This window comes from Eretmochelys imbricata, chromosome 24 (assembly GCF_965152235.1).
Source record: "Eretmochelys imbricata isolate rEreImb1 chromosome 24, rEreImb1.hap1, whole genome shotgun sequence".
Taxonomy (NCBI): domain Eukaryota; kingdom Metazoa; phylum Chordata; order Testudines; family Cheloniidae; genus Eretmochelys; species Eretmochelys imbricata.
The window spans coordinates 13967331-14104925 of NC_135595.1; the positions used below are offsets into that span (position 1 = coordinate 13967331).

General features: G+C 57.0%; 6 protein-coding genes across 9 annotated transcripts; 2 read left to right on the forward strand and 4 right to left on the reverse strand.

Annotated features, from left to right (window-relative positions):
* Positions 1-2214: 2214 nt before the first annotated feature.
* On the forward strand, positions 2215-21755 carry ZBTB32 (zinc finger and BTB domain containing 32). The gene is made up of 5 exons (XM_077840872.1): positions 2215-3485; positions 17869-17960; positions 18716-18802; positions 19339-19506; positions 21517-21755. The coding sequence occupies exons 1-5, from the start codon at positions 2215-2217 to the stop codon at positions 21753-21755; spliced, it is 1857 nt and encodes a 618-aa protein (XP_077696998.1).
* A 3981-nt stretch (positions 21756-25736) lies between these two features.
* On the forward strand, positions 25737-60453 carry KMT2B (lysine methyltransferase 2B). The gene is made up of 37 exons (XM_077841644.1): positions 25737-25991; positions 30710-30785; positions 32633-34626; positions 40894-40992; positions 41229-41391; positions 41815-42061; positions 42420-42475; positions 45314-45562; positions 45799-45893; positions 46340-46438; positions 47045-47158; positions 47406-47552; positions 48187-48282; positions 48410-48527; positions 48861-48974; positions 49392-49576; positions 50118-50210; positions 50363-50470; positions 50715-50788; positions 50922-51043; positions 51457-51563; positions 51856-51993; positions 52381-52539; positions 52759-52879; positions 53065-53143; positions 53656-53810; positions 54204-54422; positions 54741-56136; positions 56416-56514; positions 56597-56694; positions 56934-57071; positions 57306-57380; positions 57591-57768; positions 58034-58141; positions 58278-58361; positions 58654-58783; positions 59425-60453. Exons 1-37 carry the CDS (start codon positions 25737-25739, stop codon positions 59698-59700), a joined length of 8064 nt encoding a protein of 2687 aa, XP_077697770.1. The 3' UTR covers positions 59701-60453.
* Positions 60454-60462: 9 nt separating this feature from the next.
* Positions 60463-64673, reverse strand: IGFLR1 (IGF like family receptor 1). Of its 3 annotated transcripts, XM_077840837.1 has the most exons (8): positions 64518-64673; positions 63844-64051; positions 63363-63552; positions 63064-63169; positions 62767-62926; positions 62502-62603; positions 61901-61993; positions 60463-61816 (listed from the first exon to the last, which is right to left on the reverse strand). In XM_077840837.1, exons 1-8 carry the CDS (start codon positions 64617-64619, stop codon positions 61518-61520), a joined length of 1260 nt encoding a protein of 419 aa, XP_077696963.1. In that variant the 5' UTR covers positions 64620-64673; the 3' UTR covers positions 60463-61517. The 3 variants fall into 3 exon arrangements, with proteins under 3 accessions (XP_077696963.1, XP_077696964.1, XP_077696965.1); XM_077840838.1 differs by lacking the exon at positions 62502-62603; XM_077840839.1 differs by lacking the exon at positions 64518-64673 and having other exon boundaries at positions 63363-63547; positions 63844-64016.
* Positions 64674-68466: 3793 nt separating this feature from the next.
* On the reverse strand, positions 68467-74256 carry U2AF1L4 (U2 small nuclear RNA auxiliary factor 1 like 4). 2 transcript variants are annotated; one of them, XM_077840984.1, is made up of 9 exons: positions 74202-74256; positions 72799-72886; positions 72531-72597; positions 72222-72271; positions 71768-71866; positions 71462-71595; positions 70263-70358; positions 69707-69837; positions 68823-68951 (listed from the first exon to the last, which is right to left on the reverse strand). In XM_077840984.1, the coding sequence occupies exons 1-8, from the start codon at positions 74243-74245 to the stop codon at positions 69753-69755; spliced, it is 663 nt and encodes a 220-aa protein (XP_077697110.1). In that variant the 5' UTR covers positions 74246-74256; the 3' UTR covers positions 68823-68951; positions 69707-69752. The 2 variants fall into 2 exon arrangements, with proteins under 2 accessions (XP_077697108.1, XP_077697110.1); XM_077840982.1 differs by lacking the exon at positions 69707-69837 and having other exon boundaries at positions 68467-68951.
* A 37077-nt stretch (positions 74257-111333) lies between these two features.
* Positions 111334-128918, reverse strand: LOC144279941 (IgGFc-binding protein-like). Its single transcript, XM_077841645.1, has 10 exons — positions 127548-128918; positions 126075-126651; positions 124381-124970; positions 122322-122889; positions 121334-121935; positions 119988-120561; positions 113419-113618; positions 112537-112917; positions 111715-112003; positions 111334-111344 (listed from the first exon to the last, which is right to left on the reverse strand). The coding sequence occupies exons 1-10, from the start codon at positions 128916-128918 to the stop codon at positions 111334-111336; spliced, it is 5163 nt and encodes a 1720-aa protein (XP_077697771.1).
* A 791-nt stretch (positions 128919-129709) lies between these two features.
* LOC144279942 (uncharacterized) lies at positions 129710-132428 on the reverse strand. The gene is made up of 2 exons (XM_077841646.1): positions 130069-132428; positions 129710-129731 (listed from the first exon to the last, which is right to left on the reverse strand). The coding sequence occupies exons 1-2, from the start codon at positions 132426-132428 to the stop codon at positions 129710-129712; spliced, it is 2382 nt and encodes a 793-aa protein (XP_077697772.1).
* Positions 132429-137595: the final 5167 nt, after the last annotated feature.

The following is a 137595-nucleotide window of genomic DNA, read 5'->3' on the forward strand; positions in this document are numbered from 1 at the left end:
TTTTTGTCTACGTTGTCAATCTGAATTGTAAGCTCTTCAGTGGAGGGAATCACTAGCTATATATCTGCAGCGCCTGGCACATGTCGGGGGCCCTGATCTCAGTTGGGGTCTGGGCAGCACCCGGCACAATTGGAGGTGGGGGGAGGGAGGTCCTGATCTTGGTTGGGGCCTATGCAGCACCCGGCACAATCGAGGGGGTGAGGGGGTCCTGATCTCAGTGGAGGCCTCTGGGTTTTCGGCTGGCCAAGGAGGGCCACCCTGCTGCAGTGACTTAGAAGCAGTTTGATGGGGCTAGAAGCATCCATCCGAACTTGGCCAGAACCCTCGGCCTCCGCAGAGTGTCCCTGCGAGAACAGCAGAGGGCAGGAGGCGCCCCCACAAACCCAGGCATAGGGTGTAGGTGGAGCTGGCCACCGGTGTCCCCATAAAGTGCGGTGCCCATTATAGCTTTGCCCTGGAACGGCCCCAGCTCACTCCCTTCTGCCCTGTCCCCTGCCCTGTCTGGGGGGCATGTTTGGCCACTGCTTCTGAAAAGGGGCTAGTGCTTTTAGATGCTGATGCCTGACACCCCAAAGGGGGTCCTGTGTCCAGGAAGCACCAGGCTCCCCGCACAAAAAATCAGGGGTCTCGTTAAGACATCTGGGCACCTGGATATCTTGGATCAAATTTCAGGGGACTGTGGGAGAAGAGTAGCTCAGGGCATCTTTTAAAAAGCGTCTGTGTGGGGGCCAAAACTCCTGGGTTCTCCCCCTGGTACGGGCAGGGGAGTGGGGTTTAGTGGTTAGAGTGGGGGGGCTGGGAGCCAGGACTCCTCGGTTCTCTCCCCGGCACTGGGAGGGGAGTGGGGCCCAGTGCTTGCTCCGTATGTACAATGCTGCACTGAGCGCTCACCACTGCACACAGGAGTTTGAGGGGAGCTCTCCCCGGGCGGAGTACTGGAGGGGCTCAGGATGCACTGGACGGGGGAGGGAATCCCTGTGCTGGCTCCCAGTCAACCCCCAATCTGGAGGGCCCCACTCCCCCCAGCACTCTCTGGCGGGGCCGCCTCTTTCATGTGCCGAATCTGCACTAGCCTCGCTGCCTTTGTTGTGGGAGCAGAGCCAGCAGGTGGGGGGAGACAGACACTTTCTCATGCACTCGAGAGACCTGGGTGCTCACCCCCCGCCCCCGTCTCCCATCCAGCTTCCTGCCTCACAGACAACAAAGCGAAAACCCCAAACCCCACAGCACTGCGCTGCGGAGGCCCTGCCCCCGTGGTCCGAGCTCACGGCCCCCCCTGAGCCGGCCCAAGCTCTGCTCCCCTGCGAGATGAGCTTACAGCTGGCCTAGGCCCTGCTCCCCGCAAGCCGGGCTCATAGCCCCCCGAGCCGGCCCAGGCTCTGCCCCCCACGAGCCGGGCTCACGGCCCCCGCAACTGGCCCAAGCCCTGCCTCCCCACGAGATGGGCTCATGGCCCCCCGAGCTGGCCCAGGCCCCACCCCCCGTGGGACAGGCTCACGGCCTTGCCCGACCCCCACAGCTGGCCCAGGCCCACACTCATGCCCCCACTGAGATACTGCTCCTGCCAACCTCTCCTTCCCATCTGCCCCTCTGCTCTCCGCTCCTGCCATTCCCTCCCCCAACACACTGTTCCCAAACCCCCACTCCTGCCTGTTCCTCATCTACACACCAATGCCCCCAATTCCTGCAAGGCCACCACCTCTTCCACGCAACCCCCAGCAACCCTCTGCCCTCCCCCACAACCGTCCCCCTCCATGCACCCCTCCTGCCAGCCCCTCCCCCCAGGCACAGTCCCACCCAGGGCTGGCAAGAAGGGAGCGGAACGAGGGACAACTGTAGCCCCCAAATGTCTGTGTAACTAAAGTGAAATGGGAGGAAGTGGGGGTCCAAATTCCTCTCAACGGGCATGTTCCCGCCATCCCTGAGCATTGGGTCTGTGACCCCAATCTTTTGCAGTCCTCCCCCATCCTGCCCCACGCACACTCCTGCCATCCCTGAGTGTTGGGTCTGTGACCCTGGTGGCCATTTTGTGCAGTCCCCCTGCCCCCCACGCTCCTGCCATCCCTGACCCTTGGGTCTGAGAGCCCGGCAGCCATCTTGCACAGCCCACCCCCACTGATGATCTCCTTGTCTTGTCCCCAGGAGGAAGAGCCCCGTTGCTGATGGAGGAGCTGACCCCTGACCGGCAGCGCCCCTGAGCCCCGCAGCAGGGAGATGGCGCGGCGGATCAGGCTGCACAGCCCCTCACACCCAGACCTGCTGCTGCACCGGGCTGGTGAGCTGAGGCATGCACAGGCCCTGTGTGATGTGTTGGTGCGTGTGGGCCAGCGGGACTTCCCGGCCCACAGCTTGGTGCTGGCCTGCGCCAGCCGCACCCTGGCCCGGCTCCTCCTGCTGCAGGGCCCCAGCAAGCTCTGCAGTTTGGACTTCCTTGCACCTGCCACCTTCAAGCATGCCCTGGACTTCGCCTACACTGGCAGCCTTGAGGTGGCACCTGAGGAGCTCACCAGCCTCCTGGCCACTGCCCGGGACCTGGAGATGGAGGAGCTGGAGCAGGCTTGCCTCAGGGCACTGGGAACTGGAGGCCCCGATGGGACTGGCATTGGCGACATGGCTGGTGGCCATGATTCAATTGGCGTTGGCGACAGGACTGGTGGCCGTGATGGAGTTGCAATTGGTGGCGGCACTGGTGGCCATGATGGAATTGGCATTGGTGACAGGACTGGTGGCCATGATGGGGTTGCCACTGGCGACAGGACTGGTGGCTATGATGGAGTTGCCATTGGTGACAGGTCTGGTGTCCCTGACGAAGTGGGCGTTTGCGACAGGACTGATGGCCATGATGGAGTTAGCATTGGCGATTGGGCTGGTAGCCATGACAGGGTTGCCATTGGCAACGGGGATGGTGGCCATGATAGAGTTGTCAATGGCGACAGGGCTGGCAGCCATGATGGGATTGGCGCCCAAGACACAAGGAAGGAGACAGTGGCTGGGATGTCCCAGATGAAGTCTGTGGTCACCAGCCCTGTTGGCAAGACTGTAGCACCAGGCAACCACAACCTAGTTTTATTGGCCGATGGGCCCTGCCTGGCCCTGGCTAGGCCAGACAGAAAGGGGAGCCAAATCCAAGATGGCAGCTTGGCACCCAGTTGGGTCTTGTTTGAACAGTCCTCCCTCAAGCCACGGGAAAGTGTCATCACGGCCCGGCCACTGCCTCAAGAGCGCCGCGCCCAGCCCTGGCAGCCAGAGGTGCTCTGGGGGCCAGAGGGGGTGGTTGCTGGCTACCAGCCCTGCCCGCCATTGCTCAGCTACCAGCTGCGGTCGCTGCCTTCGCCCTTGGGTGACCTGGGGCCCGGGCACATGGCCCTCTCAGCGTCTGTGGGTTTCCATGGCTACATCCGACCCTTCCCCTGTGGGCTGGAGACGGGGAAGCCGGGCGCCCCCATTGGGATCACGGGCAGAGAGAAGCAACTGGAAGACCAAAGGTGAGCGGAGTGGGGGTGGTAGAGAAGCCATAGGTGATGGGAGTGGGTTGTGGGAGGCTGGGAGCAGGACTCCTGGGTTCTATCCCTGGCTGGCTCTGGGAGTGGAGTGGGATCTAGTGAGTTAGAGCAGGGGGGACTAGGAGCCAGGACTCCTGGGTTCTATCCCCGGCTCTGGGTGGGGAGTGGGGTCTAGTGGATTAGAGCAGGGGGAGCTGGGAGCCAGGACTCCTGGGTTCTATCTCTGGCTGGCTCTGGGAAGGGAGTGGGGTCTAGTGAGTTAGAGCAGGGAGGGCTGCGAGAAAGACTCCTGGGCTCTATCCCTGTCCCTGGGAGGGGAGTGGGGTCTACTGGGTTAGAGCAGGGGGAGCTGGGAGAAGGACTCATAGGTTCTATCCCTGGAAGTGGAGTGGGGTCCGGTGGGTTGGAGCTGGGAGCCAGGACTCCTGTGTTCTATCCCTGTCCCTGGGAGGGGAGTGGGGTCTAATGGGTTAGAGCAGGGCGGGGGCTGGGAGCAGGACTCCTGGGTTCTAACTCTGTCCCTGGGAGGGGAGTGGGGCCTAGTGGTTAAAGCAGGGGACCAGGGGGGATGATTCAGGCCATGAGGTTGCTGCCCTCCCCTCCTCCCGTGGCTCCGGGGCACACTGGCTCTCGCCCGCGGCTCCTGTTCCATGGGAACTCGCCTCCAGGCCTCGCCACTTGTTTCCTGCCTGGTCTCCTTGAGGCACCCTCCCCCTGAAGGCAGGCAAGGCAGGCGTTGTTGCAGCTCTGAGCAGGGCACGAGGGGCAGGCACCTTGCCGAGCACCGCTGACCTTTTGTACCCATGGCCGGAAACCGCTCGCCTCCGGCACCAGGCCATCTGGATTAACCCTGGGGTAGGGGCACTGCAGCCCGGGGGAGCTGAGGGGAGGGAAAGTATTGTCCATGAGGGGAGCTCCCGGGTACCCCAGCTCTGGCCTGACGCTGTGGGGGGAAATCCCCTGATCTCTCTGGTTTGCAGTTATGCCGGTCATGGCTCAGGGCCCCCCGCTCCCTCAGTGACACACAGATCCTGAGCCCAGCAGGTTGCTGCCCCAGAGAGCAGAGGAGCCTGAGATGAAACGGTCCCCACAGGAGGGGGTGGGCGGGTGATTCGCCAGTGGGGTTTCCCCCAGCCGGCCCCACACCCACATGCCCGACTTCAAAGGGCTGAGTTGTTCCTAGATGACACATTCTTCCCCCCTGCGCCGTTCACATTTTCCTCTCGGCAAATTACCTTAATTCAGAGGGTGGGGAAGTGAACGGTATCAGGGGGCTGTAGGGGTGGATCGGGGTACAGCTGATGTAGGAGTGGATCTAGGTGGGGGGAAGTGGGGATATAAGGTTTAGGAGTGGATTGGGGGAGGGGGCTATGGGGTGTAGGGATGGATCTGGGTGGGGCCAGGGAGCTACAGGGTGTAGGGGTGGATCGGGGCAGGGAGCTATGGTGTGTAGGGTTGGATCAGGAGGGCAGGGGGGCTACTGTAGGGGTGGATCTAGGAGTAGCAGGGGGACATGGGATGTAGGGTTGGTTTGGGGAGCCGGAGGGATATGGGGTTTAGGGGTGGACTGGGGCAGGGGGCTATGGGCTATAGGGGTAGATCTGGAGTGGGGAAGTGGGGGCTATGGGGTGTAGGGGTGGATTGGGGAGCAGTGGGATATAGGGTGTAGGGGTGGGGCAGTGAGCAATGGGGTGCAGGGGTGGATCGGGGGCAGGGGGACATGGGATGAAGGGTTGGTTTGGGGACCAGGAGGGATATGGGGTATAGGGGTGGATCTGGGGTGGGAGAAGTGGGGGATACGTGGTGTAGGGGTGGATTGGGGAGGAGTGGAGATATGGGGTTTAGGGTTGGATCGGGGTCCGGGGGCTATGGGGTGTAGGGTTGGATCGGGAGGGCAGGGGGCTACTGTAGGGGTGTATCTGGGAGTAGCATGGGGACATGGGGTATAGGATTGGTTTGGGGAGCAGGGGAGGATAAGGGGTTTAGTGGTGGATCGGGGCAGGGGGCTATGGGGTGTAGGGGTGGATCTGGGTGGGGGCAGGGAGGGCTATGGAGTATAGGGGTAGATCCGGGTGTGGGATATGGGGTGTAGGGGTGGATCTGGGAGGAGAAGGCGGGATATGGAGTGTAGGGGTGGATCTAGATGGGGGCAGTGAGGGATATGGGGTGTAGGGGTGGATTGTGGGCAGGGGGACTATTGTTGTAGGGGTGGATTGGTGGGCGGGGGGATATGGGTTGTGGGGGTGGATGTCGGGGTACATACGGGGGCTGGACATTGGGCAGCCCCAGTTCTCAGCCTCCTAGACCCAGAGACTGTAAGGTCAGAAGGGCCCATTGTGATCATGCTCTACCCTCCCGTGCTTCACCCCCAGAGCCTCGCCCTCCCATCCGCCTGTACCGACCTACAGCCTCTGGCTGAGCAGCTGCCGTGGTTTGAAGACTTGAACCTTTCACCCTCATGTGGGGTGCACTAGGGGCCGGGGATCGCGTGGCGGCTCTTTCCTGTTCCCAGCCGTGGGGCAGGATGTGTATACATTGCACACAGGGTACTGTGCGCCCTTCCCCTGCTCAGCCCTGCCCCTCACCATGGGACCAGCCCCCTCGACCCGCACAGCGGCCCAGCCTGCACCCTTGGCACTTGGGCCAGGTCCCAAAGCTTTCTGGGCTGAATGAGTCTGGCTTCAGTTTCCAGCCTTCCATGGTGCAGATCTTCCTCTGGTGACCCAGTTATTAACAAGCTGTGCCCCTGTCAGCATGCCAGACTGCAGCCAAGTTGCCCCTCAACCTGGCCCGTGTCCAGCTAAATTGATCCTGTGCCTGGAGTATCTCCTCTCAGGATCCCTCTCCAATTTATCCACATCCCTTCTGAAAGAGGGGCTCCAGGACTGGCCACAGGGTCCCAGCTGCACTCACACCACGGCCAAGTACAGAGGTCAAATAACCTCTGGGCTTCTCCAGACTCCCCTGTTTATAGACGCCGGGGTCGCCTCTTTTGGAGCTAAAAGAAAAGGAGTACTTGTGGCACCTTAGAGACTAACAAATTTATTTGAACATAAGCTTTCATGAGCTACAGCTCACTTCATCGGATGTACTCCTTTTCTTTTTGTGGATACAGACTAACACGGCTGCTACTCTGAAACCTGTCTTTTGGAGCTGTCCACCATCAACATTCTGCGGTCCCAGGTGGATACATTGACATTTAGCTGTATTAAAATGCAGAGTGTTTGCTTGTGCCCTGTTTACCAAGCCACCCCGATCTCCTTGAATCGGTGACATGCCCTCTTCAGTATTTCCCATTTGTCCAATTTTTGTATCATCAGACAGTTTATCAGGGATGATTTTATGTTTTCTTCCAGGTCATTGTTAAAGATGTTAACAATGTGCAGGGCCAAGAGCATTTAGGATTCTTTTTTGTTCCCAATATACTTCAAAAACTCCTTCTCATTGTCCTACTTTCTGCTGGCCACAGATTGCATCTGGCATCCTTTTGCTTCCCTTATCCAGTTTCTACAATTCCAAGCTTCTGAGTGATAGTCATTGCTCTCCATTCCCCCATTTTCCAATTTGCTATGTATTCCCTTTTTGTGTTTTAGAGCCACCTGCACTTCCCCTGTAAGCCAGGTTGGTTTCAGATCCGGCATGGCTGTTCTCCAGCTTGGCTTTCCTGGCACCTAGTAAAAGTGTTCTCAAACAATTCCTAAGGGTCACTCACATTTTTCTGCTGAAATCCTGTCTCCCAGATAAGACTTGTTGGTGCATGGAGCCCCCTAGTGCCCAGCTGGGGATGGGCACCGCATTGCTCAGCCCTAGGCTCAGAGCTGGGCACCAGCCGGGGTTGTGGGAGTGTCACGGATTGGGGAATTGGGGAGTGCAGAATTGGGGTTGTGCCCCCAGCTTTGGAACAGTTCCTTGGTATAGCCCCTGTGATGTGCCAGACCCCCCAAGTGGCTCACATCGTTCTGCCACGTGGCCTCAGCGCCTCTAGGCTGCACCTCGGGCCCTTCTTCTTCACTCTGTTCAGCATGGCCAACAGAGCCTGACGCGCTGGAGGGCCTTGTCCACTCTGCAGGACTGATGCCAGCTCCTGTGCCCCCACCATGCACCTTCCCTGTTCTGGGGTCTCTGCCCAGCTCTCCTGCGGTGAGGCAGGGAAATCCTAGCTCCTCTGAGTCGTGGGCTGGCCAGGGACTACGTCCTGGTGACCAGTTTTGCAGCTGTCTTCTCCAATTGCCCATTGACATGGGGTCAGTGAGTTTGTTTTCATGACCTCGTTAACAACCCCATCGCACCTTGGCCAGCCAGGTGACATTTATAGCTTTGTCTCCCGGCCTGCCCTGAGAGTAAAAACAGACCTTTACCCCACACCAGGCAGCCATGCATAGGGGAAACTGAGGCACCTATTGGGGTCATAAATATATTATGAAAATTGCCACCTTGTCACAGGGGAATGCTCCCCACATCTCTTCTTCTGCTGAGTGGTGCCCCCAGCCCGGCAACCCCCCAGGGTTTGGCTGCCACAGTGTTGCATGTCTAGCAGGCGTGTGTGGGGCCTGCATTACTCAGACAGGCAGGAATGGGTGCCTCTCAGCCCTGGCCTCCGGGGCTCCCGTTACCTGCATCTACCAAAACCGGCTGCAGCAAGAGTTCTAGAGCACCAGCAAGCCAAGGATGTAGAGGGCCAGGCAGCAGGATGCAGGCAGCCTGGGTGTGGTGTGGAACGTGGCGAGGTGGGGTTCTAGAGCATGCAGGAACAGCAGGGTTGCATTCTAGAGCACCACACAACTGGAGACTGTTCTACAGTAGACACAGGAGCGACTGGGTTCTAGATTGCTTCAGCATGTTGATGTCCCCGTTCTGGAGGAAAATGTATGGCTAGATGGTTTTCTCGAGTCACTCTGATCATCTGCTGTGAGGTTCTAGAGTGTTCCCTGGTGGTATTGACAGGTGGGTTCTCATGTAGATGTGGGGGGAAGTGTTGCCACATTCGAGAGCGATACATGCAGCCAAGTTCTAGAAGTGTGGGAAGATACTAGCTTCACTCTAGAGTAAGAATTGGAGGTGCCCAGGTTCTGGAATGGCGTGTACCAGGCGCGGCCAGGTTCTGTGGCATATGTTGAGGGCAGCTGGGTTCCAGATCATTTGATGGGGGCTGCAAGATTCTAGGGGGATGGGGATTTGCAGGGTGAGCTGGGGCAGGGGGTCTGCCGGCTTCTAGGCAGATGGGGACCTGCAGGCTGAACTGTGTGGGGCTGCTAGGTTCTAGGGGGATGGAATCTCCAGGGTGAACTATGCGGGGATGCCGGTTTCTAGGGGGATGGGGAAGTGCAGTGTGAAATGTGGGGGACTGCTGAGTTCTAGGGGGATGGGATCTGCAGGATGAAATATGGGGGGCTGCTGGGTTCTAGGGGAATGGGTTCCAGTGCGATGGGATCTACAGTGTGAACTGTGGGGGTGTCATGGACTCACAGGTCGTGCCCACTCTTGGCCCCATACAATCCCTGGGAGGAACCCCCTTCAGGGCAACAGCCCTTCTTGGGGGTCCACTCTCTCTCTGGGGTTAAGCCCCTCTGCCTCCTGGAATCGCACCTCTCTGAGCCTTAGCACACCTGTCTCTCGCCCATGGGCTCCCTCAGCGAGTCCACTCGCTCTGGATGCCCAGGACCCCCCACTCCCAGAGGGAATAATGCAACCCTACCCTCTAGACTGGAGCGACTTCCAGCTAGCATAAAACAGGAGGGTTTATTGAGCGTCTGAACACAGCACAGGAAACTCTCTGGGCTTCAGGCCTGGCCTCCCTCAGCACAGCCCATCTAAGTCTCCCCTGCATCCAGATGGGTTCTGCCTGCTCTCTCTCTCCAGTCCAGAGACCCTGCGCTTTCCAGCTGGGCATCCGATATCTCTGGCTCCAACAGCTCCTCCCCTGTCCTTTGTCTTCTGTCCCTGGTAAACAGGTAACTGGGGCCCTCTCTCTTCAGTCCTTTGTTCCCCTCTGACTCCAACTGGCTGGTCAGGTCACCGGGGCCCTCTCTCCTCAGCCCTTTGTCCTCCCACTGGCCAGAACCAGCTGACTGCCAAGCTGGGGTGGGCCTCTTAGTCAGCAGGTCACTAGTTGTTAGGGTTCCCCATCTCCAGGCCGTTGTCTAGGGGTCCCAGCTGCAAGGTGAGGGCACACCTGGTCCTCTGCAACAACAAACCCTCTCCCACCACCTTGTTAAACATGCAGCACACAGGGAAACTGAGGCGCGCACATGCTATTCATGTAAAAAACACTACAAAAATCCCCAACTTCCTCACAGGGGGGCTCCCGGGTTCCAGGGGGATGGCATCTGCAGGGTGAACTGTGGGGGCTTCTGGGTTCTGGGGGGATGGGGACCTCCAGGGTGCACTGTTGGTGGCTGCTTTTTTCTAGGGCATTGGGATCTGCAGGGTGAAATGTAGGGTGGGGGGGTTCCTGGGTTCTAGGGGGATGGAATCTCAAGGGTGTACTGTGGAGGGCTGCTGAATTCTAGGGGGATGGGATCTGCAGGGTGAACTGTGGGGGGCTGCCATGTTCCAGGGGGATGGGATGTGCAGGGTGAACTGTGGGGGGCTGCCATGTTCCAGGGGGATGGGATCTGTAGGGTGAACTGTGGGGGGCTGCTGGGTTCTAGAACAGCAAGCCAACACCCCCAGATGCTGGGGCACAGGCCAGCAGTGCCAGCAGATTCTTGCGCCGGGGGTGTGGGGGAATGGGGACCTGCAGGGGACGGTGTGCAATCGGGTTTTTGATCTGGCGCCCAGCTCCCTCCATGCTGCGAGCTGGGGTTTCCCAGCTCAGGGACATGCCCACGACTCAGGGCAGCTTGCACGTGTATAAACAGCCCTGGAGCTTCGGCACCCGCTGGCACGCGCCAGCCATAACCACATGGTCCAGAGTGAGGTGTGGGAGCTCCCAGTGCTGGGCTGGAGCGAGACTGTCGCTTGTGGTTCAGGGCAGCGGTTGCGATGAGATGATGTAGGGGGTCCCGGATACACAGGATTGGTGCCATGCCCCTGCTTTTAACCTGTCCCTTGGATGAACCCATCAGCATCCAAGCCCCCCTTGAGCAGTCCCTGCCCCTAAGTTTGAGGCTTTGCCCCACGTCGGTCCCACCCCAACTTCCCATGCTTAGCCCTGGGCCAGGGTCTCGGGGAGTCCTCTGGCCATGGGGGGTTTCCATTGTCTTCTCAGCTTGTCCATCACTATGGGTCAGCCTGGGCCTCTAAGCGTGGACACAACCCTTCAGCCCCTGCTGGGGAGCAATGGGACATGCAAGAAACCTGAGGCATGAACTTTGTCACAGAGGGTCAGAGTGGTGGGGGATTGGAGGGCAATGGGGGTCAGAGCGGTAGGGGGGCCAGGGAGCGATGGTGTCAGAGCTGTGGTGGGCTGGGGCAATGGAGTCAGAATGGTGGGGTCCAGCGGTGATGGGGTCAGAGTTGTGGGAGTCCAGGGGGTGATGGGGGTCAGAGCGGTGGGGGGCTAGGGAGCGATGGGGGTCAGAGCAGTTGGGAGTCAGAGTGGTGGGGGGGGTAAGGGAAGATGGGAGTGTTACGGCGTAACCGGGGTGATGCTCTGGAACTACTCCGTATCAAGCCAGTCAGGACTCTGGGGGAGCCTCCTCTCTGCGCCCTACACTGTCTCCAGGGCAAGAAGCTTACACAGCTTCGACCTTCCTGGGTCTGACCTCGGAGCATTCAGCATCCCCTTCCACACTGTGTGCTTCCTGCAGCGAGTCCGCCAGGGCGGGGCTCCTGGGGAAGCCAAAGGGCCCTGCACCCCAACTCCTCAGTCAGACGTGACTCTCAGCCAGCCAGTAAAACAGAAGGTTTATTAGTCGACAGAAACACAGCGTAGAACAGAACTTGTTAGCACAGAAATCAGTGACTTTCAGCCAAGTCCATCTTGGGGGGAGGGGAGCCCAGAGCCAGGGCTCTGGTTGTCCCCCTGAGCCCCAAGCCAGCTGAGACTGACTTGCTTCCAGCTGCCTGGCCCCTGCCCTGCCCATTGCTCCTCCTCCAGCCTTTGTCTCGCACCTGGGCCAAGAGTTACCTGGTTGCATCCCCCTCCTGGCTCTCAGGTTACGAAGGGGCAACCATAGCATCTATGAAGGCAGCTGGAGCAACCCCTACAAAAGTCACACCCCCTTATTCCCACCACCTAGACATTGGTGCAATACACAGGGAAATTGAGGCACACACAGCATTCATGCAAAACAGTAAGACTCACATACATCATAACATAGGCGCTGACTCCGTGGGTGCTGCAGGGCTGGAGCACTCACGGTGAAAAATTAGCCGGTACTCTGCACCCACCAGCAGCCAAGCTCCCCCCGCCCCCACTCTGTCCTCACCTCTTCCTCCCCTGAGTGTGCTGTGTCCCCGCTCCTCCCCTCCCAGCGCTTCCCGCCCTGCTGATTAACAGCTGTTTGGCAGAGCTTAGGACTTTCCGGGAGGGAGGGGGAGGAGTGGGGACATTGGTGGGGGGGGAAGGGGCAGTAAAGAAGCGGGGCAGGGGCGTGGACTTGGGGGAAGGGTGTGAAATTGGGGCGGGGAAAGGGTAGGACAGGGACGGGAACAGGGGTGGGGGTCGAGCACCCATGAGGCAGAGGGGAAGTTGGCGCCTATGCATCATAGGGGAAGTTGGCGCCTGTGCATCATAACACTACGTCCCGTCTCCCGGCTTTGAGACTGAACTGACCGGGGTCACTTTAGCCAGTGACCTGGGGAAGTTCAGGCCTCCCTCTCTGGGATAAAGCATCAACTATAACATTTGTACTCTCCTTAATGTAGACCACCTTCATGTCATAATCCTGGAAGGACAGACTCCACCTCAGGAGCTTGGCATTGGCCCCTCTCATCTGGTGCAGCCATGGCAGGGCGAGTGGTCCCGGTATACAGTGAAGCACCGCCCAACTAGATCCGTCTGCAGCCTTTTAAGAGCCCACTCCGTGGTCAGGCATTCCTTCTTTATGGCTGCATAGCCCTGCTCCCGGGGCAGCAGCTTCCTGCTCAGGTACATGATGGGGTATTTCTCCCCCTTTGCATTGGCCTGCCTCGGCACCACGCCCAGCCCTGTGTCCGTGGCACTGGTGAACACCATAAAGGGCTTGTCAAAGTCTGGGTTTCCCAGCACCAGGCCCTTGACCAGATCCTCCTTCAGTGTGCAGAGAGGCCTCTGGCACTGCCTGGTCCAGACCAGCTTGTCTGGCTTACCTTTCTTGCATAGCTCAGTGATGAGACCTGACACAGAGCTAAAGTGTGGCACAAACCTCTGGTAGTGCCCCGCCATCCCAATAAAAACCTGGGCCTGTTTCTTAGTCTGGGAAGCAGGCCAATCGCTGATCGCCCCTACCTTGGCTAGCTCCAGCTTCTGGTGGCCGCTCCCCACCTTGTGACCCAGGTACGACACCTCTGTCATCCCCACCTTGCACGTCCCAGCTTTTACAGTCAGCCCTGCATCCTGGAGGTGACTCAGTCCCCTCTTCACCTGGGACACATGGTCCTACCAGGTCTGGCTAATGGCACAAATATCATCAATGTACGCTAGGGTAAAATTCTCCATCCCCCTCAGTAACTGATCCTTGAGCCCAAAAGGTAGGACCAGGGACTTGTACAGCCCCAGAGGGGTGACAAAAGCAGGTTTCAACCTGACATCTGGATCCAAAGGCACCTGCCAGTAGCCTTTGGTGAAATCCCTGGTCATGGGGTACCGAGTCCCCCCGCAACTTGTCTAGGATCTCATCAGGCCTAGACATGGGCAGGCACCAGACGTGGTGATGGCACTGAGCTTCCGATAGGCCACACAGAATCAGATCGACCCATCTTTCCTGGGGACCAGCACCACGGGAGAGGGCCCAGGGGCTGGCGGATGGCTGGATCACCCCTAAAGCCAGCATGTGTCTGACCTCTCCCTCCAGGGCCTGGGCTGGGTTCCCAGTTACTCTGAATGGGGAACACCTGATGGGAGGGTTGGCTCCCGTCTCCACCCAGTGGTCAGCTCAGTTAGTGAACCCAGGCTGGTTGGAAAACAACTGTGGTACGAATGCAGGATCTCTCTGATCTCTGCCTGCTGGGCAGGGGTTAGCTCAGGGGTGGGCAAACTTTCTGGTCCGAGGGCCACATCCGCGTGCGAAACTTTATGGAGGGCCGGGGTAGGGAAGGCTGTGCCCCCCAAACAGCCTGGACCCTGCCCCCTCCCACTTCCTGCCCCCTGACTGCCCCCCTCAGAAACCCCCACCCATCCAACCCCACCTCGCTCTTTGTCCCCTGACTGCCCCCTCCCGGGACCCCTGCCCCTAACCGCCCCCTGAGACTCCACCCCCTATCCAACCCCCCTGCTCCCAGTCCCCTGACTGCCCCGACCCCTATCCACACCCCCGCCCCCTGACTGCCCCCCGGGACCTCACCCCCTATCCAAACCCCCCTACTCCCCGTCCCCTGACTGCCCTGACCCCTATCCACACCCCCGCCCCTAACCTCCCCCCAGGACCCCACCCTCTATCCAACTCCCCGCTCCCTGTCCCCTGACTGCCCCCCCAAACCTTCACCCCATCTAACCTTCCCTGCTCCCTGTCCCCTGACTCCCCCCCGGGATCCCCTGCCCCTTATCCAACCCCTCCCCGCCCCCTTACCATGCCGCTCAGAGCGGCAGGGGCTCGCAGCCACACCACCGCCCTGCCTGGCAGGAGTGGAGGGCCAGAGCGCTGGCAAGCAGCGTGCTGAGGCTGCGGGGGAGGGAGGACAGCAGGGGAGGGGCTGGGGGCGAGCTTCTCTGGCCGGGAGCTCAGAGTCCAGGTAGGATGGTCCCGTGGGCTGGATGTGCCCCGTGGGCTGTAGTTTGCCCACCTCTGGGTTAGCTGGTCAGAGAGGAATTGATTCCAGTAATGGGCTGGCTCCTGTCTCAGGGAAGAGACCCACCAGGGGATCTTCCCCATTCTCCCACCAGCCACACACGGCCAGTACCAGCCTCTCCCTGTCACAGTACAGCTCCATCATGTTGACCTGGTCCCCTTGGTGGCTGTGAGCCCCGTTGGGCAGTTCCACCACATCGTTCTCCCCATTCAGCTGCTTGATGATCTTGAAGGGCCTGTCTTATGCAGCTTGTGGCTTATTCTTCCTCACCAGGATGAGAACCCTCAGCTGGTCCCCGGTGCCATAGGCTGAATGATCCTACCAGACCTGCCTCCCTTGGGCTCTGGCTAGGTTCGCCCTGGCCGCACTCTCAGCGAGCTTTTCCCGGAAAGTCAGTACATGCTTCACCCTGATTCTCCATTGGAGGAGGCCTTCCCCTCCCATTCGTCCTTCATCAAGTTGAGGGCCACCTTCTGAAAAGGCTCCTCTGTGGCAGGCATGTGTCTGAAGGCTGCTTTACCCTTCTCCCAGGCCTTTTGCACCTCTGGACAAGTCAGCCCTGCTTGGCAGCTGTCCCGCTCTGGCTGTGTTTCCCCACACTCAGCTGGGGTCTCCGGTCCCCCTGAGCTCTGCTTTGCCTCTGCTGTCCCAGTGAGGGCAGGCAGCAAATGCAGGCGTTTCTCACAGCACCAGAGCCAGTGTGAGCCACCTCCCCGTCCACCCCGGCCTCTGGAACCAGCTGATCGTTCTATTCCAGCTGAGCAATCAGCTGTGCCTTAGTGAACTTTCCAATGCGCGTCCCTCTCTCTGCACAGTTCTACAATGTCCTTCTTAAGGAGATGGTTATAGGGCACCTCCACAATGTTCCCAAGTGGTCACGGACTCACAGGCCTGTGCTCTCTCAGCTTCCCATGATCCCTGGGAGGAACCCTTCAGTGCAACAGCCCTTCTCAGGGGTCCACACTCTCTCGGGGTTAAGCTGTAGGCTCCTCCACCTCCTAGAACCACACCTCTCAGAGCCTCCAGCCTGCCTGCCTCTCGCTAATTCCCCTTCGTTTCACTGCTCCCCAGTCACTTACTGCAGGATGCTCTGTCCACAGTGTGCAGTTTATCCCACCTTTACCACCAGTTGTCACAGAGTCACCGGGCGATGCTCTGGAACTACTCCCTATGAAGCCAGTCAGGACTCTGGGGGAGCCTCCTCTCTCTGAGCATACTGTCTCCAGGGCAAGAAGCTTACACAGCAAGAGGGTCAGAGCGATTGGGGGCTAGGGGGCGATGGGGGTCAGAGCAGTTGGGGGCTGGGGGCAATGGGGCTAGAGCTGTGGGGAACCAGGTGGTGATGGGGGTCAGAGCAGGGGGAAGGCTAGGGGACGATGGGATCAGAGTGGTGGGGGATTAGGGGGCAATGGGGGGTCGGAGCAGTGGGGGGCTAGGGGTGATGGAGTCAGAGCGGTGGTGAGCCAGGGGGCAGTGGGGTCAGAGCTGTGGGGAGCCGGGGAGATGGGGTCAGAGCAGTAGTGGGGCCAGGGGGGTTGGGGTCAGAGTGGTGGGGGGCTAGAGTGCAATGGAGTCAGAGCTGTGGGGGGCCGGGGGGTGATGGGGGTAGAGCGGTGGGGTGTCAGGGGGCGATGGGGTCAGAGTCGTTGGGGGCCGGGGGGTGGTAGGGTTAGAGCAGTGGGGGGCTGGGGGAAATGGGGGTTTATCTAGAGCCGGGTTTATCTCTGGTTCAGCTGGCAGCTAACAACCTGGACAGTTCTCTTCCTGGCAGGCTTTACGCCCCCATCCCTTCCTGATGTGGTGTTGCCTCCACTTCTCTGAGCCTCATTTCTGCCTGCCACATTTGAGACTCACGGTCCTTTGCCTTCTCTTCCACTTCCAGTCTGGCCAGCTCTGGTTTTGTAGCTGCCTCACTCATAGTCATTTTTCTGCTTTCTTGTGCTTATTTCCCTCACCCGAAATAAACAAACAGCAGATAACAGAACGGTGACTTCCTCCTGACTGCTCTTAGCCACTGCACTTAAGACTCACTTAAAATCACAAACATCAGTGCTTAAAGTGTAAACTTCACTTGGGGTAACAAACCGCACATACACCCTGCTCGCTGCGTCACTGTGATGTTCCCCTCTGGGTTATCCGGACTGGTGATCTGCTACGTCACTCCAATCCTCGACTGTGGGAGCCAGCCTTACCCTACTCTGCCGTGAGAACCCCCACTCCTGGGCTGTTCACACACAGCCTCTGGCATGTAAGCTGCTCCTTGGATTGTGCAATCGAATGATACTAGCCAATATCTCCGGTCCCACACACAAACCTAGGAACCTCCATCTTGCAGTGTCCAGTTATGCCCGCTGGACACTGCAAGCTTATATGAGTTTGTCAATTTAACAAAGAAATTGTAGGTACCAGGTTTGTTCTCCCAAGGGGAGTCTCTGTCATGCTTCGAGTCAAACACACGGCTTCAGGTAGAATAAACAAACAGATTTATTAACTATAAAGATAGATTTTAAGTGATTATAAGTCAAAGCATAACAAGTCAGATTTGGTCAAATGAAATAAAAGCAAAATGCATTCTAAGCTGATCTGAACACTTTCAGGGCCCTTACAAACTTAGATGCTTCTCACCACAGGCTGGCTGGTTGCTCTTCAGCCAGGCTCTCCCCTTTGATCAGCACTTCAGGTGGTGGTATCTGTAGATGTAGCTGTAAGAGAGAGAGCATGGCAAAATGTCTCTCCCTTTTATCACATGCTTTTTTCCTCTTGGCTTTGCCCTCCCTCCTTAGAGTCAGGTGAGCATTACCTCATCGCAGTCCCAAACTGACCAAAGGAAGGGGGTGACTCCCTCCAGGGTCTAACAGATTCTTTTGTTGCTACCTAGGCCAGCGCCCTTTTGTTCCTCTGAGGCTGGGCTGGGTTTGTCCCATACCTGCCCTGATGAGATGTGAACTGCCCCTCTGCTCTTGGAGAGTTTTTGCCTGGGCTTGCTTTAAGCCATGAGGATACATTTTCAGCCTCATAACTATATACATGAAATGATAATCTACAACCTCACTATAACATTACTATAACAGGTTTCAGAGTAGCAGCCGTGTTAGTCTGTATTCGCAAAAAGAAAAGGAGGACTTGTGGCACCTTAGAGACTAACAAATTTATTAGAGCATAAGCTTTCGTGAGCTACAGCTCACTTCATCGGATGCAACAATAACTGTAACAATTACTATAACATCCTATAACAACCATGCTCAGTGCATTATGAGCCTTCTGAAGACACGCAACGTGACAAACTTTGCATTGGATACCACACAATCATTTTATAAAGATAAACCTGGGGGTCTAGGATGTTGCTCTGAGGTATAGAGCATCACAGGGGCAATGGGGTCAGAGCTATGGGGGACTGGGGGGCGATGGGGGGCTCTGGTTGGAGATTCCACCTGGCCCCATCCTGAGTCCTGTGGGTCACTTGCCGTTTAACCCCTTGTTTTCCTCTTCTCAGGCTGCTGGTGGCTCCGGTCAAGAGTTCGGCATACGACCTCTGCCCGCAGCAGGGCCCGGATGCCCTGCGCCTCCCACTGCTCTGCCACCCACGTAAGGACCCCCCTGTCCCTCCTGCCCACACAGCTGTGGCACCCATGTAAAAAGCCCCCAGCCCCCCCACTGTGCCACCCATGTACACCCCCCACTGTGCCACCCACATATGGACCACCCACCTACCCCCCTGGCTGTATCACCCCTGTATGGACCCCCCATCCGGCCCCCCCCGGCTGTGCACCCATGTACGGACCCCCCACCCTACCCACCACTGAGCCACTCACATAAGGACTCCCCTGCCACCCCGCTGTGCCACTCCTGTACTAACCCCACACCCTGCCCCCACTGTGCCACACAAGTATGTACCCCTCTGCCCCCCCATGCCATCCATATATGGACCCCCACCCTGCCCCCCCACTCTACCACCCATGTATAGACCCCCCACCATCCACCCCCCTCACTGTGCCACCCAGGTATGGACCCTGCCAACTGCCCCACCTTGACCCGTCTCCTCCCACTAGGAGCTCCTGGACCCCTGACCCCAACCACCCACTGCCCCATTACCTCCCCTGGCCCTTCCTCCTACCTTGCCCCTCACTGGCTCCACCGGGCCCCTCCAACCTCCCAGCCACCCCATTGCCCTTGTCTCCTGAGTCCTCCAGTCCCACCCCAACTATCCCCTCCCCTCCGAGGTCCTTGATCCCATTCCTCATTGCCCCTCCTCCAGCTCCCCTCCCTGTAACTTGCCCCTGCCCCAGACCCCTCACCCCATCCACCCCACACCCCAGCTGACAGTCACTTTTTCTCCCCAGGGCCCCACCCGTTCCCCCTCCCACCCTGCCGGGCCCGGCGGAGCTGTGACAAGGACCTGCCACCCCTGAGCACGGCACCCCCTGGAGGTGAGAGGGGCGGGAGAAGGGAGACCAGGGGGGCACTGACAGTGGGGGGTCCCTGAGAGGCAGTGTCAGTGTGGGGGTGGATGTTTCAGTTGTTTCAACTGGGCACGTTGTTATTGTTGGGTCACCCAAGGGCAGCGGGGCTGGAAAACCCAGGTTAGATGGCCCATGGGTCTGACTGGGCGGGTGGAGGGTGGGAGCCAGCTGGGCTCAATGGGGAGGGGCTGGTGGGGTGGGCTGGACCCATCTTTGAGCCGTGTCTCTCCTGCTCCTCCCCAGAGCCAGCCGCAGCGGCGTCACCCATGGCGTCACCCATGCTGTACTTGACGTACGGCCCGCGGTGCCCCCCACGGGCCCAGCCGGCCAGCGCCCGGAGCCTCGTCTGCCAGCTGTGCCAGCGGCGGTTCCCCAGCCAGAGGGCGCTGCGCAGCCGCAGCCACGTGGGCACAGCCTGGGCTGCGAGCGCCCCTGCCCCGCCCCTGCCCCGCGGCACCCCTCACTCCTGACGTGCAGGCCTCACCCCGCTGCCATCCCTGCAGGCCAGCGGCTGTTGCAGCGGGAGCGCTGTGCCCGCGGGGTCCAGGCTGAGGCCAGGCTGCGGGAGGCCCGGCGGGCGCCCCCCGGCCAGAAGCCCTATGAGTGCGGCGAGTGCAGCAAGCGCTTCACCCTCAAGCATCAGATGGAGACGCACTATCGGGTGCACACTGGTGAGTGGGACCTGCCGGCCGGCGTGCCAGTGCCCCCCGCCCCGTGTGGGGCGCCAGCCCCCCAGTGCCGCGTGCCCCTCCCCCACGGGGGCCACCCCCCTTGCTGTGCGTCCCTCCCCCACGGGTGTCACCCCCCCAGTGCCACGTGCCCCTCCCCCACGGGGGTCACCCCCCTTGCTGTGCGTCCCTCCCCCACGGGGGTCACCCCCCCAGTGCCGCGTGCCCCTCCCCCACGGGGGTCACCCCCCCAGTGCCGCGTGCCCCTCCCCCACGGGGGTCACCCCCCCTTGCTGTGCGTCCCTCCCCCACGGGTGTCACCCCCCCAGTGCCGCGTGCCCCTCCCCCACGGGGGTCACCCCCCCAGTGCCGCGTGCCCCTCCCCCACGGGGGTCACCCCCCTTGCTGTGCGTCCCTCCCCCACGGGTGTCACCCCCCTTGCTGTGCGTCCCTCCCCCACGGGTGTCACCCCCCTTGCTGTGTGTCCCTCCCCCACGGGGGTCACCCCCCCAGTGCCGCGTGCCCCTCCCCCACGGGGGTCACCCCCCTTGCTGTGTGTCCCTCCCCCACGGGGGTCACCCCCCCAGTGCCGCGTGCCCCTCCCCCACGGGGGTCACCCCCCTTGCTGTGCGTCCCTCCCCCACGGGTGTCACCCCCCAGTGCTGTGTGCCCCTCCCCCACGGGTGTCACCCCCCTTGCTGTGCGTCCCTCCCCCACGGGTGTCACCCCCCAGTGCTGTGTGCCCCTCCCCCACGGGTGTCACCCCCCTTGCTGTGCGTCCCTCCCCCACGGGGGTCACCCCTCCAGTGCCACATGCCCCTCCCCCACGGGTGTCACCCCCCTTGCTGTGCGTCCCTCCCCCACGGGTGTCACCCCCCCAGTGCCGCGTGCCCCTCCCCCACGGGGGTCACCCCCTTTGCTGTGCGTCCCTCCCCCACGGGTGTCACCCCTCCAGTGCCGCGTGCCCCTCCCCCAGGGTGTCACCCCCCCTTGCTGTGTGTCCCTCCCCCACGGGTGTCACCCCTCCAGTGCCGCGTGCCCCTCCCCCAGGGTGTCACCCCCCCTTGCTGTGCGTCCCTCCCCCACAGGCATCAGCCCCCCCAGTGCCGCGTGCCCTTCCCCCACGGGGGTCACCCCCCCAGTGCCGCGTGCCCCTCCCCCACGGGTGTCACCCCCCCTTGCTGTGCGTCCCTCCCCCACGGGTGTCACCCCTCCAGTGCCGCGTGCCCCTCCCCCAGGGTGTCACCCCCCCTTGCTGTGCGTCCCTCCCCCACAGGCATCAGCCCCCCCAGTGCCGCGTGCCCTTCCCCCACGGGGGTCACCCCCCCAGTGCCGCGTGCCCCTCCCCCACGGGTGTCACCCCCCTTGCTGTGCGTCCCTCCCCCACAGGCATCAGCCCCCCCAGTGCCGCGTGCCCTTCCCCCACGGGTGTCACCCCCCTTGCTGTGCGTCCCTCCCCCACGGGTGTCACCCCCCCAGTGCCACGTGCCCCTCCCCCACGGGTGTCACCCCCCTTGCTGTGTGTCCCTCCCCCATGGATGTCATCCCCTCCCCCGTGCCATGTGCCCCTCCCCCACGGGCCCTAGCCCTCCCAGTACCGTGTGCCCCTCCCCCACAGACCTCAGCCCCTGGTGCTCCCTGACTGTGTTGCACCCCTCCTAACTCCTGGGAACCAGGTACATACCTGCCTTTTACCCCTGCAGGCTGGGGTGTCGCTCCCACACCATCACCCCCCAGCCCTCCCCCCACTGGGAGTCGGGGGTGCTCTGGTCCCCCCACCTCCCTGGGTCCTGGGGGGGCAGCCCTACCCCTCCTGCCCCCCACCCTGCCATGGCCTTAATCCTGTGCTCCCCCCAGGAAAGTGAGGCTGGATTTGGGGGGAGGGGCGGCGGGCTAGGGCTGGGGGGAGGGCAGGGAGGGCTTTGGGGGAGAGTTCGGGGGGCCAGGGCAGGGGCGAGGGGTGGGAGGGGCTGGGGATACTCTCCCCCCCTCACAGCCCATTGCCCCCTGCAGGCGAGAAGCCGTTTCAGTGCAAGCTCTGCCCCCAGCGCTCCCGTGACTACTCTGCAATGATCAAGCACCTGCGGACCCACGGTGGCGCGGCCCCCTATCGCTGCACCCTATGCTGCCAGTTCTGCCCCAGCCTGGCTGCTATGCAGAAGCACATGAAGGGCCATTGCCCCGAGGAGCTGCCCTCGGACTGGACGATCGAGACCACCTACCTCTACTCCTCCTCCACCTCCTCCTCCTGAGCCGCCCGTGCTGGTACAGGCACTGGGAGACTCATGCATGGCCTAAGGAGGGCGCGGGAACCAGCATCGGCGTGACAGATGGATCTGTGTTGGTGTGTGGCACGGGGAGGTAGCGGGGACCAGGGTTGGCATGGCAGATGGATCTGCGATGGTGGGGTGGGCATGGGGACCAGCATTGGCGTGGCAGACGGATCTGTGACGGTGTGTGGCACGGGGACCAGCGTCGGCATGGCAGATGGATCTGCGATGGTGGGGTGGGCATGGGGACCAGCACTGGCGTGGCAGACGGATTTGTGATGGTGCATGGCACGGGGAGGGCGCGGGGACCAGCGTCGGCATGGCAGATGGATCTGCGATGGTGGGGTGGGCATGGGGACCAGCACTGGCGTGGCAGACGGATCTGTGATGGTGCATGGCACGGGGAGGGCGCGTGGACCAGCGTCGGCATGGCAGATGGATCTGCGATGGTGGGGTGGGCATGGGGACCAGCATTGGCGTGGCAGACGGATCTGTGACGGTGCGTGGCACGGGGACCAGCGTCGGCATGGCAGACGGATCTGTGACGGTGCGTGGCACGGGGAGGGCGCGGGGACCAGCGTCGGCATGGCAGATGGATCTGCGATGGTGGGGTGGGCATGGGGACCAGCATTGGCATGGCAGATGGATCTGTGACGGTGTGTGGCACGGGGACCAGCGTCGGCATGGCAGATGGATCTGTGATGGTGGGGTGGGCATGGGGACCAGCATTGGCGTGGCAGACGGATCTGTGATGGTGCATGGCACGGGGAGGGTGCGGGCACCAGCGTCGGCATGGCAGACGGATCTGCGATGGTGGGGTGGGCATGGGGACCAGCATTGGCGTGGCAGACGGATCTGTGACGGTGCGTGGCACGGGGACCAGCGTCGGCATGGCAGACGGATCTGTGATGGTGCATGGCACGGGGAGGGTGCGGGCACCAGCGTTGGCATGGCAGACGGATCTGTGATGGTGCGTGGCATGGGAAGGGCGCGGGGACCAGCGTCAGCATGGCAGATGGATCTGTGATGGTGCGTGGCACGGGGAGGGCACGGGGACCAGCGTCGGCATGGCAGACGGATCTGTGTTGGTGTGTGGCACGGGGAGGGCGCGGGGACCAGCGTTGGCATGGCAGACAGATCTACGATGGTGCGTGGCACAGGGAGGGTGCGGGGACCAACATCGGTGTGGCAGACGGATCTGTGATGGTGCATGGCACAGAGAGGGCGTGGGGACCAGCGTCAGTGTGGCAGATGGATCTGCGATGGTGTGTGGCACGGGGAGGGCGTGGGGTCCAGCATCGGTGTGGCAGCGCCTGGCATGGGGAGTGGGCACCACTGGCCATGGCTGGACCTGCAGAACACAGATCCATGGCTTGCTCCCCTGCCTGTGACACACGGTGCACTGGGAGCGCCACCCACTGGCTGGGAGTCATGCGTGTGGCATGGGCACCATGGCCAGCCTGCTTCAGAGGGCATGAACCTGCCGCAAGCCAGAGAGCTGAGACTGGAGGGGAGGGATTCTGCCAGTCCCGGGCTGCAATGTCGCAGAGTCACAAGTGGCTGTGGAAAGCCCCACCTTGATTACCGTGGGTCACTCATTACCTGGCAGCGGGGTGGGACTCATCAGCCCGCGGGAATCCAGGCGATGCTAAATGGTCCGGAGCCAAAAGTAGAGAACTGGGAAGTTATCTGCGGTGGGGGGTGGGGGTAAGAACTGGCCCCAGGGCCAGGGACTGGAGAACTGGGGGACGGGGACAAATAGCTGGAGTTCATTCGGCACTGCTCCTTCTATCCTGCCCCACACGCTCATTGCTCCCACACCCCCTCTGCCTGCTTTGACTCCCCTGTCCCTGTGGGTGCTGCACAGACCCCTCAACAAGACTGAGGTCCCCATCGCACTGGGTGCAGCACAGACTCCCCGCCGCCTATGAGACCGGGGTTCCCATCGCACTGGGCGCTGCACAGACCGCCCCCATCACACCGGGAGCTGCACAAACACTGAGTCAGAGACACTCCCTGCCCCAAAGACTTTCCCTATCTGGACAGGCAGAGTCTCCCATTACACAGCTGGGGAAATCGAAGACCAACAAGCCACAGCAACCAGAGTGCCTCACCGGCCAGCCCTTCACGTTCCGCTCTCAGTCTGGCTTTGCCAGCTGTGTTGCAGTGTCGATTGCCATTGTATGTTGTGTCCCGTCCCTTGCCCCTTTGTGGCAAGGCCCCACAAGCTGTATGTGTGGTGGGGTGGGGGCGGGGATCTCATTTTCTATTAAATGTCTCAGGGATACTGAAGGGCTCTGTTATTTTCTGTTGATCACAAAAGTTCTGTCCCGCCCCTGCCTGCAAGACATTACGCGGCGGCACTTTGGACATGGAAAATCGCATGACTGCAGAGGGTCTCACAAATCCATTCATAGATCACTTCTCGCCAGCCGGGCAGCAGGGAATGCAGTTGAGAAAGGTGCCCCGCGGGGTCTCTGCTGCTTTTGTCCAGCGCCCCCAGCAGGCAGGTTAAAAGGGGCATTTGTCATTTGCCGTGCGGGACGTCTCCAGTAAAAGGATCTTCTGCCACTGTGTGCAGGCCCTGCTGCTCCATCCCCCTGCAGTGGGACTCCTCAAGGAGAATCCCCAATAGCCGTATTGGGCACGTCACACATGGATCAGTGTGATGCCTGCTGGCTGGACAACTACTGCAAAATCTGGGGCAGAGGGCTGCCTAGCCCAGAACTACATTTCCCACAGTGCATTGCAATATCATGCAGCACAATGCTTCCTGGGAGTTGTAACCTTTTATCCCCTTCAGCCTATGGGGTGGTTGTGATCAGTGTCTCAGAACTACATTTCTCATGGTGCCCTGGGCTAAGAGTGGGCAGGATGAGCCCAATGTATGCTGGGAGTTGTAGTCTAATTGCCACCCCCCAGGCATTGTGAGAGGGAACTGACCATTTAGGACAGCGTTTCCCATGGTACATTGCTGCTGAGCCTGAATGGCTGACACAACTGTGTGGAGACAGGGCCTGCTGGGAGTTGACCTCGCAATGCTGCATGGGGATGGAAAGGGAGCTGGGGCTGCATATCCCAGCATGCACTGCATCTCTCCTACCTTGGCAATGCCTTCAGGGAGCTGTAGTCCTCTCTTGTTCTAACTGCCATACAGGACTACAACTCCCATAGTGCATTGCGGAATTGCTGGACACCATTCCCCCTCCTCTCCACCTTGGCAGCTGCAATGCCTGCTGGGAACTGTAGTCCCCCGTATTATTGTCTCGATCGAGTTACATGGCACCTCCCTCCCCAGACTCTATGCCCCATGATGCCCTGCGGCTAGTGGGAGCCGCAGTGCCTGCTGGGAGTCGTAGTCATTTAATTACATCTAGCTCTTTCATGTGACAGGAAGAGAGGAGCTGGGGCCACCTATGCCAGGCTGCACAGTATCTCTCCGAGTGGAGCATGGGAGATGAAGTTTTCTGCCCTTCCTGCAGGCCAGAGAGGACTACAACTCCCATGGTGCATTGAAGAACTGCCCTCACCATGGATTTCCATCCCCATGATGCAACGGGGTCTCTCTCTGAGGCTGGGTAGCACCAATGCCTGCTGGGAGCTATTATTCCTTCCATGCTGCGCTCCTCTCCGCCTGGACTCCATCCCCCACGGTGCCCCACGGCCGGGCCGGGGGGGGGTGGAGAGCGGAACCGCATTACCTGCTGGGGGCTGTAGTCCCGGCCCTGCTGTGGCCAATGGGCGCCGCCGCCGCCCGGACTCCATCCCCCAGGGGTGCGCCGCAGCTGGGCTGGGCGGGGAGCGAAGCCGCAATGCCTGCTGGGGGCTGTAGTCCCGGCCCCGCTGCGGCCGATCGGCGCCGCCCCTGCTCGGACTCCATCCCCCATGGTGCCCCGCGGCCGGGCCGGGCTGTTATTGCGGCGGCCCCGCCCCCCCGGGCCAGGCCCCCCCCAGCGGTTAAAGATGGCGGCGGCGGCGGCGGCTGCGGCGGGCGGCGGTGGCGGCTCCGCCTGGGCTCGGGGCCGCTTCCCCGGGCGGCCGGGCGGGGGCCGCCCTCTGCCCCGGGCCGGGCTGCGCGCGCGGCTGCCCCTGCGCGGCGGGTCCAGCGGGGACGGGCCCGGCCTGGGGGACCCGGCGCTTCGGAGCCTTCTGGGCCTGGGCTGGAGCCTGCGCCGCCTGCGGGGCCTGCTGGGCGGGGGCAGCAGCGAGGAGGAGCCGGTGAGCGGTGGGGGGCAGGAGCTGTAGGGGGAGGGAGGTGGGGGCCAGGAGCTGGAGCGGGAGGGTTGGGGGGCAGGAGCTGTGGGGGGCAGGAGGTGGAGCGGGGGAGGTTGGGGGAATTTGAGCGGAGCAGTTGGGGGGCAGGAGCTGTGTGGGGAGCGACTTGGGGGGAGGATTGGGGGGGAATTTGAGTGGAGGAGCTGGGGATTGGGGGGCTTGAGATAGGAGCTTGTGGGGTTGGGGCTGGGGAGAGCAGCTGGGCTTGGGCAAGGGCTAGAGCTACAGCATGGGGGAGATGAACTAAGTTGGGGGTTGAAGGGCCTTGGGATAGGAACCTGGGGGGAGGGGAGAGCTGGGGGGATCGTGTAGGAAGGGAACTGGGGGTCTGGAAACTCATGGGGGGGCTGTGGGGAGAGGGCTGGAGCTGGGAGTCTGGGAGCATGTGCAGGAGAGGTTGGGGAATGTTATGGGGGAGTGGGAGGTGGAGCTGAGGGGAATGTGGGGGCTTGGGGGAGCAGTTGGGTGGCTGGGAGCCTGGGGGGCTGCTGGGTCAAGGGGTAGGAACTGAGGTCCCAGGGCTGGGGGGCTGGTGAAGTTGGGGAATGGGGTGCTGGGACCCTAGGGCTGAGAGGGGACTGAACAGTTTCTGGGGGAACTGGGAAGTATAGGGAGAAGCTACGGGGGGCATCCCTATGGGGAAAGGATCTGGGGCCCCAGGGCTGGAGGTGTGGGGAAGATTGATGGGTGGGACATCATGGAGGGTCTGTGACTCTGGGGCAGGGGGTATCTTGGGGGTGAGCTGGGTGACCTGTGGGGGTGGGTCCCCGTAGGAGTGTTATGTGTGGCTGCTGGTGGGAGAGGGGAAAGTTAGGGGGGTCAGTGGACTCTATGGAGCTGGGTCGAGGTGGCCCCTGTGTGGGGTTGGGGACAGTGTTGGGGTTCTGCTTGGGGGTAGGTGTCATTGTTTGTGGGGCTAGGGAGTTGTGGGGTGTAGCCCACCAGCATGTAGAGGGGTTTTGATGCTGCATGTTGGGAAGTGACACCTGGCCAGGGGAGCCCATCCTGTAGGAGTTCTGGGTGCCCCCTGCCTGAATAGTTCTGTTGGGCTGGGGTGGGTCAGACGAGGGTCTGTAGGGAGACCTGCCCATATGGTGTGCGTTGGGCAGCAGAAGGCACATGTAGTGGCCATCTCACCCTGGCTGGCTGTAGCCGGCACTGGGCTCGGCTTTTCCATGCTCCCCTCCGGAGTTTGGCTTCAGAGTCTGGGCGGCAATTGGCAATGCCACCCCCAGCAGCTTCCCGACCTGCCCCAGGCATGGCACTGCTCGGAGCCCTCCCTGCACAATCAGTGGTGGAAAGTCGCTGTGAACTAGTTGTCATCTGCCCTGGAGTCATGTTTGGTTCCTTGCCTGCCCCCTCCTCAGTGCATGGGCCCCTCTTTGTGGGTACATACAGATGGTCTCCCCCTTTACCTTCTTCAGGTGGGCCTGCGTGCAGTGAGAGGTGAGGGGTTTCCTCGTCCTGAGGGACCCCAGTGAACTGCCAGCTGGCTCGTGCTGCTGCGGCTAGTGGCCAGCAAGGTGCCCTGTCTCGGGAGTGGGGCGAGTCTCTGGCACCAGCCTTCCTACCCCTTGCTGTCATGCCTCATGCTTCTCCTGCCAGAGGCTAGTATGGTCTGGATGGGCTCTTGCTGTGGGCAGGCCGGCTGGTGCTGGGGAGCTGGGTTTGGCTCTGAGCTGGCCTCCCACATAGCGCAGCATAGAGAACGTTGCTGGTCTTGTGCATGGGGCGGGAGCTGCACTGGAATCAGGAGTCAAACCCCCGGATTAGGGAATAGGCAATGCTGGGGAGGTGGTGTGGCCTAGTGGATGGAGCACTGGCACTTTGGAGACTTAGGGTCCAGCCCCAACTCTGCCACTGGCTTACTCCCCCCTCCATACCTCAGTTTCCCCACCTGTCTAAGGGGGCTGGTGACTCTGCTCTCTTTGGAAATGATTGGAGTTTATGGATGGAGATGTGGGGCTGTCCTAGCACATGGGGGGTCCTGGCCTGAACAGACCCTTCTTTGCTAGATGTTGCACATGCCAATCTCTGCCCCAGAGCTTGAGCCGTCACTCTTGTATGTCTCTGTGTACACTGGGTCGGGGAACTTGCCCTTCCTGTTTGGAGAGGAAAGCGCTGCATTTCGCCTGGTCACGGGACTCCAGGAGCCCGGCCTTGGAGAGAGGTGCCAACATTGCTGGAATGGGCAGCGTTCGGGGCTGGGCCAGCTGCGGTGAGGGCAGCCAGCTGGCAGGGATCCCATGGGGCGGGAGAAGGCCAGCGCTGGATCAGCCTGCCCTGCAGAATGGGTTATTTGTCTCCTGTGGGTATGGGGAGCTGGTTGTTCCCAGCCCATGGGCCTTGGGTTGTCCGGTTGCAGGGGCCTGTGGACAGTGGAGTGCAGCTGTCTTCTGCAGGGGGTGCTGGGAGCTGCAGACTCCAGCAAAGGTGCTTGGGATCAGGCCACTACAGACCTGGGGCCCAATTGGAGCCGGTGCCCCCTAGAGGGGGAAGGTGCCATGACCCATTTCTTGCCCCCCTGAGCCAGCCAGTCCCTGCCCTGGGGCCTACTCACAGCTGGAGCCCCTAGAGGAAAAGCTCTCCTGCTCTGTTCCCTGCTCTCGCTATTCCTTGGCTCATTTTGCTGCAGTTCTGCCAGCGTAAGGTTGCTGGTTTCTGACCTAGCTGGAGATCCTTCAAGGGGCATGTAGAGGTGGCTGCCAGTCTCCTGCTGTGCCAGCAGAGGGGCTGGTTCTGTTTCCTCCCGAGTGGAGTTACCCATGTACCAGTGGGTGGTGTGGTCTCTTGGCACCTGAGCCGAGGAGTTTGTCCTGCCGTAGCTTGGCCTTGCTCTGTTGCCTAGCGAACCGTCAGGTGCACCTGCAGCGCCGTGCCCAGGCTGACCTCAGGCAGGCCCCGGTTCTTCCCCAGCGCACAGGTGAATATCGCCACCGCCTCCTCCAGGTGCGTGAGACGCCCCCAGTGCTGGCCGCTGCTTGAGGTGGCATGTGGAGAGGGGGAGTCTGGTGGTATGAACCTGCATAGCCCTGCATGCTTGCGGCTTGGACCCAGCTCATGCTGGATGCCCTTGAGCTGGCAAAGCAGCCCATTGTGAAGAGCCTGCAACAGAGGGGCAGCACCACCTGACTGGCAGAGAGGAGGGGGCGCTGTTGTGCAGGGTTCATGCCCCAGGGCTGCTTCTAGCTTCCCAACGTACCCAACTGCTGGAGCTAGTTGAGCTGAAGCATGTTGTGCAGGGACGGCTCGTCCAGCACTGAGATCCAGCCAGCTCTGGGGGATGCTGGGAAACAGCCACATGGGGATGACTTATCTGGCGCTGAGATGGGGCACCTGAGGAACAGTCTCTCATTGACCCCGCTGACATGTTGCTGCTTCTGGGGTCGGGTAGCTGGGTACGGCTACAAGATGATGAAGTGCTCATGTATTGTGTGCCTGCCATACTCCACTATGAAGGCCAGGGCTTTGGAGCGGAGCCCGGAGCTGGAGCGCGGAGCAGCTCCGAAGCAGTGGGGCTGCAGGATTTTGCCTGGAGCTGGAGCAGTGCCGGAATACAGCTCCAAAGCCCTGGTGAAGGCAGCTGCATCTAGTGCTGGGCAAGCCTCCCTGGGTGGCATTGTATGCGGCTTTCCCCAGCTGCCCTGCCCTAGAGGCAGCTGCATCTCGGAGCTGGGGGAGTGCAATCCGTTAAGGCCCTTGCTATCCTTTGGGGCCTCTATCAAAGCTGCGAGGGAATGGGCAACATATGTTGGGGCAGGGTATCCCCTCGTGGTGGATTGCACGCTGGCTGGGGCAGTGCTGACTCTTGGGCATCTGAGGGTCCCCGATTGTGCCTGATGCAAGGGTCCTATGGGCCGTGTCTCAGTGTGCAATATGGAAGCCGGGCGACCTGGTACAGGAGGAAGCCAGCAAGTTGGAGTTACTTAGGGGTTAGTGCTGGTTAGATCACTGCAGCTGCTGGGTGGGCTCCACTGCCTGCCCCATCTGGGGCTGCTGAACGCATGACGGCTGTGGGGCTGGGTTCAGCAGAGGGCTGCTGGAGGAGGGATTGGTCCCAGTGGCTTGTCCAGGCCTCACCTTGGGTACAGTCCCGCTGGCAATGGGGGAGGAGCCCGCCCCACCTAGTGGCTCAAGGGGAGTCTGTGTCCCTGTGATGGGGAGCCCCCCGCCCCATAGCTATAGCATGGAGCCCACTGGGATTATCTCATCCCCCCATTGCTGGCATGGCAGTGCCGCAGTGGCTCATCCTGATCCTTCACTGTCCCACGGTGGGGCTGTGCCAGCCTACCTGCCTGGGCACTTGCTTCCAGCTGTGTGGCACGTCAGTAGGTGGGGCCTGTGGAGGGGGTGTAGGTGGGACAGCTGCTGGGTGGGTGGAGCCTAAGGGGTGTGGGCATGGCCACCTCTAGTTGCTCTGAATAGGTGTATTGGATGGGGCCTAGGGGGTATGGCTGGGGCCAGGTGGGTGAGGTCATCCTAGGGGCAAATGGGAGAGTGGGACCTGGGGCTATGGGTAGGCCCAGCTTGGTGCTGCTTGGAATGTAGCTATGTAGCAAGGGGTGGCTGGAGCCATCCCCAGGTATGGGCAGGGCTCATATTGGGGCTGGAGCTTTGTATCCTCCATCTAACCACAGCCCCTTTCTGTTCCCTCCCTGCAGGAAGAGTTCCAGGGCTTCCCTCCCGATGAGCCTGTCTCCCAGAGTTCCTTGCGCACCGTCCTGCGCTCCCAGAGAGGTGAGGGCACTGGCTGGCCCGACCCACACGGACACCCCCTCAATCCGGCACCAGGGAGGTGTCAGCACTGGCATCCCACGTCCCCAGCCCCTCATCACGTCTCCTGCGCTGTGCTTCTCCTTGGGGTTCCCCAGCCCCCTTCGGCCGAGCACCGCTGCACAGGGGCCTGGCCGTCTCTGATTGCAATGGGGCTGCTGTCTGGAGGCTACCTCTGTCCCACAGGGGTCAGCCTGCAGGACCTGTAGGATTTTCTGAGGCTGCTGACGGTGAAGGGGCTGTGTCGTGAGTGTACAATGGGTGGGGCTCTGGTCCTGTTACGACTCAAATCTGAACACTCAAGACAATCCACTTCCCTCTGTCCTGGGTGTGGTGGGCCCAAGGGCACCAACCTGCAGGACCAGGCACGGTGTGAAATCAAAGGGCACACCCGCGGGGATGCACTCATCTCGCCGGGGCAGACCGGGGCACGATTCAAGCTGAACCATCACCTGCTGCTCTGACACTGAGTTAATTGTCCCCCCCCAGGACTCTGCACTGACTTTACAGCAGCTCTCCCAGCTGGGCCTCCCCATTCAATGTCCCTTCGCATCGCAGCACAAGGCCTGGCATGAAGACTGATCTTGGGGGGAGGGAATCTTATTTAAAAGGAAAGGAGTACTTGTGGCACCTTAGACTAACAAATTTATTGGAGCATAAGCTTTTGTGAGCTATAGCTCAGTTCATCGGAAGTGAGCTATAGCTCATGAAAGCTTATGCTCAAATAAATTTTAGTCTCTATGGTGCCACAAGTCCTCCTTTTCATTTTGCAGATACAGACTAACACGGCTGCTACTCTGAAACTTAACTAAAATAGCTACCCCTACCTCCCGCCATAGGGTGGGCCCAGTTACACCAGCCATAGCTCATGCCCGCAGACAACAGGGAATTGCTGTTTCATCCCCGCCGCATAACGGCGGTCCCGCTGGGGTCTAGGTGCCAGCTTCTCCTGGCAGAGTTAACTTGGGTGTGGATAAACTGAGACTGCTTCCCACTGCGAACATGCTTCTCTTCTGCTTGAAACTGCTTGGCCATGCCAGCTTCCTGCAGTACCCAGGGTGCCCGGTCAGGGTGAGGGCCCCTCCTGGGGACGCAGGATTCCCTTTGTCCAGTGCCCACAGACCCCCTGCCAGCCTTGGCTTCCTTGCTGTCTGTTCCCAGCACGTTTCCAGCATGGAAGGGGAGGGAGAGGTGTGCAGTGCGGGGTGGCTGGGAGGAGGGATGCCAGACAAGCTAGGGCTCTGCCGCTGACTCCTGGCATCATCCTGAGCAGCTCACTGCTTCTCCCTGGGCCCCAGTTTCCCCATCTGTGGAATGGGGGTAATACGCCTCTGGCTGTTCAGACAGTGAGCTCTTTAGGCAGGTCCTGTCTCTCACTGTATCTGTGCAGTGCCTGGCACAATGGAGCTCTGATGTAAGCTGGGGCAGGGTCTGTCTGGGCAGCGGCTGGCACTCACACTAATGGATATGGGGTGTCTGTGCAGTGCCTGGCACAATGAGGGGATCTCATCTCAGTTAGGGTGCCCTGGTACGAATGGTGGGGGGGAGGGGGTCCTGTCTCTATCCTGCAAGGCACACAGTGCCACCCCTAGTGTTAAGCCAGGCCTTGGTTGGGTTGATGACTGCTGTCCCCCGAGTGTTAAGCCAGGCCTTGTGGTGATGGCTGCTTTTCCCCCAAGCACTGGGGGGCTGGGATAGAGTTGTCACATGTTAACCACCCTTACTAGCTGGCTGGCCGGGTGTGTGGTGGTGCACGGGTGGGGTCCCGAGTCCCACCCCCGCGGTTCACCCCCTCCCCTTTCTCGTTGCAGGCATGTCGCCCCAAGCCAGCAGTAGGAAGAAGAGGGGCGTTTCCCTGCTTGCTGCCCCCTCCAAGGTGCTGGCCAAGCCGAGGAAGGGCGAGGCCCAGCGGGAGCGCATGGTCAAGGCCCTGGCTGAGCTGCTCCAGAGATCTAGGCCCCCACTGGCCAGGCCAAGCTTGCCTCCGGGTGCTAGCCCTGTCCAAACCACCAGGACGCCTCCCGAGCAGGACCCAGGGCCCTCTGAGGTCAAGCCCCATTCTCCATCCCCCAGCAGCCCCCCAAGGGGGCAGAGTCAAGACCCCATGGTGCCCCACCGGCCTCGGGGCCGCCCCCGCGGCTCATTCAAGAAGAAGCCGGGAGCTCCTCGGCGGGGTGCCAAGGCTCCTGTTGCTGCCCCTGCGCCTCCTAGGAAGAGCCAGCAGCCGGCCCCGGCTTCCAGGCCGAGCTCTGGGGGGAAGGGCCCTGGGCGTGGGCGGAAGAAATTGCCCCTGCTGCTCAAGTTCGTCTCCAAAGCCAAGCGGCTGAAGTCGGGGCGGGTGGCGCTGGCCCGTGCCAGGCTAAAGCCCCCCATGGGCAGGAAGCAGGGCAGCAAGAGGACGAAGAGCAGCCCACCAAAGAGAAGGGATGTTTCGCCAGGGGGCTCCCCCACTTCCCCTGCCCCCCCAAAGGAGCAGCGGCCCCATGAGGCACCAGCCGAGCCGGCCTCTCCGACCCAAGCTCGGTGGAAGCGGCGGAGGCGGCTGCAGCCGCCGGCCCAGGGCGAGGGTGCTGGGGAGGAGAGGCCGGTGTCCCCCCCATGCCCGGCCCAGGCAGAGGAGGAATCAGCTGCCCCGGCCTCCATCGCCCAGTCCACGCGGGCACAGTGTCTGAAGCGGGGTCGGGGTCGGCCGCCCCTCACCCCCAGCCAGCGGGCCGAGCGGGTGGCGGCTGCCCAGCGGGAGGGGGCTGGCGCGGCGGGCGAGGAGCCCCCCGGGCACAAGGCCACATTCCTGAAGAATATCCGCCAGTTCATCATGCCTGTGGTGAGCGCCCGCTCCTGCCGCCTCATCCGCCCTCCCCGGCGCTTCATGGATGAGCCCCCCCGGCGAGCGCCCCGGGCCAAGGTCCCTGAAGCAGGGGAGCTGCTCCGCAGGGAGCCCCCGGTCCCAGAGCAGGCCCCTGGCCAGGAGGTGGTGCCTGGCCAGCCCCCCCGCTCACCTGACGAGTACCCCTCCCCGCTCTCGTCATCCCCTCCTTCCCCTGGCCTCTCGCCCCCAGCTTCCCCCCTCCCCACCCTCCCTGGCAAGCGACGCTCTATCCTGCGGGAGCCCACCTTCCGCTGGACCTCCCTCAGCACCTCGCCGCCTCTGCCCCCCGAGGCGGGCAAGTCCCTCTTCCGGCTGCCCCCTGAGGAGCCCCACATCTTTCCGCCTGGCCCCCTCCTGGCCCCCTCCCCACCAGCCAGGCGGCTCCCGCTGCTCCGGGCCCCTCAGTTCACCCCCAGTGAAGCCCACCTGAAGATCTACGAATCGCTGACTGTGTCGGCTGAGGAGTCGGAGCCCATGTGCCTCAGCGAGGCCGGGAAGGACCCCCCACTGTCCCCCGTGCCTCGGCCGGAGCCCCCCTCCCCCCACTATGAGCCCGTGGTGACCCGCAGTGGCAAGCGGCTGCTGGGCCGAACGAATCACCTAACCCTGCCCCTCTTTGGGGAGCCCCCCCAGCACCTGCCTGCCCCCCCAGACACAGAGCTGATCAAGATGGAGGATGTGGACGCGCCAGGCGTGGTGCGCAAGGTAGCCATCCGCCGCGTGGCCTCGCTGGCCAGCCATGAGTCCGAGGAGGAGGAGGAGGGCTCTGGGTGTGAGGCCGAGGAGCAGGGAGCTGTGGCACCCACCCGGGAGGAGGCAGCGCCGGCTGCACAGCCAGCCCAGTTGTCGGGCATGGACAAAGTCTACAGCCTGCTGACTCGTGCCAAGGTGCAGCTCTTCAAGATCGACCAGCAGCAACTGCTCAGATTGGCCCCGGTGAGAGACCAAGCCTCCGTGCGGGGGGGGGGAAGAGAAGCGGGCACTGGGTCTCCGGGTGCCTTGGGCGGGGAGGAGAGTGGGGGACGCTGCACATGCTGACCTGTCAGCCTGCCTTAATGACTGTGCTTCCCATGGGGCCAGGGGATGGGGCTGGGAGCCAGGACTCCTGGGTTCTCTCCCCAGCTCTGGGAGGGGAGTCGGGTCGAGCAGTTAGAGCAGGGGGCTCTGGGAGCTGGGACTCCTGGTTTCTTCTTCGAGTGCTTGCTCATGCCCATTCCAATATGGGTGTGCGTGTGTTGCATGCACGGTCACTGTAAGTAAGGCTTTTTCCCCCTGATCGCAAGTGGTGTCTGTTGGGTTGACTCTGGTGCCCCCTGGAGTGGCGCCTCCATGGCGCAATTGGTGGGCACCTGTTGACTCCTCAGTTGTTTTGTTTCCATCTGGAACGATCTTTTCTTGCTCAGCAATAGATCTCCTCATGGTGGTCTTCCTGTAAATAGATGGTAGATAAGCGTAAATAGTTCGCTAGCATAAGTATAGAGCTAGTTAGTTTTCTAGTAAGCACCGGCCCTGGCCCCAGGGCATGCCTTGGTCCCAGGACTTAGTTTAAACAGTGTGCCGGGCACATACCAGTTAGTGACCCTCACGAGCAATGTTTTGAAGTGCCCAGGAGAGGGTCTCATCTTGGGTAAGTGCCAGATCTGTAGGAACTTCAAGAACCCAAATACAGAGAATCAACTGAAGTTCCTACTTACGGAAATGGCACTCTGTCCCGCTTCAGAGCGGTGACCAGACCCAGTACTGAGCACTCCCTCTACCAGGTGCGCGCTGGCGTCTGTCGGGTCCCCAGCACGCATCTCTGGCACCCAAGAAATCTGCACTGGTGACACAGCACTGTTTCCCCCATCACTGGGGCCAAAAAGAAGTCTGATCGGGGCGTTGGGGGATGACTGAGCTGTGGTGAACCACTCTCAACCGGGTGCATCTCAACCAGCCCATTGACTCCAGCCCCAGGGATGGGAGACCTGTCAAGTCCGGTATTGACGGTATCCATGTGGGGAGCTCCTCAAGAAGAGGACATGAACCTGGCAGCACCAGAGGCTTATGGGGCAGTGCAAAACCTCTACCCCTCCCGGCACCATTGTCTCCAAACTGCGGTCTACGAGGGACAAGTCAGGCACTGCGGGGCCCAGCAAGACAGTCATTAAGAGGGCAAGCACCAGTCCTGGACAAGCCCACGAAGATGGCTGTAACCGGGTTTAAAAGAGAACTCGATAACCTCCATGAATTTAAGTCCATTAATAGCTATTAGCCAAGATGGGTAAGGAATGGTGTCCCTAGTCTCTGTCTGTCAGAGGATGGAGATGGATGGCAGGAGAAAGATCACTAGATCATTACCTGTTAGGTGCCCCAGAGGGAGTGAACCTGGCATTGGCCACTGTTGGTAGACAGGATGCTGGGCTGGACGGACCTTTGGTCTGACACAGTATGGCCGTTCTTATGTTCTTATGGCGAGGCACTGCCCTCCATCCCACTCGTTGTTGGGAGACTCAGCACCCAGGCCAGGCTTGCTTCAGCGACGCCTTGTCTCGTCTCCAGCTCCGCTCGCAATCCCGACGCCGCTAGCAGTTGTGGCGCCGCCCCCAGCAAGACAGTCGTTTGGCCCCATGAGGCACAGCGCCATCCTGTCACCTAGGAGCCGGTCCTTGCGCTCCGAATCTCAGGCAGAGTCACGTGCCTTGCAAGGGACCGGACCTTAGGCAGATCAGACCCCCCACGGATATGGCCCTGGGACTTTTCCCACCAGGGTGGGGTTCCGTCCAATGGCAGATGCTGGACCCCTTGGCCGCACAGGTCCAGGGCTCCCATGGGGGACACTCCTTTTTGGCACCCTCAGAGACAAGCGCACTTCCTCCATCCCTGTTGGAAAGAGGATTGGTTCCTGGGGCAGAGATCAGGGGTTCTCAAGCCACACCGGCAGGAGACTGCCAGGGCTGGAGGAGAACCAGGTGCCGGCAATGGTCCAGACCACTTTGTCACCCTCCCCGATGAGACAGTGGTGGGTATGGCTGCAGCCCCGACGCAGGATGGCTACAAAGCCCACCAGGAGCTCCTGTGTCGGATGGCTCAGAACCTTAACCTCCAGATAGAGGAGATCGCAGAGTCAGGCCAGCGTTGGTGGACATTGACTGCTTCAGGGCCAGCAAGAATTGCCCTGCCCCTGAACAAGGCCATTCTGCAGCCTGTGAGGGCCTTGTTGCAGACCCTAGCCTTTCTCCAGCCTAAGGCCAAGTGTGTGAAGAGGAAGTATTTCCTGCCCCTAAGGGTTACAAATACCTTTATGCTGGGCTCCTTGGTTGTCACTGCAGCCAACAAGAAGGAGACGCGAGGCAGCAGGGTGCCAGAGAGGCAAAGAAGCTGGACCTCCTGGGGAGGAAAATCTATTCCACAGCCGCCTCCAGCTTAGGGTCGCGAAACACCAGGGTCCGTTTAGCTGTCACAATTTTAATTCCTGGTCAGTGGTCCAGAAAATTCAGAGAGCTCTTGCCCTCTGACTCTAGGGCTACGTCTACACTACCCAGCTTTTAGCAAAGTGACTGTGTTGCTACAGCCTTGCAGCCAAAAGTCGGGTCATGTAGCTGCTGTTTGTCAGCTCTCCTGCCGACAAAATCTTCCACCCCAACGAGTGGGTTTTTTGAACACCTGTGAAAGACCAAAGTTTTGTCGTTCAATTGCCAGTGTAGACATAGCCTAGGGCAGAATTTGCTGCCGTGACTGAAGAGGGCAGCGCCATAGCCAAGGCGTCCCTCCAGGCGGCCCTAAGCACCGTGGACTCAGCAGCCCGGACAATGGCTACTGGAGTTGTCATGAGAAGTTCATGGGGGAGGCCTGATGACTGAAGCCAGGAAGTCCAGCAGACTGTTCAGGACCGCCTATTCGAAGGGCAGTCTTATTTTCAGAACAAACTGACGCCCAGCTGCACAGTCTGAAAGATTCAAGGGTGACCTTGACATTGTTGGACTGTCCCATCCTGGATAAGCCGCAGCCCATGGGCCATATTTACTAGTCCCACGAGAGGCAGGACTTCAGGTGACAGAGTAATAGGGGTTTCAGGAAGAGACCAGCCTCACTCCTCTGCAGCCTCAACGTCTGCACATATGAAACAACTGTCGGGGAACAGACGATGCTTTTGAGGGGGCACCTGAGGACAGGGCTCCAGCCCAGTACCTGGATCTTGGCCTTATATTTGTGGACCGTTTGTCCCACATTTACAGAGCTTGGGCCAACATCACGTCCAACTGGTGGTTGCTCTGCGCGGCAAAAGTAGGAGAAGCCTTGCCGTTTGTCTCTTCCCCACACCACCTGCCCATTCCTCTTCAGGGATCCTCCTCACAAAAATCTCCTGGCCCAGGAAGTGCAGTTGCTCCTAAGGGCGGGGGCAGTGGAGGAGGTTCCCGGGGAACTAAGTGGCAAGGGGTTTTACTCCTGCTCCTTCCTGATTCCAAAGTCCAGTGGGGATCTCGGGTTTATCCGAGACCTCAAACTTTAACAAGTTCTTAAAGAAGTTAAAGTTCTGCATGGTTTTGCTGGATCCAGGGGGCTGGTATGCCGCCCTTGACCTATAGCTCTCTTCCGGGGACACAGATACCTTCGGTGTGTGGTAAACGAACCACTGTCAGTTCACTGTTCTGCCCTCCGGCCTCTCAGCTGCCCCGGGACTGTTCACAGAATGCATGGCAGAGGGGGCAGCTTCTTCGGGAGGAGAGAGGCACATGTCTATCCTGACCTGGACAACGGTTGGTTAGAGGTCAGTCCAAGGTGCTAGTGGAACAACCCATGGAAATCGTTCTATCCGCTTTCAAGAGCTTGGGACTCCTGATCAATGAGCAGAAGTCAACTTTCACTCCCGTCCAGAGGGTAGAACTCATAGAAGCAATCCTCGACATGACTCAAGCAAGGGCCTGCCTACCGGAGAGCCGCTTTCATGGCCATCTCAGCCCTCATTACCAGGCCAGACAGTATACCCCACCGCTGCAGCCAGGAGCTGCCTAAAGCTCCTGGGGCACATGGCCTCCTGCACGCTGTACCATGTAAGTGCACGTCTCAGACTCCACCCTCTGCAGCTGTGGCTGGAGGCGGTGTACATTTACCAGGTGTCACTCACTAGACCGAGTGGTCGCTCTTCCCCAGACGACGCTCAACGCCCTTCAGTGGTGGCTGGGTGAGGACAGTGTGTGTGCTGGTGTTCCTTTTGCAAGGCCCACACCAGCTGTAGAGCTGGTGTGAGATGCCCCAGATATGGGGTGGGGAGCCCACCCGGAGCCTCTCCGGACACAGGAGGTTTGCCTGCATATCAGTGTCAGGGAGCGAAGGGCAGTGCGCCTTGCCTGCCAAGCCTTCTGTTGCAAGCTCTGGGGCAGATGTGTCAGTCCTCATGGACACCATAGCAATGTTCTACATAAACAAGCAAGGGGGAACCCGATCCTCTCCCCTGTGTCTAAGGCATTGAAACTCTGGGACTACTGCTTAGCCCACTCCATTCACCTGGAGGCTGCTTAGCTTCTGGGCTTGCAGACCACCTGAGCAGGTCCTTCACCAGTCATCACTAGTGGTCTCTCTGGCTGGACGTCCTGGAGGCTATTTTCCAGAAGTGAGGGTTTCCCTAGGTGGACCTGTCTGCAACCAGAAGCAAAAGGAAATACCCCAGTTCTGCTCGTACCAGGGACACAGCCTGGTGTCTCTCTCAGATGCCTTCTATCTGTCATGGGGAGGCCGGTTCCTTCTACTCCTTTCCTCCCACACCCTCATCTGCAAAGTGCTCCTCAGGGTCAAAAGGGACAAACCCCACATGATTCTCCTAGCACCAGCATGGCTGCGCCAGCATTGGTTCAGAATCTTGCTGGACCTCTCAATAGATGCCCCAGTTGGTCTCCCAGTGTGGCCAGATCTGATCTCCCAGGGCCGTGGCCGCATGCAGTCCCTGCATCTGACCGCTTGGCACCTTCATGGCTGAGACAGTCTGTGTGTGATCACATGTCCTTCCTTCTGAAAGTGGTCTCCCATTTCCACAATAGTCAGGACATCTTCCAATCTTCTGTCTTGAACCTCATGCTAATAGACACGAACAGAGGCTGCACTCTCTGGACGGTAGACGTGCTCTGGCCTTTTACATAGAAAGGACCAAACCCTTTCGAAAGTCCACCCAGTTATTCGTTGCTGTTGCAGAAAGGATGAAAGGCAGCACGGTCTTGTGGAGGACCTCCTTCTGTGTAATGTTCTGCATCTGCACATGCTATGGCCTGGCAAAGATGGCTCCCCCATGCTTAACAGCGCACTTCACACGGTCACAGGCCTCACCAGCAGCGTTCGTGGCTCATGCTCTGTTTGTAGATATCTGCAAGGTGGTGACCTGGTCCTCTAGCCGCACATTCATGGGCACTTATCCCTTACCCAGTAGGCAAGGAACAATGCAGTCTTTGGGGCAGTGCTCCTTCATTCAGTCTCACAGGAACTCTGACACCCCCCCCCCCCCCCATTGATGGATTGTGTGGGAGTCCCCTACATTGGGCTGGCCATGTGCAAGCGCTCCAAGAAGAAGAGACGGTTACTAACCTTTCCGTAACCCCTGTTCTTCAGGATGCGTTGCTCACGTCCATCCCACAACCTGCCCACCTGCCCCTCTGTTGGAGTTGCTGGCAAGAAGGAACTGAGGAGGTGGCTGGTGCCTATCTACCGTGCCATGGAGGTGCTGCTCCAGGGGGCACCAGAGCCAAGCCCACGGAAACCGCTAGGGGAAAGTCTTCCAGCAACGGTGCAAATGACGCGCGCACACCCATAATGGCATGGGCATGAGGAAGCACTCGAACAACAGATAAGGGAAGGTTAGTAACTGTCTTTTTCTCCCCAGCTCTGGGAGGGGGAGTGGAGATGCGTGGTTAGAGAAGGGCAGGGCTGGGAGCCAGGACTCCCGGGTTCTGTCCCCAGCTCTGGAAGGGGAGTGGCATCTATTAGAGCATGAGGGTGGACCTGGGAGCCAGGACTCCTGGGTTCTATCCATGGCTCTAGGAATCCTGGCTCCTAGCCCCCTCTTTAACTCACTAGACCCCACTCCTTTCCCAGAGCCAGGGAGAGAACCCTGCAGTGCTGGGTACCTGATGCCTTAACCAAGCCCACCAATGTCCCAGAGCCAGAGAGGGAAAGGGGTCTGTCCCCGTAGCTCTGGTTGTGCTGTCACAGCTGTGTCTGTCTGTGTCCCGCCTGCAGCCATCACCCAGCGTCAAATCAGAGGAGAATGCAGAGGCTGCACCGGGGGAGGCTGTGCCGGACCTGGCCAGCGCGGACAGGAACGAGATCAAGAAATTGGTATGCTGGGCTGGGAGCTGGATCGTTGCCACTGTGTGTGGGGTGGGGGGCTTTGTGCAGAGGTGATGGGGGACAAGGAGGAACACAGTGGTGGGGGGAGGATATATCTTCTCCAGCCCTGCTCCGCACACCCCCTCCCAGTGGTTGGGGAGCGAGGCAGCCTCTTGGCCTCGTGGCACTTCTTGCAGGACAGCATCTCTGCCTCTGGTACCCAACCTGCTGTGATATCTCCACAGGGCCAGGAGTCCCCAGTGCAGGGCCCCCGGATCAAGCATGTGTGCCGGCATGCGGCAGTGGCGCTGGGCCAATCGCGTGCCATGGTACCCGAGGACATGCCCCGCCTGAGTGCCCTGCCCCTGCGCGAGCGGGAGGAGATCGCTGCCTCGCCGGCCGCTGAGGGTGAGTATGGAGATGGTGCCCACTCAGGGCGGTGCCTCCATGCAGGGCTGTCCCTGTGGGTGACTCTTCCATCACCATCGGTGCTGGCTTTGGGGTGACGCCAGGGAGTGCTGGGCTGCATTTAGGGGTGGGGTGGGGTGGGGGGGACTGCACTATAGAGTGGCACAGCAGGGTGCCGTGTGGCAGGGGCCGTGTGGGAGGGTTTGGAGGGGGCTGCTGTGCTGCAGGGATGGCAGTGGGGTGGGGGGCTGCGCTATGAGGTGGCTTGGCAGGGGGTGATGTGCTGCAGGGGCAGGGTGAGAGGGCTTGTGGGGCGGTGGGGGGGGGACTGTGCTACGGGGTGCTGTCCTGCAGGCGGCCCCATGCCTCACATGGTGGGCCCAGAGGCACCCCATGGTAACCCCGCTGCCATCTCCCCCACAGAGACCTCCTCCGCCTCAGAGAGCGAGGGCGGGCGAGCACGACGGGGGAAGGTGGAGCCAGTGGCGGTGAAGGCCCCGCCCCCTGTGCGCCGCCCCGTCCCCCACCACCATCACTCAGGCAAGAAGAACCGCATGACACGCTGTGGCAAGTGCAAGGGCTGCCTGAAGCTGCAGGACTGCGGGGCCTGCGTCAATTGCCTGGACAAGCCCAAGTTCGGGGGACCCAACACCAAGAAACAGTGCTGTGTGTGAGTGTCCCCGGGGCAGGGGGCCGGGCGCCCGACTGCCAGGCTGGCTCTGGGCAGGGAGTGAGGCATGGTGGTTAGAGTGGGGAGTTGGGGGCCAGGACTCCTATGCTTTCCCCCTGACTGTGCCCCTGTGTGGCTTAAGGCAAGTCATGTCACTTTGCCGGAGCTCCCTGTATTATTTCCCCAGACCCCTCCAGCTCCCCCTAAAGCACTGTGTGAATGCACTCACCCTCCTGCTAGCTCCCCTTCGCATCACATGTGATGGACACAACACACACATACCCGTGCGTGTTGCTGCCCCCTTCTGCGATCCCGCACCTGTGGCCCCCTCACTCTGACCGGCTCTCTGCCCTGGCAGGTACCGCAAGTGCGATAAAATCGAGGCACGCAAGATGGAGCGGCTCTCCAAGAAAGGTAAAGCCAGTGCTGCTGCAGCCTGGCAGGGGCCTGGGCTGGGAGCCAGGACTCCTGGGTTCTCTCCCTGGCTCTGCCAGTGTCTTGCTGAGTAACCTTTAGATGTCCTGGAGCTTCCTGTGTACTGCAGACCCCCGCACACGCTGGGTTTGTACACTGAGCGCTGCAGGCAGTGGGGGTGGGCGGGCGGGTGGTGGAGTGCTTTCTCTTCCTGCCCACTCTCATCTGGGGCCCATACCCCATCCTACTACAGCAAAACCGCCATGGCAGAGCCTGGAGGGCACCCTCAGCTGGGTCCTGCTCACCCAGTCCCCTGAGGCTCTGAGCTGCATGTTCCAGGGACCTTCAGAGCTCCCCATCCTGTCCCCTGTAGCCCAGCATCGCCCTGGGAAATTGGGCCAGCCCTGCCCGTGCTCCCTGCAGCACAGCAGCCCCTAGTGCGGCACTGGGGCCATCAGTGGCTTAGGGGAGAGCTCCCCCTACTGAGTGACCCCCCCCCCCCATTGCCTTCGCCACAGTGTCCCTCCCCTGGCCCATAGCAACCCTTTTTGAAAATATCTGGGGTGTTCCTGTCTGACTGCTGGAGCCAGGGGCATTGGGGGAGCAGCCTGTATGCCCTCTTCTGGCTGCGGGCCACGGTGTGAATCTAGAAGCTGTCCTTGCAGAACTCCTGGGTTCGGTGGATGTTAGTGCAAGGTGGGGTTGGAATGGAGTCACAGCTCTCACTTGCTGCCTCCTTGCTAGTTCGCCAGTGTCCTCTTCATGTGTTTCGCAGAGAGGACCCAGTCCCCCTCAGGAGGGACACCCCCCTGCTCTGCGTACGTCTAACCTCCCTGGCTAGCTCCATTCCCCGATCCTGTCCGGGAAACACTCAGAGGTTGTAAGTAGCAAGGGCTGCAGTGGCATCTCATTAGAGTTCAGAGTTAACACAACAACAATTGTGGGGTAGTAGTTGAGGATCAGGGTTAACACAACCCGAGGTTGCCAGTCTAGTAGTGTTGTTCATTTATAATGGAGTTGTTAGGTTTCAGAGTGAACACAGCAAGGTTGACACATATTGTTATTAAGGTTCAGAGTTAACGTAGTGTAGAAGTTGATGCACCTTCCCTAAGGTTGTGAGAGAGCTTGCTGGCAAGGATGGCACATGAGTGGCCAGTAAGGGTTAGGGTTAACCTGTCCACATGTCCCACACAATCCTTGTGGGGGAAAGGCCCCGGGCGCCCTGGCCAAGGGATGAGTCCCTCTGGCACTGCTGGGCCCAGCAGGGCTGCGTGTCTTCACCATGGCGTAGCTGCTGAGCTGGGAAATGGCCGGGAAACTGCCCAGGGTGAAACTCGCCAGTGGGTGTTTGCTCTGATGCCAGGGATTGCTGAGCTTGGGGAAGCAGCGCAGCCTAGCGGATACAGCCCTGGGCTGGGACGCAGAAGGCCTCTGCTCTGTTCCCAGCTCTGCCTGCTGGGTGAGCGAGTAAGTTGTCATCGCCCTGTGCCTCAGTTTCCCCACTGTGTGGGGTGCTTTTGAGATCTATGGATGGGGGCACTGGAGGAGAGCTGGATGTTTTCCTCAGTGCTGCTGGGACCCCCCCCTTTGCCTGCTTAGATTGGAGGGGCCTGCTGCATCTTTGAGACCTGGCCTGCCAGGGGAGGAGGCAGGCCCCAAGCTCGGGCAGGGTCTGTGGTCGCTGCACCAGCTCCTCCTGCTGTGGGTAGGCCAGCCTCCTCACCTGCTCTGTGGCTGAGGAGGGAAACTGGCCTAGCCCCACCACCCTGTCCTTTGTCCTCCGCTCCCTGCCCCCAGCTCACCCAGAGCCGGCCCTGCTCTGCAGCCAGCATGGTGGGACAGGTAGAGCTGGGGGGCAGGAGGAGGCTGCGGCGGGGGCCTAAGCTGGGGGGCAGACAGGCTGCTCTGTGCTGCTGCCACTGGGAAGGCTCAAGGCCTGTGTGTGGGGGAAAGGTCCCAGTCCCTTGGGGAGGGGGAGTGGAATGGGGGGGGCGCTGCATGTATGTGGGGGAGGGGTGTGTGTGTGTGGGGTCGTGAGCCATATGTGGGTGGGGTGGAGTCTGTGGTGCTGGGTGTGTGGGGGGCAGGAGGGGAGCCCTGGGGTGTGTGTCAATGGGATGGGGGAGGGGAGGAAGCTATTCACGGAACCAGACTTGCCCCAGCACTAGGCTGGGAGCCCTGCAGGACTCCTGCATTCTATCCTGCCCCTTCTCTCCCTCCTCCCCCCTGTGGGGCCCCTGCCCCCTCCGTGCTCTGTCTGCAGATCACAGGCCCCTGGGGCAGGGCCCATCCCTACAGCATCTGGGTCTGTTTGGGGTGGGGGGTGTGCAGAGCACAGTGGGGTGGGGTGTGATCTCTGGCCCCAGCCCAGCATGCCGTGTTCACTTGGGTGCCTGGTCCCATGTGGGGGGTGGATCTGGAGCATGGGGGGCAGGCATGAGCTGGTGGGTTGTGTTGACTGGAGGTGGGTGCTGCGAGAAGCCATAGTGGGACAGTTCTGGAGGCCACTGCGTATGTGGCGCTTAGTGGGGCGGATGGGTCTGCGACCTACTGAGAGGAGCCGGGCTGGGGGGCAGCTGCTGCATTGCTGTGTATCAGTGTCTCTTGGCAGGTTGCCTGGTGGTGGGGCTGTAGGACCCGTCTGTGTCTCTGAGCTGCTCCCATAGCACCTGGGGCTGTCTGTGTGTTTTGGTTGCCCCCTGTGGTTTGTGTGGTTGTGGGGATGGTGGGGGCTGTCTCTTGGCTACCCTGCGATGGGGCTGGCGCCTGCAGGTCACACAGTGATGGGGCCAGCAGTGCCATGGGCCCCGTGTTTCAGTGACTCTCGGCCGCCCACAGGTCGCACGGTGGTGAAGCCGGTGGTGGCGCGGGACTCGGAGGACTCACAGGAGGAGTTCCCAGCACCCTGGGAGCTGATGCTGGGGGCGACAGAGACAGCAGAGCAGGAGGCCCTGCTGCAGCGCAAGTCGGCCCGGCGCTGCGTCAAGCAGAGACCCTCCTACGACATCTTCGAGTCCACGGATGACTCGGATGCTGAGCCCCGGCCCGGCTCCACCACGCCCCGTAGGAAGCCCTCCCGCGACTCGGGTGAGCCGCTCTGCTGGGACCTCCGTCCCCCCTGCGCCTGAGCTGGCTCCCACCCGCCCCCCACTGCGTGGCGGCCAGCTCCCCTCTCCCCGTGACAGGTTGCTGGCTTCCCTGGGCTGTCTCCCCCACCTGTGTATTGGGTACCTGGGGTGCAGAGGGGTCAGGGCCTGGGATGTTGCCGTGCCAGCAGGTGGGCTGGGGCTGCTGGCCCTCTAACAGTCTCTCTGCCCCTCCAGACCTGCTCCCCATGGAGGCAGAGGAGCAGAGCCGGCCGCGGAGGACGCCGCTGCAGCCTGTCGTGCAGCTCAAGGCGAGAAGGAGGCTGGAGAAGGTGAGGTGGCCCCAGGCATGGAGTGAGCAGTGTATGGGGTGTGATGCACCTATGCGCCAGCACTGGAAGGACCCAGGCCCAGAGCAGAGGGAGAGGAGCCTGCATGGGGCCCAGGGATTCCAGTGCGAACACCATCATGGGTGGGCAGGCAGGGGTCTGCCAGGATGGGGAACCCCACCTTGTTCCATCCAGGCCTCCACATGACTGGCACAGCTCTCACTGGCTGGTTCCAGGACCCGTGTCCTGTTTTCTGCCCTCTGAGCCAGCCATTCTCCTGCTTTGTGGCTGGATCAGAGCCCGCACCCTCCAGAGTGGAAAGGCCATGTGTCCCTTCCCTACCCCCATGAGCCAGCCAGTCCCCTGCCCTGGAGCCAGATGGGAGCTGATGCCCCTTAGAGGGTGGAGGTCCCCTGCCTTCCCTTCCACTGACCTCCTTCTCCCCCCAGGACACACTCTCCTCTGGCTCGTTCCCTTCCTTCCCCAATGGCTGGAACGGGAAGCAGAAATCCACTGACGGGGTCCACCGTCTGCGTGTTGACTTCAAGGTGAGGGGGCAGCGCTCTCTGGTCCCCAGTGTTGGGCAGAATCCACACCCAACTCGGCCCTGCTGCGGGAGGGGTGTCGGCACTGGCTCCACATCTCAGCGCGAGCCTCCAGCCCCCTCCCCTTGAGGTGCTGAGGACACAGGCAGCTCAGTCCCACACGGGTGGTGGGGCAAAGGAATTAAGCCCCTTTCTGGTGCTGGAGCCCCCCCCCCCACCAGGCAGGGCTGGAGGAGGGGCTGGCAGGTGGTGGAGGTTGTCGGGCCCCTCTGGAGGCTGGCAGGTTGCCACCCCCTCCCTCAGGTGTCCCACCACTCCCTGCCACCCGTCAGGTGTGCCCAGTGGCTGCACTGGGGGTGGGGAGGCTGGTCCCCATGCTTCCCTTTATGCTGGGAGGCACCGCTGAGGAATCTCCAGCCTGTGCCCCACGGTGTGAGGGTCCCCTCTGGCCTGCCCACTTAGGATCCTGTGGGGTGGGTGGGAACAGGATGGCATGGCTCTGTGTCCCTGGCTGCGGCCCCAGCCCGTGTCTGTCTCCAGGGTCCCAGCAAGCCGTCTGTGGGCAGGGCGAGAGGCTCATAGCTGTGGGGTGGGCACCATCTCTTGCAGGAAGACTGTGACTTGGAGAATGTGTGGCTGATGGGGGGGCTCAGCATCCTGACCTCTGGACCTGTCACAGCCCAGCTCATGTGCCTGCTCTGCGCCAGCAAGGGCTTCCATGAGGTGAGAGCGTGGGGCCCGGATGCTGGGGTTCTCTCCCCGCTCTGGGGGCAGGGGGCGCTGGGAGCCCAGACACGGGGGTTCCCCTTCTGCTCTGGAGGTGGGGGGTGTCTAGTGGTTGTGGGGAGGGCTGGGAACCCAGAGATCAGGTTCTCTCCCAGCTCTGGGGGCAGGGGGGCTGGGAGCCAGGACTCCAGGGTTCCCTCCTGGCTCTGGGCGGAGCCATCTCATCGGCCCGTCCCCTCCCCAGCTGGTGTTCTGCCAGGTTTGCTGCGACCCCTTCCACGTGTTCTGCCTGGAGGAGGACGAGCAGCCGCAGCGGGAGCAGGAAGCGAACTGGTGCTGTCGCCGCTGCAAGTTCTGCCACGTGTGTGGGCGCAAGAACAAGGTCTCCAAGGTAGGTGCCCTGGCAGGAGGTTGGGGCCCTTCCCGCCAGGCAGCGTTAGCCTGTGCCCTAGCACGGCACTAGGGGGCGCTGTGCTGCAGGGAGCACGGGTGGGGGGCTCTCCCTGGCAGTCGGGGCTGGCCCCAATGCCTAGCGTTGAGGTCCGTCCTCCCCCTGCGCTGTACACCCACCTCCTGACTCCTCTGGGTTCTGTACAGTTCTTTGCCGCCAAAAGCCAGGTGTGAACCCCAGTGTCCAGCCCGTTAGTCCCCCTCGGGTGATTCCGTTCTGCTCCCCGAAATCACCCATGTGGGCAGCGTGACTGGGGCTCGGCTTTCATTCCTGCCCAAACCTGGTAATGCCAAGCAGCTGGGAATTCCCAGCAGGGCTGTGTCTTAGTGCCAGGTGGGGGGTCCCTGGGTGACCAGCTACTCACCCGACCCCAGAGGGTGCCGGGCGAGGGGCCCTGGGTGACCTGCCCCACCCGAGAGTGGGCTGTGCCTCAGTGCCAGGTGAGGGGGCCCTGGGTGACCAGCCTTCGGCCTCACCCTGAGGCAGCTGCATCTCAGCCCTCGCCATCTCGGGGTGGGGCAGGGGGACTCCATCCGTGTCTCACACCTGCCTTCTCCTTTCTGCCCTGTCACAGCCCCTGCTGGAGTGCGAGCGCTGCCGCAACTGCTACCACCCGGCCTGCCTGGGCCCCAACTACCCCAGCAAGCCCATTCGCAAGAAGAGGGGCTGGGTGAGCACAGGGGCAGGGCCGTGCCAGGATGGGGAGGAAGGGGGCAGGGTCTATCCTGGGATCGGCAGGGTTGAGGTGTTGTGAGGGGGGGGTTTCTCCCACACTAACGCTCTTGTTGGCTCCCCAGATCTGCTCTGCCTGCATCCGCTGCAAGAGCTGTGGGGCTGCCCCAGGGAAGAACTGGGACACAGAGTGGTCCCATGATTACAGCTTCTGCCCCCCCTGCTCCCTGCTCTATGACAAAGGTGTGTGTGGTGGGGAATGGGGCGCAGGGCCTTTCTCCTCTATGGGATGCAGGCTCCCATCCAGCCCCAGGGTGGAGGGCTGGCTGGCTCAGGGGGGTGGGGAATGGGATGCGGGGCCTTTCTCCTTTAGGGGACGCCAGCTGCCATCCGGCCCCAGGGTTGGGGGCTGGCTGGATAAGGGCAGCAAGGAATGGTGCGCTGGCCTTTTCCCCTCTAGGGGACACAGGCTCCCATCTGGCCCCAGGGCAGGGGACTGGCTCGGGATGGGGAATGGGGCCTGTTCCCTCTGGGGGTGCCAGCCCCATGTGCAGCACTAACCCCTCTGCCCCCCAGGTAACTACTGCCCCATCTGCTCTCACTGCTACGAGGACAACGACTACGAGAGCAAGATGATGCAATGCGCCAAGTGCGAGCACTGGGTTCATGCCAAATGTGAGGGGCTCTCAGGTCAGTCTGTGGGCTTGTCCAGTGAGCTGCGCTGGGTGTCAGGGCTGGCCCTGCCAGCTGGGGAGAGCCCTGCCCCCTGCAGCACAGTGCCCCCTAGTGCTGCCCTGGGGCTTCGGTGCTGGTCTTGCCAGCTGGGGAGAGCCATGCCCACCTGCAGCACAGAACCCCCACAGTGCCCTCAAGCGCTGCCCTGGGGCTTCAGGGCTGGCCCTGCTGGTTGGGGAGAGCCATGACCCCTTTGGCACAGCACCCCCTAGTGTGTCCCCTCAGTATCCGCAGCACACCCCTTTTGCCTTGGGCTGCCATCTTAGCCCTGGCCCTGCTTTACTGGCCATGGTTGGCCCATGCGCCCCCTGCCCCCGGGGTGGAAGGCTGCATGGGGCTGGGGCTGCCTGACCTGCTATGCTCTCTCCCCAGACGAGGACTACGAGATCTTGTCCAGCCTGCCAGAGAGCGTGGTCTACAACTGCCGGCCCTGCTCTGGCAGCGACCGGGCCAAGTGGCGGGATGTCCTCACCTCGGAGCTGCGCAAGGGGCTGCGTAACGTGCTGCAGGGAATGCTGGCCTCCCAGCACGCTGAGCCCCTGCTGCAGTGCGCCCAGGTACGGCCCTGCACCCCGGAGCCAGGAGAGACCCCGCCCCCTGGCTCCCAGCCCCTGCTGTAGTGCCCCCAGGTACGGCCCTGCGCCCCGGAGCCAGGAGAGCCCCCGCCCCCTGGCTCTTGGCCTCTCCCTGCGCTCTAACCCACTAGTTCCCACAGCACTCCCAGCTGGGAGAGACCTCAGCCCCCTGGCTCCCAGCACCCCCTGGAATCCATGAGTCCCCTTATTTCTCTCAGCTGTGGGTAGAACCTAGGTGTCCTGGCTCCTAGCCCCCGTTAGTCCATGTTGTTGTAGTGACACTGTCTGGTGCCCCCCCCCCCCCCTCCTGGCAGCTGGCTGGGAGCTGATTGTGGGGGCGTTTCTGGCTGCAAGGCGCACAAGGCCCGTGCCATGTGGATGAGTCCCTGCCTGCGGGGGGGATGGACCCTGGTCTGGGACAGTGGAACACAGAGGGGGGCAGGGTGCAGACTCTGGGGAGAGCAGACCCTCCCCCACCAGCGACCTGTGGTTTTCCTGGGTGCTGACCCCCATTTCCCTGCAGTGCTGCCCGGATGACGGCGTGAAGGTGCACCGGCGACCCTGCAACCTCCGCACTATCAGCAAGCTCTTCGAACAGGGCCACTACAGCTCCGTGGTGAGGGGGCCGCTGGCCGTGCAGGGCACGGATGGAGCATGAAGGATGGGCAAGGGAGGTGGGGGACAGAGCAGTGCAGGGGGGCTCAGAAGGGGTGGTGGGCAGGGCGGGGTAGTGGTTAGGCTCTGCCCCCACGGTCGCTCTCCCCCCAGCACGGGTTCAGCGAGGACGTGGTGGGCATCCTGTTGCGGCACCTGGACGAGCATGAGGGCCTCGAGGAGGAGCAGGGCGGTCCCTCTGCCAAGGCGCTCTACATTGAGGTACCGCAGGGAGCACGAGGGGCAAGCATGGTGTGCGTGCCAGGGCACTCGGGGGGGCGCTGCACATGGGGGGCGAGACAGGATTCTGGTCAGCTGGGCCCACTGTGGGTCTGGTTGGGGGCGGATGCTGGGCCCCCGTGGCGGTGGCTGGGGGGCAGCAGCGGTGGGCGGGGTGGCTGGGGGGCCCTGTGGATGTGGCAAGCGTTCCCCGGTGCAGCCCCCACCACTTGGCTCTCTCCTGCAGCTCATGGCGCGCTCGTTCAGCTGGTTCAACGCCCAGGACGCCAAGCGCTGGCAGCGGCGCAGCTGCCTCCCCAAGTGAGTACTGGGAGGTGGGGGGGGGGACTGGCAACAGGGACGCTGGGGGGTTCAGGGAGGGCTTGGGGTGACTCCCAGGGCCCCGGCTCCCTTGCCCTCACGCTGTTACTCTGCCCCCCCCCCCCCCCCACAGTGGCATGCTGCCTGACGCTGTGCTGCCCCCCTCCTCCGACCACATGTATGCGCAGTGGCGCCGGCCCGAGGAGCCCAGCGCCACAGAGAATGGCCAGTTGGCACCCGGAACCATGGGCACCTGTGAGTACAGGGGGGCTGGGAGCCAGGACTCCTGGGTTCTGTCCCTTGCTCTGGGTGGGGAGTGCGGTCTGATGGGTTAGAGTAGGGGGATGGGAGCTGGGAGCCAGAACTGTGTTCTCCCCGGCTCTGGGAGGGAAGTGGTGCCTAGTGGTTAGGGCAGGGGTGGGCGAGTGGTTGGGGGAGAGGACTCTTGGGTTCTGTCCCTGGCTCTGGGAGGGGAGTGAGGTCTGGTGGGTTAGACTGGGGGAATGGGGGCTGGAAGTTGGGCCAGCTGCTGAGTTGGTAGGGGCGATGGGGGAAGGAAGCTGGTGGTCACTCTCCAAGCGCATTGTTAAGGCCTCTCTCCTACGCCCCCACCCCATCACCACCATCGGGTCTCTGCCCCCAGCAGCTCTCACCCTCTCTCCCGGCAGGTGGGAAGGGCCAGGAGGTGGCGCTGTCGAAGCAGGGGCTGGGCAGCGGCGCTGAGGACAAGCGTCAGTGCGCCCTGTGCCTCCAGTATGGGGACGCCCCGTCCAAGGTAAGGCCTGGCCCACCCCAAGGCTGCACCAGGGCTTGGGTGAGTCATCAACCCCCAAACGCATGGCCTTGGGCCGCTGGGGATCCAGGGGAGCATGGAGTGTGGGGCTTGGACACCTGGGTTCAGTCCCCTGCTCAGGGTGGGGGAAGTGGGGGCTAAAGGTTACAGCAGAGGGGGCTAGGAGCCAGGACTCCTGGTTCTGTCCCAGGTCACTGCTGGAGTTTTTTGCCCTTTGCTCCCCCTCTGGCTGGTGATGCTGACCCTGTCCCCCTCGCTCTCCGCCCCTCCTCAGGACGCAGGGCGGCTCCTGTACATCGGCCAGAATGAATGGACCCACGTCAACTGCGCCATCTGGTCGGCCGAGGTCTTTGAGGAGAACGATGGGTCCCTGAAGAACGTGCATGCTGCCGTGGTGCGGGGGCGCCAGATGGTGAGGGGGCAGGTCCCTGCAGGCGGGGGGTCGGCCTCGGCTGAGTGAGGGGGCGAGGCTGAGGTGCTGGCGGGGTAAGGCTGAAGGGGAGCAGGTGTGTCTGCCTTTGGGGCAAGGACTGCTGCTCTCCCATTGAGGTGGGTGGTGGGGCCTGTCTGCCACTGGGGGGTTGGGGTGGGCAGGGCTGAAGCCTTCGGGGGTGGGGCCTGTCTCCTGGTGGAGGGCAGGGCTGAGGGCCGGGGGTGGGGGCGGGGCTGCTGTTGGCCAGTGCGGGGGCAGGCTGAGGCCGGGGTGTGGTGGGGGGGCGCCTGAGGCCGGCTGTTTGCCCTCTGCACTGGCGCAGGCCAGGCTGCGAGCGCTGCCCCCTTACCCGTGCTGTGCCCCCAGCGCTGCGAGCACTGCCAGCGTACCGGCGCCACAGTGGGCTGCTGCCTGTCGGCCTGTCTCAGCAATTACCACTTCATGTGCGCCCGGCTGCGCCGCTGCACCTTCCAGGAGGACAAGAAGGTTTTCTGCCAGAAGCACACGGACCTGCTGGATGGGACGGTGAGGGGCCGTGCTGGGTGCACCGGCGGGGGGCGGGGGCTGCGAGCCGGGCGGGTTGGGCTGTGGGGTGCTACTCCCCTGGAGATTGAGGGCTAGGGCCCCATGGTGTGTTTGGGGGGTCCCTATGGCCAGGCTGGCCCTTGCGGGGGGTCCCCGCTAAAGTGCTTCCAGGCAAGGGGGTACTGCCCAGCTGCTGACCCATACCCCCACCTGCTCCAGGAGATCGTCACCGAGGACGGGTTCGATGTGCTGCGCCGGGTCTACGTGGACTTCGAGGGCATCAGCTTCAAGAGGAAATTCATGGTTGGCCTCGAACCCGACACAGTCAACATGATGATCGGTGAGTGCGGGGGGGCTTCTTCCTTCTAGGGGGTGCCAGCTCTCATCCGGCCCCAGAGCGGAGGACTGGCTGACTGGGGAAGAGGCGGGCAGGGAATGGGGCATTTGGCCTCCCCCTCCAAGGGGTGCCAGCTCCCATCTGGCCGTAGGTGCATGCGGATGTCCTCACCTCATCTCCTATTGTAGGTTCCATCAAGATAGACAGTCTGGGGCTGCTGACGGACCTGTCGGAGTGCGAGGGACGCCTCTTCCCTGTCGGCTACCAGTGAGTATCTGGCCCCCGGCGCGGGGCTTCCCTGGCTCCCTGCCCTGCGGTGTGTGCGCTACAGGGATGACCCCATCCCCAACCCCCCCCCTGCCCTGGGGCTGCCTGTGTACCCCACCCCAATTTCCAGACCCCCATGCCCCTCTTTGGGGGGCTAAGTGGGCGGCTGGGGCCATGCCGGAGCAGCCAGGGAGGGTTGAACTATCAGCACAAGGGAAAGGTGGCAAGGACGCATATGGTGCTGAGCCAATGTTGAGACCCGTCTGGCCGCAGGCGTCCAGCCCGTGGGACGGTTCCCTGGCACGCTCATTGCAACTCACTGGCCGCACCAGGCGGGATAGGGGCAACCAGTGGAAGGAGTGGCCAGGGCACGGTGCAGTGACCTGGGCCAGCCACCTTTCGGGGAGGTGCTTTAGCCAGATACCTGCAGCTGGGCTTGGGGTGGGGGTGGAGTCTCTGGCTTGTGCTGTCCCAGAGCTCAGGTGGCTCTGGGCGGTGCCCTCTCCTGCCAGGTGCACTCGGCTGTATTGGAGCACGGTAGATGCCCGGAGGCGCTGCTGGTACAAGTGCCGAATCCTGGAGTGCCGGCCCCAGCCGAACCAGAAGGAGCCAGACCCGCTGGTGGGGCAGGAGGAGAACCAGACCATCGTGCACAGCCCTACCACAGGTGAGGGGTGGGGTGGGGGGCTGACCCGGTTGAAGGGGGAGGCACTCTGCCACCATACAAGGGGGCTTTGTGGGCTCTGCACAAGCCAAGCGTGTTCTGGGTGGGGGCTCCCATCCTCGGGGGTGGGGCTGTCCTTGGTGCACCAGCCTCTGTGTCCTGCCTGGGAGCTGTCCTCTCACCCTGGCAGAGGATAAAATACCCGCTGCTGCAGCTAGGGGAGACTCCTTTCAGCTCAAAGTGCAGCGTTGTGTGGCTGCTGCCCTGCCCCAGAGGTGGCTGCATTTCCGTGCCAGGCGCGTGTCCTGGTGCTGTCTCCAGGGCCATGCAGTCGGGTCTCCGTGCCGTAGGCAGCTCCTCGCTCTACCTAGCATGTTGTTTTTGCTCCCGTTTCAGACGCTCACCTCTGGGATCTGCACCTCCCGGGCGCAGGGCCTGCCATGCTGGCACCAGAGTGCCACTCGCCTTCCTGCAACCCGGGGCCCCTGCCTCCCCCTGAGCCGGCCACCACTTCCGTGCCCCGCTCCTTGGCTGGAGCTCGCATCAAAGTGCCCAACTACTCTCCGACGCGCCGGCCCCTGGCTGGGGTCTCCTCCCGGCCGCTGCCGTCACCCGGTACGTGCCCCCTGCCTGGTCATGAGGGGCAGGGCTGGTTGCCCTGTGGGGGGAGGGAGAAGGGTGGGCTGCTGCTTGTGGCCTGGTGTCTCAAAGGATTCTGGGAAACAAGCACTGTGGGGGGGTGGTGGCGGGAGGAGTTGTGGCCTAGGGGGTTCTGGGATGCACTCTTTGGGGTTTGGAATTGGGGGCAGTGTTGTGGGCCAAGGGTTGTAAGATGCTTTCTGGGGGCTGGTGGTCTGATCCCGCCTGGGAGGGGTGTGCGGGGTCCCCCCAAACCCGGTGCCAGCATCTCACCCCCCCGTTTTCCCCCCTCAGGCAGCACGTCGTCCATGGCCCACCACATCCTGACGGTGGGCGACCCGGACTTCACACCACTGCGCCGCCCCCGGCGCCACAGCCCCCTCTCGCCGCCCCCGCGCCGGGCCCCCTCCCCCCTGCGCCCCACCAGGACTCGGCCGCCGGGCCCCACCTCTCTCAGGGCAGGAGCCGCTCCCCCGGGGAGCAGCCCACAGCACCCCCCTACCTCAGCCAGGCCCGGCCCACCTACCTCCCCCCCGGCAATCCCCTCGTCCCCCGGCGTGCCCCCCGAACTGACCTTCGATGAGCTCAACGTCTCGGACCTGGAGTTCGACGACAGCCTGCTGGATGAGCCCTTCCAGGTGGGGGGTGAGGGGCGGGGGCCCTGCTCCTCGCCTGGCCTGCCCCTGGCTGGCCCCAGTGACGAAGACGAGGAGGAGGAAGGGGCTGGGGGCACTGGGCGCTACTTCCGCTTTCCCCGCACGGTAGTGACACGAGAGCTAGACTTGGCGCCGTACCCACTGGACCTACCGCTACCCCACATCGACCAGCTGGATGGGGTGGACGATGGGGAGGGTGAGGGGCGGGGTGCCAATGGCAAGCGGGTGGAGCCAGGGGCGGAGCAGGGGTCAGCTGGCCCCGCCCCCCCACCCGAGGACCTGCCTTCGGAAATCGTGGACTTTGTGCTGAAGAACCTGGGCGAGGGCAAGGCCCCGGAGCCCAGCGTGAATGGCAGCGAGGCAGGCCCCGCACCCGAGCCAGCCCGTGCCTTGGGCTGGGTGCCAGGCAGCCCGGGCGTCCGGGTGCTGGGCCCCGAGGCGCCCGCCCCGCCCAAGCCTGGCTCCAAGGTCATCCTGGTCAACAAGCTGGGGCAGGTGTTCGTCAAGATGCAGGGTGGGGAGGAGGCGCTGGCGGGGGGCAGCCTGGAGGGGCCGGGTGCCCCCGCCAAGCCAGGCCCGGCTCTGCCCCCACAGCCCCCAGCCAGCCTGGGCACAGTGATCTTCCGTGCCGCAGCCCCACTGGGCGTGGCCAGGAGCCCAGTGCCCACCTGGACCATCCGAGCGCCTGTTCTCAGCATGGTGCCCATGATGAATGTGCTGCGGCCACCAGGTGCTGGGGGGCAGCTCACCCTGGGCCCCTCGGCCCTGGTTACGCCCTCGCTGGGGCTGCCCCAGCCCTGCCTGCTGCAGCGCCTGGCCCTCAACTCAGGCTTGCTCCACCTGCCTGTCCCCCCACCCCAGCCACATGCCCACCAGCTCCCCAGCAGTGCCAAGAGGGTTTCTGCCGTCGCTGGTGCCCACCCCAAGAGGCCCAAGCTGGAGGAAGAGGAGGAGCTGCTGCCCCCTGCATTGCCAGCTGGTGCCCCTGACAGCCAGAGCAGGAACGGCCTCACCAGCCCCCCGCAGGGCCCCAGGTAGGTGACCCCAACCCCATAAGCTGTGGGGAGTAGTGCATTCTGGGACATGGCCGCCCAGTGCATGTCTCCCTGTAAGGACATGTCAGATCTGTGACATGGGGTGCCTTAACCCCGCCCCCCCCAGCTCTGCCAGTACCCCTCAATTTTGACCCACAGCCCCCTCCTGTCCTAGCCCTGGGCTCCCCACAACCTGCCCTGCTCTGCCAGGGCCCCTTGATCCCAACCCACAGCTGCCATTGCCTGCCCCTTAAGTCCACTGCTGTGCTGGCATTGTAGGCCCGGCCGGGTGCGGATGAAGACCCCCTCGGTGAAGAGTGTCCTGGAGCTGGTGGCGCTGAAGGAGCAGGCGGAGCTGAGCGATGGGGGCAGCACAGGGTGAGTGTGAGCCCTGCTGGCCCCCCACTCTGCCCGGCCGGTGGCCTGTCCGTGCTGAGCTCTCTCTGCCTGACCCCTGCAGGTCACCCTCGGATCCCTCCCTCGTCCCGGAGTGCAGCCCCCGCATGCCGGATCCCAGCCTGGAGCCTCCGTCAGAGCCCACGTGGCACCGCTACACAGGTACTGCCTGGGCAGCCAGTGTGGGGAGTGGGACTGGTGTGGTGCTGTGCCATGGGGGGGCGGGGGGGTTGGGGCATCATGCCATGCTGTGAGGGGGTTTGGGGGATGCCGTGCTGCAGGGCTTGGCTGGTAGGCAGAGGGGAGCCTGGGACTGCAGCAGGGTGGGAGGTGTCGTGGAGACGTGAGCCAGGACTCTGTGCTCTGCCCCACCCTGCCCCATTCTCACTCTCTGCCCCTAGGGGAGTTGTCCAGCTCCGACGAGGATGCCCTGTACTGCGAGGATAAGGAGAATGAGGTGCCACCCAAGAGCCAGCCGCACCTATGCTTCGAGATCAGCAGTGAGGATGGCCTTAGCGTGCAGGCTGACAGCATTGACGGTATGGGGCCTCTCCCCTCCAGGGGATGCTGGCTCTGAGCAGCCCCGATGGGAGGGGACTGGCTAGTGGGGGAAAGGGACACTGGGCCTTCCCCTCCAAGGGGCACCGGCTCTGATCAGGCCTCAGGGAGGGGACTGGCTGGCTTGGGCGGAGGGAGGGGTAGGGAATGGGGCACAGGGCTGTGGGAGTGCCAGGCAGCCTAGGGGCTCATGCTCTCCCCTGCTCTCTCCCCAGGTGCCTGGAAGGCCGTGATTGAGAAGGTGCAGGAGGCACGAGCCAATGCCCGCCTCAAGCACCTGTCATTCGCTGGTGAGTGTGGGGAGCCCTGGCCTAGGGTCTTGTGGGTTAGAGCAGGGGGCTGGGAGCCAGGACTCCTGGGTTCTCTCCCAGTTCTGGGAGGGCAGTGGGGTCTAGTGGTTAGAGTGGGCAGAGCTGGGAACCAGGACTCCTGGGTTCTCTGCCAGCTCTGGGGCGGGGCTCAAGGCCATGCGGGTCTCTGATGCCTGGGGGTCTCCCCAGGCATGAACGGGGTGCGCCTGCTGGGCATGCACCATGACGCAGTCACCTTCCTGGTGGAGCAGCTGCATGGCGCCAAGTCCTGCCACAAGTACAAGTTCCGCTACCACCAGCACGAGGAGGAGGAGGAGTCACTGCCCCTGAACCCCAATGGCTGCGCCCGCGCCGAGGTCTACGTCAGGTGGGGCCGAGGGGACGTGGACCTGGGTGGAGCAGGTCTGGTCTCAGGGAGTGGGGGAGACCCCCCGGAATTGGGAATCCACCCTGGGGTGAGGAGGCCATTGGGAGTGGGGCTTGCGACCTGGCCGGTAGGAGAGTGAGGGGTCTGTCAGGAGTGGGGTGGAGGTTGGTGGGGGGTGCAGGGTTGATTGGGGTGGGGATGTGGGTGGGAATGGGGGAGGGGTCGATGGTGCTTTAATCCTGCCCTCCCGCCCCCCCTCACCCAGGAAATGCACCTTTGACATGTTCAACTTCCTGGCGTCGCAGCACCGCACGCTGCCCGAGGGCGGCACCTATGACGAGGAAGAGGATGAGGTGCAGCTGAAATCCACCAGGTAATGGAGCGGGGGGGGCTGGGAGCCAGGACTCCTGGGTTCTGTGTCCAGCTGTGGGAGGGCTGCCCTGTGTCTATTGGCGGGGGCCCTGGGTGGGCTCGGTTCTGATCCGCTCTGTGCCCTGCTCTCTCCCCAGGCGAGCCACCAGCCTGGAGCTGCCCATGGCCATGCGCTTCCGGCACCTCAAGAGAACCTCCAAGGAGGCTGTGGGCGTGTACAGGTAATGCACCTGCCCCCTCCCAAGCCCATCCCAGGGCCCAGCACATGGCCCCGCTCTTACACGGCATGTACAGGGGGGCAGAAATGGGCATCTGGCTACAGCTGGCGCCCCCACTCACTCTGCTGCTTTTTGCCCTGGGGACGCTTGCTGTTGGCTTGCCCTGCTTCCTGGGGCGCCTCCCTGTGGTGCTCGGCTAGTGCTGCCTGCCTTCCCCCCTCCCCCCAGTGCGCTGCCTCTGATCTCAGGCCTGGCTCCTGCGCTGACCCTGTGTCCCCCCCCCCCCCCCCCCCAGGTCAGCCATCCACGGGCGTGGGCTGTTCTGCAAACGCACCATTGATGCGGGCGAGATGGTCATTGAGTACTCGGGCATCGTCATCCGCTCGGTGCTGACCGACAAGCGTGAGAAGTACTACGATGGCAAGGTGCGGGGGTGCTGGGCTGGGGGAGCTTCGCTGCGAAAGTCTCAGTCTTGGGGGTGGGGGGAGGTTGTCAGCACTGGGGGAGCAGGAGGTGGGCTGCTGGGACCTGGTCCATAGGGGCTGAGGGCAGGAGGGGGCTGCTCTGGGGGGGCAGGAGAGGGGTAGGTGAGTGGAGGTTGGTGGCTGTGGGGGTTGCGGTGAGGTGGGTTACCAGCTTGCGGGGGCAGGAGTGGCGGGGGGGGTTGCTGGGGGTGGGTTGCTGGCTCGGGAGATCGGGAGAGGTGGCTGGGGGCAGGAGAGGAGCAGCTGGGGGGGGAGGGGGGCTGGAGGCCGGGGGGGGGGGGGGGTTTGCTGGCTCAGGGGGTGCGGAGGAGCGGCTGGGGGTGGGTTGCTGGCTCGGAAGATTTGGGGGGTTTGCTGGCTCAGGGGGTGCGGAGGAGCGGCTGGGGGTGGGTTGCTGGCTCGGAAGATTTGGGGGGTTTGCTGGCTCGGGGTGCGGAGGAGCGGCTGGGGGTGGGTTGCTGGCTCGGAAGATTGGGGGGGGTTTGCTGGCTCAGGGGTGCGGAAGAGCGGCTGGGGGGTTTGCCGGCTCGGGGGCCCAGCAGCGGCCATGGAGCCTCCCGTGACCCGCCCCGGCCCCGCAGGGCATCGGCTGCTACATGTTCCGCATTGACGACTTCGACGTGGTGGATGCCACGATGCACGGCAACGCCGCCCGCTTCATCAACCACTCGTGCGAGCCCAACTGCTACTCGCGCGTCATCCACGTGGAGGGGCAGAAGCACATCGTGATCTTCGCCCTGCGGCGCATCTTCCGCGGCGAGGAGCTCACCTACGACTACAAGTTCCCCATTGAGGACGCCGGCTCCAAGCTGCCCTGCAACTGCGGGGCCAAGCGCTGCCGCCGGTTCCTCAACTAGCTCTGCCTGGCCCGGCCTTTGGGGGCTGGGATCCGGCCTCGCTGGGACCCCCTATTTCCTGCTACCTCTCCCCATCCCCCGACCACTTCCAGGCCCCCAACAGCCCGGGGTTGGGCTTTTGGGGGGTGAGGGAGCCCAGCTGCTCAGCACCCTCCAGACACTGGCCTGAGGAGGGAGGGCCCCTAGTGTTAGTGCTGGGGGCAGGGCCCGGTGCCCCAGACTCCTCTGCTGTGATCTCCCCCTTTTCTTCCCCCCCCCGCCCCTGGTTCCAGGGCAGCTTGTGGCTCCTGCCTCTCAATTGACCCCCTTTCCTGGGCGGGGAGGAGCAAGACTTGACTTGGGGCAGGCCCCTTGGGGAACAGGGTCTTGCCCCCTTTTTCAGAGCCCCCAATGTGGGCTGGACTAGTGGGGTTCCCCCCAGAGCAGGGGTGCACAATAACCCCCCTGCTGATCTGCACTAGCAGAGGCATGAGGGGTGTGTGGGGAGGGGGGAGTTTGCCCAGCTGCCGCCTCCTGAGACTGAACTCCCAGCTCTGGCCGAGGGGCTGTTTTCCTTTTTGTACGGGGAGGGTGTGAGTGGGGGGTGGGGGGCCAGGGCAGGCCCCCCAACGGCCCCCCAACCCTGTAGATATTTGTACAGATGTTTCTAAACCTGTTTATTTTCTATGCACTTTTTTATTTAAAGCGGTGAGTCGGCCCTGTGCCCCCCGGCCCCGCCCCGTTGGTATAATTTTAAATAAATGGTCATTTTCACATGCTGTGCTCTTCCTCGCATAAGTGCCTGGGGAAGGGGGGGGGGCGCTCTCATGCGGGGGGGGAGGAGGAAATGGGCTTTGTGGAGATGCCCAGAGGTTGAGGGGGGGTCTGGGCACACTGCCCCCAGCTGGGAAAGGCCTGCCCCAGCTCCTCCCTCCTGCTCTGCAACAGGGCCTCCTCTGTTCCACTGGTTCAGGCCTGGGGCAGCCACAGCTCCCTGCTGCTTCCCCAGCCGCCTCAACCTGGCTCTGGCCAAAGTCACCATCTCTGACCAGGAGGAGGATGCTGGACAAGGGGGTGCTCTGCGACTCTGGGACATATTTCCGTTCCTCCCTCGTCTCACGCCTCCAGGCAGAGTTCCACTGGGCAGCGTCCACTGGCTCCCGAGAAACCTTCAGGGCTTGTGCCTACTGCTCGGGCCAGGTTCATTGCAGGGGCTGGCCCCATCCCAGAGGTGGCTGCATCTCCGTGCTGGGCGAGCTGTCCCCCTGGGTTGCTGCAGTGTGGCAGTTACTCAGATGCTCTGCCTCAAATGCTCCTGGCCTGCATCAGACTCGGTCTCCTGGGCTTGGTGGTGGTGTCAAGGTCTTCAGTGCGGCTTTGGCGCCTCCTGCTGGCCTTTGATGTGACCGGCTGCACCATGGGCTCTGAGACTAGGTTGGGGAGGGCAGCCCCTCTGGCTGCTAGCCCCTCTGGCTGCTTGCCCCTCAACCTTCCTCTAGCATGGGGGCAAATGCTGCCCCCTGGCAACCCAGGTGTCCTGGTCTTCACTGTAGCGACGCTCCTTGATGGTTCTTGGTGCATAGCCCCCCCTCGGGAAGAGGCCAGCAACGGAAAACCAGCTGTCTTGTGCTCTCCGTGATTCTGGCCGAGGGGGATAGATGGGAACACCAGTGGCCTGCCCCCCTTCCCTCCCCCGGGCCATGGGGAGGGGGGCTGTAGCAGTGAGGCTGCGCAGCTAGAGAGCGGAGGGCAACGTGAACGAGGTCCTGGCTTGTTTCCTTCCTGTGGTTGGCGGGGGGGTCTGAGCGTCAGTCCAGGCAGGCAGCTCACACCCCCACCTACACCCTTGCCAACACCTGTAGGGCATCCTTGCGCCCCAGGGCAGCCAGCAGCCCGGCCAGCTGCCCCAGCGTGGCATCGGGCTGGCGGGCAGCCACTGTCTCCAGGGTGGCGCGCAGGGGGCTGCGTGTGCTGCGCAGGGAATAGGCGTAGTCAATCCAGGTGGCCGAGAGGCCGTAGCGCGCAGCCAGGTGCCGGGTCCCCCCCCCGGCCTTGCCCTCGGGGTCCAGGAGCATGATCAGCTCCTCCAGCACGTCCACGTTGTCCAGCAGGTGCTGCAGCGGCGCCCCCCACAGGCCTGTGGGGCACAGAGCGGGGGTGAGCTGGGACCGGGGAGGTGTGGGTGTAGGCATGGCTGGTGGGGGAAGGGAGCCGCACCTACCTGCATGGCCAGCGGGGGGTGCTATGTTGCCAGATGTCTTGTCTGTGCTCTGGGGGGGAAGCAGCCGATGGGGCTTAGCCATGGGGCTGGAGGCTGGGGGGCAGAAGGAGGTGGTGAGGGTTGAGGCCCTGGATCCCCAGCCTGAGGGGAGCACTGAGCAGCTACCAGAACCCTGCCCCCCACTCATTGAGCAGAGCTTCACCCCCCAGGCATTAGGCCCCACCTGCTCCCCAAGGAGCATCAGCTGAGGGGCTAGGCCCCACCTGCTGTCCAAGGAGCACTGCCCCCAGGATATGGGTTTCTAGTGCTTAGAGCAGCCCTTCTCTGGGGGCAGGCCCCTCCCACTCTTCCCAGGAGCTCCTCGCAGAACAGAGCAGACCCACCCCTTCCCAAGGGGGCAGGCTCCTCCTAGTCTCTGCCTCAGGAGTTCAATGAGAATGGGAGTGGGGGATGGAGAGGCTGGGGTATGGGGGAGGAGCCTGATGGGCAGTGGGGGGGCTCTCAGCAGCGGGAGGAGCTTGATGGAGTTGGGGGTCTATTGCAGCATGGGCAGAAGGGGGGCAGTGCTGCAGGGCAGCCGTGGGGCTGGCTGGCTACTCACCCTGGTGGGGGCATAGGCCAAGCTGCGTCCAGACCAGGAGGGCAAAGGCCCCAGCCAGCAGCACGAGCAGCAGCATCAGAAGAGCGACATACCCACCATAGCCTGCAAGGGGGCGACAGTGGGTCATGGGGACAGCTCCTGGCTACTCTGGCCTTGGCCAGCAGGGGCCGCTGTGGGCACAGGGTGGGTGTACTGGTGTGGGGGGAGCTCCCTGTGACTCCAGACCCGGTCTGGCCCAGCTGGGGCGCTGACAGACCCCACATACCTGCCGTGTCCCTGCGGGATTCGTGCCCTCCAGGGCACTGAGGGGTCCCAGAGGTGGGGGCCAAAGCAGAGCCTGGGGCATGGCCAGAGCGCCCCGGTATCTCTGAAGGCGGAAGCCAAGTGGGGGACCTAGGGGAGGCAGAAGACTCGGCGCCGGGAGCCTGAAAGGCAGAGCCATGCAATTGGGAATGAACACATCTGACACCGCCCCCCCCGCCCAAGTCCGAATAGAACCCAGGAGTCCTGGCTTCCAGACCCCCGCTCTAACTGATACGGCCTCCCCACCCCCGGCACCTACCTCCGCTGGGCTGCTGCAGTCGAGGTAAGCCCGGACCTTGGGGTGACACTGCTCGTCAGGGAAGCAGCACCGGGGTTGGCACCTGCCAGCCGGCCCCCACCGCTGCCTGTGGAGCCGAGAGCAGCCAGTCGGACAGGGCAGAGAGCAGCACCCCTCCCCCCGCCATGGAGAGAACCCAGGTGTCCTGGTGCCCAACCCCCCCCAACCACTAGACCCCACTCCCCTCCCAGGCCCAGGGATTGATCCCAGGCATCCTGACTCCCAGCCCCTGCTCTAGCCAAGGTGGGTCCATGTCATACCCGGGGGGGCAGCACTGGGTGTCCTGCAGAGGGGTGCAGGGGCTGAGCTGGGTGCCGGGCGGGCACTGGGAGCAGGGCTGGCACAGCAGGAATTGCCCATTGTTGAAGGACCGGGGGGGACACGCCTGGCTGGGAGTTGCGAAACGGCCGCCTGTGTCCCTCATGCCACAGTTCACGGTGAACTCCTGCCCTGGGGAGACCGTGGAGTGGATCAGAGCCCCATGGCACAGTGCCCCACAGCACGCACCCCAGGGTCCCCAGCTGACCATCCTCCCCACAGCACAACGCCCCCTACAGAGCCCCCGCCCCGCTCCCTGCAGCACGGCGCTCACCCCCCCTCCCCTGCACCCCAGGGCCCCCTGCTGACCACCCCACAGCACTCCCTACCAAGCCACCCACCCCACAGCATGGTGCCCCCTGATGAGCCCCCCACCCCGAAGCGCGGTGCCCCCTGCTGACCCCTCTCTGCCCTCCCACTCACCACGCAGCGGGACCAGGTGTGCATAGCCGATCTCACAGGGGACGCAGGCCTGGACCTCCTGGTGCCAATACTGCAGGTGGCCGCACTTTCTGGACAGGGAGCCCCGGGCCCTCGCCCAGGCGCCGGGGGGCGGCAGGAGACAGAGAAGCAGGGGCAGCAGCATGGCAAGGACCGTGGGGAGGGGAGGGGGGCTGGGATGTGCTGGGACCTGGGAGAGGGGGGAATGTGGGGAGGGGAGATGGGGGGGGGTTCCCCTACAAGCCCCCACATCTTCCAGCTCACCCCAACCCCCCACATTCCTGGGGCTGTAACCCCCCCACATCCCAGCTACTCCCTCCCCCAGCCACAGCCCCTGCCTTACTGATACCCCCCACAGCTGACCCTGAGCCCAACCACATCCAGGTCCTTAAATCCCCATTCTCCACCCCCCCTGCCCCCAGCCAGCTGCCCGTAACCCCCCAGCTCACGTCAACCCACCCCACCTGTATCCCTTCCCCACAGGCCCCCTGGCTGCTTCAGCCCCCACCCCACTAACCCTACCCCTACAGCCTGTACCCCTCCCCCCCCAGCTCACGCCTTTAGTCTGTACCCCTTCCCCACACACCCTCCATAATCCCACCAGCCTGTGCCCCCCCCCGATCCCCTACCAGCCCCAGCTGTCCCCAGGCTCTCACCCCTGCCTGGCGTGTGTATGCTCTTTCCTGCTGTCCCACCACGTTCATCTGGGCTGGCGAGTTGCACGTGTGTCTGCTTCGCTGCTCACCTCTGTAAGGCATGTGGACTGTGTGGTGCTGGCCTCCCCTACCCCAGCCTGTCCCCCATTTCCCGTCTCCACCCTGCACACTTCCTGCCAGCTTGAAAAACAGCAGTCAGCTGAGGCTGATATAACCAGTCAACTCAGCACTGCGAACCGCCTGGGGATTACCCAGCCACCACCAGGGCGGGGGTGCTGGAGAACGGCTGTACGGAACACCAGACAGGATGGCGCACCTGGCGCTGAGCTTCAGCCACTTCTGGGGCGGGGCAGCCAAGGAACAGCCACACATAACGCCACATGGCGACCGCTTGCCCGGCCCTGAGGTGCAGCCAGTTCTGGGTCAGGGTAACTTGGGAACAGCCGCACAGAACAGCACACGGGGAAGGCTCATCAGGTGCTGAGATGCAATTACCTCTGCCGGGGGGGGAGAGGGGGGGCAGCTGGGGAGCGGCTGCATGTATTGCCGTATAGGAATGGCTCGCCCGGCACTGAGACACGGCCAGCTCTGAGGTTCTTGCAGTTGATGAATCTAGATAAAATACAGGGGATGTGAGTGCAGGAAAAGCCAGTGACACTAAATGGGCAGGACTGAGAAGGGGTGAGATGGTTCTTGGTAGAATGAAGGTCACTGAGTGGAACACTCTCACTCCTATAAGCCTGGGGCTGGTGCTGCACGGCTGTTCCCCAGCTGCCCCGCCCTCAGAGGTGGCTGCATCTCAGTGTTGGGCAAGCTGTCCCTGTGTGGCGTTATGTGTGGCTGTTCCCTGGCTGCCCCACACCAGTGGTGGCTGCATCTCAGCATTGGGCATGCCATCCCCCTGTGGCTGTTACAGTTCCTGTGGGGGAGAAAAGCTTTTTACCATCAGCATTTGGGATGCAGTTTATGGGGCAGGTGCAAAGGGCACATTTTTTGTCTTTTGGGCCCAGTTCATTCCAAATCGCACCACTGCTTGGGAGCTGAAAAAGCCAGAAGCTTCTTTTCCCTCTTTCTGTGAATCCAGAGCAGTCGGGAGAAACTGAGAGCTACAAGTTCTGCAAAGCCACAAGGCCAGAGTTCGACAGGGGTGTAAGAATCAAAAAGTGCAGATAGTCGCCTTGTGGAAATTTCACAGATTCCCAAGTTACATTCGTGACGCTGGCAGGCCAGATGCCAGCCCACACCCAGGCTGCAGGCATTAGCGAAGACCTAACGGACTCATAGCTGAAGCCCAGACCAGGTCACCTGTTTGCTAGTTTTGCCCAGAATAGGTATTAGTCTAATGAGGACGGATTTAGTGGTTAGCCTCTATGACATGCTCGTAAATTGCTGCCTGGGTTCATCTCACTTGCAATGTCGGTATTCCCGGCGAGAAGGAAAGACGTGAATTTTGCTTTAAACCTCTGAAAACGTTTTGCAATGCGAAGGATTGTCCCACCGGAGAACTGCTCTGTGCAGGGAAGCTCGGCTGGGGGCCTAGAAGCTGAATGAAGGAAATCAAAGAAAGTCACAGGAACAATTTCCATCTGGGCACGTCGGACAGGACCAGAGGCTCTCACTGAAGCCAGAGATCCCAGGGGGTCCACCCCAAAAGACAGATCACTACAACCTCAGTCACTCTTCAGATCAGATGGTAACTCATCAGTGTGTTGGTTGTTAGGAGAATGTAAAGTAAATAGGGTAGAGACTAAACAATAATAATCTTGCTTCTGGCTTTGCTTTAAACAGGCTAAATAAACAAGTAAGAGAATGTAAGTGAAAGCACCAGGCTGCCCCCCGCTTCTTCCCCCCACAGCTGGTACCCTGGAAGATAAGGGGCTAATGGAGCAAGGGGTTGCAACGGTTACCAAGTAGCTGGAGGGCAGGGGAGGGTGTAAGGAGGAGACGCAGAGGCTGCAGAATAGTGACCGTGACCAAAAGAATCCCTGCTCTTTACCCCTCGCCTCAGGTACAAAAGAGGCAGTCTTATCGACCCCAGCCTCAGGACCCCCCAGAACAGAACACGACTATGTATGGAAAGGGGAGGTAGCGGGGAGGGGCACTACCAGTAGAAGTATGTTTGCCAAGGTCGGTGGACGAAGCTCGGGGTCAGGAGAAGAAGGGGGTTCTGGCAGCTTATAGAACTGTAGCTGGGGGAGAGGAAGAGGAAAACTATCGGTGTCTAGCGATAGCCCGACTGGTGCGATGGGCTTCGGAAGAAGATTGTTTGTTTAGCCCCAATAAACCCATCCAATTGCCTGCAAATGGGACTCTGGACAGCTATTTTTCGGCAAAGTGGGTCTGGGAACTGAAAGGGAGGAGGGAGCTAGACCCCTGCCAACATACATAGGTTTGCTTTAACTTGTAAATAACTCGCTCATTCCTAATTAATAGATGGCTGATCCTGTAATAGACTATAGACATCCTCTTTGGGGGAAGATCTAGGCCAGTTGTTTTCAACCTTTTTTTCATCTGCAGACCCCTAAAAAAGTTTGAATGGAGTTTGGATAGTCTGCGGCCCACACGACATCTGCGGACACAGGCTGAAACCCACTGATATAGGGTCCCATGGATCTGGGATGAGCAGTCTTTTGGGACCAGACGTGACATGAATGTGTCAGTGACCATTGATCACGAAGTCCAGCTTGTCTGGGTGGCGAGACAGAATGAACCCACAGACTGTCTGGGACTCTATGGTGAGACGGGTGCCACGATCCAGGCGCTCTCATCTGTTACTGGATCAGGGAAATCTAATTACAGACCACACCACCAGCCTGGGGGTATCTGCTCTGCTTGTGACTATCTGCGGGAGCCACCTCGGACAGCGTGACAGTTAAACACCGACCCCAGTGTCGTAACAGGCCAGCTTTGTGACAAGTTTGGAGATGCGCTGCTGGGAAGTGCTAGCTAAAAGCAAAGATTTATAATTACCCACCTTGTTAGATCTCCAAACCTGGCTCATCGAGCGCCCAGTCCCCGCAGTCACTACATGCAGTTCACACTTACTGCAGCAGGTCGTTTTCAAGGCCAAAGGTTTTGTTTCACATCTGGCTCCAGCCTATTGAAGGGCGTTTTCTTGAAGAAAGAAGAAACCCTTGGAAAATATTGTGTTTGTGCCTTGTTACCAGAACTGCCCTTGCTACTCCTGGGGGAATTCGGCACCAAAAAATTAAAAATTCTGCACACAATGTTTTAAAATTCTGCATAACACAATATAATCACACCAGTTTCAATTATTTTTGGTCATTTATTTCAAAATACTTGTCAGCAAGTATGTTTGTAACCCTACAGACAACAGAAAATATTCAGGAAATGTTTTTTGACAAATAGATTCCTTACTAGGCATATTAATACAGACCTCTGAGTAATAATTCATTTAAACTACAATACAGAACCGTATTTCTCGCACCCCTCAGAAGCGGTGCAAAAGCTTCGGGGAATCCGGTGTAACGGAGTTGCTGAGGGAGAGGGAAGTAAATTGCTGGGAAGGAGCCTACGTGTGAACTTGGAGGGGTTTTTTTGGGGGGTGGGGCGGGACTGTTCAGGAGATTCCCTCATGCAGACCCTGGCTGACCCCGAGCCTCTCCCATTCAGTCAGGCACATCTGCCCCATCCCCATGTGTTCTTGCACCCCTATGTGTCCCTCCACCACCACTCAAGACACCCACTACCCCCATCCCCAAGTGGCCCTGCACCCCTCCTCTGTCCCTTTGTGTCCCTGTACCCCTTCCCCATCCCCATGTGTCTCTCTGCCCCCACCCAACCTCTCCCATCCCTATGTAGCTCTGCCCCCCACCCCCCCATCACCATGTGGCCCTGCACCTCCCTCCCCACTATGGCTCTGTGCCTCCACTCCCATTGAGCCCCTGCCCCAGTCTGTCCTCCCCCACTAGCCCTTGTGAGCCCCTGTCTGACCCCCCAGCACCCCACGCGGTCTGTCTCCCCATAGCCCCTGTCTTCTGGCCTGGCCTGGCAGGCACTGTGCAGAAGGCCGGCTCTTACTCTGCCCTCACTGGTGGGGAGCTGCATCTTTGTTCTAGCACCACAGCTCCCTCTGGTGGGAAAAAGGCGGCACTGCAGCAAGAAAACTGCAGCAGCTTCTTTCTGCTCAAAATGTTGGCGATCTGCAGGACTCGTTAATTGTGCACACACGAAGTAGCGCACAATCCCCCGGAGTAACCTGGCAGCGTAACACGACTCCGGTGTACAAAGCGTGGACGCAGAACCAAGGAAAAGCAGCTGGCCCGGTTTTCTAATACCGTTAAAAAGGTCAAAATGCAGACGCTTGTTCGTGGCTGAGCCGCTCGACAGCTGGGGAAATAGCCAGGCCCGGAGACGGGCAGTGTCCTGCTTAGCCAGGGGAAGCGCCAGGCTCGGCGGGAAGGTCGGACGTAGCTGCAAGACAACATATTTTACAGGGACGAAGCTCCTTTCGGGAACGCAACTCAACAGGACAAATGCAAACCAAGACTCAGTTCCCCTCCTGCGCTCCCTGCCCTGCGTAAGGCTCCCCCCCCACGCCCTGCAGCACAATGCCCCCCACCCTGCAGCATGGCCCCCCCGGCCCCCCAGCATGGCACGCCTCCTGCTATGCCCCCCACCCCACGGCACGGTGCCCTCTGCCAAGCCCCCAGCCCTGCCGCATGGTGCCTCCTGCCATGCCCCCACCCCATGGCACAGCCCCCCACTCCCCGCAGCACAGCGCTCCCTGCCATGCCGCCAACCCCTCAGCACGGTGCCCCAACCCCGCTCCCTGCAGCACAGCACCCCTTAATGGTCCCCTGCCCCCTCCCCATGGCAATGCGCCTCCTGCTGCCAATCGACCTAACCCCTAGTTCATGCTGCAACCAGAGTGAAGCAGACAGGAGTGGGGTGGATCATGTCTAGTGTATTCCAGCTCTCATCATTACATCCCACACAGGTGGAGGGAGAAAGTTCAGACCATCACTCCCTGAGCACTGCTCCCCAGACGCCTGGGTGCTATCGACTCCACAGCTGGGGACAGGCCCCCCCAATACAATCATGGGCTATGCAGGGTTAGACTAGCAGAATGTAAATAGAGAGGGGCCTTAGGGATCCCCAAACCCTCCCACTGTGGGGGCTCCAGCTGCCGCACTTCCGCTGGGTCTATGGCAGGTCGGGGGGCTGACCTGGTGGCTGGGGGAGGCTAGGGAAGGCAAGGAGCCCGGGGAGGGGTCAGAAGCGTCCATAGCGATGGTCAGGTGAGCGCTGCCGTTTCTTGCCCCGGGGCCGGTCATGGGAGCGCGAGGGGGATGGGGCTCTGGGGGAGAGAACAAAGTCAGTATGGCCATGGCCAGACCCCAGGGGGCGCTGCGTCACCCCCCGGCCCCTAGAGCTCCCCTGGCCTCCCTAGGAGGCGCTGCGTCACCCCCCGGTCCCTAGAGCTCCCCCTGCCCCCCAGGGGGTGCTGTGTCACCCTCTCTTCCCTCCTGAGCTCCCTCTCGGGGGCACTGCCCCTCAGCCCCTATACCTCCTCCTGCCATCATCATTCACCCAGCACCCCTGACCCCTGCTACCCATTCTGCCCCAGCACCCCACAACCTCATTTGTACAGCCCAGGGACTTCCCTACCCTGCCCCTGCAGGACCCCTGTGCCCCCCTGCTCCGGGACAGCAGCTGACACTGCAGAGCTGCCCCTGCCCTCCAGTCATGCCCCAGGAGCCCAGGCCCCCTACCCCCACTCACCGCCGGCGCCGGCTCTGCCCGTAGAGCTGCCGGCGCAGCTCTCGGGATATCGGCCGCAGGTGCATGAAGTTGCAGAACCCTCCACGTGTGCACTCCCTGGGGGGCAGAGAGCAAGGGTGTGACGGTCGGTGATGGGGGCACCTTGTGGCAGCTGGTGCTGCCCAGGGGGCACTGACCCTGAAGGGTTAACGGGGCCAGGGTACCTGGCGGGTACCTGCCTGAGGAGAGGGATCTCCAAGGGTTAACGGGGCCCGGGCGCCTGGTGGGTACCTACCTGGGGAGAGGAATCCCCAAGGCTCTCAGTTCCCTCCCTGCGTGGCCACACAGCTGCCTATTAAGTGCCACACAGGTGCTTAGGGCTAAGACAGGGAGAGATGCTTCTCCCCAAGGCCCAGACCTCCCCCGGCCCCGAACCTGCCGCGGCTGGGGGACAGGCGCCGTGCCCCGCCCCGCCCGGACCTGCCGCGGCTGGGGGACAGGCGCCGTGCCCCGCCCCGCCCGGACCTGCCGCGGCTGGGGGACAGGCGCCGTGCCCCGCCCCGCCCGGACCTGCCGCGGCTGGGGGACAGGCGCCGTGCCCCGCCCCGCCCGGACCTGCCGCGGCTGGGGGACAGGCACCTCTCCCCGCCAGCCCAGGTGCTGCTGTGGGGACAAAGAGATGGGGGGAGTCCTCTCTCCCCACGGTAGCCCCAGGGAGCCCCACTGCACCCCAAACCCCTCCTCATCTCCAGCCCCACCCCAGAGCCCACACTCCCAGCCCCCCAACCCTCTGCCCCCGCCCTGAGCCCCCTCCCACACTCTGAATCCCTCAACCCCACCCCACCACATGAATTTTGTTAGGTGCGCCAATATGGAGGGGACATGTCACACAAAATTCATTCCGCACACGGGTGGAAAAAATGAGAGGGAACACTGCCAAGGGTTAATGGGGTCCGGGCGCTCAGTGGGTACTTGCTGGGGAGGGGAGGTCCCCAAGGGGTTAACAGGACCAGGGAGCCTGGCAGGTACTGGCCTGGGGAGAGGGGGGTCCCTGAGGGGTTAGAGGGCTGGGGTGACCGGCAGGTACCTTCCTGGGGAGAGGTGATCCCGAGGGATTATGGGGCCTGGGTGCCCAGCAGGTACCGGCCAGAAAGGGGGATCCCTGAGGGGTTAACGAGGGCAGAGTCCCAGAGGTGCCATCCCTGTGTCCGGTCACTTACCCCATCTCGTACTGGCGGCAGCAGGACTCGCGAAAGTCGGTGACTGGGGACAGCTCGGCCCGCACGGCCTGGCCGTTGAACCAGCGATTGTTCAGCTCCCCCACGGCCCTCTCGGCGTCCTCCTCCCGCCGGAACTGGGGAGGAACGAGAGTCAAAAGGGCCTGCCTCTAGGGGGTGCTGGCCCTGATCCGGCCCCAGGGCGGGTACTGGCTGGCTTGGGGAGGGTGGGAGGAATGGGGCCCCAGGCCTTTCCCTTCCAGGAGGCGCTGGCCCTGATCCGGCCCCAGGGCAGGGCCTGGCGGTTACCTTGACATAGACATTGCCGACCAGGTGGTCCCCGAGGTTGTCACAAACGTTCATCTCCTCTATCTCCCCATACTTCTCCTCCAGCTCCGTGAAGACCTCCTGGCACAGGGACAGAATGAGCTTCATGGGGCGAATACCCAGCGACACTGCACAGAGACGAGTCACCTGCCCCGGGATGCAGCCACCTCTGGGGCAGGGCAGCTGGGGAACAGCCGCACAGTGATACCACATCAGGATGGCTTGCCTGATGTGAGATGGAATCAGGATTTCTGGCTTCTATTCCCAGCTCTGGGAGGGGAGTGGAGTTTGCTGGTTGTAGAGTGGGGGGAGTTGGGAGCCAGGACTCCTGGGTTCTATCCTAGCTCTGGGAGGGGAGTGAGGCCTAGCGGTTAGAGCTGGGAGGGGGGAGCCAGGACTCCTGGGTTCTATTCCTAGCTTGCTTTCAGTGACTTACCTCAAAGAAATTATCATAATGCTCCTGCACTTCCACATCGCTGACATGACCTGGAGGAGAGAGACACAGACTCACTCTGCTGTCGGACAATGGGCAAGCTGCATGCGGTTACCCCCTGTGCCTCCTGTCGCCAGGAGTGAGGGGCGTCTCCAGAAGGAGGCACTGAGCTTCCTCACAAGCAAGGCGGTGCCCAGGACCATGGACGGAGGCCCAACAAGGGCGTTAAGGGACGGGAAGGGCTGGGAGGCCGTACACTTCCCCAGACCGTGTCTCATGCAGCTGGGCCAGGATGGGGTATCGGGTACTCACAGTGCGAGCCGTCTGCCGACTGGGCCGTGTTCTGTGGGTTCCGATACAGATTCAGCAGGACGATGGTCTACAAAAGGAGATGGAGACACAGTGAGGTGTCCGTGGTCCCCAGCTGCCCCCCGCCCGAAGATGGCCGTGTCCCAGCGCCAGGTGAGCAGTCCCCATGTGGCGTTATGTGTGGCTGTTCCCTGCCCGCCCCGTCCCAGAGGTGGTGGTGGTTTCCTGATCCTCCAGACTCTGCGCCCCGGAGCCCCACTGCCAGGCTCACCTGGCTGAAGGTGGGTCTGTTGTGGAGGCGGGAACACCTGTCTCCGTGCCGACAAGCCCCGATCTTAAAGTAAAAAGAGCAGTTAACCCTGGAAAAGGGCCAGAGACGTTTAGTGAGCGAGGGGCTGGGGGTGCCAGCAACCCGCAGAGTGTCTGGGACCCAGGAGTCCTGACTCCCAACCCCCCAGCCAGGGAGAGAACCCAGGAGTCCTGACTCCCAGCCCCCCCACGACCTCCCAGCCAGGGAGAGAACCCAGGAGTCCTGACTCCCAGCCCCCCCCAACCCCCCAGCCAGGGAGAGAACCCAGGAGTCCTGACTCCCAGCCCCCCCCAACCCCCCAGCCAGGGAGAGAACCCAGGAGTCCTGACTCCCAGCCCCCCCCAACCCCCCAGCCAGGGAGAGAACCCAGGAGTCCTGACTCCCAGCCGCCCCCCAGCCAGGGAGAGAACCCAGGAGTCCTGACTCCCAGCCCCCCCCCAACGCCCCAGCCAGGGAGAGAACCCAGGAGTCCTGACTCCCAACCCCCCAGCCAGGGAGAGAACCCAGGAGTCCTGACTCCCAGCCCCCCCACGACCTCCCCGCCAGGGAGAGAACCCAGGAGTCCTGACTCCCAGCCCCCCCCAACCCGGGAGAGAACCCAGGAGTCTGACTCCCAGCCCCCCCCCAACCCCCCAGCCAGGGAGAGAACCCAGGAGTCCTGACTCCCAGCCGCCCCCCAGCCAGGGAGAGAACCCAGGAGTCCTGACTCCCAGCCCCCCACAACGCCCCAGCCAGGGAGAGAACCCAGGAGTCCTGACTCCCAACCCCCCAGCCAGGGAGAGAACCCAGGAGTCCTGACTCCCACCCCGCCTCCAGCTAGGGAGAGAACCCAGGAGTCCTGACTCCCACCCCGCCCCCAGCTAGGGAGAGAACCCAGGAGTCCTGACTCCCACCCCGCCCCCAGCTAGGGAGAGAACCCAGGAGTCCTGACTCCCACCCCGCCCCCAGCTAGGGAGAGAACCCAGGAGTCCTGACTCCCACCCCGCCCCCAGCTAGGGAGAGAACCCAGGAGTCCTGACTCCCACCCCGCCCCCAGCTAGGGAGAGAACCCAGGAGTCCTGACTCCCACCCCGCCCCCCAGCCAGGGAGAGAACCCAGGAGTCCTGACTCCCAGCCGCCCCCCAGCCAGGGAGAGAACCCAGGAGTCCTGACTCCCAGCCGCCCCCAACCCCCCAGCCAGGGAGAGAACCCAGGAGTCCTGACTCCCACCCCGCCCCCAGCTAGGGAGAGAACCCAGGAGTCCTGACTCCCAGCCGCCCCCCAGCCAGGGAGAGAACCCAGGAGTCCTGACTCCCAGCCCCCCAGCTAGGGAGAGAACCCAGGAGTCCTGGTCATCTGACCTTTGCCCCCCTCCCCCCACTCACTTGTCTTTCTCGGTGCCGAAGATGGAGGCCAGATACTCGGCCATCTTCCCTCTTCCACCCGCCCCAAGGCACGCTGGGAATTGTAGTCCCCACCCCATAGGCCCCCAGACAGACGGGGCGGTTGGTTTGTACTGAGCATGCGCATTCGGACCGAGCATGCTCGGTAACACCTGCTGAAGCCGCTGCCCTCGCTCTGCCCTTACTTGGAGTGGGGAGGATGGGCAGGGTCGGGGGGGGGGGTGAAGCAGCTGGAGGCAGGGGCAGGAGAGGGGCCAGGGGGGAACAGGACCCGGGGGTTCAGCCCAGGGATGAGGTTCAGAACAGAGAGTGGCAGGCGGCAAAGCCGTGGCATGGGGGAAGGGCACCTGCTGGGTTTGCAAAAATAGGGTGCAAGCATTTTTTAAAAATTTCCCCTCTCCCAGGCCAACATGTCGCAGCACCCGCTGCCCAGGGCTGCGCTGTGCCAGGTGCCCCGGGCAGCCCACCCGCCTGCCCCAAGGCATGGTTCTTTTGGTAACAAGTCGGGGGGACGTGGCCCTCCCGGCTCCCCCGGCTGAGACACACTGGCACAGTGTTTCAAGCAATATGAAAATGTTTTTGTCGCAGCCCATGTGCCTGGGTCCTCACACCACTATGGGTAGCACACCCTGGGACCGCAAACATTCCCACTGTAATGTCAGGAAGGTGAGGGAGACAATGCTGAGTCTGGAAATTCAGCTCTCCTGAGAACATGTGTAACCCTGACAGACCCCAGTTGTCATCAGGTGGGATCGAACCTGGAGCCTCTACACATGAGCTGAAAGCCACCTGGCTGTTAGCTAAGGCTGTAGAGCAGACTCATTTTCTCTCACTCTCTCTGTAAGTCAGGGGTTCTCAAACTGGAGATAAGGACCCCTCAGGGGGTCATGAGCTGTCAGCCTCCACCCCAAACCCTATTTTACCTCCAGCATTTATAATGTTAAATATATAAAAATGTGGTTTTAATTTATAAGGGGGGGGGGAGTGCACTCAGAGGCTTGCTGTGTGAAAGGGGTCACCAGTACAAAACTTTGAGAACCAGTGCTCTAAGTGGTCTCAGTGCCACTAGATGGGACAGAACAGCACACCCAGGACGTGTGGGGGTTACACACGTACAGCAGAACCGCAGAGTTACGGGCACCGCGTGAAGTTATCTTTGAAAACTCATGGCAATCGGGGGAGGTCCCGGACGACTGGAAAAAGGCTAATGTAGTGCCCATCTTTAGAAAGGTTTCAGAGTAACAGCCGTGTTAGTCTGTATTCGCAAAAAGAAAAGGAGTACTTGTGGCACCTTAGAGACTAACCAATTTATTTGAGCATGAGCTTTCGTGAGCTACAGCTCACTTCATCAGATGCATACCGTGGAAACTGCAGCAGACTTTATATATACACAGAGAATATGAAATAATACCTCCTCCCACCCCACTGTCCTGCTGGTAATAGCTTATCTAAAGTAATCGTCAGGTTAGGCCATTTCCAGCACAAATCCAGGTTTTCTCACCCTCCACCCCCCCACACAAATTCACTCTCCTGCTGGTGATAGCCCATCCAAAGTGACAACTCTTTACACAATGTGCATGATAATGAAAAAAGAAAAGGAGTACTTGTGGCACCTTAGAGACTAACCAATTTATTTGAGCATGAGCTTTCGTGAGCTACAGCTCACTTCATCAGAGACAAATCTCACAAATCTCTCACTCTCACAAATCTTGGGAGACAGGCCAGTCCTTGCCTACAGACAGCCCCGCAACCTGAAGCAAATACTCACCAACAACCACATATCACACAACAGAACCACTAACCCAGGAACTTATCCTTGCAACAAAGCCCGTTGCCAATTGTGCCCACATATCTATTCAGGGGACACCATCACAGGGCCTAATAACATCAGCCACACTATCAGAGGCTCGTTCACCTGCACATCCACCAATGTGATTTATGCCATCATGTGCCAGCAATGCCCCTCTGCCATGTACATTGGTCAAACTGGACAGTCTCTACGTAAAAGAATAAATGGACACAAATCAGATGTCAAGAATTATAACATTCATAAACCAGTCGGAGAACACTTCAATCTCTCTGGTCACGCAATCACAGACATGAAGGTCGCTATCTTAAAACAAAAAAACTTCAAATCCAGACTCCAGCGAGAAACTGCTGAATTGGAATTCATTTGCAAATTGGATACTATTAATTTAGGCTTAAATAGAGACTGGGAGTGGCTAAGTCATTATGCAAGGTAGCCTATTTCCTCTTGTTTTTTCCTACCCCCCCCCCCCCCAGATGTTCTGGTTTAACTTGGATTTAAACTTGGAGAGTGGTCAGTTTGGACGAGCTATTACCAGCAGGAGAGTAAGTCTGTGTGTGTATGGGGGTGGGTTTTTGGAGGGGGGTGAGGGAGTGAGAGAACCTAGATTTGTGCAGGAAATGGCCTAACTTCATTATCATGCACATTGTGTAAAGAGTTGTCACTTTGGATGGGCTGTCACCAGCAGGAGAGTGAATTTGTGGGGGGGGGTGGAGGGTGAGAAAACCTGGATTTGTGCTGGAAATGGCCTAACCTGACGATTACTTTAGATAAGCTATTACCAGCAGGACAGTGGGGTGGGAGGAGGTATTGTTTCATATTCTCTGTGTATATATAAAGTCTGCTGCAGTTTCCACGGTATGCATCTGATGAAGTGAGCTGTAGCTCACGAAAGCTCATGCTCAAATAAATTGGTTAGTCTCTAAGGTGCCACAAGTACTCCTCATCTTTAGAAAAAGGAAGAAGGAGGATCCTGGGATCTACAGGCCAGTCAGCCTCACCTCTGTCCCTGGAAAACTCATGGAGCAGGTCCTCAAGGAATCAATTCTGAAGCACTTAGAGGAGAGGAAAGTGATCAGGAACAGTCAGCATGGACACACCAAGCGCAAGTCGTGCCTGACTAATCTAATTGCCTTCTATGATGAGATAACTGGCTCTGTGGATGAGGGGAAAGCAGTGGATGTGTTATTCCTTGACTTTAGCAAAGCTTTTGCTGCGGTCTCCCACAGTATTCTTGCCAGCAAGTTCAAGAAGGATGGGCTGGATGAATGGATGAAAGCTGGATAGAAAGCCGGCTAGATTGTCGGGCTCAACGGGTAGTATCAAGTGGAGTGCCCCAAGGGTCGGTCCTGGGCCGGTTTTGTTCAATATCTTCATTAATGATCTGGAGGATGGTGTGGATTGCACCCTCAGCAAGTTTGCAGATGACACTAAACTGGGAGGAGAAGTAGATATGCTGGAGGGTAGGGATAGGGTCCAGAGTGATCTAGACAAATTGGAGGATTGGGCCAAAAGAAATCTGATGAGGTTCAACAAGGACAAGTGCAGAGTCCTGCACTTAGGACGGAAGAATCCCATGCACCTCTACAGACTAGGGATCGAATGGCTCCACAGCAGTTCTGCAGAACTCTGTCTCTGGATTAAGTTTAGAAGTGTGTGCAACAAGAGTGATGTAGTGGTGGGAGTCTGCTATAGACCACCGGACCAGGGGGATGAGGTAGATGAGGCTTTCTTCTGGCAGCTCACGGAAACTACTAGATCGCATGCCCTGATTCTCATGGGTGACTTTAATTTTCCTGATATCTGCTGGGAGAGCAATACTGCGGTGCATAGACAATCCAGGAAGTTTTTGGAAAGCGTAGGGGACAATTTCCTGGTGCAAGTGCTAGAGGAGCCAACTAGGGGGGGCGCTTTTCTTGACCTGCTGCTCACAAACCAGGTAGAATTAGTGGGGGAAGCAAAAGTGGATGGGAATCTGGGAGGCAGTGACCATGAGTTGGTTGAGTTCAGAATCCTGACGCAGGGAAGAAAGGTAAGCAGCAGGATACGGACCCTGGACTTCAGGAAAGCAGACTTCGACTCCCTCAGGGAACGGATGGCCAGGATCCCCTGGGGGACTAACTTGAAGGGGAAAGGAGTCCAGGAGAGCTGGCTGTATTTCAAGGAATCCCTGTTGAGGTTACAGGGACAAACCATCCCGATGAGTCGAAAGAATAGTAAATATGGCAGGCGTCCGGCTTGGCTTAACGGTGAAATCCTAGCGGATCTTAAACATAAAAAAGAAGCTTACAAGAAGTGGAAGGATGGACATATGACCAGGGAAGAGTATAAAAATATTGCTCGGGCATGTAGGAATGAAATCAGGAGGGCCAAATCGCACCTGGAGCTGCAGCTAGCGAGAGATGTCAAGAGTAACAAGAAGGGTTTCTTCAGGTATGTTGGCAACAAGAAGAAAGCCAAGGAAAGTGTGGGACCCTTACTGAATGAGGGAGGCAACCTAGTGACAGAGGATGTGGAAAAAGCTAATGTACTCAATGCTTTTTTTGCCTCTGTTTTCACTAACAAGGACAGCTCCCAGACTGCTACGCTGGGCATCACAAAATGGGGAAGAGATGGCCAGCCCTCTGTGGAGATAGAGGTGGTTAGGGACTATTTAGAAAAGCTGGACGTGCACAAGTCCATGGGGCCGGACGAGTTGCATCCGAGAGTGCTGAAGGAATTGGCGGCTGTGATTGCAGAGCCATTGGCCATTATCTTTCAAAACTCGTGGCGAACCGGGGAAGTCCCGGATGACTGGAAAAAGGCTAATGTAGTGCCAATCTTTAAAAAAGGGAAGAAGGAGGATCCTGGGAACTACAGGCCAGTCAGCCTCACCTCAGTCCCTGGAAAAATCATGGAGCAGGTCCTCAAAGAATCAATCTTGAAGTACTTGCATGAAAGGAAAGTGATCAGGAACAGCCAGCATGGATTCACCAAGGGAAGGTCATGCCTGACTAATCTAATCGCCTTTTATCATGAGATTACTGGTTCTGTGGATGAAGGGAAAGCAGTGGATGTATTGTTTCTTGACTTTAGCAAAGCTTTTGACACGGTCTCCCACAGTATTCTTGTCAGCAAGTTAAGGAAGTATGGGCTGGATGAATGCACTATAGGGTGGGTAGAAAGCTGGCTAGATTGTCGGGCTCAACGGGTAGTGATCAATGGCTCCATGTCTAGTTGGCAGCCGGTGTCAAGTGGAGTGCCCCAGGGGTCGGTCCTGGGGCCGGTTTTGTTCAATATCTTCATAAATGATCTGGAGGATGGTGTGGATTGCACTCTCAGCAAATTTGCGGACGATACTAAACTGGGAGGAGTGGTAGATACGCTGGAGGGGAGGGATAGGATACAGAAGGACCTAGACAAATTGGAGGATTGGGCCAAAAGAAATCTGATGAGGTTCAATAAGGATAAGTGCAGGGTCCTGCACTTAGGACGGAAGAATCCAATGCACCGCTACAGACTAGGGACCGAATGGCTAGGCAGCAGTTCTGCGGAAAAGGACCTAGGGGTGACAGTGGACGAGAAGCTGGATATGAGTCAGCAGTGTGCCCTTGTTGCCAAGAAGGCCAATGGCATTTTGGGATGTATACGTAGGGGCATAGCGAGCAGATCGAGGGACGTGATCGTCCCCCTCTATTCGACATTGGTGAGGCCTCATCTGGAGTACTGTGTCCAGTTTTGGGCCCCACACTACAAGAAGGATGTGGATAAATTGGAGAGAGTCCAGCGAAGGGCAACAAAAATGATTAGGGGTCTAGAACACATGACTTATGAGGAGAGGCTGAGGGAGCTGGGATTGTTTAGCCTGCAGAAGAGAAGAATGAGGGGGGATTTGATAGCTGCTTTCAACTACCTGAAAGGGGGTTCCAAAGAGGATGGCTCTAGACTGTTCTCAATGGTAGCAGATGACAGAATGAGGAGTAATGGCTTCAAGTTGCAGTGGGGGAGGTTTAGATTGGATATTAGGAAAAACTTTTTCACTAAGAGGGTGGTGAAACACTGGAATGCGTTGCCTAGGGAGGTGGTGGAATCTCCTTCCTTGGAAGTTTTTAAGGTCAGGCTTGACAAAGCCCTGGCTGGGATGATTTAACTGGGAATTGGTCCTGCTTCGAGCAGGGGGTTGGACTAGATGACCTTCAGGGGTCCCTTCCAACCCTGATATTCTATGATTCTATGATTCAGAAAAGGACCTAGGGGTTACAGTGGACGAGAAGCTGGATATGAGTCAACAGTGTGCCCTTGTTGCCAAGAAGGCCAATGGCATTTTGGGATGTATAAGTAGGGGCATTGCCAGCAGATTGAGGGACGTGATCGTTCCCCTCTATTTGACACTGGTGAGGCCTCATCTGGAATACTGTGTCCAGGTTTGGGCCCCACACTACAAGAAGGATGTGAAAAAATTGGAAAGCGTCCAGCGGAGGGCAACAAAAATGATTAGGGGACTGGAACACATGAGTTATGAGGAGAGGCTGAGGGAACTGGGATTGTTTAGTCTGCGAAAGAGAAGAGTGAGGGGGGATTTGATAGCTGCTTTCAACTACCTGAAAGGGGGTTCCAAAGAGGATGGATCTAGACTGTTCTCAGTGGTGGCAGATGACAGAACAAGGAGCAATGGTCTCAAGTTGCAGTGGGGGAGGTTTAGGTTGGATATTAGGAAAATCTTTTTCACTAGGAGGGTGGTGAAACACTGGAATGGGTTCCCTAGGGAAGTGGTGGAATCGCCTTCCTTAGAGGTTTTTAAGGTCAGGCTTGACAAGGCCTGGCTGGGATGATTTAGTTGCTGTTGGTCCTGCTCTGAGCAGGGGGTTGGACTAGATGACCTCCTGAGGTTCCTTCCAATCCTGATATTCTATGATTTAAGGGAGGGGTTCATAACTCTGGTTCTTTCAAAAGTTTACAACTGAACATTGGCCTAATACAGCTCTGAAACTTTACTAGGCAGAAGTAATCATCTTCATTGAAATGAAACAAGCACAGGCAGTTTCCTTACCTGGTCAAGTCTTTTTTTAAACTTGCCCTTTGTTTTTTAGTAATTTGCGTTTAACACAGCACCGCACTGGATTGGCTTTTTTTTTTTTTTGGTCTCTGCTGCTGCCGGATTGTGTACTGCTGGTTCCCACTGAGGTGTGTGGTTGGCCGGTCAGTTCGTAACTCTGAGGTTCGACTGTAGTAAAAGGGCAGGTTTACATCACGTGTGGGCAGTGAACAGGCCGAGGCTGAGATCAAAGAGGAATCTTCACATTAAAACCCAAATTTTCCCTCTTGAGCTCAATCCTAACCCACAGCCGGCAGCCCACTGCTATCGCAGCTGTCTGCTCCCCACCCAACAGCTCTGTCAGTGCTGCTGAATCCTGGTCTGCAGCCCCCTGCTATCCCAGTCCTGGGGTCCATCCTCCCCCAGCAGCTTTGCTGGAGGCCCTCAATCCTGACCCACAGCCCTCCATTGTCCAGCCCTGCATTCCTCGCACAGCTCTGCCAGTGCCCCCCCAAAGCCTGACTGAGCACCGTCTCCACTCGTTTCAGGGGCTGGAGTCCTGCTCTAACCCTGTGCCATAGACGGGGGATGTGGGGCGATGCTGAGTCACAGGAATGTTGAGGCCTGTCGCTGACAGGGTCTCACTGCACCCCCCACCCTGACCCCAGCCAAGGCCATCGCAGAGTGGGCTGGGGGCCAGCTGTGAGCGCTGGGCTCTGGGGCTGGCAGGGAATGCAGAAGAGGGATTTGTGGGGGAGGATGGTGTGTGGAGCTGGAGGGGGGTGGGTCACAGGAGGGCAGATCTGACGGGAGAGCTGAGGGCATGTTTGGGGAGATGGGTACCTGTGAGGGTGCAGCAATGGTTGGGTTTTGCCAGCAGGTGGCGATAACGCTCTGTCTGCAGAGCCCAGCTGGGTGCAAAGAGAAGCCAGGGAGAGCTCTTCAAAGATGGGGGTGTGTTAGTCTAGGGGGGTGAGAACAGGTGTGAGGGCCCAGAGGAGCTTGGTTTTGAAGCAGAGAGAAGAAAACAGGATTTTAGAACCAGAACAGGCTGGGCTGTTCTGAGAGACAGAGCACTGGGGTTTCATTCAGGAAACTTTCAAGGTGTGTGTCAGGGTTTCCTCATCACTCTGAACTCTAGGCTACAGATGTGGGGACCCACATGAAAGACCCCCTAAGCTTATTCTTACCAGCTTAGGTTAAAACTTCCCCAAGGCACAAATTCCTTTCTTGCCTTGGGACCGCTGCCACCATGTCAGGGTTCCCTCCCCACTCTGAACTCTAGGGTACAGACGTGGGAACCTGTATGAAAGACCCCCTAAGCTTATTCTTAGCAGCTTAGGTTAAAACTTCCCCAAGGCACAGATTCCTTTCTTGCCTTGCGATCGCTGCCACCACCAAGTGGTTTAACAAACAATCAGGGAAGGGACCACTTGGAGTCCTATTCCCCCAAAATATTCCCCCAAGCCTACACCCCCTTTCCTGGGGAAGGCTTGAGCATATATCCTCACCAACTGGTTACAAAGGGACTACAGACCCAAACCCCTGGGTCTTAGAACAATGGAAAAATCAGTCAGGTTCTTAAAAAGAAGGATTTTATTTAAAGAGAAAAAGGTAAAAGAATCACCTCTGTAAAGTTAGGCTGGTAGTTAACCTTACAGAGTAGCAGAAAATTCAAAGAGCACAGAGGAACCCCCTCTAGCCTTAGTTTCAAAGTTACAACAAAACAGGGATAAACCTCTCTCAGCAAAGGGAAAATTCACAAGTTGAGAAAACAAAGGTAAACTAATACGCCTTGCCTGGCTGTTACTTACAAGTCTGAAATATGAGAGGCTTGTTTAGAAAGATTTGGAGAACATGGATTGATGTCCGGTCCCTCTTAGTCCCAAGAGTGAACGGCCACAGAAACAAAGAACCCAAAAACAAAACCTCTCCCCACCACCAGATTTGAAAGTATCTTTTGTCCCCATTGATTCCTTTGGTCAGGTGCCAACCAGGTTACTTGAGCTTCTTAACCCCTTACAGGTAAGGAGGAATGTAGGCTACCCCTATGGTTATGACAGGGTGTCTGGTGACTTTCCTTTAACCACCTCCTCCAGGAGCCATTTGGTGCCCATGGAGCAGAGAGATTTCTGTGGAAGCCCTCAGCCCTGCAAACCAGCTGGGATTTGCAGGGTCCCGGTGCACAGACAGCCTGTGCCAACTAGATCACAAACACCCACTGGCTGGAGTACCAGCTATTCTGTTCCCACTTGTTTTTGTTGCACCAACAGTCCCTTCCCCGCAGGGAAACTCCCGTCTCAGGGCAGCATCAGGCACAACAAGTAGGTGACCTGGCAGGAACCTAGGGATTGCAGGCCTGGGTCAGCCCAGGGAGGTCTGGGGGTAGGGGTTGGTGTCTGAGGTACATGCTGGGGGTGCCTCAGGCATGGGTTTGGGGTTATTTCCTTGTTTCACCCCCTGGCAGGTGACCAGGTCTGTTTGTTTGCAGGAAGCTCCTTTGCTTTTCACATCCCTAGTCTGATGCTTCCTTCCCTTCCCTGGAAAGACAAACCAAGGGCATTTCTAGCTTGGATATGTGGTTAAGAGGAGGCGTCAGGGCCGGGTGGGAAGATAGTCCCAGAGTGAGCAATGGGGCCAGTTGTTCTGTGGGCCATTGGGTAGCAGGTACAGTTGCGGGTTGGACCCCCCCTGCCCTGGGATGGAGTTTTCATAGAATATCAGGGTTGGAAGGGACCTCAGGAGGTTGTCTAGTCCAACCCCATGCTCAAAGCAGGACCAACACCAACTAAATCATCCCAGCCAGGGCTTTGTCAAGCCTGAGCTTGAAAACCTCTAAGGAAGGAGATTCCACCACCTCCCTAGGTAACCCATTCCAGTGCTTCACCACCCTTTAATGAAAAAGTTTTTCCTAACATCCAACCTAAACCGCCCCCACTGCAACTTGAGACCATTGCTTCTTGTTCTGTCATCTGCCACCACTGAGAACAGTCTAGATCCATCCTCTTTGGAACCCTCTTTCAGGTAGTTGAAATCAGCTATCAAATCCCCCCTCATTCTTGTCTTTTGCAGACTAAACAATCCCAGTTCCCTCAGTCTCTCCTCGTAAATCATGTGCCCCAGCCACCTAATCATTTTTGTTGACCTCCGCTGGACTCTCCAATTTTTCCACATCCTTCTTCTAGTGTGGGGCCCAAAACTGGACACAGTACTCCAGATGAGGCAGCACCAATGTCAAATAGAGGGGAAAGATCACATCCCTCGATCTGCTGGCAATGGTCCTACTTATACAGCCCAAAATGCTGTTAGCCTTCTTGGCAACAAGGGCACACTGTTGACTCATATCCAGCACCTTGTCCACTGTAACCCCTAGGTCCTTTTCTGCAGAACTGCTGCTGAGACATTCGGTCCTTAGTCTGTAGCGCTGCATGGATTTCTTCTGTCCTAAGTGCAGGACTCTGCACTTGTCCTTGTTGAACCTCATCAGATTTCTTTTGGCCCAATCCTCTAATTTGTCTCGGTCTCTCTGTATCCTATCCCTACCCTGCATCCTATCTACCACTCCTCCTAGTTTAGTGTCATCTGCAAATTTGCTGAGGGTGCAATCCACGCTATCCTCCAGATCATTAATGAAGATATTGACAAAACCGGCCCCAGGACCGAGCCTTGGGGCACTCCACTTGAAACCGGACACCAACTAGACATGGAGCCATTGATCACTAGCTGTTGAGCCCAATGATCTAGCCAGCTTTCTATCCACCTTATAGTCCATTCATCCAGCCCATAGTTCTTGAAGTTGCTGGCAAGAATACTGTGGGAGACCGTGTCAAAAGCTTTGCTAAAGTCAAGGAATAACACATCCACTGCTTTCCCCTCATTCACAGAGTCAGTTATCTCATCATAGAGAGCAATTAGGTTAGTCAGGCATGACTTGCGCTTGAATCCATGCTGACTGTTCCTGATCACTTTCCTCTCCTCTAAGTGCTTCAAAACTGATTCCTTGAGGACCTGCTCCATGAGTTTTCCAGGGACTGAGGTGAGGCTGACTGGGCTGTAGTTTCCAGGATCCTCCATCTTCCCTTTTTAAAGATGGGCACTACATTAGCCTTTTTCCAGTCATCCGGGACCTCCCCTGATCGCCATGAGTTTTCAAAGACAATGGCCAATGGCTCTGCAATCACACCCGCCAACTCCTTTAGCACTCTTGGATGGCCCCATGGACTTGTGCTCGTCCAACTTTTCTAAATAGTCCTGAACCACTTCTTTCTCCACAGAGGGCTGGTCACCTCCTCCCCATGCTGTGCTGCCCAGTGCAGTAGTCTGGGAGCTGACCTTGTTCGTGACGACAGAGGCAAAAAAAGCATTGAGTACATTAGCTTTTTCCACATCCTCTGTCACTAGGTTGCCTCCCTCATTCAGTAAGGGGCCCACACTTTCCTTGACCTTCTTCTTGTTGCTAACATACCTGAAGAAACCCTTCTTGTTACTCTTAACATCTCTTGCTAGCTGCACCTCCAGGTGTGATTTGGCCTTCCTGATTTCACTCCTGCATGCCTGAGCAATATTTTTATACTCTTCCCTGGTCATTTGTCCAATCTTCCACTTCTTGTAAGCTTCTTTTTTGTGTTTAAGATCAGCAAGGATTTCACTCTTAAGCCAAGCTGGTCACCTGCCATATTTACTATCCTTTCTACACATCGGGATGGTTTGTTCCTGAAACCTCAATAAGGATTCTTTAAAATACAGCCAGCAATCCTGGACTCCTTTCCTCTTATTATTTTCCTAGGGGATCCTACCCATCAGTTCCCTGAGGGAGTCAAAGTCTACTTTTCTGAAGTCCAGGGTCCATATTTTGCTGCTCTCCTTTCTTTCTTGTGTCAGGATTCTGAACTCGACCATCTCATGGTCACTGCCTCCCAGGTTCCCGTCCACTTTTGCTTCCCCTACTAATTCTTCCCGGTTTGTGAGCAGCAGGTCAAGAAGAGCTCTGCCCTGAGTTGGTTCCTCCAGCACTTGCACCAGGAAATTGTCCCCTACACTTTCCAAAAACTTCCTGGATTGTCTGTGCACCACTGAATTGCTCTCCCAGCAGATATCAGGGTGATTGAAGTCCCCCATGAGAACCAGGGCCTGCGATCTAGTAACTTCCGTTAGTTGCCGGAAGAAAGCCTTGTCCACCTCATCCCGCTGGTCTGGTGGTCTATAGCAGACTCCCACCATGACATCACCCTTGTTGCTCACATTTCTAAACTTAATCTAGAGACTCCCAGGTTTTTCTGCAGTTTCCGGAGCTCTAAGCAGTCATCTTGCTCTCTTAACCCTGGTCTACACTACGAGTTTAGGTTGGATTTAGCAGTGTTAGATCGGTTTAGCCCTGCATCCGTCCACACTACAAAGCCATTTTTTCCGACTTTAAGGGCTCTTAAAACCGGTTTCTGTACTCCTTCCCGACAAGTGGATTAGCAGTGAAATCGACCTCGCTGGGTCGAATTTTGGGGTAGCGTGGATGCAATTCAATGGTATTGGCCTCCGGGAGCTATCCCAGAGTGCTCCATTGTGACCGCTCTGGACAGCACTCTCAACTCAGATGCACTGGCCAGGTAGACAGGAAAAGCCCTGTGAACTGTTGAATTTCATTTCCTGTTTGGCCAGTGTGGAGAGCTCATCAGCAGAGGTGACCATGGAGTCCCAGAATCGCAAAAGAGCTCCAGCATGGACTGAGCAGAAGGTACTGGATCTGATCGCTGTATGGGGAGACGAATCCATGTTATGAGAACTCTATTCCAAAAGACGAAATGCCAAAATATTTGAAAAAATCTCCAAGGGCATGAAGGACAGAGGCTATCACAGGGACCCCCAGCAGTGCCACATGAAACTTAAGTAGCTTAGGCAAGCCTACTAAAAAACCCAAAAAGCAAATGCCTGCTTGGGGTCAGAGCCCCAGACATGCCGCTTCTATGATGAGCTGCATGCAATTCTAGGGGGTGCCCCTACCAGTGCCCCACCCCTGTATGTGGACTCCTGCAAGGGGGAGTTTCACGCAACAGGGATGAGGACTTGGGGGACGAGGAAGATGATGATGAGGGGGAGGTTGAAGATAGCGCACACCAGGCAAGCGGAGAAACCTTTCTCCCTGACAGCCAGGAACTGTTTATCACCTTGGATCCAATACCCTCCCAACCCGGGCTCCTGGACCTTGAAGGTGGAGAAGGCAGCTCTGGTTAGTGTACCTTTGTAAATATAATACACTGTTTAAAAGCAAGCGTGTTTAATGATTAATTTGCCTTGAAGACTTGGGATGCATTCACGGCCAGTATAGCTACTGGAAAAGTCTGTTAACATGTTTGGGGATGGAGCGGAAATCCTCCAGTGACATCTCAATGAAGCTCTCCTGGATGTACTCCCAAAGCCTTTGCAAAAGGTTTCTGGGGACGGCAGCCTTATTCCGTCCTCCATGGTAGGACACTTTACTACGCCAGGTCAGTAGCACGTAGTTGGGAATCATTGCAGAACAAAGCATTGAAGTGTATGGTCCCGGTGTTTGCTAGCATTCAAGCAACATCTGTTCTTTATCTCTCTGTGTTATCCTCAGGAGAGTGATATCATTCATGGTCACCTGGTTGAACTAGGGGGATTTTCTTAAGGGGACATTCAGAGGTGGCTGTTCCTGCTGAGCTGTTTGCCTGTGGCTGAACAGAAATCATCCCCGCTGTTAGCCATGCAGTGGGGTGAAGCGATCATCCCAGAGAATTGTGTGTGTGTGTGGGGTGTTCAGTTGGGTTTGTGCTGCACGTTAACCCCAAAATCACAGCCCCTCCTTTTAAATGGCCAACCCAACGGGTGCTTGGTATGTGAAATGAGGGTGCTGCTGTTTGAAACCATTCCCACATGTTAGGAAGGTTAAAGAAGCCAAAAGACTGTGGCTTACCATGGCTGCCTGCAAGCCGAATTCTGTTGCCCGCCGGCCCTGTGTGTGTGATCTCTCGCACCAAACCGGCAGGCCTTCGATATAAGAGGAAAAATGCGACCTTGTAAAGAAAGCACACATGCTATGTCATGTTAACAGCTTGGTTCACCGTGAAAGAATCTACCCATTGTTCTCTAAAATGTCTCGTTTTAAAGACTAATCTCCCTTTTTTCCCTCCCGCAGCTGCAAATATTTCAGTGCTCCCCCCTATCATCTCCGTCCCAGAGGCTACCAAAGATTAGAAGCCAAAAAAAATGCACTCACGATGAAAAGTTCTCTGAGTTCATGCAGGCCTCCCACGCTGAAAGAGCCCAGCACAATGCATTGAGGGAGACAATGCCAGAGTCCAGGAAAGCACAAAATGAACAAGAGGAGAGGAGGGACGAGTGAGAGGAGAGGTGGCATCAGCGTGATGAAAGGAGGCAGGATGCAATGCTGAGGCTACTGGAGGATCAAACTGATATGCTCCGGCGTATGGTTGAGGTGCAGGAAAGGCAGCAGGAGCACAGACCACCGCTGCAGCCCCTGTGTAACCAACTGCCCTCCTCCCCAAGTTCCATAGCCTCCTCACCCAGATGCCCAAGAATGCGGTGGGGGGCCTCCGGCCACCCAGCCACTCCACCCCAGAGGACTGCCCAAGCAACTAAAAGCTGGCATTCAGTAAGTTCTGAAGTGCAGTATGGCCTTGTCCTTCCATCCTCCCCCACCCCACCTGGTGCTTCCTTCCTCCCCCATCCCTCCTGGGCTACCTTGGCAGTTATCCCCTGATTTGTGTGACAAATTAATAAAGAATGCATGAATTTGAAACAACAATGACTTTATTGCCTCTGCAAGTGGTGATCAAAGCGGAGAGGGCAGGGTGGTTGGCTTACAGGGAATTAGAGTGAACCAAGGGGGCAGGTTTTCATCAAGAAACAAACAGAACTTTCACACTGTAGCCTGGCCAGTCATGAAACTGGTTTTCAAAGCTTCTCTGATGAGCAGCGCGCCCTGCTGTGCTCTTCTAACCGCCCTGGTGTCTGGCTGTGCTTAATCAGTGGCCAGGCGATTTGCCTCAACCTCCCACCCCGCCATAAACGTCTCCCCCTTACTCTCACAGATATTATGGAGCACACAGCAAGCAGTAATAACGATGGGAATATTGGTTTCGCTGAGGTCTAACTGAGTCAGTAAACTGCGCCAGCGCGCTTTTAAATGTCCAAAAGGCACATTCTACCACCATTCTGCACTTGCTCAGCCTATAGTTGAACAGCTCCTGACTACTGTCCAGGGTGCCTGTGTATCGCTTCATGAGCCAGGGCATTAAGGGGTAGGCTGGGTCCCCAAGGATAACTATAGGCATTTCAACATCCCCAACGGTTATTTTCTGATCTGGAAAGTAAGTCCCTTGCTGCAGCCATTCCCACAGACCAGAGTTCCTAAAGATGCGAGCGTCATGTACCTTTCCCGGCCATCCCACGTTGATGTTGGTGAAACGTCCTTTGTGATCCACCAGTGCTTGCAGCACCATTGAAAAATACCCCTTTCGGTTTATGTACTGGCTGCCTTGGTGGTCTGGTCCCAAGATAGGAATATGCATTCTGTCTATTGCCCAACCACAGTTAGGGAATCCCATTGCAGCAAAACCATCCACTATGACCTGCACATTTCCCAGGGTCACTACCCTTGATAGCAGCAGCTCAGTGATCGCGTTGGCTACTTGCATCACAGCAGCCCCCAGAGTAGATTTGCCCACTCCAAATTGATTCCTGACTGACCGGTAGCTGTCTGGTGTTGCAAGCTTCCAGAGGGCTATAGCCACTCGCTTGTGAACTGTGAGGGCTGCTCTCATCTTGGTATTCTTGCGCTTCAGGGCAGGGGAAAGCAAGTCACAAAGTTCCATGAAACTGCCCTTATGCATACGAAAGTTTTGTAGCCGCTGGGAATTGTTCCAGACCTACAACACTATGTGGTCCCACCAGTCTGTGCTTGTTTCCCAGGCCCAGAATCGGCATTCCACAGCATGAACCTGCCCCATTGCCACCAGGATGGCCAAATTGCCGGGGCCCATACTTTGAGAGAAGTCTGTGTCCATGTCCTCATCACTCTTGTCACCTCGCTGCTGTTGTCTCTTCACCTGCTTTTGCAGGTTCTGGTTCTGCATATACTGCATGATAATGCGCGTGGTGTTTAGAGTGCTCACAACTGCCACAGTGATTGGAGCGGATTCCATGCTTGCCGTGGTATGGCGTGAGCAGAAGAGCAGAGTGGCAGTGGAAGCGGCGGGTGGATGACGATGCTGACAGCAATATGGCGCCCGCACGGAAAAAGGCACGAAATGATTGTTGGCCATTGCTTTCACGGAGGGGTAGGCTGGCAGTAGATGGTGCTGCTGGCTGGGAGAGCAGCCTGGTCCCTCAACGACTGAACTCACAACCCTTGGTTTAGCAGGCCAACGCTCAAACAACTGAGCTATCCCTCTGCCAATATTCTAGGCAGGACTGACTCTCCATTAGACAAAACTTAAAGAAGAAAATGACTGTAGTCACTCCCATTTATGTGCAGGCGCCCCTGACAGACTTTACCGAGGTCCGCCAGGAGCACTCATGTCTGCCCAGGCGCCCCGACCGACCTGACCAAGGCTGGCCAAGAGCATCCAGGAGACGACGAGGATGGCTACTGGTTGTATTGCACTATCTGCTGCCACAAGGCAATGAGCTGCTGCTGTGTAGCAATGCAGTACCACATCTGCAAGCACCCAGGAGGCATACGGTGACGGTGAGCTGAGTGGGCTCCATGCTTGCTGTGGTATGGCGTCTGCACGGCTAACCCATGAAAAAAGGTGCGAAACGATTGTCTGCCCTTGCTTTCACGGAGGGAGGGAGGGAACGGGGGCTTGACGACATGTACCCAGAACCATCCGCGACAATGTTTTTTGCCCCATCAGGCATTGGGATCTCAACCCAGAATTCGAATGGGCGGTGGAGACTGCGGGAACTGTGGGATAGCTACCCACAGTGCAACACTCCGGAAGTCGATGCTAGCCTTGGTACTGTGGACACACTCCGCCGACTTAATGGTCTTAATGGTCTTAAGTGGGGACACACATAATCGACTGTATAAAATTGTTTTCTAAAAATTCGACTTCTATAAATTTGACCTAATTTCATAGTGTAGTCATACGGTTCAGAGGGAAGACTGGGTAGCTGAGTCCGCAGAGCAGAACAGCTGTGCAGGTAATCTCTTGAGAATGCAGGGGATGGCAGGTATACTCTCATCTCTAGACACTTTGGATATGACTTGTATTCTCTCAGTGAACTTAACATCTGATTCCATGTGGAAGCAGAGGTTGGTAAGGGAAGGGCAACAGAACTTTGAGTCTGGCTTGTTAGTGGAAATGGATGGTATCTCTTTAAGACAAGAGTCCAGCATTGGAATTGGTAGCAGTTGAGGATCTGAAAACTGGTGAACTGGCTCCTGTCTGTGGTAATGCAAATTACTTGGTTGGCAGGGAGAAAAAGGACTTGCTAATAGCTGTTCGCAAAAAGAAAAGGAGTACTTGTGGCACCTTAGAGACTAACGAATTTATTTGAGCATGAGCTTTCGTGAGCTACAGCTCACTAAGCTGTTAGCACAGAGAGCTCACCCAATCAGCCAGTGAATTCTGTTAAGCAAGAAAAATCGGGGTTTGATCCTTCAGGACAAGGGGGAAAGAGTGACCTTAATTCTGCAAAGGGAAGCCACAGGCTAACCCTAGAAGGCCCAAACCCCAATGGTATTGAGCCAAAGGTGTGGCATGACAAAAATGATTGTAAATGGACACTTGCAATGAATTTGTTGTTATTGCTAATGGTAATTCTTGTAACTGATGTGTTGCTATTACCAAAAACTGTAAAAATGTAAAATGTGCCTAATCTTTTGGAAAATCCCTTGACTATGTTAAAAGTGATACGTAAGATCACACTTTATGTTAAAAGGCCTTGTTATACTGATGTTGCCTGTAAACAGTCTTGGAACTTTTCACAGTGAAAAAGATATTCCAAACCTGATGTGCTGTATGAAAGGGGAAATTGAGGCACACTACCATATTGCTTTCATGGCTAAATGCCAAGATATCTATACTATGGACAACATTAATGTCTACATTGACTTGATGTTAATTGGGTTTCAAACATTTGCCAGAGCTTGTATGGATAAGGTAGCTATGTTCTTTAGCTCTTGGCAAGATCACATAAGACATACAGGAACCATGCTGCAAGAGCAGATCCAATCCACTATTGCTCTAACCAGGTTTTACCTTGAGTTTGCAAAGAGATTCAATCATGTTATTGAACATGACTTTGATAAACCATTTCAGTTATACACTGGTACAGCTTCTAATACAATACTAGCAACCCAGGATGGGGAGCTCTTGGAATGCAGTCAGTGATGTTTGTGTCATCCCTTCCTGCATCAATTTTGCGTTGGGGGTGTGACATTATTGACATAAACTGGGACCGTATAGATCATTGTTGCAACCAAAGTCCTGTAGTGACACCAAATCTTGTATGAAGGGGGTCGAATAAGGTGTCTGAGACAAGGTTATGGTTTGCTGGTTATGATTATGCTGTCTATATGTGTGTATCATTTTTGTAGTTGAAGTTATGACTATTGGCTCTATACTGTCTGTATTTCAAACTTGTGCTATGCTTCTGAGTGACACCCCAGACAAGTTGGTGTCAGCTCTGCCTAGCCTGCTTGATGGCCCATTAAGGACCATCAGCTATAAAACTGACCCATTGAGAGAAGGCGGATACACCTTGCGACTCAGCAAGGTATGCAGGGACATGCCTATGGACAGAACTCTGACGTTTTCCAGGCCATGTGATGGACAGCTTGTCTTTGGAACAAAGAAAGAAAGACCACATGGCAAGAGAATATAAAAACCTGCTGCAGCTCCTCCATCTTGTCTTCAATCTGCTTCTTACCTCTGGAGGAACTTTGCTGCACTGAAGCATTGAACAAAGAACTGAAAGACCCATCCCAGCTGTGGATGTTCTCCAGAGACTTGATTTGAACATGTAGTCTATTCCATCACTGCTATAAGCCTGAACCAAGAACTTTGCCATCACTGTATGTAATTGATTCCATTTAACCGATTCTAGTTCTTATCTGTATCTTTTTCCTTTTATGAATAAACCTTTAGATTTTAGATTCTGAACGATTGGCAACAGCGTGATTTGTGGGTAAGATCTGATTTGAATATTGACCTGGGTCTGGGGCTTGGTCCTTTGGGATCGAGAGAACCTATTTTCTGTTACTGGGGTATTGGTTTTCATAAAGTGGCACTGGTGGTGATACTGGGAAACTGGAGTGTCTAAGGGAATTGCTTGTGTGACTTGTGGTTAGCCAGTGGGGTGAAAACAAAGTCTTCTCTGTCTGGCTGGTTTGGTTTGCCTTGGTGTGCATAGAAATCCCAGCTTGGGCTGTAACTGCCCTGCTTGAAGCAATTTGTCCTGAACTGGCACTCTCAGTTGGATCCCGCCAGAACCAGCATCGTTACAGAGGTGTCCATGGGGTGGTATGTAATTTTCCCAGGTTACAGGGTGGGGGCTCGAGCCGGTTCTGTGTTGTATTGTTGAAAAGTAACCCCTAGATATTGAACCTGGCCCTGGTTGGTGCCAGTCCCGAGTGGCAGAAGGGTTGCACTTACTCCCCACCTTCATGCTCTGTAGTCTCTCAGCAACTGGTGGGTATGTGCTGGGAGTGTGGTATGTGGATAGCTAGAAAATGGAGTACAGATCTTGCTGCCAACACCACTGTTATGTTTCTCAGGCTTACCCAGTAGTTTCCTTCAGTGAGAGGCATCTTTCTTGTGGCAGCTCGGAGTCAGATCCCTGGCACTGCCAAACACTCTCCTCTGGGCTATTCCAGCCCTGTCTTTACCTGGCTGGTTAACAGTAGGTGTACCCCAAGTTCCTTTGAATCATTCCTGTGTGATATCAAGCCCCTACCACTAGCCACTCCCAGAAATACCAGATCCTCTGCACCCAAAGGGGCAGTGTGCCCCAGTTTATCAGTTTTTCCTTAAACCATTGCTCTTGCAAACCACATAGCACTTGTGAGCACTCCCAATAAATCAGAATAGGGGTTATGTAAATGAGAATAAAGATCCAACTGTCTGTCCTTCCTGAACAGTTTATATCCATCCATGACAGTACTCCAGTTATGTGAGTTATCCCACCAAGTCTCTGTTATTCCAATCACATCATAATTCCTTGACTGTGCCAGGACTTCCAGTTCTCCCTGCTTGTTTCCCAGGCTTCTTGCATTTGTGTATAGGCACTTAAGCTAACTTGCTGATCATACCTGCTTTCTCATTATGAGAATTGAGTGTAAATATAATGTAACTGGAATAAGCTTCATGCAAAAGGTCTCTTGTAAGGTATCATTACAAAGCTTATAATCTACTGAATGTGTTTATCCTATTTGTATGAATGTATCATCCTTGTATGTAAAGCTAGAAATACGAAGTATTACTCTGAAGTCCTATAGTAACTATGCAAAGTGTGGGCCATTAATGGTGGCTTGGAATCTTGATGGCTCTCATTAACTAGGACAATTGGTTGTAAATGGTTTTGTTTACTTGTAAGTCTTCCTCTGGGTGCCAGTCAGTGAGTAATGAAGTCTCACAGGACATGTGAACATGTCACATGATACTGGAATCCATCTTAAACCTGGTGCTTTTCCATTTAGAAGGAAGGGTGGGACCCCAGAGAGAGACAAAGGATTTCCGCCTTGTGCCAAAGCTATAAAAGAGGGTGGAACAGAACAAAAGGCGGCCAGTCATGAGAAATCCCCTAGTTACCACCTGAGCTGGCACTAACAAGAACGGTACCAGGGGAAATGATTGGGCCCAGACTAGGAAGAAATCTAGTCTGTGAAAGAAGCTTATTGGAACATCTCTGAGGGTGAGATTTACCTGTATTCAGTTTCTTAATGTATTAGGCTTAGACTTGCGTGTTTTGTTTCATTTTGCTTGGTAACTTACTTTGTTCTGACTGTTATTACTTGAAACCACTTATATACTTTTATACTATTAAATAACCACTAGTATATAACCACTTATACACTTATATACTAGTATATAAACCACTTTTTATACTTCATAAAACCATTTTGTTTATTAATTAACCCAGAGTAAGTGATTAATACCTGGGAGAGCAAACAGCTATGCATATCTCTCTATCAGTGTTATAGAGGGTGGACAATTTATGAGTTTATCCTGTATAAGCTTTATGCAGAGTAAAATGGGTTTATTTGGCATTTGGATCCCATTGGGAGCTGGGTGTCTGAGTGCCGGAGACAGGAGTACTTGCCGAGCTGTTTCCAGTTCAGTCTGCAGCTTCGGGGGCATGGTTCAGACCCTGGGTCTGTGTTGCAGCAGGCTTGCATGTCTGGCTCAACAAGTCAGGGTTCTGAAGTCCCAAGCTGGCAGGGAAAATGGGCTCAGAGGTAGTTTCAGCACATCAGGTGACAATCCCAAGGGGGTCTCTGAGACTGAACCCGTCACATTGAACTTGGTCCCACTGGAAGCGATGTAGGTGATGGGGGTGTCTCTGTCGATTGTAAATGGCTTTAAAGGGTTGCACCATAAGTTGGGCCTCTGGGTCAATGAATTTGGGGTCCACCAGAGATTGGTGGGTAGCTAACACTTGTGCTCCACTGTCTCTCCACGCAGTAATCTTCCTCCCGCCCACACTCACAGTTTCCCTTCGCTCTGGGGATATTTGTGAGGCATCTGGCCATGAAGGCTCTTGTTGGGACCCTGGGGTGATGAGTTGCAGTCGGCTGGTGCTCTTGGGGCAGTTGGCCTTCACATGCCCCAGCTCATTACATTTGAAGCATCGCCCAGCTGACTGTGGGCTGGGGCGAGGTGGGTGGTTGGAGAGTGGGATGGTGGGACAAGAGGGCATCTGGGGTCTCTCTGGCTGCACGGAGGGCTCCTCCTTGCGAGGTGGGGCCTTGGGCTGACCCCGATGGTGGGGTGTTGTCTCGGATTGCCCCTTCTGGTATCTGCTCCAACTGTTACTAGCTTTCTCTTTCTCCACCACCTCCACCCGTTTGGTTCCGATCTCTCCCCTGCCTCAGTTACAGTTTTGGGCTTCCCATTGAGGATGAACCTTTCTATTTCCTCAGGAACACCCTCTGAGAACGGCTCCGTTTGCATTAGGAGAGACCGATCTTCCCGAGACTCAACATGTGCTCCTGATATCCAGACATCCCAATTTTTCACAATGTGGTCGGCGTGTCGGGGAAATGCCACGTCTGGTTTCCATTGTAGGCCTCTGAACCACTGACAGGCCTACTCGGGTGTTAGCCCCATCCGAATTCTGGCCTTTTGTTTAAAAAGTTTGTGCTCGTTCATGTGTTCTTGAGGCACTTCAGCTGCCACCTTGCTAAGGGTCCACTGATTTGTGGCCTCAGCTCCACCATATACTGGTCTGCAGGGATGCTGTACCTAAGGCAGACCCTTTTGAAATTGTCTAAGAAGGCCTCTTTATCATTACCTACCTTGTAAGTGGGGAATTTCTTGGAATGGGGAGCTGTACCCGGAGAAGGACTGTTAGGGCTACCTGATTGTCTGCCTAAAAATTTTGTACCTGCTCTTGTTACAAGTAACACCTAAAGCTTTCTTCAGGCAACTAACAGAAGTTACTAGATCGTAGGCCCTGCTTCTCATGTGGGACTTCAATCACCCTGATATCTGCTAGGAGAGCAATACAGCTGTGCACAGACAATCCAGGAAGTTTTTGGAAAGTGTAGGGGACAATTTCCTGGTGTAAGTGCTGCAGGAACCAACTAGGGGCAGAGCTCTTCTTGACCTGCTGCTCACAAACCGGGAAGAATTAGTAGGGGAACCAAAGTGGATGGGAACCTGGGAGGCAGTGACCATGAGATAGTCAAGTTCAGGATCCTGACACAGGGAAGAAAGGAGAGCAGCAGAATATGGACCCTGGACTTCAGAAAAGCAGACTTTGACAACCTCAGGGAACTGATGGGCAGGATCCCCTGGGAGAATAACATGAAGGGGAAAGGAGTCCAGGATTGCTGGCTGTATTTTAAAGAATCCTTATTGAGGTTATAGGGACAAACCATCTGATGTGTAGAAAGGATACTAAATATGGCAGGCGACCAGCTTGGCTTAAGAGTGAATCCTTGCTGATCTTAAACACAAAGAAGAAGCTTACAAGAAGTGGAAGATTGGACAAATGACCAGGGAGAAGTATAAAAATATTGCTCGGGGATGCAGGAGTGAAATCAGGAAGGCCAAATCACACCTGGAGTTGCAGCTAGCAAGAGATGTTAAGAGTAACAAGAAGGGTTTCTTCAGGTATGTTAGCAACAAGAAGAAAGTCAAGGAAAGTGTGGGCCCCTTACTGAATGAGGGATGCTACCTAGTGACAGAGGATGTGGAAAAAGCTAATGTACTCAATGCTTTTTTTGCCTCTGTCTTCACGAACAAGGTCAGCTCAAGGTCAGCTCACTGGGCAGCACGGCATGGGGAGGAGGTGACCAGCCCTCTGTGGAGAAAGAAGTGGTTCGGGACTATTTAGAAAAGCTGGACGAGCACAAGTCTATGGGGCCGGATGTGCTGCATCCGAGAGTGCTAAAGGAGTTGGCGGATGTGATTGCAGAGCCATTGGCCATTGTCTTTGAAAACTCATGGTGATCGGGGGAGGTCCCGGATGACTGGAGAAAGGCTAATGTAGTGCCCATCTTTAAAAAGGGAAGACGGAGGATCCTGGGAACTACAGGCCAGTCAGCTTCACCTCAGTCCCCGGAAAAATCATGCAGCAGGTCCTCAAGGAATCAATTCTGAAGCACTTAGAGGAGAGGAAAATGATCAGGAACAGTCAGCATGGATTCACCAAGGGCAAGTCATGCCTGACTAATCTAATTGCCTTCTATGACGAGATAACTGGCTCTGTGGATGAGGGGAAAGCAGTGGACGTGTTGTTCCTTGACTTTAGCAAAGCTTTTGACAAAGTCTCCCACAGTATTCTTGCCAGTAAGTTCAAGAAGTATGGGCTGGATGAATGGACGATAAGGTGGATAGAATGCTGGCTAGATTGTCGGGCTCAATGGGTAGTGATCAATGGCTCCATGTCTAGTTGGCAGTCGGTATCAAGTGGAGTGCCCCAATGGTTGGTCCTCAGGCCAGTTTTGTTCAATATCTTCTTTAATGATCTGGAGGATGGTGTGGATTACACCTTCAGGAAGTTTGCAGATGACACTAAACTGGGAGGAGAGGTAGATACGCTGGAAGTGTAGGGATAGGATACAGAGAGACCGAGACAAATTAGAGTATTGGGCCAAAAGAAATCTGATGAGATTCAACAAGGACAAGTGCAGAGTCCTGCACTTAGGATGGAAGAATCCCATGCATCGCTACAGACTAGGGGATATGACGTAGCCGGACTGTTCTTAATGTTTCCTCTGAATATTGTGGGGGTGCCTCAGTTTCCCCTGTGCAATTCTTAAGTATCTAGGTGGTGGGAGAAGAGTGTATGATTGTTGCAGAGCCCTAGTGGGCAGGTGTGTGCAGGGGTCTGGACACAGAGAAGGGCCAACGCCCTGTTTCCTGGCAACTGATGGCCTGGCCCTTCCCCCCTGCAAGGTGAGAGGTAAAGGGCTGGAGAAAAAAGGAATCAGGTGACCTCCTGGTCCGGAAAGGGACAAAGCCCAGAGGAGGAGGGGCTGGAGAGAGTTTCAGTTTGGGGCTGGCTGGGGACATGGAGTGAAGTGCAGACATGGTTGTCTGGCTCACTGCCCCCCAAAATGGACCCAGCTGAGGGGTCCTGTTCTCCGCACCTACAAGCTCTATTTTAGACAATGTTCCTGTCGTCTAATAAACCTCTGTTTTACTGGCTGGCTAAGAGTCACGTCTGACTGCGAAGTTGGGGTGCAGGACCCTCTGGCTTCCCCAGGACCCAGCCTGAGCTGACTCACTGTGGGAAGCGCATGGAGGGGCAGAGGATGCTGAATGCTGCGAGGTCAGACCCAGGAAGGTGGAAGCTGTGTGAGCTGTGTGTCCTGGAGATAGTCTGCTCCCAGAGAGGAGACCTCACCAGAGTCCTGCCTGGCTTCATAGGGAGCAGTTCCAGAGCATCGCCCGGGGACTCGGTGATAGGGACCGAATGGCTCGGCAGCAGTTCTGTAGAAAAGGACCTAGGGGTTACAGTGGACGAGAAGCTGGATATAAGTCAATAGTGTGCCGTTGTTGCCAAGAAGGCCAATGGCATTTTGGGCTGTATAAGTAGGGGCATCGCCAGCAGATCGAGGGACGTGATCGTTCCCCTCTATTCGACATTGGTGAGGCCTCATCTGGAGTACTGTGTCCAGTTTTGGGCCCCACACTACAAGAAGGATGTGGAAAAATTGGAAAACATCAAGCGGAGGGTAACAAAAATGATTGGGGGACTGGAGCACATGACTTATGAGGAGAGGCTGAGGGAACTGGGATTGTTTAATCTGCAGAAGAGAAGAATGAGGGGGGATTTGATAGCTGCTTTCAACTACCTGAAATGGGATTCCAAAGAGGATCGATCTAGACTGTTCTCAGTGATAGCAAATGACAGAACGAGGAGTAATGGTCTCAAGTTGCAGTGGGGGAGGTTTAGGTTGGATATTAGGAAAAACTTTTTCACTCGGAGGGTGGTGAAGCACTGGAATGGGTTACCTAGGGAGGTGGTGGAATCTCCTTCCTTAGAAGTTTTTAAGGTCAGGCTTGACAAAGCCCTGGCTGGGATGATTTAGTTGGGGATTGGTCCTGCTTTGAGCAGGGGGTTGGACTAGATGACCTCCTGAGGTCCCTTCCAACCCTGATATTCTATGATTCTATGATTAGCATATTTCAATTGTGGAAGAAAAATGCAGTCTTCACTCTTAGCTTGTTTGCAACAAATCAGAGACAGTTTATTCTCAAGCAATTGCAAAGGGGAGAGTGCACACGGACAGGGATTCCCCCTTCCTCGGCAGGTCTCCGCCAGATAAAGAATTAGGGCAAGCATTTATACCTTTTGTTGCATAATAATGATCAACAGCTGCATCTTGTTTATACATATTCCTTCTTGATATCTTACTTTTCTCAGCAGTTCCTGCTACAGTCTGCGTTCCATTCTTATCTGACACAAGGTCAAAACAGCATCTCTTACAGTTTTCCCACTCGCTTTCTACTCGCCCAGGCCCTGCCTTAACGTCTTACTTTATTAGAGTTAGAGTTAGCCTGACTCTTGCTCTATTCCTAAGAAAACTAAGATGTCTGTGTTCAAATTCCCTTTATTCCTTTTTCCACTTCCACACCATAAAACATATGGAGTGCGACGTCACACCCAAGTCCACAACCCAAGAGGAACTGATGTCTCCAGCATCAAGGGAGCAGTTCCAGGCAGAGCAGGAAGCAGATGAAAGCCTGAGCTTAGACAGCGGCACGGAACAACCCACCGCCTCTCAGCTCTTCCAATAGGTCCAGGTTTGTTGTTGAAGGAGGACTCTTATCCAAGGAAACCCTTTTTGGTGGGAACAAGGAGGACTGGCACCCTCAGAGACAGATGGTAATTCCAACTAAGTATAGGGAAAATCTCCTGAGCTTAGCCCACGATCACCCTAGTGGCCATTCTGGGATGAACAGAACCAAAGACCATTCAGGGAAGTCATTTCACTGGGAGGGAATGGGCAAGAATGTTTCTACCTACGTCCGATCTGGTGAAGTGTGCCAGAGGATCGGAAAGCCCCAAGACCAGATCAAGGCCTCTCTCCAGCCACTCCCCATAATTTTGGAAGTCATCAAGACACACTTTCCAACTTCAGCAAAGGGGCATGGTGAGCTTTGAGTGTATCCCCTTGGTCTGTTGATGCAAAGCACTTATTTTCAAAGCTGGACTACCTCCAAGACAGCAAGAGGCTCAACGTGAGGGAGGATACTCTGAAGAAAATTATGTGAGCGTTTGCAAATCAGGATTTCTGGAAAAGCTACTAGCTCTGAGAGAAAGTATACCTTTGTACATTACATTTTTTCCCAATTATACTGTAGTAAAATGTATATATTATAAATGTTCTTTTGTTTTTCTTTTCCCCCGATTTTTCCCAATTTTTTAATTTTTTATTTTTAACCTGATTTAATCCTGGTTTTAATGCTTGGAAAATAAACACTGAAAAGTTTCCAAATTTTTTTACAAAAAAACCCTGAAAATGTTTACTCTTTATGGATAAATATATTGCAACTCGTGTTTGGTGTAATGAATTTGTTAGGTCTGAGAGTTGTTTGCAAAGAATAGGGAAGGGACCCCATCTTGGTGTCCCAGTGTACTTTGCATTGTTGCTATAGCTGAGTGGGTCCCAGGATATGAGAGAGACAAGGTGGGTGAGGGAATATCTTTGATTGGACCAACTTCTGTTGGTGAGAGAGAGACAAGCTTTCAAGCTACACAGAGCTCTTCTTCAGGTCTGAAATTGGGAATAAATTGTCCATAATATTCTGCTGGCCCTGTGAACAATGATGCCTGATTCTTGGTCTTGGGAGGAGACTGGCCTGTTATGTCTTCTACCTTACTACGCTCCTGCCTCACAACTTCATTTCCTTCTCAGTATCTGAGATACGTTACTTGGTCAGACCCACTTTGGATCTTACCACTTTAGTTGTTAAGCCAGCTTGCACATGTGGGAGAGGAGAGTCTCCCATTTTGCTGTAAATAGCTTTGTCGTCAGTATATGTCCCCCAAAGGTAGCTATTGGCAATGCCTGCTCCCTCGGTTTCGTGGGAATTACAAGCTTCCTTCTGACTGCCTGTGACACGTGCATCACTGGAGCTTCTCCTGGTGGCTGAGTCTGGGGATTAGCTCTGCTGGGTCCAATGCCCCCTACTTAGCTCGTGCTGCGGCCCCTCTTGATCTCTAGGAGTCGCAGTGCTTCCTCTTTGTGGCTTGGCCCTTCCTCTTCGTGGTTTAGTCACTACACAGGTTTCCCCTGCCAGGGTATCAAAGTCTTACTGGACCAGCTATCTGGGTGCCATCCCAGGCAGTCTTCTGATTCAAGAGTGTGCCACTTTCCCATTGGCTGGCAGGGGAACCAGGGACCGCCCGCTCCTCTGGGTTCCAGCCCACCCCAGGTCTGCACTGTTCCAAACCTTGCTGGCGTTTCCCTGGGCTTCTTCCTACTCCCGCCTCTGTGGTCATTTCCTGGCTTCATACAAGCCCCTCCCACAGATGGGTTCCATCTTCAATTAGTCCTTGTCAATCCAGCCTACATCTCTCCCCAGGTGCTGCTAGGTTAATTAGCCCATTTCTTAGCCACCTTTGCCCCCTCATACTGCCCTGGCCTTCTAAGAGACCCATTCTCTAAACAACAGATTTTTATCCCAGATCACTCTTTGCCCACCGGGCCCCCCAGTATTCACACTACATGCTACTGCAATGATATTTGTCCTGAGTATTCCTTGGAAGGCACCCCTGGAAAACTAATAGCACCCTGGTCACGAATATCATTGTAAAATGTGAGCGTTAGCCCCATATGTGAAGTTATGAAGTAATTACTCCACCAGGGCTGTCCGAGGCAAAGGAATATGGGTCTGCCTCAATTTACCGAGTAGCCAGAAGCCAAGCTATCAGGCAAACCAGCGTGGGTTGTCTTGAGTTTTCACTTGAGAGACAGAGGGCTGGTCTACAGCAGAAAATGAGGTCGACCCAACTGTGTCCACGCTCCTGAGCAGCATAGTTAAGCTGACCGAAGTCCCTGTATAGACAGCCCTAGGTTGATGGAAGAATTCTGCCTTTGACCTAGCTACGGCCTCTCAGGGAAGTGGATTACATACACTGGCGGGAAAACTCCCATCGGCTGCTGTAGCATTGTAAGTATAGACAAGTCTAGAGAATTAACCTGGCTCCTGCATCCCAAGAGACACAGGAAACACAATCCCCATGAGGCCTTCCTGACTTTGAGAACAAAGACAATTCTCTGGGAATAGACGGAACAGAGACTCTGGCTTTACCTTTCACCTAAGAAGATAAGGGAAACCCAGTGCCTCGTACTTCCCTGCAAGGCCCTGCCTGACAGACAGTCACCCATGATGGACCAAGAGTAACTGGCGAGTCAAACCATCTTAACCAAAGGCCGGTGTTAGGATATAGATATTCAGGCCTGTTTGTAAAGGCCTATACTCTAAGAATTTAGGTGTATTCTTATCACTTAGCTAGTTATAGAGGTATAAAAGAAAGAATCAAAATCACTGTCTGCCGGTGTAAGGGCCTTCTCTTACTGTGACAGTCTGAGGCCCTGTTCTTAGGCTAAGGCCTTTGGCTAAGCAGCAGAGGCAGCCATAAGCTGGGAAGCGACCAGTCACCTCCTCACATTCCAAACTAGTCACATTGAAATAAGGTGCTATTGGGCTGTTAGGAATACAATCCTGTCCTGATAATGCCGATCGCCTCCAGAGAAAGGGAAGTGCCTCGAAAATGTAAAAGGAAACTTAGTTTGATAGCATCCTGTCTGGTAAGAACTCACTTATCAATAGCTGGGATGTGAAATCCTCACTTCTGTATTGTTCTATCACTGTAGTCCCCATTTTCCTATTGTTTGTCTGTATAATCTCTGTCTGGTTCTGTGATTGTTCCTGTCTACTGTATAATTAATTTTGCTGGGTGTAAACTAATTAAGGTGGTGGGATATAATTGGTTAAATAATCATGTTACAATATGTTAGGATTGGTTCGTTAAATTTCAGGAAAATGATTGGTTAAGGTATAGCTAAGCAGAACTCAAGTTTTACTATATAGTCTGCAGTCAATCAGGAAGTGAGTGGGTGGGTGTGGGGGGGGATGGGAACAGGGAATGGGGGTGGGGAAATTGGAATCATGTTTGGCTAAGGGCAGGAATGGGAACAGGGACACAGGTGTAAGGCTCTGTGGTGTCAGAGCTGGGAAGGGGGACACTAAGGAAGGAAACTGGAATCATGCTTGCTGGACGTTCACCCCAATAAACATCAAATTGTTTGCACCTTTGGACTTCGGGTATTGTTGCTCTCTGTTCATGCAAGAAGGACCAGGGAAGTAAGTGGGTGAAGGAATAAGCCCCCTAACAGCCGGGCCTTGCTAGAGTAAGTTTTAGACTTTTCGGTGCACGTTTTCACTTTTATTTTTTTGTCACCATCTCCCCCTTCATTTGGGTTTCCTCGGTGTCACTGAACCTATGTCCTTTTGTTAATCAACTTGTCATATTTTATTCTAAACCAACCCAGTGCTGCCTTGGAATGGGAGTGATTGTTAATTCCAGTCAACATGGCAAGCTGCTGGGGATTGTCTCTTTAAAGGAGCAAACCAACCTCGTTATTTCTCTGAGTGGCCCAGGAGGGGGTTGGCCACTTTGGGGATGATTGGGCTGAGAAGAATTCGGGACTGGAAGAGTGGTGGGGTCACCCGCAAAGCTGGTTTGTAAGCAGGGTGGGGCTGTCGTGTTGTCAGCAGGCTGCTGGGGTCACGAGTGCTGAATCAGGGCAGCATACAACATGGGCACTCAGGATACTGGCATGTTTGTCCACTGGCTGTTGTGTGCGGACTGTGTGTCACAGCACCCCAAAGCATGACACCTACAGCTGTCAGTGAGAGAGCATTCACTTTCCCAGTGGCTAGTTCCCTGAATTGGGCCTGAGATCTATCCCTCTGCTGGTCTCAAGTTGCAGTGGGGGTGGTCTAGGTTGGATATTAGGAAACACTATTTCACTAGGAGGATGGTGAAGCACTGGAATGGGTTACCTAGGGAGGTGGTGGAATCTCCATCCTTAGAGGTTTTTAAGACCTGGCTTGACAAAGCCCTGGCTGGGATGATTTAGTTGGGGCTGGTCCTGCATTGAGCAGGGGTTGGACTAGATGACCTCCTGAGGTCTCTTCCAACCCCAATCTTCTACGAGTCTATGATTCTTTTCTAAATTCCTCGCTGTGCTCCAACGCTTCAAGGGGTTGTTTCAGAGCTGGGGCTTCACCCTTCATCTTTCTGCTCTTCAGCCTCGAAGCATTCAGAAGTCACATCGTTCCCATCACAGATTCATAGAGTCCATGGTCACAAGGGTCCACTGTGGTCATCTAGGCTGACCTTTTGTACAGCACAGGCCAGAGAACTACCCCCAGATAACCCCTAGAGCAGGTCTTTCAGAAACACCACCTACCTTGAGTTAAAAATTGTCACTGATGGTGAATCCACCATCACCCTTGGGAAATTGTTCCAATGGCTAATTACTCTCATCGTTACAAATTTCCACCTTAGTTCCAGTCTGTATTTGTTGAGCTTCAACTTCCAGCCATTGGATCATGTTAGACTGAAGAGCCCACTACTAAATATTTGTTCCCTGTGTAGGTATTGCGATTGAGTCACCCCTTAGCCTTCTCTTTGTTACGCTAACTAGAGTGAGCGCGTTGAGTCCATCACTATAAGGGAGGTTTTCAATCACTGCTCCCTTTAGGACATGTATTTGCTATCGCAGGCCATATCACGTTGCTTCGTGACTGTGCACCTATGTGCCTGGGGCAGCCCTCACTGAAAATGTCAATGACAGGGCAGACTGCAAAAAGGAGAGCAGATTCTCCCAAGACAGGTGGGTCGCACTGAAATTAAACTCCCCAGCCAGTCACAGACTGTGCTCCTGATCCCCCCACTGGTTACTGAGAAGCTAAAAAAAGAAATTACACAGCCCCCTTCATTGCATTCCAGTTCTCTGGCTCCCAATCAGCACCTAGGTCCAGTACAGTAAGAAGTTATTTAAAAAACTCTTGCTCGCTATACAAAATATGCTTCTGAACCCCAAAGGGCCTGCCACGTTACCAGGTCAATATTAGTTTGGCTCTTACCCAAAATACCACACTGCCAGCCAATCCTTTAGTGTAGAAAACTAAAGGTTTATTATAAAGAAAAAAGAAAGAAGAAGAAGAGAGTTGGTAAACGGTAAAGCAATCACATACATACAGAGACTTCAAAGTCCATATAACAGATTCTTAGCAGTGCTGGTGAGTTTGCTGGCTTGAAAGTCCCTCTGGAACACATCCATAGCTTGGGTGGGTCATTCAGTTCTTTGTTCAGAGTTTTGTTTGTAGAAAAGTCACTCCAGAGGTAAGAAGCAGGATTGAAGACAAAATGGAGCTGATTCAGCTGCCCTTTATATTCCTTTTGCCATGTGGCTCGTACTTCCTGTGTCCCAGGCACAAGCTTCACAGCACATGGCATAGAAAAGCCTTAGAGTTCTCTGTCCACAGGCCTGCCCCTACATGCCTTGCTAACTCTTAAATGTATCCCCTGGCTCCTTTCAATGGGTTCATTGTACAGTTGATGACCCTTGGCCATCAAACAGGCTAGGCAGTGCTGATGCCAATCTGTCTGGGGTGTCACCCAGAAACACAGCATAAGTTTGAAATACAGATATATCCTACATATCTATAACTCATAATACAAAGGTGATACAAACATATAAACAAGTTTATCATACTTGGCAGTTCATAACATTTTCACTCACACCTTACATGGCATATCTAGCACGATTCATTGCAATTTTATAATATTGGTATTAATAATAATAATAATTAATACAACGTGTCTCACAATTCCATACAGCGTCACAATGACCATGAGCTCATTTTTCTGCTGATTTGCAGCCAGCTTTTCCCTTTGGTTGTGTGTGACCATAAAATCAATATTGGCATCTATTGCAGGGGTGGGCAAACTACGGCCTGGAGGCCACATCTGGCCCTTCAGACATGCTAATCCAGCCCTCGAGCTCCCGCTGGGAAGTGGGGTCTGGGGCTTGCCCCTCTCTGAACATGCCATGGCTCTGCGTGGCTCCTGGAAGCAGTGGCATGTCCCCCCTCTGGCTCCTATGCTTAGGGGCAACCAGGGGGCTCTGCACACTGCCCCCACCCCAAGTGCCGCCCCCGCAGCACCAATTGGCTGGGAACTACAGCCAGTGGGAACTGTAGGCGTGGCGCCTGAAGATGGGGCAGTGCGCAGAGCTGCCTGGCCGCACCTCTGCGTAGGAGCTGGAGGGCGAACATGCCACTGCTTCCAGGAGCTGCTTGAGTTAAGCGCTGCCTGGAGCCTGCACCCCTGACCCAGACCTGTGCCCCAACCCCCCGCCCTAGCCCTGATCCCCCTCTTGCCATCTGAGCCCCTCGGTCCCAGCCCAGAGCACCCTCCTGCACCCCCAACCCCTCATCCCCAGCCCCATCCCAGAGCCCGCACCGCCAGCTGGAGCCCTCAGCCTCCCCGCACCCCGACCCCCCTGCCCCAGTCCGGAGCCTCCTCCCACACCCTGAACTCCTCATTTCTGGCCCCACCCCCAATTTTGTGAGCATTCATGGCCCACCATACAATTTCCTTACCCATATGTGGCCTTTGGGCCAAAAAGTTTGCCCATCCCTGATCTATTGTCAAGCCATTACCCCCAAGAATACCTACACTCATTGTGTCTGACGACTCAACTTCAACCAGACTTGAATCCCCAGGTCATTCCATGTCTACACGAGACAGAGGGACCACGGACAATGTGTACTCAATGCCAGTCAGAGACATCCCCCTTCAGGGGAGAACTATCTTTAGCTCTATTAAATTTAGTGGTTTGAGCATTGGCCTGCTAAACCCAGGGTTGTGAGTTCAATCCTTGAGGGGGCCATTTAGGGATCTGGGGCAAAAATTGGGGTTTGGTCCTGCTTTGAGCAGGGGGTTGGACTAGATGACCTCCTGAGGTCCCTTCCAACCCTAATATTCTATGATTCTATGAAATTGGACTGAACCATGATAAGCCGAGACCCGGCGTTTCTCCACCCCACAGGTCCTTTCTATCAACCTCTATGTGTGTGTGAATCACAGATTTCTGTAGTATGGTATCAAAGAAATGCTGAACTGAAAGGGACCTTGAGAAGTTTTCAAGTCCATCCCCCTGCGCTGAGGCACAACCAGGTAAACCCAGACCAGCCCTGACAAGGTGTTTGTCCAACCTGTTGTTAAAAACCTCCAGTGACGGGGATCCCACAACCTCCCTTGGAAGCCTATCCCAGAGATAGAGTAGAGTTGAAAAGTTTTTCCTGATGTCTAACCTCAATCTCCCTTGCTGCAGATTAAGCCCATTACTACTTGTCCATGTTTATGACCCATGTGTATGACCCTGTACCTAACCACAAATTTTGTGCTGTTACCTACGGTGTCTATAAGAGTTAAATTGCTTCCCCTAGAATAGGGCTATAAGGCTGAGGCATGCCTGAGGTTGCCTGGCCTGACATGTGAAATTAAACACGTGGGGCGATGCCTCAGTCTTTGGATGATAGGATTAGGGAGGTAAATAAATCATCAGGCTGGAAACCATATGTTTGTGCTAACCAAGGTAAGTAAATCTGTCAGTAAGCAAAAAGACAGAATGTCTGAGCTAGCTAAGAGAAGCGGGAGAACTCCCAGGGAAATATTTACTGTGAACAAATTCACAATAAGTTAGGAATGTAGAGATGAGGTAAAGAGTAGGTTGAACATGGACAATATGTACCCAGAGCACGCTGCACAGGGATTGGTTCCTGCAAAGTAACTAAGCCAAGCCAAGACTGTGTGATGCAATGTGTAGTGATTGCAATGAGATGTGTAAATGTATTTAAAGGGAGAGAGTTTCTCTGTAATTTGGGAGCAGTGACGTACCCGCCATCCACCACACCTTTGTTTGCATCCCACCTGCACATTGCAGGTCACAGAATGTCACCCACCCACCCGGGAACCTCTGACTGAGGGATTGAAGTCCTCAAATCTTGATTTAAGGACTTCAAGTTAGTGGGACTCCACCATTTACTCCAGCAAATGGCCTGTTAAGAGGAAAGCAAAAGCCCCCCAGGATCTCTGCCAATCTGATCTGGGGGGAAACTCTTTCTTATAAAGGTTGGTCGTGCCAAACCAACCTGATCTCTTTTCTATAGCTGCATATTTCCCGTCTGCCTTCCTACTATCCTGCTCTCCTTTGGGACAACTTTCCCTGGGCTTTCCTCTCTTGACCCAGTCACCCTGAATCTCTTTTCCAAGGAATTAACAGCTCCTTGCTCCCTGATGCCTCCCTATGGCTCTCCAGCACACTGGCCAATTCGGCTGCCTCCACCACTGTGGCACGTTCTTTATACAGAGTGTCCACCTTGAACTCTCATGGGCAACCATTCCACAACTGCTCTGGATCACCTGCTACAATGCCTTTTCCCAAGTTTCTGCTTTGTGCCCTGGCTGCTGGTGCTCTAAACACTCCTCCAGTGGGGAGCAAATATTTAGTAATGGGCTCTTCCATTGAGCAGAGGAAGGTCTAACACCATCTGATGGCTGGAAGTGGAAGAAGCTTCATGAGGTCAGACTGGAACTGAGGTGTAAATTTTCAACCTTGAGGGGAATGAATCATTGACACCATTTCCCCAGGGGTGTGGTGGATTCTCCATCACTAGCCATTTTGAGCTCCCAGCTGGATGCTTTATAAACAGATCTGCTCAAGGGTTTATTGTGGGGCAGGTCTCTGGCCTGTGTTATCCAGGAGGTCAGACGAGAAGGTCACAATGCTCCCTTCTGGCCTTGGACTTCGTGACAGTATGAATCTGCCTCCTGGCACAAGCTTTCCCCACTTATTTGATGCATTTCCCTGAATTTCCTTCTGTGTTGCCCAGGGGTCAGTGTGATATTGCTTTTCACCAGTCTATCTATCACTCCATCCTTTGGTGCATCAACCTATTGTTCCATCCACCATCCACTACTCTCTCTTCCTCTCCCTCTCTCTCTATTTATCTATCCAGAGACTCAGTAGGGGGTGCTGGGGTGCAGAGAGCAGGACGGGGGCTGAGTAGGGGGCACCGGGGTGCAGAGAGCAGGACGGGGGCTGAGTAGGGGGCGCAGTAGGGGGTGTCGTGGGGGGGGGGTTTGAGTAGGGTGTGCCGGGCTGCAGAGAGCAGGACGGGGGCTGAGTAGGGGGTGCTGGGCTGCAGAGAGCAGGATGGCGGCTGAGTAGGGGGTGCAGTAGGGGGTGTCGTGGGTGGGGGCTGAGTAGGGGGCGCCGGGCTGCAGAGAGCAGGATGGGGGCTGAGTAGGGGGCACCGGGGTGCAGAGAGCAGGACAGGGGCTGAATAGGGGGCACAGTAGGGGATGTCATGGGTGGGGGCTGAGTAGGGGGCGCCGGGCTGCAGAGAGCAGGATGGGGGCTGAGTAGGGGGCACAGTAGGGGGTGTCGTGGGGGGGGCTGAGTAGGGGGTGCTGGGCTGCAGAGAGCAGGACGGGGGCTTAGTAGGGGGCGCCAGGCTGCAGAGAGCAGGACAGGGGCTGAATAGGGGGCACAGTAGGGGATGTCATGGGTGGGGGCTGAGTAGGGGGCGCCGGGCTGCAGAGAGCAGGATGGGGGCTGAGTAGGGGGCGCAGTAGGGGGTGTCGTGGGTGGGGGCTGAGTAGGGGGCGCCGGGCTGCAGAGAGCAGGATGGGGGCTGAGTAGGGGGCACCGGGGTGCAGAGAGCAGGACGGGGGCTGAGTAGGGAGCACTGTGCTATTGGGAGCAGGGCAGCGGGGGCTCAGAAGGAGATTGTTTGTCTATTTAGCCACGTGCAAAGAGAAATGGCTAACTAACTAAGATGTAGGTGGGAGAAAAATAATGGCACAGAAGCAAATCCAAAGCCTTTGCCAGAAGCGTTTATTGATTCATAGATTCTTAGAGAGCTTTCAGTTGAATTCAGGATTCTCCTTCACTTCCTGTCCCAAAGTGTTGCTGTGCATCTGTGTGTTAAACACCTGTTGCACCCCACCCCAGAGGAGGCTGCATCTCAGAGCTGGGTGAGCCATCCCTGTGCGGCTGTTCCCCAGCCGCCCCGCCCCAGAAGTGGCTTCATCTCAGTGCTGGGCGAATCATCCCTGTGAAGCCTCACTGTGTGGCTGTTCGCCAGCTGCTTCCCCAGAGGTGGCTGCATCTCAGTGGCAGGTAAAGTGACCTCAACATAAATAATTAGCATAACACTTTGAGACGAAAAGGGCTTGGTAATATTAAGTAAAAAACACGGAGAGTTTTGAAATCAGGCATTAATTTGCAATCTAGACTAAGATCTTCCACTGGTGGAAATCCATTGCTGGATCTACGCTGATTGACAGCAGCTGAGGACATCCACTGCCATAGCGTTTAAACAGCATCTCTGCATTGCAAGCAATCCACAAAGTCAGCTGCTCTGCACAGGGATCTAGGGAAGGGAATTTAGTGCTTGTGCTAAGCTGGGATCCGTTGTGTCTCAGAGCCTGGTGGATTTCCAGAGGGTGACCCGAATCCTTAGAGGGCTTCAGAAATTCGTATTTCAGTCATATTCTAAAACAACAACAACAACAAAAAAAAAGGAGGGAGGGTTCAAAAAAAAAGCAATCACTTAACTTCCTCTTCATTTGAGAGTCAAAATTCTGTTATTCCAAAAATACAGGGCTAGATGGGCCCATGGGTCTGAAATGGGGCCGTAGTGTGGGAATACTGGGTTGGATGGGCCCATTGATTTGATTTGGGGTGGTGATGGGGGCTGGGGGAACAATACCAGGGTAGATGGGCTCCTGGATGGCAGGGTGGAGGCGGGATACCAGGTTAGATGGGCCCATTGATCTGGTGTGGGGCAGGGGATACCAATCTCGGACACTGGCCCCATAGCTCCCTCGGACACAGGCTCTTGGTTCTGCTCTGCTCCACGTACCTTCCTGGGGGTTTTCGGAGAATCTCCAGTAGCTGAGGACCTCGCCGATGTTGTCCAGGACCGTCCCATCAGGCAGGCGCAGGTCATCGGCACTGTTCCCGTTGTAGTTCCCGCAGGCGGCTTGCACCTTCCTGGCTAGCTTCCCATCAATTCTCACAGTCATGTCCCCACTGGTGCTGAAGAGAACCTGCAGTGCTGAGCCCTGGGCCACGGTCACCACGTTCCCTGCCCGGCTCACTGACACGACTCTGGAGGGCCTGGCCGGGAGTCGCACTGGGCGCCCATTCACCTGGAATGTACAAATGGAGAGGTCACAGCCAGAGACACCAGAGAGACAAAGAGAGGGGATAGAGAAACACTTCAGACTGAGGAGAGAGGGTCTGTGTTGGGTGGGTACAGAGACAGACACTGTAAGTGCCAGGGATGGAGGGATGGATGGACAGACATTGCAGATGGCATGGATGGATGGAGGGATGGATGGATGGACACTGTAAGTGCAAGGGATGGATGGGTGGATGGATACTCCAGGTACAATAGACAGACGGATGGTTAGATGGATAGACAGATGCTATAACTGTTATGGATGGATGGATGCTAGGTGCTATGGATGGATGGAAGGGTGGGTGGACATGGTAGGTGGCATGGATGGATGGGAGATACAATAGATGGATGGTTAGATGGACGGACAGATTCTATTGATGGATTGATGGATGGACAATGTACGTGACATGGATGGGCAGACGGATGGACAGACACTGTAGGGGCAATAGGAAGACAGACCGACAGGCCTCCCAGTGGCACCTCCCCACCTTTCCCCCTTACCAAGACTCTGCCGTTGCGGTTGACCAGGATGGTGAGCTTGTGAAAGTAGATGGTGATGGCCGTGACTCTGGGTGCACGGCACTTTTTGCAGGTCTGGAACTCTACCACCACTCGGAACCAGCTGGCGGCCCTAGTGTCGATGAGCGAGGAGATCTCATAGGTGCCGTCCAGGGGCACCTTCCCTGAGACCCCATCGTAGGAGGTGAAGACGTCTCCTCGGGTGATGGTGCAGTTCCCGTCCCGTCTCATGCAGCCCCATTGGCCTTGGCTCAGCTCACAGAGCTCCCCTGCCGGGCACTGGAATGACTGGCACACCACCCCCGCTCTCGGGATGCACCTGCACCGCTGCCGGCACCTTGGCGTGAGCACCCGCGCACCTGGCTGCCAGGAGAGACAGGCACATGGTTGGCGAGAGAGCGGACTCCGGGGTTCTATCTCCAGATCTGGGAGCAGGGTGGGGGCTGGTGCTTAGAGTGGGGGAGAAGGGGCTGGGAGCCAGGAGTCCTGGGTTCTGGGAGGGGAGTGGGGTCTAGTGGGTTAGACCAGGGAGACTGGGAGTCAGGACTCCTGGGTTCTAACCACAGCTCTGGGAATATCCAGAAAGGAATGTTACATCCTTTCTGATTTCATAGTAGCAGCTTCAGACTGGATGATTCCAATGTTAGGGTATTTTGAGCTATCCATCCCCATTCACACCCCTCCATCCATCTATCCGTCTCCCCACAGCCCCCTATCTCTCTCTGTTCCCCCCTCACATATCAGTCCTGTGCTGAACCCCTGGTTCCCCAGCTCTGTGTGGGGCAGCTGTGGATTCTCATTTGGGTCCTTCTCTGCCTCCAGATGCCTACCGCACTGGGCTGGCCCTATCGGGCGAGGGCTCACCTTGTAGTACCTGCCCTTGTGGAAGCAGTGGCAGTGCCGAATGGAGACGCACTCGTTGCCAGCCCAGAAATAGCCTTTGTTGCACTGGCACCCTTCAGCACAGATCTTGGGGCACTTGGTGATGTTGGCCACCCCTTTGCAGCCGCTGGAGCAGGGATTGGCACAGAGTTTGTAATGGCTGTTGGCTGGGCAGGTCATGGCTAGAGGGGAAGAGAGGGGAATGGAGAGGGTTAGTACATAGAGGACGGGTGGGGAGGAAATGGAGCAGTAGGAGGGGGAAGAAGGGGTTTTATAAGTGTCCTCTTTCAGCTACTCTTGGATGAATGGGTGGATGGATGGACAGATACTGCTGATGGATGGAAGGATGGACGCAGGGATGGATGGAGATACTGAGGATGGATGGATGGAGGAAAGGAGCAGTGGAGATACTGCAGATGAATGAATGGAGGAAGGGATGAATGGATGGACAGAGATACTGCTGATGAATGAATGGAGGAAGGGATGAATGGATGGATAGAGATACTGCTGATGGATGGAGGAAGGAATGAATGGATGGATAGAGATACTGCTGATGGATGGAGGAAGGAAGGGATGAATGGATGGACAGAGATACTGCTGATGGATGGAGGAAGGAATGAATGGATGGATAGAGATACTGCTGATGGATGGATGGACACAAATATTGCTGCTGGATGGAGGGATGGATGGCTAAACAGAGATACTGCTGATGAAGGAATGACAGATACTGTAGATTGATGGATAGATGGACAGATACTAGGATGGATGGAGGAAGGGATAGGTGGATGGATAGACAGAGATACTGCTGATGTTTGGATGGAGATACTGTGGATGGATGGATGTGTGGATGCAGATACTGCTGATGGATAGATGGACGGATGGACAGAGACTGCAGATGGATAGATGGAGGGATGGATGGATGGACAGATACTGTGGATGGATGGTTGGATGGACAGAGATATTGCAAATAAAGGGATAGATGGATGAATTGGTGGATAGATGGAAAGAAAGCTATTGTGGGTGGCTAGCTGGATGTATACTGCAAATGCATGAAAGGAGAGGAGAGAGATATCATGGATGGTGGAATAGATACTGTGAACTGATGGGTGGATAAATACTGTGGATGAACGGATCTGTGGAGAGCTAGATCCTGACCAGGGATGGAGGGACTGAGAGAGAGATTTCAAACTGATGGATGAATGAATGTAGAGGGAAGGATACTGAAGAAGGATGGATGGACAGTTGGGTAGAGATATAGATATTGTTAATAGATGAATGCTGTGGAGTGGAAAGAGAGAGAAATAGATTCTGAAGAGAGGTGGATGCTGTGAATGGATGGACCAAGAAAGAAGTGGATGGAGGGATGCAGAGACAAGCTGTGATGAAGTTGGGGATTTTTGTAGTGTTTTACATAAATAGCATGTGCGCACCTCAGTTTCCCTGTGTGCTGCATGTTTAACAAGGTGGTGGGAGAGGGTGTGTTGTTGCAGAGGACCAGGTGTGACCTCGCCTAGCAGTTGGGATTCCCAGACAACGGCCTGGAGATGGGGAACCCTAACAACTGGTGACCTGGAGACTAAGCCTGGCTGTTAGCTGGTTCTGGCCAGCGGGAGGACAAAGGGCTGAGGAGAGAGGGCCCCGGTGACCTGACCAGGCAGTTCCAGCCGGAGGGGAACAAAGGACGGAAGAGAAAGGGCCCCAGCGACCTGTTTACTTGGGATGGAAGACAAAGGACAGGGGAGGAGCTGTTGGAGCCGGTGATATCCGTTGCCCAGCTGGAAAGCGCATGGTCTCTGGACTGGAGAGAGAGAGCAGGCAGAGCCCATCTGGATGCAGGAGAGACATAGATGTGCTGTGCTGAGGGAGGCCAGGCCTGAGGCCCTGAGAGTTTCCTGTGCTGGGTTCAGACACTCAATAAACCCTCCTGTTTTACGCTGGCTGAGAGTTGCTCTGGTCTAGAGAACAGGGGACATTATTCCCTCTGGGAGTGGAGGCCCCAGGGGTCCAGAGTGAGTGGACTAGCTGAGGGGGCCCACGGCAAGAGACAGGTGTGCTAAGGCTCAGAGAGGTGCAGTTCCAGGAGGCAGAGGGACTTAACCCCCAAGAGATAACTCCCGAGAAGGGCTGTCGCACTGAAGGGGGTTCCCCCCAGGGACCGTACGGGGCCAAGAGTGGGCAGAGGATGGTTTGTGGATGCACCCTGTAGACAGTTAGCTCTGAGTGTAGGCGCTTTGCAGTGAGTGGCTGCCCGTGATAAAACGAGGGGATTAAAGGAACCAGTGCGGAAATGGCCTATAACCAGCTCTGTAAGAGGGACCTGGCACATCAGTGCAGGGAAAGAGTGTTGAGCATTGGGAGGCTCACCCAGGAGCAGCTGGTTGCCTGGCTGGTAGAGATTGACCAGTCCAAGGGCCAAGTTCCAGATCCCAGCAGGGCTTCCGGGATGCCCGGAGAGCCTGGGAGTAGCAGGGCGTAGTTGGGGTAGTGGCAGGGGGTCCACTGGACCCAATTCCCCAGCCAGGATCGGGGCTTCCAACCTGGGTTCCTCCCAGTGTGTGTGAAGAGATGGGAACTGGAGCTGGAAGTGAAGGAGCTGGAGCTGGAGGAGCAGAGGCTAGCTGGCCGCTCGGAGCAGTGACAGCATGAGCTGGAGTTGAAGGAGCGGCGGGCCAAGAGGGCCTGCCGGAGGCTAAGTGGCTAAGGGTCCCGAGACGCCAGTTCTGCAGGGATTCTAGACATCAAACTGCTACCCCAGTTTAAGGGGGGGATTTTGATGTCTACCTCACATCCTTTGAGAAGGCTTGTGATCTGAACCAGACTGACCCCGCAGACAGGCTCTGCTGTCTGACCCTCCTGCTGGATCCCAAGGCCATAGATGCTGTCAGCCAAATGGATGGTACTGAGATGGGGGACTATGACCTGTTCAAACAGGCTTTGGTGCTGAAGTTCGAACTGACCCCCGAGGCGTACAGGAAACAATTCCGGGGTGTATGCAAGACATAAGGCATCACCTACAAGGGGGTCACCAACCTACTGGGGGAACATCTCTCTGCAAGTGGGGAAAGGGCACAGGGGACACTACTGTCAAGGACATGTATAACCTGGTGGGGTTGGAGCAGCTGTATGACATCTGCCCTCCAGACCTTAAGGTGTGATTAGTGGACTGGAAGCCTAAAGATCTGCGCTGTGCGGGGGCACTGGAGGATGAGTTGTGGACAGCAGACTGGGGGCAGGAGGGAGACCCACATCGGGGACTCAGAAGGGGAGTCACCCAGAGACCTTTCAAAGGTGAGACTCCAGGAAGCCCAACTCAGGGGTGCCCATGAAGGCCAGGATGGGCCGACGCCCCTCATGGGACTTGAGGGACCTGAAATGTAATTACTGTGGCTAAAAAGGACCCAAGGTGGTGTCAAGCCCAAAGACACAGGAAATTTTCGCCCAAGAGAACCCTCAAAGGGTTAACGGGCGAAGGGGAGACAGCCTGTAACAGGCTGAGAGAGTGACCTGGGAACCTGTCACCCAGCTGGTTCCTGGGGCAGAGCTGGCCAGGGAAAGGGGGAAGGCAGATGGGCTTCCCCTCCAAGCCCAGCAGATATGTCTGCTTGTGACCCCCGGGCTCAGGCCCCTGATCCCCAGTGGGAGTGGCAAGTGGGGGGCAGTGGGGAGACATTCACGGAGTGAAGCGATTCTGGGATGAGACTCTTGTGGGTGTGATGCAACTGCACCAGCTGCTATGGGGCTGTACAACTTGGGGGAAGGCTCCCAGATGGCAGCCATTCACCCGGGGTTCCTGTGTAGACACAGGAAGGATTGGGGTGCAGGGCTGTTAGTTGGGGTCCTTCAGCACATCAGCTTTGATGTACTCTTGGGAAGTGACTGTAATGGCCAAAGAGCTGAACCCAGAGATCGGACGGTGCAGAGGGCAGGAGCCAGTGAGCACGTGAATGGCCCATAAATGGCCTGGCTGGCAGGGAGGGGGGTACTTTTCCCCCTGGCAAGTAGCACAAGGGAAGAACTGAGAAGCTCTGGTTTCCTGCCTGTCTGTAGCCAGGCCCTGGAGCTGAGTGGGACAACAGCCCTGCACAGGGGAGAGGTGGCTCACACTGGCTCTGATGCGGCAACCAAAGCAGTGGGCTTGCTCCCTACCCTCACTGGGACACGGGTGCTGGGGGCGGTCGGACCCCCCGTTAAGATCCTGTAGTAAGGACACATCTGAATGGGGGCTCCAAAGAGGTTGGGGTGCATGATCAGCTACCTGCAGAGGCGCAGATGGGGGATGGACTGAAGAACTGGCCAGACGGTGTCCTGGTCCTTGCCTGTGGCTGAGATCAGGGAGAGCCACTTGGCCTGGCACCGAGAATCCACCCTGCAGGGGGGCGTGGAACCTCCAGTGCAGGGAAGTGAGTTGCCAGGGACAGGGCTTAACAGGGCTGAGACCTAGGCCTTGTCCTGACATGGGAAAACTAAGGCACAGCAATGAGGGCTGGGCCCCAAACCCAGCCGCTGAATTCTAGACCTAGCCGCAGAAGGATCCCTTCTGGAAGAAGCAGGGGCCTTGTGGGCCCCAGTTTTGCGAGATCCTGGGGAAGGATCCAGGTGAGAGAAGGGACCCGGTACCAGGAAAGGGCTCCCTGAGGGAAAACTGAACTTGGGGTGTCAGGTGGTCCCCCAGAAGTACCACTGGGGGGATGTCCTGTCTTCTAAACATCAGGGGGTTCAGCGCACCCGGCGAGAGCTGCTGCAGAATGTTTACTGCCCCAGAAATTCACAGAGGTCCACCCTTGTGAGTTGGTGTGTGGAAGGAGAAGGAGGGGACCCCTGGACTTGATGAGAAAGAAAGGGGAACTCGGTGATGGATTCTGAACTATCGTTCTGGGGAAAGCTCACTGAGCTCATGGGTTTGGCCAGGAAGAACCTAGCCAGGGTCCAGGAACTGCAAAAGGGCTGGTATGACAATGTGCCTGATTGGGGACCAGAAGAGGGGTCTCAGCTCAGTGTGGAGAGCGCCTGGGGAGAGCCCTGTGAAATCAGCAACCAGCTGAAGGAGGTGATGCATGTGCTGGAGATGCCCAATTGGGCAGTTGTACCATGTCGACGTAATGAAGCTGTACTTTGACAGGGAGACTTAGTGTGGCCTTGTGTGTGGGCAGGGGAAGAAGGGGAAAGGGAATATATCTCCTGACCCAGAGCTGACCTCCTGCTGGAATAACTTCCCACTCTGACCAGCTAACATCTCCCTGCCAGCTGAGATCAGAGGGGCTGCGTTCGTACCCGCAGCCGGACGCCAGCTGGCCTGGGCTCACTAATCTAGCTGTCTCTGGGGGGAGGGGAGGTGTTCCCCATTCACAGTCGCCGGGAAAACAGCCTGGGATCCGGAAAGAGAGGGTAGTGACATGCTGGCGTTAGGGTGATCCAGCCACCCTCCAGCCCCTGGGACTCACCCGTGGGACTGGACCCCAAGTAAGATGAGTTGATTAGATCTGATGTGCACTATTGGAAGCTCAGTACAGTCACCATGTTTGATGCCTGCCCCAAGCCCAGGACTAACAAAATCCTAGACATGAGGGTGGGGAGCATTACCTCACTACTGTGAATCTCACCAGAGGCTACTGGCAGGTGCCTTTGGACCCAGTTGCCAGGTTGAAATCTGCTCCCATCACCCCTATAGGGCTCTGAGTTCCTGGTCCTACCTTTTGCTCTCAAGGGAGCGCCTGCCAGCCCCCAGTGCCAGGGGATCAGTTACTGAGGGGGGTGGAGGACTGTGTCTGGCATACGTTCACGATATCCGTGTCTTCAGCCCGACCTGAGAGAACCGTGTGTCCCAGTGAAGAGGGGGCTGGGATGCCTCCAGGATGCAGGATGGATAATAGAGGCTGGAAAGGGTAAGATGAGGATGGCAGAGGTGTCGTACCTGGGCCACACGGTGGGAAGCGGCTGCCTAAAGCCAGAGCCAGCCAAGGTGAAGGTAACCAGAGATTGGTCCATTCCTCAAACCAAGACGCAAGCCCAGGCCTCTAATGGGATGGCCGGGTACCACTGAAGGTTTGTACCCCACCTTAGCTCCCATTATGAAGATTGGTAAGTTGGACAAGCCAGACAAGGGGGTCTGGAACGAGCAGTGCCAGGGAGGAGGCTCTAACCCAGGGACTGATGCTGGTAAACCCAGACTTGGACAAACCTCAGATCAGATCAATGGGCCCATCCAACCCAGTATCAGACCTGGTACGGAAGACAAAGGACCGGAGAGGAGCTGTTGAGGCCGGTGATATTGGATGCCCAGCTGTAAAGCGGGGGGCTCTGGGTGAGTGAGTGGACTCCCTGAGAGGGCCCACGATGAGAGACAGGTGTGCTAAAGGCTCAGAGAGGTGTGGTTCCAGGAGGCAGAGGGGCTTAACCCCCGAGAGTGGACCCCCGAGAAGGGCTGTCACACTGAAGGGGGTTCCCCCCAGGGACCGTATGGGGCCAAGAGTGTGCACGACCTGTGAGTCTGTGACACAAGCAGAGGGATATCGAGGAGGGATGGATTGGTTTCAGCCATGGGCAACACTTACGGCAGAACTTCTTGGTCCTCCAGGGCTTGATCTTGACACCAGCAGCTTGACAGGCAGTGACGTAACTGTGGATGGACCTGCACATCAGCCTCCGGTTTCCCCCGGCCTTACACAAGTCGTGCACACAGTTGTTGAAGAAGACGGTGGGGTTGAGGGTAGAGTAGCAGGTGCTGAAGGGCCCGTAGGGTGCCCGGATGATGCCGCAGTAGTTGTTGTGGACGTAGCTTGCCTTCCGGGACTCCTGGCAGGCGGGGCAGACCAGGCTGGCACAGCCATGGTCACATACTGCCCCGGGGACTCTCACCCTCCAGGAGACACCCAAGTCCCGCAGGTCTCGGGCTAGGTGGCCATTGGGCCGCAGGAGATCATCATGTGGTTTGCCATTGTAGTTGCCGCACAGGCCGCAGGTCTGGCTATGGTAGCTCTTAGGCACAGTGATGGCCAAATAGTAGTTCAGGTCAAAGGAGAGGTGCAGGCCAAATTTGGTGTGCAACACCACATTGGCACCATGGTAGTAGACACGCACCAAGCCATTCTCCAGCTGGAAGGGAAGGTAGTAGGAGATGCCATCCACCTGGGGCAGGGGAGGGGAGAGAGTGGGTTTAATAGGAACTGTGGCATTTACTGTGTAAGGTAGCTACTGCCTATGATAGGCCCTCTTACATATGCTTCCATCCTCCCACCTTATCCATCCATCCATCCATCCATCCATCCATCCATCCATCCATCCACCTTGTCCATCTATCCATGCATCCATCTGCACACCTTATCCATCCATCCACCCCCCTTGTGTGTCCAGCCATCTACCTTCTCCATCCCATTCCATTCACCTTTTCCATCCATCCATCCCCCTTGTCTGTTCAGCCATCTACCTTCTCCATCTCATTCCCCTTGTCCATCCATCCATCCATCCATCCATCCATCCATCCATCCCCCTTGTGTGTCCACCCACTCACCTTATCCATCCATCCCTCTGATCCAACCACCCACCCATCCACCTTATCCATCTTGCCACCAATTCACCCACTCACTTTATCCATCCATCCACACACACTCCCTTCCATCCATCCATCCACCAGTATCCACCCACCTAATGAGCTATATACATTCAACCATTAATATCCATCTATGCAACTCTTTATCCACCTATTAATTCACCTATTCACCAGTCTAGTATCTATCTCTCCACCCTTCTCTCAGCATCCCCTTATCCTTCCACCTACCACCCTCCTGCATCCTTCCACCCCTCTTCCCCATTTCCCCATCCCGCCTTTCCCCCATGCCCTGCCACCTTCGGCAGCCAATCAGAGACAGAGGCTTCCCAAAAGCCCTGTGTGTGCTCTTACCAGGACAACACCGTTCCTGTTCCGCACCAGGGTGAAAGTGCGTCTGTAGACGATGATGGACACAGTGTTGGTGACAGCGGCCTTGCTTCTGCCCAGCCGTTCATTCTTCACGTGGATGGCAAAGGAGGGCAGGTAGCCCTTTCGGACACAGCTCTTGGCAAGGACATAGGTGCAGTTGCCTTGAAAATCAAAGGGGAAGCCGTCGAAGGTCAGGTAGTGGGGGTCACCAGCGGCATGGCACGTGCCAGTCCTGGGCACCACTGGGTGGCACTTCTGGATGCCGTCCACTACCCGGCACTCCTCGTTGTGGCTGCAGGAGAAGTGGTGGCACTCCACGATCCCCCCTGCCTGGCATGAACACCTCTGCTTGCAGAAGCCATTGGGGTAGAAGGTCTCGCCCGGCTTGTAGTAGAAGCCCCGGTGGACACAGCCGCACTGGGAGAGGGGGACGCACTGATCACTGCTGAGCACAAAGCCTTCGTCGCACACGCAGCCCTCCCGGCACTTGCTGGGACAGCGGGACGGGGTGTAGAGGCTGCGGCAGGTGGCCGGACAGCTGCTGGAGCACATCTCGTAGTGGCTGTTCTGGGGGCAGGGTGGCCCTATGGGGAAACATCAGAGGGATGTGGATGTCCCAGCTTCCTAGTGCTGACCCTGACCCCTATTTCCGTGATCCTCTCCCCATCCCCTCTATGCTCTCAAACCCCCTTCCCCTCTTCTCCATCCCCCAACAACCCAACCCCTCCTCCCGTGTGCCCCTGCCCCTCTCCCACCCAACCAGAGACTGGAGAGAGGACCTGCCCCTTGGATCCCACCCCATCCCTGGATGGCTGGGACAGTGGAAGTGTCACCAGCTGGCTTGTCTGTGGGAATGTATTTATACAGAGTGCCCAGTGGGAATCAAATCTGAGTCCCTTGGATCTAAAAGCATGAGCCCTGGGGGTGCGGGGCGGGAAGAGATGACACACCATGCAGTGAGCACACTCACGGCAGAATTTGTTGGTCCTCCACTCATAGACCTTGGCACCAGCTGCTTGGCAGGCTGCGCCATAGCAGGCGAGGATGTGGCAGACCACAGTCTGGTTGTCCTTGTGGGAGCAGCGGTCAAAGATGCAGTCTTTGAAGTACCCCTCTGGGTTCACCTTGTTGTGGCACTTCTTGAATGGGCCGTCCCTGTCCAGGAGGAGCCCGCACTCCTTCTTGTCCTTCCTATGCTGCTTCTCCACTCTCGCTATGTCCATGCAGTCTTCCTTCTCCATCTCCATGCAGCCTGGGATGTCCCGGGCCTTCCAGCTCCTCCCAAAGTCTGATGGGGTGGGCGCTGGCAGCAGGTTGCTCATGGTCATGTCGTTGTCATCTTCCCCATCAAAATTGCCACACAGGCCACACACTGAGCGGCCATAGGTGGCTGGCACTTTCACCCGGATGTGGTTCTGGCCGTCAAAGGTCACTGTTAGGCCAAAGGCTGTCTTCACTACTATGTCCCAGCCCCGGTGGTAGGCCAAGATCTTGTCATAGTCGATATTGTAGGGGAGGTTGATCTGCAGGCCGTTCAGCTGTGGAGGGCAGCAGTGGGATACAAGGGGAGAGAGAATACTGCAAGATTAAAACTGACCTTTGGCCATGGAAACGTCTTTAGCCCAGGAGAAAACACCCATCGGTGTCTAGGTGAATACAGATCCCACTCATTGGGGACAGGACCGAGCCTGGAACATTTTGTACATCTTTGACCACAGAGCCTAATCCTGAGTCCTTAGTATTTAGTCAGTAGTATTTATTAATTACTCATGACTTACTCATGATTCATTCCTTACTCAGGAGTTACTCATTCCCTACTCACTACTTACTTATTCCTTACCCCTTAGTAACTAAGGGGTGGGGCAAATTTTTTGGCCTGAGGGCCACATCTGGGTATGGAAATTGTATGGCGGGCCATGAATGCTCACAAAACTAACAATTCATGTTCAAACAGGGACATAAGAACATAAGAACGGCCCTACTGGGTCAGACCAAAGGTCCATCTAGCCCAGTATTGTGTCTTCTGACAGTGGCCAATGCCACCCAGAGGGAATGAACAGAACAGGTAGTTATCAAGTGATCCATCCCCTGTTGCTTATTCCCGGCTTCTGGCAAACAGAGGCTAGGGACATCATTCCTGCCCATCCTGGCTAATAGCCATTGATGGACCTATCCTCCATTAATTTATCTAGTTCTTTTTTGAACCCTGTTATGGTCTTGGCCTTCACAACATCCTCTGGCAAGGAGTTCCACAGGTTGACTGTGCGTTTTGTGAAAAAATACTTCCTTTTGTTTGTTTTAAACCTGCTGCCTATTAATTTCATTTGGTGACCCGTAGTTCTTGTGTTATGAGAAGTAGTAAACAACACTTCCTTATGTTAACAACACAAGTTTGTTTCAAAATCAACACTATTAAAATAATTCCGTTGAACAATGCGGTGTTAGAAAATTACATTATGGAGCTGTCTGTTGATTACTCACTCCTTACTCATTAGTTATTCATTACCTACTAAGAAGTTATAAATTCCTTGCTCCTTAGTATTTGTGCCTTATGAATTCCTTACTCGGTATTCACTACTTACTAAGAAGTTATGCCTTCATTAATGTTTATGCCTTACTCTGTACTTACTCACCTCTTACTCTGTAGTTACTACTTCCTTTCTCCTTATTCAGTACTTACTCATTCTTTCTCAGTATTTACTTGTTATTTACTCATTCATTATTCATGACTTACTCATTCCCTACGAGTTGTTCAGTAGTAAATTCATTTCTTGATCCTTAGTCAGTATTTATTCACTTTCTCACTCCTTACTCAACGCTTCTTCCTTATTTAGTAGCTACTCGTTACATATTCCTTACCCACTACTTATTCAATACTTATTAGCTACTTGCTCATAACTTCTTGCTCAGTAGTTTCTCTTTACTCATTCTTTATTCTGAATTTACTCACTCTTTACTGGATAGTACTCCTTGATGTCAAAGGAAGGCACCTGCATCTGTGCAGCTGCATGCAGTGACTGCACACTTACCCGGATCTTTCCGTGGATAATGACAAGCTTCACTCCGTAGACCTGGATCTCTACCACCTTGGTGCCAGAGCCACTCTTGCTGCCCTTCCTCTGGTACTGCACCAGGACCTGGAACTTCACCAGGCTGGAGTTCTTGTGGCACAAGCCAGCCAGGAGGTAGACACAAGTGCCGCGGAAGTCGTAGTGAAGCCCGTCGAAGGTGATGTAGTGCGACTCCCCCAGGGCGGAGCAGGTTCCGTAGAGGGTGGGATAGCAGCTCCGGACACCGTTGGCCACCCGGCACTCCTCGCCCGGCTGGCACCGGGAGATCTGGCAGGTGACCTTCCTGCTGTGCAGATTGCACTGGCACTTCTGCCGGCACTTCTTGTCCCCCCAGAAATGCTCTCCAGGTGCGTAGAGACGCCCCTTGTGGATGCAGCCGCAGCGCCCCTTGGGGATGCACTGACCCCCGTCCAGCATGTAGCCCTTCTTGCACTGGCAGGTCTCCATGCAGGGCAAGCGGCACTTGTTCAGGGTTGCAAAGTCGTTGCATGTGGAAGGGCAGGCGGAGCCACAGAGCTGGTACTGGCTGTTCTCTGGGCAGGGCAGAGCTGTCAAAGGGACAGGACATCAGCATCAGTGTTTACTGCTTCCTAACAAAGCCATGGCCACCAGAATCTCTGCTACATTATAAGGGTGCCCCGGGGTCTCTATCACACATCAGAGGCACTCAGATCCTCCTGCTGTGCAAACACAGGCCTGGGCCTCCTGAGCTAAAGGGGAACCACTCTCTTTTGACAGCAGTATGGGGGGTATGACACACAGCTGTTCAAGTCTGATTCCATCCAGCAGTGGGTGCGGTCACACACACACACACACACACAGAGACTAGGTGCAACACATCCTGCGGGAGGTGGTAGTTATTATACACATGCACACTGCAGACAGAATATTTATCCATCCATCCAATTACAGTCCATCTCCATCTACAGCATACATCTAACTGCCTTTAGGGGGAGGGATAGCTCAGTGGTTTGAGCATTGGTCTGCTAAACCCAGGGTTGTGAGTTCAATCCTTGAGGGGGCCATTTAGGGATCAGGGGCAAAAATTGGGGATTGGTCCTGCTTTCTTTTATATTTTTTGGGGGAGGGATAGGTCAATGGTTTGAGCATTGGCCTGCTAAACCCAGGGTTGTGAGTTCAATCCTTGAGGGGGCCATTTAGGGAACTGGGGCAAAAATTGGGGATTGGTCCTGCTTTGAGCAGGGGGTTGGACTAGATGACCTCCTGAGGTCCCTTCCAACCCTGATATTCTATTCTATTCTGCAATATCTATTCATCCATCTTCCATCTGTCTCCATCTCTCCATCTATCTGTGGTATCTATCATCCATCCCTCAGTCTATCCATCTATCTTCCGTCTCTATCTATCTGTTCACCTCTCCATCCATCCATGGTATTCACCCATCCATCTAACAGATGTGTCTGTCCATATATGAATCTACTCTGTCTATCCACTCTTCTTCAGGACCTATAGGTATCCTTCCATCCAGACATTTACACCACATTCCATCATATTGGGACCCAGAGCCCCATGCTGGTTGCAACTCAGCAAACTGTACCCACTGGACACAACACCCATGTCCTAGCCCTTCCCCACACTCCCAGCACTCAATGATATGGCTGCCCATGGCCCCATCTCCTCTCATTACTCACGACAGCCGGCCTGCTTCCTCCAGTCTTTCACCACTGTGCCCTCCCGCTGGCAGGCATCCGCATAAGTCTTGAGCGCCCGGCACAGGATCTGCTTGTAGCCATCATAAGTGCAGAGGTCGGCAACGCAGTCATCCAGGAAGGCCTTGGGGTTGATCAGGGCATGGCAATGTCGGAAGGGGCCATTTTGGGCTGTCTTGGTGATCAGACCACAGTAGGCCTCTCCATGGTAGCGCCTCACCAACTCGGGTGAGCAGCCCCCGCACTTCCCCTTGCAGCCATGCCTGCACTGTCTGTCACCGTCCTCCACCTTCCAGCTCTTGCCAAACTCGATGGCACTGGTGGCCAGATGCCGCGAGGGGGTGAGGAAGTCATCACTGGGGTCCCCGTTGTAGTTGCCGCACAGGCCACACAGCCTGCCCAGGAAGGCCTTGGTGACCTTGACCACCAGGTAGTAGTTCCAGTCATAGTAGACCTTCAGGCCGAACTCGGCCTCCACGACCAGCTGGCCTCCCCGTTGGTGGAGCCAGAGCTTCCCGTCGTACAGGGAGACGGGCAGGCGGGTCCGCTGGCCGTTCACCTGGGGAGGGTTAAGGGAACAGCCTCCATCAGGCTAAATGCTGAACACCAGGCTGAGGGGAAGAGCAGCCTTGTGGCTAAGGCCTTGGCTGGGGTCTCTGGAGACCTGAGTTCAAGTCCCTCTCTCTCAGCATTGGCTTGGGGGCTGGGCTAGGCCTCAGCAGTGTTGATTCCTTTCTCTGTCCCAGACTCCTTGTACTAGGGTGGGATTTTTTCCCCACCACCCTTTGCAAGGGATCTGGATGCCAATTTCCCTTGGGAACCAGGCAGCCTACCTGGCAGAACACAGCCAGAATCTCCCAGTGCTGGGACCTCCTCCACTGGAGCATCTAGGCCCTTCACAAGTATTAACGGATTTAACTTCACAACCCCTGGGAGGGAGAGCAGGGCCATTATCCACAGAATACAGGGATTAAACAGAGAATCTGTGGCACAGGAGGGAATTGTAAACTAAGATCTCCTACCTTGTAGGCTAGCGCTGCAACGTCCTCCCACTCCTGTTCAGCTACTGGAGTTAAATTGTGAGGTCTTGGGGACAGGCAGTGTCTCTCGTTGTGTGTCTGGGCAGTGCCTGGCACAACAGGGCCCTGATCTCAGGTGGGTCAGGGACTGTGTCTTGCTCTGTCTGGGCAGCGCCTGACACAACAGGGCTCCAATCTCAACTGGGGCAGGAATTGGGTCTCGCTCTGTCTGGGCAGTCCCCGGCAAAAAAGGGTGGCCCCTGGATGCATCTGATCTGCTCTGTTATAGTCAATGGAACCTGCTTCTCCTCTCACACACAAAGGTGTAACTCCATTAGCCCCAGTGGAGTCACTCCGGATTTACACCAGGTGAGTGAGAGGGGACTTGGCCCCATTGACCCCAATGGCATGGCTGTGGGTTGCGCTGAGTCCTTACCCTGGCGAGCCCGTACTCGTACTTGACCATGGTGATGTTGTAGTGGTAGACCTTGATGGTGACCTGGCTGACGAAGGAGACCTGTGTGTTGCCGCGCTTCTGGCTCTTGGTGATGATGTGGAAGGCAGGGAGCTTGGGCTTATGGCTGCAGATCTTGACCACGGTGTAGCTGCAGGTGCCATGGAAGTCATAGCTGTGCCCATCGAAGGTGTGGTAGTGGGGGTGGCCTGAGGCCCAGCAGATGGGCTGGGAGCGTGATGCTGGGACGCACTGGGGCCAACCACCTGCCACCTCGCACACCATCCCTTTGCTGCACTGGACAGTGTCGCAGGACTTGTGGGTTGGCACGCACTTGGGCCAGCCGTTCACTACCTGGCACAAGGTGCCCGGTTTGCAATGCACACCATTACAAGAGGGTTTCTTTGGCATGCACTTGGGCCATCCATCCACCATCTGGCACACAGTACCTGGTTTGCAATGGATGCTGGCACAGGAGGGTTTCCTTGGCACACACTGGGGCCAACCATCCACCATCTGACACAAGGTATCCTGTTTGCAGAGGATGGTTTCACAGGAGGGTTTCTTTGCCACACATTGGGGCCAGCCATTCACAATATGGCACACAGTACCTGGTTTGCAATGGATGCTGTCGCAGGAGAGCTTCTTTGGCACACACAGAGGCCAGCCGTCCACCATCTGACACACGGTGCCCAGTTTGCAATGCACACTGTCACAGGAGGGTTTCTTTGGCACGCACTTGGGCCAGCCTCCCACCATCCGGCACATGGTACCCGGTTTGCAACGGATGCCATCACAGGAGGGTTTCTTTGGCACGCACTGGGGCCAACCGTCCACCATCTGACACAAAGTATCTGGTTTACAAAGGATGCTGTCACAGGAGGGTTTCTTTAGCACGCACTTGGGCCAGCCGTCCAGCATCCGGCACATGGTACCTGGTTTGCAATGGATGCCATCACAGGAGGGCTTCTTTGGCACGCATTTGGGCCAGCTGTTCACCATCTGGCACACGGTGCCCAGTTTGCAGGCAGTTTCAGCACAAGATGGAGGAGACAGTGGGGCAGCTCTGAAAAATCGCATACACTTGGGCCAGCCATCTATGGCCTTACACACAGTCCCTTCCTTGCAATGTACTCCATCGCAGGCCGGTGGGGTGTGCACGCACTCTGGCTGGCCATTCACCAGTTTGCACACAGTGCCCTCTTTGCACTTGAAGTGGTGGCAGGATGGCACTGGGACACAATTCGGCCAGCTGTGAATGATCTCGCACACAGTCCCTGGTGGGCACTGGAAATTCAGGCAGGATGGTGGCACGGGAACACATCTGGGGCCATCCTTCCCCATCTCGCACATGGTCCCTTCTTGGCACAAAAAGGCAGCACATGATGAAGGTGGAGAGGAGACACACATGGGCCACCCCTGAAGCATCTCGCACACCATGCCCTCTTTACAATGGGTGTTCTGACAGGATGGCACAGGGAGGCAGTTGGGCCAGCCGTTTACCATCTTGCACGTTGTTCCATCTTTGCATTGGATTTCTTTGCAGGATGGTGGGATGTGAACACACTTGGGCCAACCATCATCAATCTTGCACACAGTCCCCTCTTTGCAGCGGGTGTTCAGGCAGGATGGCACAGGGACACACTTGGGCCAGCCATCTTCCTCCTGGCAGAGGGTCCCCTCTTTGCAATGGGTATTCTGGCAGGATGGCACAGAGACACATTTTGGCCAACCATCTTCAACCTTGCACACAGTCCCCTTTTTGCACTGTGTGTTCTGGCAGGATGGCACAGGGACACACCTAGGCAAGCCATCTACTTTGCTGCAAAAAGTACCCTTTTTGCACTGTGTGTTCTGGCAGGATGGCACAAGGACACACCTGGGCCAGCCATCTGTATCTTTGCACACAGTGCCCTTTTTGCAATGGGTGTTCTGGCAGGACGGCACAGGGACACACCTAGGTGAGCCATCTACTACACTACAAAAAGTCCCCTTTTTGCAGTGGGTGTTTTGGCAGGATGGCACAGGGACACACCTAGGTGAGCCATCTACTACGCTGCAAAAAGTCCCCTTTTTGCAGTGGGTGTTTTGGCAGGATGGCACAGGGATACACTTGGGCCAGCCATCTATGATCTGGCACCTGGTCATCTTTTTGCATTGGATGTTCTGGCAAGACGGCACAGGGACACACCTGGGCCAGCCATCTACTATGCTGCAAAAAGTCCCTTTTTTGCAGTGGGTGTTCTGGCAGGATGGCAAAGGGACACACTTAGGCCAGCCATCTACGATCTGGCACACAGTGCCCTTTTTGCATTGGATATTCTGGCACGACGGCACAGGGACACACTTGGGCCAGCCATCTACTATGCTGCAAAAAGTCCCCTTTTTGCAATGGGTGTTCTGGCAGGACGGCAAAGGAATGCACTTAGGCCAGCCATCTACGATCTGGCACACAGTGCCCTTTTTGCATTGGGTGTTCTGGCAGGATGGCACAGGGACACACCTAGGTGAGCCATCTACTATGCTGCAAAAAGTTCCCTTTTTGCAATGGGTGTTCTGGCAGGACGGCAAAGGGACGCACTTGGGCCAACCATCTACAATATGGCACACAGTGCCCTTTTTGCAGTGGGTGTTTTGGCAGGATGGCACAGAGACACACTTGGGCCAGCCATCTACGATCTGGCACACAGTGCCCTTTTTGCAATGGGTGTTCTGGCAGGACGGCAAAGGGACGCACTTAGGCCAACCATCTACGATCTGGCACACAGTGCCCTTTTTGCAGTGGGTGTTTTGGCAGGATGGCACAGGGACGCACTTGGGCCAGCCATCTATATCTTTGCACACAGTGCCCTTTTTGCAATGCGTGTTCTGACAGGATGGCACAGTGACGCACTTGGGCCAGCCATCTATGACCTGGCACACAGTCCCCTCTTTGCAATGCATGTTCTGACAGGATGGCACAGGGATGCACTTGGGCCAACCATCTATGATTTGGCATATGGTACCCTTTTTGCAATGAGTGTTCTGGCAGGATGGCACAGGGACACACTTGGGCCAGCCATCTATGATCTGGCACACAGTGCCCTCTTTGCAGAGTGTGTCATGGCAGGATGGCACAGGGACACACTTGGGCCAGCCATATATCATGTGGCATACAGTGCCCTTTTTACAATGGGTGTTCTGGCAGGACGGAACAGGGACGCACTTGGGCCAGCCATCTATATCTTTGCACACAGTTCCTTTTTTGCAGTGGGTGTTCTGGCAGGACGGAACAGGGACGCACTTGGGCCAGCCGTCTATATCTTTGCACACAGTACCCTTTTTACAATGGGTGTTCTGGCAGGATGGCACAGGGATGCACTTGGGCCAACCATCTATATCTTTGCACACAGTTCCTTTTTTGCAGTGGGTGTTCTGGCAGGACGGCACAGGGACGCACTTGGGCCAGCCATCTATGACCTGGCACATGGTCCCTTCCTTGCAGTGGGTGTTCTGGCAGGATGGCACAGGGACACATTTGGGCCAGCCATCTATGACCTGGCACATGGTCCCCTCCTTGCAGTGGGTGTTCTGGCAGGATGGCACAGGGACGCACTTGGGCCAGCCGTCTATATCTTTGCACACAGTTCCTTTTTTGCAGTGGGTGTTCTGGCAGGACGGAACAGGGACGCACTTGGGCCAGCCGTCTATATCTTTGCACACAGTTCCTTTTTTGCAGTGGGTGTTCTGGCAGGACGGAACAGGGACGCACTTGGGCCAGCCATCTATATCTTTGCACACAGTTCCTTTTTTGCAGTGGGTGTTCTGGCAGGACGGAACAGGGACGCACTTGGGCCAGCCGTCTATATCTTTGCACACAGTACCCTTTTTACAATGGGTGTTCTGGCAGGATGGCACAGGGACGCACTTGGGCCAGCCGTCTATATCTTTGCACACAGTACCCTTTTTACAATGGGTGTTCTGGCAGGATGGCACAGGGATGCACTTGGGCCAGCCGTCTATATCTTTGCACACAGTTCCTTTTTTGCAGTGGGTGTTCTGGCAGGACGGCACAGGGACGCACTTGGGCCAGCCATCTATGACCTGGCACATGGTCCCTTCCTTGCAGTGGGTGTTTTGGCAGGATGGCACAGGGACGCATTTGGGCCAGCCATCTATATCTTTGCACACAGTTCCTTTTTTGCAGTGGGTGTTCTGGCAGGACGGCACAGGGACGCACTTGGGCCAGCCATCTATGACCTGGCACATGGTCCCTTCCTTGCAGTGGGTGTTCTGGCAGGATGGCACAGGGACACATTTGGGCCAGCCATCTATGACCTGGCACATGGTCCCCTCCTTGCAGTGGGTGTTCTGGCAGGATGGCACAGGGACGCACTTGGGCCAGCCGTCTATATCTTTGCACACAGTTCCTTTTTTGCAGTGGGTGTTCTGGCAGGATGGCACAGGGACGCACTTGGGCCAGCCATCTATATCTTTGCACACAGTTCCTTTTTTGCAGTGGGTGTTCTGGCAGGATGGCACAGGGACGCACTTGGGCCAGCCATCTGTGACCTGGCACATGGTCCCCTCCTTGCAGTGGGTGTTCTGGCAGGATGGCACAGGGACGCATTTGGGCCAGCCATCTATGACCTGGCACATGGTCCCCTCCTTGCAGTGGGTGTTCTGGCAGGATGGCACAGGGACGCATTTGGGCCCACTGTCTGCCATTTGGCAAAAGGTCCCGTCCTTGCAATGGGTGTTCTGGCAGGATGGCACAGGGATGCATTTGGGCCAGCCATCTATGACCTGGCACATGGTCCCCTCCTTGCAGTGGGTGTTCTGGCAGGATGGTACAGGGATGCACTTGGGCCCACTGTCTGCCATCTGACAAAAGGTCCCGTCCTTGCAGTGTGTGTTCTGGCAGGATGGCACAGGGACACAGCTGGGCCAGCCATTCTGAAGTTTGCACACAGTCCCCTGTTTGCATTTGATGTGATGGCAGGATGGTGGGTTGGGGACGCATCTGGGCCAGCCGTGTACAATATTGCAAGTAGTTCCTTCTTTGCAGTACACTGAGTTGCAGGTTCGAAAGTCAGGGATGCAATCTGGCTCTCCATTCTTGTCGATGCACTGGTACCCCCTTCGGCACTGCACTCCGCTGCAGGGATCTGGGTGCTTGGGATGCTTGGGATCAGCAGCTGAGGAAGAAAAATACACACAATTAATTGAAAAGGCCACCGTGGAAGAATCACTCATGCTCATGGCAAGACCTACCACTTGGGTGGTAGCTAGCGGGAGCTGGAAATGAAGCTGGCTCCTAAAAACAGCAATGTGAGGCAGGACGGCACAGGAACCCACCTGGGCCAGCCATCTATGGCACTGCACATAGTCAGCCTGCATCTGTGCCCATTGTTTGACTCTAATTAAGACTGCGTGTCTGTCACAGAGGTCAGGGAGCATGGGTGGTGCATCTAACAGGCAGGGGAAGGCTGTGCCTCCCCAAACATCCCCGAATGGTCCTGCCCACGTTCTGTCCAGAGGTCCCTTCTTGCTGCTAGTTGGCCCCAGCCCAGGCAGGCTGCTCCTCTTCCGGGAAGGGAAGCCTGCCGGGGCTGGGGCTAGGGCGGCTGGGACGTGGAGTAGCTGGGGCTGCCCAGTGCTGGCAGGGTCCCCGGCACAGGGGCTGCACCACCCAGTGCTCCAGGGCTGGGAGGGGACCAGGGGGACCACATGCCACCTGCATGTCTGGTGCTCTGCGCGGTGTCTGGTGCTCTGAGGCTGGGGTGGGGGGTGGGCCGATGGCCTGATGCTTTGGGGTTGTGGGGTGTGCATGCCTGCCCAGTGTTCTGGGGCTGTGGGCCATCCACCCGTCCCGTGATCCAGGGCTCGGGGCTGCAGGAGGTGTGTCTGGGCTTAGGGGGAAAGGGGGAGGGAGGGACGGGCCTCAGTCGGAAGGGGTGGGCCAGGCTGGGGGCTAGCCTCTGCAAGCCACTGGTTCACCCACCGCCCATGCATGGAAGTCACGGATTTCATGACTTTCTGTGACCTCTGCGACTTCTGCAGCCAGTGTGGCTGGCTAAGGGACTTCCTGAGCCGGGCAACCTCTAGGCCAGGGCTGGAGCAGGGTGTTGGGATGCAGGGCGGCGCTTACCTGGGGTGGGGGGGAAGCCCCCTGGCTCCCACTGGCATGTCCCTGCAGCTCCTAGGTGGAGGGGCTCCATGCACTGCTCACACCCACAAGTGCTGCCCTCGCAGCTCCTATTGGCTGCGGTTCCTGGCCAATGGGAGCTGCGGAACTGGCGCTTGTGGCAGGAGCAGCATGCGGAGCCCCCTGGCTTCCCCTCCTCCTAGGAGCTTCAGGGCCATCATTAGGAGCCAGGGAGCTCCCTCCCTCAGGTAAGCATCACCCCCGCCCCAACACCCTGCCCCAGCCCTGAGACCCCTCTTCCCCCAGCGCCAGCAGGAGTCCTGGGTCGCGCACCACCGCCTGCCCCCCCCAGCACCAGTGGGGGTCCTGGGTCATGTGCTGCTGCTCTTCTTCCCCCCAGCACCAGCAGGGGTCCCAGGCTACCCCTGCCCAGCACCCACGGCCCCCTGGCCCAGGTTTTATTTAGGGGTATATAGTAAAAGTCATGAACAGGTCACGGGTTGTGAGTTTTCGTTTACTGCCCATGACCTGCCCCTGATTTTTACTAAAAATATCCCTGACTAAAATGCAGCCTTAACTCCAATATGTAACACACTGAGACTCACCAGCCAGACACCTGGGAAAGAATTCTCTGTAGTAACTCAGAGCCCTCCCCATCTCGTGTCCCAACACTGGCTGTTGGAGACATTGCTGCTACCACTCGTAGATCAGCTACATGCCATTGTAGGCAGTCTCATTATAGAGTCATAGAATATCAGGGTTAGAAGGGACCTCAGGAGGTCCCCTCCCAGCCCTGGAGCACTGGGTGGTGCAGCCCCTGTGCCGGGGACCCTGCCAGCACTGGGCAGCCCCAGCTACTCCAAGTCCCAGCCGCCCTAGCCCCAGCCCCGGCAGGCTTCCCTTCCCGGAAGAGGAGCAGCCTGCCTGGGCTGGGGCCAACTAGCAGCAAGAAGCCCCCCTCCTCAAAGCAGGACTAATCTCCAACTAAATCATCCCAGCCAGGGCTTTGTCAAGCCTGACCTTAAAAACCTCTTAGGATGGAGATTCCACCACTTCCCTAGGTAACCCATTCCAGTGCTTCACCACCCTCCTAGTGAAATAGTGTTTCTAATATCCAACCTAGCCCTAGCCCTCCCTGTGATGCTCTGTACCTTGGGGGAATACCCTACACCCCCATGTTCATCTTTATAATATGATTGTGTGGTATCCAATGCAAAGTTTGTTATGTTGGGTGTCTTCGGAAGGCTCATAATGCACTGAGCGTGGGTGTTATAGGATGTTATAGTAATTGTTACAGTAATGTTATAGTGAGGTGATAGGTTATAATTTCATGTATATAGTTATGAGGCTGAAAATGTATCCTCATGGCTTAAAGCAGGCCTGCACAACTCGTAAAGCGGCGAGGGCCATATTACTCCAAAGAAAACAGCTGAGGGCCGAAACGCACTGGCCCCGCCGAAACAACACAACCCCCCAGCGCCGCCCGCCCTGTGGAAACAAACCCTCCTTCCCCAGCGCCACCTGGCTAGGTATGAGGGGGTGCAGGGGGCAGGGCAGGGCAGTGGGATGGGGATCTGTGAGAGGGGTGCAGGGGGCTGGGGAGGTGTGAGGGGGTGCAGAGGTCAGGGCAGGGGGCTGGGTGTGTGTGAGGGGGGTTCAGGAGTCAGGGCAGGGGAGGTGTGGGGGGTGCAGGGGGCTGGGGGTGTGTGAGGGGGTGTGTGAGGGGGTGCAGGGGTCAGGGCAGGGGGCGGGGGGTGTGTGAGAAGTGTGCAGGGGCCACCCTGACCCCTGCACCCCCCTCACACCTCCCCAGCCCCCTGCACCCCCCTCACACACTCCCAGACCCCTGACCCCCCTGCACCCCCTCATACCCAGTGGGGTGGCACTGGGAAGGAGGGTTTGTTTCTGCGGGGCAGGCTGCGCTGAGGGGGGCAGTATTATTTTGGCGGGGCCAGGGGGTTTTGGCCCTCAGCTGTTTCCTCGCCGCTTTACGAGTTGTGCAGGCCTGTGTTAGACCCTAGAGAGAGTCACCCCCATTCCTTTGGTCAGTTTGGGACTGCGATGAGGTAATGCTCCCCTGACTCTGAAGGGGGGTTAAAGGGGGGGAGGAAAGGACATGTTAAAAGGGAGAGACATTTTGCCATGCTCACTCTTTTTCACCTACATCTACAGACACCACCACCATATGACTGAAAAGCTGATCAAAGGGGAGAGCCTGGCTGAAAAGCCAGACTGGTGAGAAGCATCTAAGTTTTTAAGGACATTGCAAGTGTTCAGATCAGCTTAGAATGTGTTTTGCTTTTATTTCATTTGACGAAATCTGACTTGTTATGCTTTGACATATAATCACTTAAATCTACCTTTCTAGTAAATAAATCTGTTTGTTTATTCTACCTGAAGCAGTGCATTTTGTTTTCAGTGTGTCAGAGACTCCCCTTGGGAGAACAAGCCTGGTACATATCAATTTCTTTGTTAAATTGATGAACTCATATAAGTTTGCAGTGTCCAGCGGGCATAACTGGACACTGCAAGACGGAGGTTCCTAGGGTTGTTTCTGGGACTGGGGATATTGGCTAGTGCCATTCACTTGCAAGTAGCTGGGAGCAGCTTACATGCTAGAGGCTGTGCATGAACAGCCCAGGAGTGGGGTTCTCACAGCAGAGCAGGGTAAGACTGGCACCCAGAGTCAAGGATTGGAGAGATCCAGACAACATCAGAGGGGAACGTCACACTCCCCCACTGCAACTTGAGACCATTACTTCTTATTCTGTCATCTGCCACCACTGAGAACAGCCAAGCTCCATCCTCTTTGGAACCCCCCCTTCAGGTAGTTGAAGGCTGCTCTCAAATCCCCCCTCACTCTTCTCTTCTGCAGACTAAATAACCTCAGTTCCCTCAGCCTCTCCTTGTAAGTCATGTGCCCCAGCCCCCTAATCCTTTTCGTTGCCCGCTTCTGGACTCTCCAATTTGTCCCCATCCCTTCTGTAGTGGGTGGACCAAAACTGGACGGAATATTCCAGGTGTGGCCTCACCAGTGCCGAATAGAGGGGAATAATCACTTCCCTTGATCTGCTGGCAACGCTCCTACTAATACAGCCCAATATGCTGTTGGCCTTCTTGGCAACAAGGGCACATTGCTGACTCATATCCAGTTTCTCATCCACTGTAATCCCCAGGTCCTTTTCTGCAGAACTGCTGCTTAGCTAGTCGGTCCACAGCCTATAGCGGTGCATGGGATTCTTCCGTCCTAAGTGCAGGACTCTGCACTTGTCCTTGTTGACCCTCAAAAGATTTCTTTTGGCCCAATCCTCTAATTTGTCTAGGTCACTCTGGACCTTCTCTCTACCCTCCAGCATATCTACCTCTCCCCGCAGTTTAGTGTCATCTGTGAACTTGCTGAGGGTGCAATTCATCCCATCATCCAGATCATTAATAAAGATGTTGAACAAAACCAGCCCCAGGACGGACCCCTGGGCACTCCGCTTGATACTGGCTCCCAACTAGACATCGACCTGTTGATCACTACCTGTTGAGCCCAACGATCTAGCCAGCTTTCTCTCCACCTAATAGTCCATTCATCCAATCCACACTTCTTTAACTTGCTGGCAAGGATACTGTGGGAGACAGTATCAAAAGCTTTGCTAAAGTCAAGATATGTCACATCCACTGCTTTCCCCATATCCACAGGGCCAGTTATCTCATCAGAGAAGGCAATCAGGTTGGTCAGGCATGAGCTGCCCTTGGTGAATCCATGTTGACTGTTCCTGATCACCTTCCTCTCCTCCAAGTGCTTCAAAATGGATTCCTTGAGGACTTGCTCCATGATTTTGCCAGAAACTGAAGTGAGGCTGACCGGCCTGTAGTTCCCCAGGTTCGTTCTTCCCTTTTAAAAATATGGGCACT

Coding starts and splice junctions, on each gene's coding strand:
- ZBTB32 (XM_077840872.1), top strand. CDS start 2,215: ATGGCGCGGCGGATCAGGCTGCACAGCCCCTCACACCCAGACCTGCTG. Junction 3,486..17,868: donor AAGCAACTGGAAGACCAAAG/GTGAGCGGAGTG, acceptor TCCTCTTCTCAG/GCTGCTGGTGGCTCCGGTCA. Junction 19,507..21,516: donor GCACTATCGGGTGCACACTG/GTGAGTGGGACC, acceptor TGCCCCCTGCAG/GCGAGAAGCCGTTTCAGTGC.
- KMT2B (XM_077841644.1), top strand. CDS start 25,737: ATGGCGGCGGCGGCGGCGGCTGCGGCGGGCGGCGGTGGCGGCTCCGCC. Junction 48,528..48,860: donor CTCCCTGCTCTATGACAAAG/GTGTGTGTGGTG, acceptor TCTGCCCCCCAG/GTAACTACTGCCCCATCTGC. Junction 58,784..59,424: donor AGAAGTACTACGATGGCAAG/GTGCGGGGGTGC, acceptor CCGGCCCCGCAG/GGCATCGGCTGCTACATGTT.
- IGFLR1 (XM_077840837.1), bottom strand. CDS start 64,619: ATGCCTTACAGAGGTGAGCAGCGAAGCAGACACACGTGCAACTCGCCA. Junction 63,170..63,362: donor ACCCAGTGCTGCCCCCCCGG/GTATGACATGGA, acceptor TCGGCTCCACAG/GCAGCGGTGGGGGCCGGCTG. Junction 62,927..63,063: donor ACTGCAGCAGCCCAGCGGAG/GTAGGTGCCGGG, acceptor TCTGCCTTTCAG/GCTCCCGGCGCCGAGTCTTC.
- U2AF1L4 (XM_077840982.1), bottom strand. CDS start 74,245: ATGGCCGAGTATCTGGCCTCCATCTTCGGCACCGAGAAAGACAA. Junction 72,598..72,798: donor ACAGACCCACCTTCAGCCAG/GTGAGCCTGGCA, acceptor CTCCTTTTGTAG/ACCATCGTCCTGCTGAATCT. Junction 68,952..70,262: donor GGGCAGAGCCGGCGCCGGCG/GTGAGTGGGGGT, acceptor GTTGTCTTGCAG/CTACGTCCGACCTTCCCGCC.
- LOC144279941 (XM_077841645.1), bottom strand. CDS start 128,918: ATGTGCGAGATGGGGAAGGATGGCCCCAGATGTGTTCCCGTGCCACCA. Junction 120,562..121,333: donor ACAGGAACGGTGTTGTCCTG/GTAAGAGCACAC, acceptor CCCCTGCCCCAG/GTGGATGGCATCTCCTACTA. Junction 113,619..119,987: donor GAGGACCAAGAAGTTCTGCC/GTAAGTGTTGCC, acceptor CTTCCCCTCTAG/CCATGACCTGCCCAGCCAAC.
- LOC144279942 (XM_077841646.1), bottom strand. CDS start 132,428: ATGGCAGACAGTGGGCCCAAGTGCATCCCTGTACCATCCTGCCAGAAC. Junction 129,732..130,068: donor ATAGTAGATGGCTCACCTAG/GTGTGTCCCTGT, acceptor CCGTCTTGCCAG/AACATCCAATGCAAAAAGAT.